The sequence below is a fragment of the Zeus faber genome (assembly GCF_960531495.2).
Source record: "Zeus faber genome assembly, chromosome: 14".
Classification (NCBI taxonomy): Eukaryota; Metazoa; Chordata; class Actinopteri; order Zeiformes; family Zeidae; genus Zeus; species Zeus faber.
The window spans coordinates 25,716,569-25,860,747 of NC_137200.1; the positions used below are offsets into that span (position 1 = coordinate 25,716,569).

The 144,179-nt window shown below is 48.3% G+C and overlaps 5 protein-coding genes across 12 annotated transcripts; 3 read left to right on the forward strand and 2 right to left on the reverse strand.

Annotated features, from left to right (window-relative positions):
- Window positions 1–3,322: 3,322 nt before the first annotated feature.
- On the reverse strand, window positions 3,323–63,507 carry LOC307240129 (unconventional myosin-XVIIIa-like). 4 transcript variants are annotated; one of them, XM_080013775.1, is made up of 44 exons: window positions 63,348–63,507; window positions 62,247–62,999; window positions 61,777–61,845; window positions 61,485–61,568; window positions 60,765–60,852; window positions 60,525–60,631; window positions 60,233–60,409; window positions 59,630–59,840; window positions 59,381–59,523; window positions 58,714–58,814; window positions 58,564–58,627; window positions 58,341–58,485; window positions 56,648–56,818; window positions 53,864–53,954; window positions 53,186–53,378; window positions 47,314–47,400; window positions 46,362–46,500; window positions 45,334–45,493; window positions 45,054–45,240; window positions 44,175–44,400; window positions 43,581–43,690; window positions 41,729–41,794; window positions 39,945–40,073; window positions 30,205–30,348; window positions 30,018–30,107; window positions 29,755–29,874; window positions 29,388–29,508; window positions 27,059–27,186; window positions 26,206–26,360; window positions 24,497–24,620; window positions 24,019–24,219; window positions 21,647–21,757; window positions 20,528–20,632; window positions 19,566–19,712; window positions 18,736–18,849; window positions 17,621–17,737; window positions 16,981–17,064; window positions 14,418–14,555; window positions 13,694–13,879; window positions 13,463–13,602; window positions 13,107–13,151; window positions 9,118–9,240; window positions 7,000–8,462; window positions 3,323–5,618 (listed from the first exon to the last, which is right to left on the reverse strand). In XM_080013775.1, the coding sequence occupies exons 2-43, from the start codon at window positions 62,895–62,897 to the stop codon at window positions 7,016–7,018; spliced, it is 7,239 nt and encodes a 2,412-aa protein (XP_079869901.1). In that variant the 5' UTR covers window positions 62,898–62,999; window positions 63,348–63,507; the 3' UTR covers window positions 3,323–5,618; window positions 7,000–7,015. The 4 variants fall into 4 exon arrangements, with proteins under 4 accessions (XP_079869901.1, XP_079869902.1, XP_079869900.1 ...); XM_080013776.1 differs by having other exon boundaries at window positions 56,648–56,815; window positions 60,765–60,855; XM_080013774.1 differs by having other exon boundaries at window positions 3,323–5,615; window positions 60,765–60,855.
- A 15,029-nt stretch (window positions 63,508–78,536) lies between these two features.
- LOC307239993 (gap junction delta-2 protein-like) lies at window positions 78,537–79,616 on the reverse strand (the record flags this gene model as incomplete). The annotated part of the gene is made up of 1 exon (XM_080013569.1): window positions 78,537–79,616. The coding sequence occupies one exon, from the start codon at window positions 79,614–79,616 to the stop codon at window positions 78,537–78,539; it is 1,080 nt and encodes a 359-aa protein (XP_079869695.1).
- Window positions 79,617–84,373: 4,757 nt separating this feature from the next.
- Window positions 84,374–93,838, forward strand: LOC307240095 (vascular endothelial zinc finger 1-like; the record flags this gene model as incomplete). Its single annotated transcript, XM_080013717.1, has 5 exons — window positions 84,374–84,409; window positions 90,496–91,247; window positions 92,713–92,782; window positions 93,154–93,316; window positions 93,486–93,838. 5 exons carry the CDS (start codon window positions 84,374–84,376, stop codon window positions 93,836–93,838), a joined length of 1,374 nt encoding a protein of 457 aa, XP_079869843.1.
- Window positions 93,839–98,228: 4,390 nt separating this feature from the next.
- Window positions 98,229–127,605, forward strand: ksr1a (kinase suppressor of ras 1a). Of its 5 annotated transcripts, none has more exons than XM_080014160.1 (21): window positions 98,229–98,547; window positions 108,838–108,978; window positions 110,686–110,833; window positions 110,993–111,482; window positions 112,249–112,406; window positions 112,947–113,016; window positions 113,151–113,234; window positions 113,350–113,411; window positions 114,109–114,218; window positions 114,428–114,596; window positions 114,796–114,837; window positions 115,276–115,324; window positions 115,423–115,486; window positions 115,611–115,922; window positions 117,206–117,402; window positions 118,121–118,217; window positions 118,308–118,441; window positions 118,915–119,046; window positions 119,152–119,287; window positions 120,223–120,356; window positions 127,441–127,605. In XM_080014160.1, exons 1-21 carry the CDS (start codon window positions 98,332–98,334, stop codon window positions 127,523–127,525), a joined length of 3,030 nt encoding a protein of 1,009 aa, XP_079870286.1. In that variant the 5' UTR covers window positions 98,229–98,331; the 3' UTR covers window positions 127,526–127,605. The 5 variants fall into 5 exon arrangements, with proteins under 5 accessions (XP_079870286.1, XP_079870283.1, XP_079870284.1 ...); XM_080014157.1 differs by lacking the exon at window positions 127,441–127,605 and adding an exon at window positions 125,042–126,035; XM_080014158.1 differs by lacking the exon at window positions 127,441–127,605 and adding an exon at window positions 125,045–126,035.
- A 24-nt stretch (window positions 127,606–127,629) lies between these two features.
- LOC307239994 (oligodendrocyte-myelin glycoprotein-like) lies at window positions 127,630–129,762 on the forward strand (the record flags this gene model as incomplete). The annotated part of the gene is made up of 2 exons (XM_080013570.1): window positions 127,630–127,637; window positions 128,355–129,762. 2 exons carry the CDS (start codon window positions 127,630–127,632, stop codon window positions 129,760–129,762), a joined length of 1,416 nt encoding a protein of 471 aa, XP_079869696.1.
- Between the last annotated feature and the right edge of the window lie 14,417 nt (window positions 129,763–144,179).

A 144,179-nucleotide genomic window follows, 5' to 3' on the forward strand; every position in this document is an offset into this window, starting at 1 on the left:
TAATGCAGTAGCTCTTAGAATAGTATTTTCTTAGATCCAGCGGCCGGTATGCGGGTGGATGTCAAGTCGCGTTTCCTCTGCTCTGTAATCATATTGCCAGTGTCTAGCGCAAAATGCCGCCTTTGGGCCGAGTTAAAGTCGCCCCTTTTATTCAGAGCGGAGCTGACAAGCCTTTGTTTCCCTGAAAAAAGTCCTCTAACTTCCGGCGAGGTGGAGAACGAGACTTCTTTCTCGCGCCCGCCCGGCGCTTTGACAAGGATTTGATTTGGCGCGAACGTCCATCGGAAATGGACGGAACTTTTTGGGAGGGAATGACGTCGGGCGGCGCGGCGTCACAGGACGAGGCGGAGGCGGAGATGCCGCCGCCGCGGCGAGGACTCGCCGGACACCCTCGCAGGGACGGGCCACCGCGTGGGCGCTTGAACGGGGGGGGGGGGGCGGTGGCAAATGTCACCGGTTTGTCAGTCAGGACTAATATCACACGCAGGGACGGAGCCCGGGGGGGGCGAGCTGTCAGGCCTCGTCCTACCGCCCGGCCGCCCGCTCAGCCGTTGCCTCCACTTCCTAAATATGCATCAAGTTCCTCCCGGGGAAGCACAGACCGTACGTGCGCGTCGCCATCTTGACTCGCGACGCCGCAAAGAGATATGGCGACGGAATGTCGACAGAATGACGGTCAAGATTGGTTTGTAAAGGTCCTGAGAGGTGCTCTCCCTCCCCCTTGACGCCCGGTCCACCGTGCCCGGCCGCCATTCCGGTCGTCCCGGGAGAGGCGTCGGGGTCCTGCGCGGAGGGGACCCCCCCGTTCGCTCCACCGGCGCGGATCGTTTCCGGCAACTCGCGCTGTTGCCCGCGTCAATATTTGCACGGAGATGAAATCAAACAATCCCTGTGTCCATAAGCTCTAAGCGGCGATCTGCTTTGCCGAGGGAGAGGGGGCCGTCCCCCGGCGCCGCGGACTTCCCGTCACGCTGTGCCGTTCATTAGGGTGGAAATGATATGTGCAAACAAGGAGGGCGCCCTCCGCCGCGCCGCTTCCTCTCAGAATTGCAAACGAGTGCCGCTTCCCTCACCTGGTCCCCGCGGGCGGCGTTGCACCGCCTCCAATCAGAGCCGCTCTGTTGACGGAAGGGAACCGCACGGCGCGCTGATAGAGGAGGGCGTCGTGCCATAAACACCTCCCCCTGCAGTCCCACATTCCCCGACATTCTCCGTCCTTTTTTTTTTTGCGAGAGGACAGATGGTAACTGATGAGTTATTAACCTTCCGAAGTCATGGCAGGATCTGTTGGAATGCACTGGGATTGGTCCGCGGCAGCAAACAGGAGTCAGTTATTTCTGAATAACGGCCACCGTCTGGTAACTCTGACCGTTGTCACGGGCAACCCTTCTACCCCTGGTTTTCGCCTCCCTCGTATTGCTCCGCCGACATGCTCATGCTAATGCTGCATAGAAAGTGCAATGGAAGACTTGAAGAGATATGTTCAATAAGTCTAGTTTGCTAGACGTACAATTTATAAGAGTAGACATATTAGTTGCACCGATCAGCCACAACATTAAAAGCAGTGACAGGTGAAGTGAAAAACATAGATTATCTGGTTCCAATAGCACCTGTCAAGGGGTGGGATGTATGAGGCAGCAAGTGAAGAGTCAGTTGTTGAAGTTGATGTGTTGAAGCAGCGTAAGGAGCTGAGCCACTTTGACAAGGAGCACATTTTGATGCTGGACGACTGGGTCAGAGCATCTCCACAACCACAGGTCTTGTGGGCTGTTCCCATGCAGTGGTTACTACCGACCAAAAGTGCTCCAAGGGAGGACGACCGGTGAACCGGCGACAGGGTCATGGACGCCCAAGGCTCATTGATGCGCGTGGGGAGCAAGTCTAGTCCATATGGGAGCGGTCAGAGTGTCCATGCCGACCCCTATCCACCACCCAAAGCACCTACAATGGACACGTGAGCGTCTGGACCACTGAGCAATGGAAGAAGGTGGCCCGGCCTGATGAATCACGTTTTCTTCTACATCGTGCGGATGGGCGGGGTTAGGGTCCGATCCGATGGAGCATCTGTGGGATGCGCCAGAACAACAAGCCCGACCCACGGGGCCCCACCTCCCAACTTCCAGGACTTAAAGGATCTGATGCTAACGTCTTGGTGCCAGATACCACAGGACACCTTCAGAGCTCTTGTGGAGGTTTTATTCATTTGATTGTGAAGCACTTTGTGGCTCGATAAATGAACTTTACATACTTACTAGTTATGAACCTAGACGTACTAGCAATAAACCCTTCTCAGTGTATTGTTGTGTGTAGTAAATAGTGTGTATTTAGCAGGATGACGTGCAGCCAGACAGTCGTCATCACTTAATAACCTCCTTCAGAGACAGACACCGGGTCCTCGAGGGGGTTATTTCCTCGATAACGCGGGGCCGGCTGTACGTTATGGACGCTCGTCTGCTTCCAGGTGATGGAGAAGACGCAGTGATAGCGGACACAGGACGGTGAACCTCGCCGTCCTCTCCGTTCCGGTGCAGCTGATGTGTGGCCAAACCAATCAGTTTGGAAAAACAGCGCCGCTCGCCTTTGTCAGGCTAATGACGCCGCGCTCCACTGGCCTGTGAAACAACGTGAGAGCCGAAAAAGAGGTGAAATTGGGAGCAGAATTTAATCTGCCACTCAATGGGAAAGCCTTTAAAGAGAACCATGCAGGCACCGAGAGGATGCTCGCAAGTGATGTGAGAAATAGAAAAAACACGCGGCGCAGGAGCTGTGTGCGGCGGGGCCGGGGATGGGAATGGAGGGATTACAGATTGGCTGGATAAATATGGTATTCTTTAAAGCGAAACGGAGCGCGGGGGGATGTCAACCCAGGTAGTAATCTAAAACTAACAATCCTTTTGAATCTCGCCTCAGCCGCCCGGAATACAGATTGATGCGGCGGCGATGGACAGCGGCACCAGTTTGATCTCGCACAATTTGCTCTGAGGTTTTGTTTTGAGCCGAGCGGAGGCAGCGCAGCGTTAATAACGAACCCAACCGGCAAGGCATTGTGGGTAACATCCACTTAATCACATTCTAACTTTGGAAATTGAAATGCACATGTGGACTTATTTACTGCGAATCGTCCCGTCCAATTGTTTTCTGATGTCAATGTGTTTAAAGCCAAATAACATCTGATTCTGCTTCCATCCAATTAAAAGGAGTCCACGCAGCCTCTGCAAACAAACCGCTCCATTTATTGTCCATAAAGCTAATTAAAATTTAAAAAAAGAGTCATGCATGAAACTAATGGGAATTTGTTTGAAAATGAAAATAGACAATCTCATTTTTAATGGAGGAAAAGCCACTGTGTCCAACTGAGATGTGATGAAACACAGTTTTTTTTATTTTTTATTTCAATAAACTGGATTCTGAAGTGTGATATCAAAGTGTCCTCCGTCTGCACATTAATATTCATTTTTCTAACGCAGAGAAAAATGAGAAAATAAGAAATGATATGCAGATAAGCTTCCTCTAAGAAGATATGCAAATAGTAAGCCAGAGACTTGGAGCTTATTTCCTCCACCGTGCGCAGGCGAATGCGCGCGCGCGCGCGCACACACACACACACACACACACACATACACATACACACACACACACTATGCCTCCTTATTCAAATGTACCTACAACTAGACATACCTGTAATTTACATACAATTTCAAATTCATAAGTTCACAATCATCTTAGGACTCCATTACTATTCCATAAGGCCAAAATGGAAAAAAGAGGAAACAAGGTGAGTTTTCCAGGACAGTGCAGAGTTCCAGCTGCTGGCTTTACTTACTGCAGGATGTAAAGGAACGCGAAGGCATCGAGGGTATAGAGCCCGACAGCTTCCATTTCAGTTTTTTTTTTAAAATATATATATATATATAGATATATAGATATAGATATATATATATATATATATAGATATATATAGATATATATATATATAGATATATAGATATAGATATATATATCTATATCTATATGTGTGTGTGTGTGTGTGTGTTTATGTATTGTAACAGTCAGAATGTAGTGTACGACTGTCCAGGTCAGTATAAATGAGGAAAATACAGGATTCCAAGAAGCTTTACGTTTGTGTTCATTAAACTGCTCCTATTTCATTCAGAAATATAAATAACTAATAAATACGAATTCCAAAATATAAATGACGAGCTCTGCTGAAGTTTTTGTATTTCAATTCAAAATTTTACAATGCATCAATTTTGGATGTTTGACTCTTTGTAACTTTATGGCCAAAAACAAAACAAGAAAAGAAAAAAAGAACCCATATCATATAATTCTGTATAACGTTATATAGCGCGACTTCACAAAGTCACTAAGTCAAAGTGACAAACAGTCCGCATCCACAACATCGTCATCATCGACTCCACTTGAATTAAAATACATTTTCCATTGAGAAAACCTAAAAAAAATGCATAGGATTAACAAATTATTTCTTTCAGATGGAGCCGGCGATTCTTTTCGGCGGAGTGAGCTTCTGACGCTCCATCCAGCGGGAGGCTCTCGGGCGGGGTCGACTCCGCATTTCACTGTCATTCTGGTTCTGACTTCTGCAAAAGGCAAAAAGGAGAGACCCGGGAACGCACCGAGCGGGAAAGCAACAGCAGGACACGCAGAGCTCCGCAACACACACGAAAAATAACACGTTCCCTTTCAACGATTAAACAAACGCACTGAGCGGACAGGAGAGTAAGAGTATTTCTACCTTAAATTTCAACTACGGTCACAGAGGCGGATGACACATCTCAACAGTCTGTCGCTTGATCTGCGCGTCACGTTCACAGAAAGGCCTGGATTCCCTAACGCGGCACTGAACAATGTAAGAGCTCATTCCCACATCGCATTTCTTCCCCCCAAAAACATTAGTCATGTCGTGAATTAATTTGCCACTCGGTACAAAAAAGGGCTGATGCATCGATTTTTTCGGGAGGGAACTTCCCTCGAAACACAATTTGAACAGTGATCTGTTCCTCCTTCGCCGCTCCTGCAGATTAAGGGGGAGCCTGATAAAAATAGTCTTCAAAGTTGTCCAGCGCTTCCTTCTGAAGGCCACGAGGAGAGTGCAGCTTATCTAAATCCTCTTGGCGCTCCTTCCTGAAAGGCCCTCACACAACAGCACGGAGTTATATAAAGCAAGGGGGGGGGGGTTTGTCTCGCAGCTAATGGGGTTCAACTACTACTGAACTGCCCGGATAAACGGATTCACCACTTCATTATTTATCCAATAAATACAATCATATTTGTGAAAAAAAAAAACAAGCGTCCACACACGTCAACTACAACACAGTAAAACCAAAGCACCCGGAGTGAAACTACCAGAAGTGACTGACCCCCTTCTGGCTTTAAGCGAGAGGAAATAGCAACATGTCCCCGCCCACGTGCACCCTCGCCGGCGGTGATGAGGGCGAGGAGGACGACGAGGAAGGTGACGCGGGGGCCCGGGTCACGGCGCGGTCTCCGCCGCTCCGCCCTCGCCCTGCCCCGGGGCCGGCCGGCCGGGGTCTCTGTCCGCCTCGTCTTCCCCGTCAGATCTGCCGGCGGCCAGGTGTCTCCGGTACGGGGGAGGGCTGCTGGTGGTGGGGGGAGAAAGGGAGGTGGGGGGTGGAGGAGGGGGGGGGGGATAGACAGAAATCAAAACGCAGACCCGCCTGCAGGCGTTGTCAACAAAATGGAAACACGCTCGCCCCCGTTCCCGGTTGGACGTGTGGCCGCTAAAACGTGTCAGGAGCCAAACCGGCGCAGAGCCGGTGTGAGTAGCGTGAATACGGCGAGGGCTGGAGCGCCGGCGTAAAAGTTGCATCCCAGCACACATAAAGACTCGTGTGGTTAAGGGTAAGGAAAGGGCAGCGAACAACAAACACCAACTCCCCGGGCGGCTGATAACTCGGCGTCTGGGGGGCATGTCGTGATCCGCAGACATAAAGAATTCAGCACATTCCCACCTGTATCTCGTTCTGGCTGAGCGCGCCGGCGGAATGTAAATTAAATATTGAATTCGAGGAGTCCTGCAGCTGCGCTTATTAATTATTCCACCTGTATCCATAATCAATTACGTCAAGAGTCCCGTCGAAACTCTGCTCAGAAAAGAAAAAAAAAATCTGGAGACGCTCAGAGCGCGGCGCCAGTAATGAGGTGTTTGGAGTTTGGGGCATCAACATTGGATTACACCTCCACGCATTTCTCCAGAAGTTAGCACTTTAGCGGAACACACACACACACACACACACACACACTTGCACAGACACCATCCACCCTCACACCACGCAGCGCTGCCGTACGACGCCGGCGTACCCTCCCCTATTCCCTGCGGCGGAGCAAGAACGCCGAAACTCGGGGCGTGCGAGCCGACGCGCGATCTGGCGTCTCGAACGAGGCGCCGCTCGCCCGACCCAGTTCTCTCAGGCGACCTGACGGCGCCACGCTCTTCCGCGCCCAGGGAGGGGCGTGGCCTGCTTAACCAGCCGGGGCCCCTCCTGCCCTGCCCGGGTGCGTTGCCGCGCTCCCTCCGTCTCCCCTGCACCCCGTCGGGCTCTGCTTTTCTACCCGACGGGGGATGAGCGGTAGAGCACAGACAATAAACTCAAATGAGGCGTAATAAATAAAGATAATTTAAAGCTAATCTCAGAGTTGTCCGTCAGAATTTCTTCCTGACAGTTTATTCCCATCAGTGCAACTTATGAGCCTGGAGACACAAGATATAAACGAGTGTGTCGGAGCCTTTCCCCGTGCAGATTGATGTCAGGAGCCGAAGCGACACAACAATTCATACCGTCTAACCACAAAATCGACAATTCACCCAATATCATGCACGTCAACACCGACACGCTTCACAGCATGACCCAATAACACCAAGTCAGTTAGAAAGGACAGGCGGGGTTAGCGCGTTCATTTAGTGCAACCTCATTCCAGTCGTTGCGGTTGAGGCTGGGTTAGAATCACGCCGAGGTTCACCTTCTGCCGACGCTCCTCAGTCACTGTCTGGCTTGTACAGGTACTTCATCACCAGGTTGTCCACTTTCTTTTGCTTCCTCTTGTCCTTACTCTTTCCGGACGTCCCGCGACCCGCCGGCTCCTCCTCGCCGCCGGAGGCCGGGCCGGGCTTGGGCGGCCCGCGCTTCACGCTGTTGGAGCTGCGGTAGGAGATGGTGGAGCCGGACGAGGAGGAGGAGGAGGAGGAGGAGGACGTCTCGGACGAGGAGGAGGAGGAGGAGGAATCGTCGGACTCGCTTTCTTTCCTCTTCTTGGATCCCTTCCTGGATTTTTTACCCTTCTTCCCCCTGGAGCTCTTCCTGCTGCGCCGGTCGTCCGAGGATGAGCTCTCAGACTCGGAGACTTTCTTCTTCTTGGCCTTACGACTGCGGGAGCCGCTGGCGCTGAAGCTGCTGGACGTGCGGGCGCTGTAGTCCAGCGCCGAGCTGGACGCGGAGCGAGAGAGGCCGGACACGCTCCGGCCCGGGTCCTCGTCGTCTCCTTTCAGGCGGTAGGCGCCCTTCCTGTTGGACTCTCCTCCTCGCTCTCCCCCCAGAGCGCCGTTGCCGTCCTCGTCGCCCGAATCGTCGAGTTTGCTGCGCTTGAACTTGATCGGTTTGAAGCTCAGCACCTCGTTGATGGCGGCCTCCAAATTCGGGTCCAGGTAGTTGCGGTGTGTGACGGGCTTCACGTCCGAGGTGTCCGGCTGGCTGTCGTCCACGGAGCGGGCTTGGCCAGGGGTGGAGTAGCTGCGGCTGAGGGAGCGGGGGCTGAAAGCCGAAGTCCCTCCTTCGGTGAAGGCGGTGCTCAGGGCGTCGTCGTTGTCGTCGTCGTCCACGCACAGCCCAAACTCGCTGAGGCCACAGCTGCGGGCCAGCGACAGGCGTGAGCCGCTGCGTCGCTCGTCCTTCCATGAAGAGCTGCGTTGCAGGCTGGAGCGACTCGCGCTGCTGATGGCCGACTTGCTGTCGTCGTCCACATCCAGCACGCCCCTCCTGGCGGACATCCTGCTGGGGGCCTGGGACGACACCACGGAGTCCTTGTCGAAGTCGGGGCTGCCGCGGGAGGTCCAGCGACACTCCATGCCCTTCCGGGCCCGGCTGGCGGCCTCGGAGTAGGCCATGGAGATGACGGAGCCCCTGTCGTCCGGATCCTCCTGCGCCTGGGATTTCTTCCTGTCTTCCTGGAGCTCTCCAGACTTGGCCTTGCCCTTACGGATGGAGGAGTGGTCCGGCAAGTCCGGCTGCTCCTTCAGGGTGCTGAACAGGGAGCTTTCATCTCCCGTTCCCCCGATTGAGTCTTTCAGGTTGGATCGCTTCCTGTAGCTGAGGGAGCTGACTACAGACAGCGAGCGGCTGGGCTCCTGCTCTTTCCCCTCTTTACCTCCTTCAGTGATCTTCTCCTTACCTTCCTTCAATTCTTTAGTATCTACACTGGCTGCGTGCCTAGCGTGTCATATGAAGAAAAACAACACAAGAACAACACAAGAACATACAGATCACAGCGGAAAAAGAAAGAGAAAACAAGAGATAAGGATAACACAAAGATATGTTGTTGTTTTTTTTTTTGACAGCATATGGTATTTTTCACGGCTATTACCACAACGTCAGACCGGCTTTGATCGGTGTGTTGAGTTGAGGATGTGCAGCGGATGCGATTTTGGATCTGTCTGCCGCGACATCCCTAAATTTCTCATTTGTGTTCGTCCTTGGCAGCAGCTTAAAGTCAAGGAATATCAGCCTGAGAAAATAGCCCTCGCTATATCTGGTATGTATATAGTTAGAGAGGTAATCAGCCAGTGGGAAGATCCATCCAAGTGAGGCAGAGAGGCCATTTAGCAGGCGTGCCAACTGGCCACGGGCCACTTCAATAAATCTGACAGCAGCCGCTTCCCCCTGCCATCCTCTGTCATTAGAAAGATGGCTGCGAGTAAGAGTTGACACCTAATCATATGAAATACTCACCCTTCTGTTGCACACCGCCCCAGGTATCGCCGGCCCCTTTTCAGGGCCGGCGACGGGGATGGCTCTATCTCTGTGAGGCAATAACATGCGGCAGCAGTTTGTCATTGTGCAGCGCCTCGGGGGTGACGGCACTCACCTCGCGCTCTTCAGACCGCCCTCCTCCGACAGCGCCTTGCCGGAGCCCTTGTTCCGGGACAGCCAGGACTTGACTCCGTCAACGCGGTCCTCCACCTCTGAGTCCGTCTCCGTCTCATCTCCGCTGCGTCAAAGCAAAGCGAGCTCACGTCAACGACGGGGCGACGCCGCGGGGAACGGGAGCGCGGGAATCCGGTTTTGTCTTTAGAGGTGTTAGTCGCATCACAGCCGTGCTCCGTGCACGCGAGGCGGGCTCGAGATGGATGGCGGCGGGAACAGGAGCGCTCGAGACGCTTTGCTTCGGACGGATGGACGGACGGGCGCGCGCCCTGAGCGGAATGCAAACGAAGCCCCTGAAGGCCTAATTAACCCGGCGCCGGGGCCGGCCTGGGCGCGACACGCGACCCGTCAGCAGGCGCTAACCAATCAGCCCCCCTGGCCCCGGCCTTGACAATAACAAGCGGTTTACAGAGACCCGGGGACCCCAGCGGGCGAGCGGATCAGATGGGCGGGCGGGGGAGGGTCGACCCTCCCACGCCCGTTTCGACCCCAGGGTGAGCGCCTGTGAGTTACGCGTCTGCTCCCCAGGCGAGGGGAGTGGAACCTGGAAGGGGAACGGGAGGGGAGCGAAAAAACACCCTCGTCATCGGCTAAACGACTTGGAGAGCCACCGCGTGTGTTCTGCTCGGAAGCCGCCTCCATCTGGCGGAACGTATGTCGTCCCTAGCGTCGCGGTCACGGACGCGTCTTCCTCAGCGAAAACCGCACCCGACACTAAACGCGCAGAAAGCGCCGAGCTTCACAACCTCCCCCGCTCTTGTTTTGTTTGGGCTCCGTCGACTGATTTCCAAGGCAAATTCGTCCCGGCGCCCGGACGAATCGCGTGGAGTAGAGTGGCCGGACCTCGGGGTCTTCGTCGCCGACCGGAAACGACGACCACCATCACGGACGTTCCTGGAGCCCGGGGGGGGTTGGTCCCGGTCATTTTGTCCTTGAACGGCTGATTTTTATTTTTATTTTTTTGTCTAAAGCCCGCTCCGGACCGCGAGGGAAAAAAAGGGCGGCAGCGTCTCTCTCTCTCATCTCTGACCGGCGTCTCTATCTCAGCCCCCCCCCCCCCCTTTTTTTTTTTTGGTCGGGATGCGAAAAAATGCTTATCAGGGGCAAACACAATATTCAAAGAGGAGCGAGATGACAGCCGGGCCGCCGGGCGTATCAATCGCCGGCATATTTACATGCCGGCGACGTAGAGCCGGGGCTGAATAGAGCCGCACCACCTTCACACATTCAATCATGTTTACCGAGGGGAACAAAGCGGCGGGAGCCTCCGCCCCCCCCTGCTGGGCGGTCCGCCTGAAGGCCACAAGTTATTTCCCCGGGGGAAGGAGACTTTGGGCTTAATAGAAAAGAAGAAAGCGCGCGAGATACGGAGAGATAAAGGGAATGAGCTGAGGGGAGAAAATGACGTGTTTGTTTTTTCAAAAGGAGGTTTCTGTTTATATTCCATTAAATGATATCTTCTATTAAATGATATCGCATCGCGCTGTTTTTTTTACGAAAAAAGGGGATCAACTTGGGGTAACGACGGGGTACGTCCCTGATTAACTCTAATTATCTCCGTTTCGTCTCAGGATCCTTCCGAGGGGATGTTTTCGGACGATTGCGGCGACGCCATTGTCAAATACTTGAAACTCACTTAAAATACACAAAAAAAATCTTTAACATTCTCATTAACGCATTTAATTAAAGATTTCTAGTTTGGCGTGAAATCCACGATATTCATTTGTAAGACTTGTAAGACAGACGTGGCTGTTTATTTCAGCTCTGCGCTCCATTCGATATTGGGCGGTCTCATTAAATATATATAATCATAACCCGTATCGCCAGCACCTCCAGCGCACACGCAGCCAGAGGTGAACACGAGGGCCCACGGACGAAGCTCCCTGCACGCAGCGTCCTTGGCCCCGTGCGGCTGGCGAAGCGGCCCCGGGGCCCTGGCGACGCGCGACGCTAACCGCTTGTGACAATCAGCCTCCACCGGTTGTAAATCTCTGTCACAAACACTTAGAGTCAGCATCAGACCCCGTGTGTTCGTTCCATCACTTAGCCGGTCCTCCCCGGAGCCGAGGGGAGGCTTGACGCGTCGCGCGGCGGAGAATCGGAGAATGAAATAACACAAGGCCTTCACCTGACTGGAAAGAAGAGGGGGAAAAAAAACAAAAAAAATAAAACGATATCTGGAACAATTCTTTATCCTCCAGGTAGCGATGCGGCAGCCGTGCAGATTGCTCTTGTTGTTCTCTCGACGGTCCGGAGACGCACGCGCCACACATTACTGCAAAACCAGCAACTCCTTTCGCGCCGCCGCGCCGCTGCCGCTCGGCATCAAGGCTGGAGCGGGAAGCCAGTTGTCAACGCGGTGAAGCGCTTCCCCTTCGCCTTGAGTCGCGCCGAGGGAGAGGCGGCGCCTTTGCCGCCCCGATCGCGGGTTCCGGGCGGAACGGATAAAAAAAAAAAAAAGCCAAGGGAGACGTGTTCCACGCCGGAATCGGGCTCGTTTCACGAGCTCCGACGTCGTATTAACAAGAAGAATCTTTAATTGTAACACAACACAGCACACCACACTACAACACACACACATGCTTTTTAGATGGTGGCCGGTGAAATGAGGCCTCTGCATTTGACCCATCCTTGGCTTGTCCTTCCTCCGGGGAAGCAGCCAGGAGCAGTGGGCAGCATTCGTCGACGCGCCCGGGGGACCTGGTGACGAGTGTCCATCGCTGGTCAGACGATGATGTGTGCATGTTTTTGGTGGGGGTCCTTACTGACGTGAGGTGGAGGAAACCCCATGTGAGCACGGGGAGAACATGCAAACTCCACACAGAAAGGCTCCTATTTGGGAGATAACAGGACCAGGAGCTTCTTGCTGTGAGGCAGCAGTGCAATGCACTGCACCACCGTGCCACCACGAAGAGGCGGCTGGGACAGAACCCCAATGGAAGCAGGTGAATGAAGACGCTCGCGCATGCAACTTCCTCCCCGCTGCACGGACCACGCGGGTGAATCCCGTTCAAGATGAAATAATCAGCCTGTGGCTAATTCACTAATGGAATTCCCGCCGTCGGCGGTCGCCCAGGAGGAGCCGCCGTCGCCTCCACCTCGTTCGACACATCGCGACGCCGTTCTCTCCAGGTAGAAACCCTGGGAGCGCCATCGTTCGCCGGACAAGGGGAAATGGAAGTCGGAACAGAGGTGAATCCTGCGGGTGAGCGCTGTCGGGGTGTGAGTAGCACGGTCGCGCTGGGGTACAAACCTGGTTAGTATTTACAGTTTGGACACGGCACCACAACATTTCCCCCCGTCTGTCTTTGTTGGAGCGCGATTTTGGAAAACAGTGGCGACGGAAGAAATTGACGGCGCGAGACAGTGGTATTCAAACTGTGGGGCACGCTCCCTCTAGAGGACCGCGTATTTCGCATCCAAGTATTTCCCGATATATCAATTCAAATATTCAATTTTAGTATATTTCTTATATATAATGACATTTTCTATCTATTTTTTTTTTTACGTTTCTCAATCTAAGACCAGCTAGGTTAGTTTTCACATGACACCTTTTTTATCTGTTATTATTTTAGCGGGGACGCGGGAAAAAAAGTTTGAATACCACTGGTGTGTTATTATCTGAGGAGACAATAATGCAGTATCTTATAGAGCCGTACGCAGAGAATTCTTTTTTTGTCTCTGGGTTTTCCACAGCGATGGGGACGCGACAAAACACAGATTTTAAAAGGACGTGATTATTTTGGCGCATGCTTTATTCCCATTGTTGTCTCTCCTCGCCGAAATCTTGTCATCTCGAATAACAATAGCTGAGGGCTTCACAAATACTGCATTATTCTCTCGCGGGGGAGGAGGAAAAAGGAGAAGAAAAAAAAAAGTGAGAAAACAATTATAACACGGAAGAGAAAGGGATGCAGTTTCCATTCTCACGTTTTGGTCTTTCTCTTCTGATACTTTGTCACCATGTCCTGCAAACTGGTGCGGTGTGAAAGAACGGCAACAAAAGGAGAAAGACGTGAGATACACGAGGAGCGGCGCGTGACACAAAGAACAAACGCCCGCGCACGCACGCACGCACGCACACACGCACACACGCACACACACACACACACAAAAACATTGTGTTCACCATCTCCTTATATTGTCGCCACCGCCTGTAACATAAAGTCCGTTAATACGATATTTTCCGCATGACCTGTGAGGAGCACGGAGGAGGGGCCGAGAAAAAAAAAAAAAAAAAAAAAAAGGAGAAGAAGAAGGGCGAGAAAGCGTCCCCCCAAACGCACCTGTTGACGAGGTCGTCGTTGTCGTCGCTCTCCATGTCGTCCTCGATGGCCGCCTGCAGGTCGCCGATCCTCTTGAAAGCCAGCTTCAGGTCCACCTGCAGGCTCTGATTGGCCGCCTCCAGGCTCTCGATGTCCATTTCCTGGGGAACGGGTTTGAAGGGGGGTTAGTCTCGTGGAGTGGGGGCCGAGGGGGGGGGGGGGGGGGGGGGGGGGGCGCGGAGGCGGCCTCACCAGCTCGTGCTTCTTGCGGCTGGCCTCCGTCTCCTTCTTAGACAGCTCCGCCATCTCCTCCTTCATGTCCCTCATCTGCCTCTGCCCGCGCTTGTTCTGCTCCCTCTCCCGGCTCTCCGCCGCGCTGTGCTGGTTCCTCTCCTCCGACACCTTCTCCACGTTCTCCTTCAGGCGGCTCACCAGGCTCTGAGGGGGCGGGGGACCGGCGTCAAAGTGGCGGCCCCGCGAGATTATTTTGTCCGAGGGCGTGGCGTGTCTGACCCGCTTATTTCGCCGGCACCTCATGAGGCGCAGAAATTCGATACGTGCGCTACGAATGCACTCCTCCATATGTTGTTTCATTGTCGGCGGCGGGGCCCGCCACGCGCGAGCGGTTGAAGGGGGCAGCCGTGGGCGGCCCGCTAAAGCAGCAGCTAGCATTCACTGAAAACAGAGCAGCAAATGAACGGATCAGAAGGCCGAGGAGCAGCGACGCCCAGGAGCGAAGATGAGAGCAAACGTGGAAAAACAAAACAAAACCCTTCTGCGGAACTGAATTCTGGGAAACAAATGAAATGATCGTCTCTGTAACCTCAACGGCCGCGCGAGGTCCACCTTCCAGGCGGACGGACGCGTGGACGGCGGTTGTAAGGCGTCCCCTCTCCTCGCCCTCCGTCAGCACCCGGCGGAAGGTCAAGGCTTCCCCGACGCCCAACCTCCCCCCACTTCCTGTTTCACGTCTCACCTCCAGCCTCTTGATCTGCGTCCTCTCGTACTCCAGCTTGGTCTCCAGCTCACGGATCTTGGCCTCCTGACGACTCACCAGAGACTTCTCCACCATGGACTGCTCCTGGAACTCCAGCTGGCTCTGCAGGGAGTGGAGCTGCAGGAGACGCAGGCACACACACACACACACATAAATGCATATGCTGTCTGTTTGTCTAGCAATCTCTCTCTCTCTGTCTGTCTGTCTGTCTGTCTGTCTGTCTGTCTATCTATCTATCTAACTGTCTGTCTATCTATCCAGTGGTGGCTGCTGGTGATACTGCATGGGAGGTTGACTATCTGTCTCGCCCTCCTGGCGGAGCCTCTCCATGCTCCATCAGTGACATCATGAAACCACTCTCCCAGGCTTCCAGCTGCAGGTGCTGCTCAGTGTTCACAGGCGCAGTGTCCCCGACGTCCCCCGACAACCCGGCTCCATCGTTCGTTGTTTGTGAGCCCTTCATCCTTTTTTTCCCCCCCCGCGCCCCTGACGGAGCCTTCCCGGGGAGCCCCGCCCGCCGGTGCCGCGAAAATCGGACAGGAAACTCGTTAACCGCCATCTCCGCGTTAACAGCCTCTTCCGCACCGTTCCCCTTCCCACGGGCGGATTTCGGTGTTGCGAGTGTCAGGCCCGCGCTGACCTCTCCGGCCCCATTTTCTTTTGGAAACACACCCGCGCTGACGACGCCCCCCCCCATCTCCCCCCGTCCTGCAGGCGGTCACCGTCGCTCACAGGCCGCGCCTTTTTCCCTTTGGCCCCCCCTGTTTTTATATATATATATATATATATATATATATATATTTAGAGTATATAAATAATGGGGGGTGTGCACCAGTTTGACCCCCCCCCCCGGACGTGTCCCAGGGGGGGGGGGGTCCTCCGCTAAAGATGGCCCTCCGCTAAGGAGGAGCTAAGTGCCGGCGACCTCTGACCCCCTGACGGAAGGAGGTCCAGCGCCGCCAGAGGCTTTAATAACAGCAAGCTTGCACAAACATCCGCCACAGATGCGGCTGATATAAAATGTCAAAAGGGAGGAATGCGCCAGAGAAATGCAATAATTGATGCTTTCTTCATAAAAGACGCCGGCGTGGCCCGGCGGGTCAGGCTTCCCTTTGAGCGACGTCTGCGCCTTGTTACTCTGCGGCTGGTGAAGGCCGTGCCGCATTCTCCTCCCCACCACTCCGTGTGTGTGGAGATGAGACAAGACGACGTTCCTCTGCGCGCGCTAACGCACACACACACACACACACACACACACACACACACACACACACACACACACACACACACACACACACACACACACACACACACACACACACACACACACACACACACACACACACACACACACACACACACAGGCATCTGAAGGGCTCAAGACTCTTCGACAGGGAGGGGGGTTGGGAGATGTCTCGGCAAACGACTGCTTGTGGCGGGTTTCGCAGGACCGAATTTGATGAGACTTTAGATTTTTTTAAGGAGTCCAGTTCGTATTGATGCTAATGTTAATGCTAGCTGCTTTGATTCTAAACCCTGCCACCTCCTGTGCACTTCCACACCCTTCTTTCGTTCCCGTGCGGTCCACTCTCAAACGACGCGCCCGTTGCGAACGAATCGAGACGGACGGCCCGCTGATTCTGAAACTGCTCGCCATTCCGTTCATTCCGCCGGTGTAACCAGGGGGCGATTCACAACGGGTGTATTGCAGCCGCTAACAGCGCCAGGGATTGCGCATGGCTGCGCGCCCCCTATCTGCGCCGCCTCAGGGTTCCGTTCGCTTGAGATATTGCGCTAATGTCATGACAGCGCAGACACGCCCTCAAGTTCTGCTGCTGAGTGCAATCTGCCCTCGTTCTGCATCTGATCCATGTGGTAAAGTGAATAAGGGCAATTGTCCCGTGTCCCCCGGGAAGCTGGGAGTGGGATGGACGGGCAAAGAAAGGTAAATAAAATGCAGCGGTGCCTCAAGCCGCTCTGCTGCCCGATCGGTAAGCATACCTGTCAACATTGGGATTTGAAAACAATGGACATGGTCCGTCACCCGGGGGCCCGGAGGCACGGGGAGGCCCCCCAACAGGGTCGCCTCGTTACTCGTCTGATTGCGTCCGATCGCAAACATCCCCGTCGTGCAGAATGCGATGCAGGGTTCCAGCCCCAACGCCACCCACACCCTGCGCTTCCTGCTGTTTCACCAAAGTGATGTGTCTCCAGGTCCACACTGACACGGAATGTGAAGAGCTGCTCCTATGTGATGTATGTGCTCTACAGGGGTGTTTTATTTAAACATATTTCCTAATCGTTTTCAATCCATCATATATCCTAACCTTTCTATCTGTCTATCTATCCATCCATCCATCTGTCTGTCTATCCATCTATTATTTATCTTGTATGTGACATATGTGCTCTACAGGGGTATTTTACTTTAAACGTATTTCCTTATCTATTTCAACCTTTCTTTTCTATCTATCCATCCATCCATCTATCTATCCATCTATCCATCTCTCTATCCATCTATTTGTGTCTCTCCCTCTCTTCATACCTTTTCCTGGACCTCCTGCTTCTCCTTGGTAGCCTCCTCCAGCTGGGCCTGCAGGTCGCTGAGCTGGCTCAGGTCCCGGGCAGACTGGTGCACGTGCACATACACACCAGAGAAGGCAAGTTAGCTGGAGGAGGGTGGTGTGCGTGCGTGCGTGCGTGCGTGAGAAGGAGAGAGACATGGAGGATATATACATATAGAGAGAGGGAAGTAGAGGTGGTGGCAGATCCAGTATAAATCGCAGCTCTCAATTAAAAAACAGACCATTCAACAGCAGCTGCTGGTGAAATGAAATAATCAAATTAAGTCAAGCGGAATATGGTCCCGTCCATTTTCCAATCGGGTGCCAGAGGCTGCGTGACCCTCTGACGACAGCAGCACGGATTGGTAATTTACTTCTCACCAAGTGCAGGATATTACAAATGTATAGGACATTACAGATCATGCAAAGAATATAGGGATGAATATGAAACAAAAGCAGATTATGGTCTTTGCCCAGATTGTGTGACATGGAGCGTTCCTGCGGCTGCGGGGAGGAGGAGGAGGAGGAGGAGGAGGAGGAGGAGCACGGAGAGGAGGAGGAGGCGGAGGAGGAGGAGCACAAGGAGGAGCATGAAGAGGAGGAGGAGGAGGAGGAGGATACCTGGGAAACGGACGCCTTGTGCTTCTTCATCAGCTCGTTCATGTCCTCCTGGTCCTCCTCCATGCGGGACTGCAGCTCGTTCTTCTCCCTCTGCAGGCGGCTCACCTGCTCCTCCAGCTGAGAGACCCCCAGGGCGGCGAGGGAGGGGAAGAAAGAGGGAGGGAGGGAGGGAGGGAGGGAAGGGAGTAGAAAATGAGCTATTGAATGTGATAAATCGTCATTAAGTGGCCGGGCCCCGGCAGCCCTGGAATCCCATCAAACGGCTGTAAAATATATGTGTCCGGACAGTGCAGGGGCTGGTGGATGAGACCAATTTGAGATAATCAATTGGCTCATTTGGGCAGAGAAAAGAGAGGCCGCGGCGGCGCCCTGCTTCCTCCTTGCCGCCGTCGAAACGGGAGCGGCCTCGGTCCCGGTGTGCGCCCGCCAGACCTCTTTCCTGCCATAAACCCATAAAGCCATAAACGCGGCAATTAACAAGCGCGGCTCCGGCAGAAAGCACTCTGCGCCCTCCCCCGGGGGATGCGAACATCCTCCACCGACAGCGCCCGCTAAAACGCGGCGGTCTCATGGGGCGACCGCTAATGCTTGGGGGGGGGGGCGGGGATGACTTAAAAAAGCTTATTTATCCATTAGAGCAAAATGGTAAATTGAGATGCGTGCCAACCCGGCACTGACGAATTCCACGCCCCGCGTGGCTCTGCGGAGAGCAGGCGTTGGTGCCAAGGCTGGTTTTCGGGAGCAGAGAATACCGATCACCAAACATTCCGCACTGGTTGCACGTTTGGCAGTCGCCGGCTTCGTCTAATGATCCGAAGATGAGTAAATGAACAAAATAGGACCACCGGACTTTAATGATCTCTAATCATTCTCTGTGCTGAAGTGTTGAATAACGAATGAAAATATACGACACAATAAACAACACAACGGCTTTAATCATTTGCTGTGAACGTGTCGTAAGCCTTTTGTTTTGCAGCGGATACACACTGAGTGTGTTGATTATTGTCCCATTTTTTTCTCGTTCATTGTTTAGGTTTATTTTCGTTGTTTATTATGGGGCTTGTTGTACATTGCCGGATTCGCACCATTTACTGTCTCACTTCCCCCGGACTCACCGACATCTTGGCCTTGCCCACGTCGTCCATCTGAATGTGCAGATCCTCTATCTCCACCTCCATGCCCTTGCGAGCCTTCACGGCCGCCGCGCACGTGAACTCCGACTCCTCCAGCTGCGGGAGGGAAGAGCAGAGGATATAAGCCGGGGTCGGCGATGCGTGGAGCGAAAAATAACTTTCTAAAAATACCCCAATACACGGAGGGCAGAAGGGCTGTTAACAGATGAATAATATGTGTCGGAGCAATTAACGTTTACGAGGCCGTATCGGACCGAGGTGACTCTCACAGGTGCAGAGAGTCCCTGCAAGGAAAATGGTGTGAAGGTCACATCTGCATAAAGTACAAAATATATCCGAGTCCAGAACGGCACCCTAAGTGCTAACCGCGCATATCATCCGCTGTAATTGAGTATGTGCGCAAAGAGAGCCATGGCTTTTATCCTCATAAAGCCACAGTTATGGCATATCCAGTTATTTTGATTTTTAATGTTAATTTGCGTTGCAGAAACGAGGCCTGGCATTGTAATGGACATCCCAAAAGTGATTTGAGCCATTTTTAAATATGTGAGGTGCATTTTTTAATATTTTTTTTTTTATCCTAGAGGGCGCACTAGTGCATCATAACCCATTCAAAACAAATCAAAAATGAAAAGACAGGCCCTGCGTTCCACACGGAGTACAGTGTACCACATCTGCGTACTTTAATCTGTGAGTAAAAAGAACCATGTCTTCCCGGATGTACTAACGCGTTGCATACCCCGGCCCGCATATAACCTCCGGAAGGACCCCCAGAGGGTCCTCTGACCCCATGTTGAGGAACCACCGCGCACCTGGTTTTTGAGCTGGGCGATCTCCCTCTTGCTGGGGGCGTTGCTCTTCAGGTGGTCCAGCATGATCTGGGCATCGGCCAGCAGCACCTTGGTTCTCTTCAGGTCCTTCTTCAGCTTCTTCTCCGTCTCCACGTCCCGGTGGCTGACCTGCACAACGGAAGGCGTTTCTACGGAGCACACGGCCACGGGCGCTCCGCTCCTCTTTAACGGGGGGAAGTGGCGTCGCCACGACCGGCCTTTGTGTTCGCACGATAAAGGAAATTCGTTCATTCTCATTCTGGACTGGAGCGCTGGACGGAGCAGGCGGCGCACGGCATCTTAAAGCATGCTCCCGTGCGTCATCTGCCCCGGTGGGTTTCCCACGCCGGGGTGTCGGGAAAATAAAAAGTGTGGCATCTTTTTAATACGGAGGTCTCAGATCAAATCAGGCTTCCAGGAGGGTCTCAGGAAAGGGTTGGGAAGCCCTGGTCGAGAACAACATGTTCATCATGCTGCGTCATTTACGTTAGTGGATGCAAATATGAAATGTAAATGGTGATGTACATGCCAAAAATAACAACTGTAGACCACGAAAGATTCAAAGACACAGCGGCCGTGTCTTGTGATCCCGACCGACGCTTAGAACCCAGAGCACGAATCTGGTGCGCTGCTCGCCTGTCTCGTCTTTGAAAGGCCCCTTTCAAACGATGTGGAGCGCAATCAAAAGAAGTGGCCACAACACACACGCACGTGTGCACACGCACACATACACGCAGGCACACAAACACACACGCGCAAACACACGCACGTGTCCACACACACACACACACACGCCCACACACACGCCCACACACACACACACACACACACACACACACACACACACACACACACACACACACACACACACACACACACACACACACACACACACACACACACACACACACACACACACTCTCTCTCTCTCTAGCCTGAGGTACCTGGTCTTGAGCGCTCAGTAATTTGGCCTCCAACTCTCGTCTCTCGCGCAGAACCTTCTGCTTGTCGTCGTACTCCTCCTCCAGCTGGATCTCCATCTGCTTCAGCTGCGGGACACACGCGCACACGCGCACGCCGTCAGGGCAAACCAAACAAGGCGATGCCGCGCAGCCAAGTCCAACGCGTCGCCATCGATCACCCGGCGCAGCGCCGCGCCGACACTTTCAAAGCCCAGACCCGAACCCAAACGGAACCAGGACGGCGAGCGAATACATCAACGGTCTTACGGGGTTTCCTTCAAATGGTGTGGAGAGCACAGTTCACGGCACAAGGCCCATTCACGTAACAAGCATAAAGGGATTTTTTTTCAAATCAAAACGAGGAATTCTTATTTCTGTGGCTTTCATGGAAATGAAAAGGCCATGAAATTGCAGATAAAAGGTTAAAGTGCCGTTTAAAAACAATGATTGTTCAACTGAACAGCGGTCGCAAATACAAACGTTTTCGCAGCCTGGATTTTTAAAAGTGGAAAAAAAAAAATCCAAGCCTCGTAATTTCACATTTCACTGCAGATAGGTATGAAAGTATGAACTACATATATATGTGACGAATAAACCTCTTGAATCTGGAATCTACACTTCAAGCAAACGGTTCAAATGAACGAATGCGAAAATGCGGCAGGATGCCTGTCGCCATTATGCATTATGCTTGTCGTTCCATAAGGAAACTGAATAAAATAAAACAACCCACATCTGAAATAAAAACACGTCGTTTTGCCACCGATCCCCATCGCTGGCACCACCGGCACCGTCAGAAAAGGGAGGGATCGGGGCGCAGGGCCCCGCTCATTACCACTATTCCTAAAAGTGGGGGGGACAAACAAATCCCAGCGTCCCTCCTATTCCGGCGCCCCTGGGCAGAGATGCAATTCTACCCCAAAACACATTCTGCAAAGTAGGCCACGCAGAGATGTTTGGGCAGAATGCATCTGAATAAACAATTTATTTCTGTGCGAAAAAATGCACCGCCAGAGTTTTTCCCACGAGGCACCGTGTCTAGCCCTTCAGCCGGCGTTCCTAACTCCCGGTCGGGCGCGCGAAGCGACGTCGGCCTCTTTGTACCTTCTTGCTGCTCGACAGACGGATCTCCTCCACCTCCTCGTCCTTACTCTCTGCCTCCTTGGAGTGGCTCTGCCGCTGCCGCTCCATCTCCATCTCAAGACGCAACTTAGCCTGAGGAGGGAGAACGCACGCGCGCAGGCGTGCAAGCGCGCGCACACACACACACACACACAGACACGCGCGCAAAAACACACACACACACACACACACACACACGCATGAAAACCGAATAAATAAAAGACAAAAACAAATACACAAAAACACACTATAAAAAAATGAAACAAAATGAAATTTGAAAGCGAGAAACTCGACTTTTGTTCTGCTGTACACAGTGGATACACCAACCCTCAGAGGGCACTTTTACTGAAGACATTCCAGGATGTGTGTTATGTATAAACATACACCAATCAGCCACAACATTAAAACCTCCTGCCTAATACTGTGCAGCTCCCCCTCGTGCTGCCAAAACAGCTGTGACCCGTGGAGGCATGGACTCCACCAGACTCTGAAGGTGTCCTGTGGTATCTGGCACCAAGACGTCAGCAGCAGATCCTTTAAGTCCTGGAAGTTGGGAGGTGGAGCCCCCGTGGGTCGGGCTTGGTCTGTGTCTAGTTGTGACGCTCACGTGTCCATTCTAGGTGCTTTGGGTGTTGGACAGGGGTCAGCATGGGCACTCTGACCGCTCCCATACGCAGCAAGCTGTGATGCACTGTGTGTTCTGACACCTTTCTATCACAGCACCGTTCACTTTTTCACCAATTTGTGCTACAGTAGCTCTTCTGTGAGATCGAACCACGTGCATCGACGAGCCTTGGGCGTCCATGACCCTGTCGCCGGTTCACCGGTCGTCCTTCCTTGGAGCACTTTTGGTCGGTAGTAACCACTGCATGGCGGGAACAGCCCACAAGACCTGTGGTTGTGGAGATGCTCTGACCCAGTCGTCCAGCATCACAATGTGCTCCTTGTCAAAGTGGCTCAGCTCCTTACGCTGCTTCAACACATCAACTTCAACAACTGACTTTTCACTTGCTGCCTCATACATCCCACCCCTTGACAGGTGCCATTGGAACCAGATGATCCATGTTATTCACTTCACCTGTCACTGCTTTAATGTTGTGGCTTTCGGTGTAAACGCAGTCCTATATTATACATTTGTGTGTGATCCCTGTCGATATATGCTGTATACACTCTATGTTAAGGCTTCTTTTGGATGCAGTTTTTCCTATTGTATGTGATATCCCAGACTCCTGCTTTGCTGCTTTTAATATCTGTGATATCTCTGAGACCCTAACCCTAGGGTTCGGGTCTTCTGGCTATTGCTCTCTGTGTTCTCCAGGGCGCAATAGAATATATAAGAGCGCGTTGGCCTTTTCCCTGTTTAAATGAAAGGTATCGATCTCACTTGATTTAAAAATGAAGAGGCAAACGGAACCGAACGGCTCTAATCACCGCTAAAGCGCCAGGGAACGGAGACGGAGTCAAACCCGGGGCTGAGCCCTGCGGGATCCCTGGGAGCGGGTCCTCCTGTCGGCCGCTCTCCGGGCTCAATGGGAGACGCCGCATCCGAGAAAAACCAACAAACCCGCACGAGCCGACATGAGCCGCACCGGCTGCCACCGCCGCTTCGGAAGGGGAGCGTGGTTTCGCTCTCGGAGGGAAGGACAGGGTGTCACAGCGGATTTGTTCACCGTGAAAGAAAAGGTGCAAACGGACAAATGTGCCACACTCGTCTCATATTTCGACGAAGACACGAAGAGTCACAAGAGACAGAGAATTACCGCAAAGAAACTGAGCGGAAGTGTTAGATAATTGAAGTGTTGGACAGGGATGTTGCTTAGCAACAGAATTTTTTTTTTTAAGGTTAATGCTTTGTAAATTGTATAAAAGCAATAAAATAATAATTCACGTACCTTTACAGGGATATAAGCACTATATTAACATTACACGGCTTAATTATATTTATATATTAGTTAGAGGTAAAACTAGTCATATATTCAAAACGTATTATTGAAAATATTATTGAAAGTAAATAAACTAAACTAATAAAAACTTTTAGTTACTTTTGAAACATAGTAACTAGGGGTGCAACGGATCACAACACTCACGGTTGGGATTGTATCACGGTTTTGGTTTCGGTTTCTAACTTTGCTTTCCATTTATTCTGTAAAACACTTAGATGGACTTTTGTCCATGGTCTTAAAAAACAGAAAACATTCAAGATGCCCGGTGTTGCAATGAAATCTTAAAATACATGAAATATTCAATACTCAATTGTTAAATTAAAGCGCAATAATGAGGCACGGATGATGCCTTCTGCCTTTAAACATGGGAGTGGATGGATGGATGGATAAATAGATAGAGCCATCCTGTACCTGCTCCAGCGTCTGGATGGTTCCCGCCTGCTCGTCCAGCTCCTCCTCCTGGTCCTTGACCTTGGCCTCCAGGTCGCGGAGCTGCTTCTTGACCTTGGCCAGCGACGCCTCGTCCTTGGACTCCTGGGACGCCAGGTCCTGGAGCTCCGCCTCCAGCTGCTGCAGCTTCACGTTGGCCGTGCACAGCTCCACGTCCTTGTCCTGGAAACGTGAGCCCGTGAGCGTAAATGCATAGAAAAACACACGGGCGCGCGCACACACACACCCGCGCACACCCACCCACACCCACACACACTTCACATAGGGTGTAATCGGATCAACAGGGATGTTTTGTCATCAGTGAGCGTTGTGCGTCAACACTCCACAGCAGCTCGTTTAAGGACTCGCAGGTTGAAACGCCGACACGTGGAGGCGGCCCAGTGATGTCATCATCCACCTGGAAACCACGCCCTGGAGGAGATGGAGGGGAGCGCCCCACCTGCAGCTGTTGGCGCAGGCTGAATATCTCCCCCGTCACGGCGTCCCTCTCTCGGGCCAGCTTCTCCCTCTGGCCCTTCTCTCTCTGCACCTCCGCCTGGGCCTGGCTCTGCTCCAGGTCGAATCTGAAACAGGCGCACGCGGGCAAACCCGCGCCGTTAGCACGTGGTACTTTTTAACCGGACAATGTGGGACAGTGGCAAACATCCACGGTTCACCGCGTCAACACGGCCCCCCCCCCCCTTCTCCGCCCTGACGCCGACTGAATATCAACCCGCCGTGTTGGGTGTTAGGGTTTGTCGTCATTTGCCGTCATCGGTGGCGTCACGGTGTTTTTTTAAAACACGACTTCCAAACCGATTATTTATAACGTGCGATTTTTCGACCCCACAGAGGGCGCGCTAGTCTATCACAACCCCATCAAAACAAAAGTAAAACCCAAAGACAGGCTCCACCATGTCCGCCGCCTTTCCCTTCAGCAGCTTGAGGGTCGATGACGGACGGCGCGTGGAAACCTTTGCTGGCGCCTCGACTTCGCGATGCATTGTGGGATACGCCGCCACTCCTTGCATACTGTGATCATACTCTCGCCAGACTCCTTTCCCACAAGTGGTGTCAAACGGTATTCACCCTGAGGTCCGCCCGTTCCTGAGAGAGCCCCTCGAAAAAGCCTGCCGCTCCACAGTCTTCTCGTCCTCCGCCTCCTATTCTTTCAGGAGAATAAGGAGCGTCCTCGTGCCGGACGCAGCCGTCTCCACCGTCCTACATTCGGCCACGCCGTGACAGGCAGACGGCATTCACACCAGAACAACCCGGAGCGTCAACGGAGACCCACTTCAGGATTCCAAGCGGCACGCCGCGACGATAGGGGGCTGTTCTAGGGTTTTAAGCAATGTCAAATTTGGCAGAATATAAATGGTTGCACCATGTCAATTAAAAGAAAAAACGGCGCTGGCTTGGTCTCGGCTTTAACCACCGTCGACTATCCGTGACGATGCATTTGAAAGGGAGAACGTGTTGAGGGGGCACGATGAGGCGTGATTCCGCGAGCCAAGCGTTGTGTGCCCTCACATTCCTGCTTTTCTTCCCCCCCCCACCCCCTTCTGACGACCACATGAAAACAATGTCGGTAGAGAGCGCCTCCAATTAGCCACAGGGGAGCCGCTCTGCCAGGACTTCCTCAGCGCTTAAAGTCTCAGTCATACGCTCGGCTAATGCAGTTCCACAGATTACAGAGCATCTCAGTCACCGTTTAGAGAGAAAAGGCGGCGACCCCCCGGGGCACGGTGGGGTCTTCATAGACTCATTGGAGGAGAAAGGAGCAGCATGTTTGCTTAACTCTGAGTGTGTGTGTGCGCGTGTGTGTGTGTGTGTGTATGCGTGTGTGTGCGTGTGTTCAAGTTCAAGTTCAAGTTCAAGAGATTATTTGTCACATACATATACATACAGTCATACATATATGCAGTGAAATGTCATGACACCTGGTGATTACGCACAATAAGCTCTAAAAATACTAAAAAATACCAAAATGTGCGTAATCGACACAAGGTGTGTGTGTGTGTGTGCGTGCGTGTGCGTGCGTGTGGGCGTGTATGTGCTCCAATCCATGCTTCTGTACATGCCCCAAACAGCCAAATCAGATAGAGAAAAACAAACAAAGAAAAATAGATGTACAGACAGACAGACGGACAGACAGACAGACAGCCCCACCTCCTCTGCCTCCTCTCCAGCTCGTGGTTGCGCCCTTGCTCGCCCTCTAGGTGCAGCTTGGTGTCCTGCAGCTCGGCCGTCATCCTCTGACACTTCTTCTTCAGCTGCTGCAGTGAGCGCTGGATGTCCTCGTTATCCGTGTGCACGTCGGCCAGCTGCAGCGTGTGCGCACGTGTACACACACACACACACACACACGCACGCACGCACGCACGCGCGCACGTGCACCGCACACGCACACACACACACACACACACACACACACACACACACACGCACACACACACGCACACACACACGCACACACACACACACACGCACACACACACACACACACACACACACACACACACCCTCTTTAACGCAGATTGAGCAAGCAAGATTCAGCAATGGGTGGTTTTTTGTACATTTGTAATGAGATGTGATTGCATTGAATCACGACAAAAGCTCATTTTGATGATGCAGCGACTGGTTGTGTTTCTATGATTTGTGGTGGTGCTGAGCACTGAAAGAAGCGTTTCACACCAGCGGTGCCACATGTGTCTGCTCCCAGCAATAATTATCCTAAAGTCGTACCACAGACAAAATAAAGACTACATTTAACCCTGGAACGCATGAGCCCCTTTGAAACTATAAATATTTAAATAAAAAATATTTGAATACAATAATAATAATTATTATTATATCACATAAAAATATTATTGAAAAAAAATGAATAATAAAATATCAAATACTTTTTGGTGAATTCATTTTGAAAAAAATCTAAATTTCTCCATCATGGGAATCTATGGGCTGCATGTGGCCCTCGAGCCGTAGGTTGGCCCCCCAGCGTTTGAAAGGGTGCGAGCCTTACCCTTCGCTCCAGGTGCCGTCTGCTCTGCTGCTCCGTGTCCAGCTTGTCCTCGAGCTCCTGCTGCAGCTTCTTCTTGGTGAAGTCCATCTCGCGGACGACCCTGTTGTACCTGAGCCGCCACTCGCCTCCTGGAGGAGGGACGCACGGTCAGAGAACGTCCGGGATGGGGGCGCAACGGAAGGCTCCGGGGCCCGGCTGGCATGATCGAGAACCTCAGCCACCTTTTTTTGCGCCATGACCGGGAACACAGGAACTACACAGCCCCGCAAAGTTTGGGCTCTGATAAAGCTGAGGTAGAAATTCAGATGGCAGCATAATAGCGGCACGAATTTAAGTGGCACTCCCTGTAGTCCTTAGCCGACCCTAATTCTGGAGCTGTCAGGGGCTATCAGAACTCTAACTGTGGCCGGGCCAGACATTCAGGTTTAGGTTCATTTCTAAGCCTTATCATTTCGGAGGCCGTCCATTTCCACTCCATATACCAATACGGCTCCTCCATCAGCCGCTCATTAGCATATATATAGTATAATGACAACTTGCAGGGCCACCGGCTCTGATCCACGCCGATTATTTTCTCATTCATCTGAGGATTCTGATAGGCTCTGTAATGGCTTGTCTGCTTAGGTGAGTGAAAGGGATTGGGGACGCTGAGAAAAAAAAAAAAGGCTCACGGACAATACGCCACCTCATTGGGGCCCGGAGGCGGGGGGCGGGGGTGGTGGGGGTAATCCCAAACAGATAGTTCACTTAATGCCATTATGAAAGATGAGGCTCTTTACTCTCACGGCGGTGATGAGTGCAGGAGAGAAGTTTAAAAAGCCGCGCTCACGGTTCCGGTGGAGGGAAGTCGGTGCTGAAGTGAAAGGAGAGCACTGCACAAACACTTCCATTTCAGCACGAGGGGCCGGTCGCTGAACGGCGCAGCCCTCAAAGTTTTCCGCAGTCGTTCCGAAAAAAGGAACAACGTGTATGTAATGGAGGAGGCGGTTGTCGTCGTGCGGTCCAGGGACCCCCCCAGGGGTCCTCCGAGGTGTTCCGGGGGGGGTCCCCGGAGAAATGGTTAGTAGTTAAACTTTGCCGTTATTTAAGTGACGCAAACGTACTCTTCCCTCACAGTTCATTTATTACATGAATAAAATAAATTTGGGTTCTTGTACTCACTAAATATTAATATTACAATGTAGAAATGATGACAGCTGAATTTAAATATTTTACTCTACAAAGTTCCGGTTCCGCTGCACAGGGAAAGGATGCGGCCTGCGGAGCTGTCCATGGTCCTGAGATTCGATGCCATTATGTGCTTCAATGCTAATTCTGACCACTTTATCACTATTCCCCATAATTTTGAGTTGTTTTTCAATACCTTTGGAGTTTAATGTGAATTGGACGCAATATTCAACCATGCCCATTTGCGTAGAAGGTAGACAATTTTCCACCGAATGTATGAACAACACCTCATTTAAATATGTGCAGAAAGCCGCGGTGCACCGAGACGCTGTTTGCGTAGTGCCGCAGTTCAAGGTGCATTTCACCGTTTGCGGTGCTTTGAGCGTCAGACGCTCGCCTGTTCCGCCATTTGCGTCGGTTGGGCAGCCGCAAAAGCAGCGCAATCGCTTCGTGAGTCCGCCCCCGAGTGTGGAAAAAGGAAGAGAGTCGCAGTTTTGTGTGACCACGCGGACTGGAATGAAAGTACGTTTCCAAGGGTTGGAAGACTGCTATGGGGAGCTTTATGCCATCTGAGGTATTACTGAAAATGAGACGTTGGTAGTATAGGAGAGGGAAACGCCCATCCCCAGCCCCCTGAACCAGCCATACGCTTCTTAACATTACAAGCAGCAGTTCCGTCGGTGTTGGGCGGAGGACACCGCGGCTTCGGTCTGGGTTCAGTTTGGGGTCGTGGAGGAGGAGACACGTTTTGCCAATCAACGTAATTGTTTTTCGGGGCTCCATCTTCACCGATCGCTCCCTCGAAGAGCTGAGCCAGTCGCTCGCAACCCGCCCAGTAATTAGGAAGCGTCTGCGACATCGCCTCGTTCCAGGCGATGACTCCGCCCGCCGAGGCCTTTTGAGAGTTAAATACAAAGTAATAAAACCACTAATTGAGTTTTGAGCCGTCCCTCTGTATAGGAGTGTGTTAATGCCGGTGTTTCAGTGTCATGCAGCCAGAGAATACCGCCGACTCCCCGCCGGTTCACGTACGGAGCGGTGGAGTTTTGCCCTCCCTCCCTCCCCTCCATCCCACCGCCCTCCCTCCTTCCACCCGCTGCTTTCCACGGGTTCCACGCTCGGCCTTTGGGCCACCGGGCTTCTCAGGCCGTGAAGGACTAACCGGCGTCCTCGTCCTCGTCCTCCTCCATCTGCCCGTTGAGTTCTGCCGTTTTAATGAGACGAGCCTCCATCACCTCCATCTCCTGGGTCTCCACCTGCTTCTTCACGGCCTCCAAATTGGCCTGCGTGTCACGGGTTTTGAGCCCCGGAAACAAAACATGTCACGATTAATTTAGTGAACAGAGGTAAAATTTGTGACTGGGAGGAATTCTGTCAAATGTGCAAATATATAGATATAATGTGTGTAAGTGTGCATGTGTGCGTGCATGCATTTGTGCATGTGTGCGTGTGTGTGTCTGTGTGTGTGCGTGTGTGTGTGCGTATGTGTGTCTCTGTGTGTCTGTGTGTGTCTGTGGCGGCACACTGACCTGCAGCCCCTTCACCTCTCTCTCCAGGCGGAGCCGCTCAGACGTCTCTGCCTCCAGCAACTGAGATGCAGACTCACCGGTGTTCCTCTCATCGGCCAGCTCGGCCATGAGCTCTGTGACCTGCACACACACACATGCACACGCACACATGCACACACGCACACACACACACACACACACACACCGGGACAACACCCCATAAATCTTTCACCATGCAATATTAAACTTCTTCCTTTCAGTAGATGTGGATCTCAGGTGCGCACCCTGCTCTCCAGACTCTCGTTGTTCAGTCTCAGCTCGTTCTTCTCCTTCTCCAGCTTCTCCAGCTTGGACTTCTGCTGCTGGATCTCCTCCTTATCATGACAAAGGACGGAATGCGTGACGATGCGAGCAGGGCAAAACGTGTTCTTCTGCAGCACCCTTGAAAGAGAAACAGGAAGTGGCGCTCACGTCTTTGTCTCGCATCTGCTCCTCGCTGAGCTGCACCCTGATGAGCGGCTGCACGGTGCTGAACAGCCTCCACCACGGCCAGTGCTTCACCCCTCGATTCTTCTTGATGTTCTTCTGGATGCAGCGGATGGCCAGGTCCTGGAGCTGCACACACACACACACACACACACACACACACACACACACACAGTATATACACACACACTCACAGATACACACACACGCAGGCACACACACACACACACACACACACACACACACACACACACACACACACACACACACACACACACACACACACACACACACACACACACACACACACACACACACACACACACACACACACACACACACACACACACAAGAAGATGTTTGAGTACTCTGAATGCACCAAATAAGAGAGATATTGAGAAAAATCTAATATTGGGATTTTTTTGACAAAAACCTAATTATTGATATTTGGATCATATTTTGCACACAGTGATTGAAGTATTTGAAAAACGGTCAGTAGTAATGTAGATATTCTGACCACTGAAAAGAAGCTAGAACAGTATATTTCAGAAAAGTGAATTAATTTACTGTAACGCTCAATACTACTCCTTCCTACTCAATACTCTATTACCATATCTAGCACTAAGCCCAAAAAATGTAAACCGTTAACACAAAGGAAAATAAATATTCATAATATGATTTCATTTTAATTCATTATTCATTATTCAGACTAACTTATAATAATAATAATAAAATGCAATAAGCTATTGTTCCTCAGAGCTTCTCCTATATTCCTCCCCTGCCCAGCCTCCTCTGGAGAGCTGCCACGAGCCGCTTCCAAAGCTGGAAGCTCTTTTCTGATTAATTAAATCAAACATGTTGGCAGCTCATTCCAAGTGCTCCACGTTTCCCTGCTGCTTATGCAGGAGCATCCCCGGCAGCGGGAGATTACGGACAAACCCAATTAAAGCAACACAACTCATGGCATCAGGTACATCCCGGCTCCGTGACCAATTAGGATCTGTCACAGCGTAAGGCCTTAACAGGCAGAAAATCTCAAACGGGAATATTAAAAAAAAAAAACTGGCTATTTATCCCGTAATGAACACAGCAAAGCAGTGGATAACACATGTGGAAAAAACAAAGTGAAGGCATTCGTTTGTATGGAGAGGGCGCTGCACTGGGAAACATTTTACACTGTGATGGGATTACGTCAGAAAACAGGAAATCCAAACAAAAGGCGTCAGGGGGGAATGTCACATCCTGGAAGTCAGGTGTGGATCAGTGCGGTTTCCCTGCAGGAGCTGATCGGCTCTAGGATCCCCGTGGGGATGGTAACACCGCAGATCAATACCTCGCTGCATGAAAATATAGAGGATTTTGTTGCCAGTATATATATATATATCTTTATACACGTGTATTTATGGGGGGTTGCACCACTATCAGTCCGGCAGGCAGGCGTGGTCCAATCCCTGTTCCCCGCCGTTTTACCTTGACACGGTTGTTGTCAGTGTGGCGTTTCCTCCAGATGATTGATCAGGAACATAAATCATGACAGTAATATGAGTGAAAATGCCGGAGGGGGGTTTTCGGGGTGGCAGGGCGCTGGCAGGTTGGTGTGAGGGTGTGTTCGGCCGGTTGGCGAACTTCGTGGGCCCCCTGCTGGCTGTGTCCAGGTGGTGGTGGCTTGCCCCTGGTGTCTGTTTTGTTTTGCAGCCTGCTCCGCAGCTCCGCAGCCCCGCGCGGGAGGCAACGTTCGGCCTTACTCCCACTGCGTGGTTTCTCTGCGGCGGGTGCCCCGGGAGCTGGGGGTGGTGGAGGGGCTGCATATCTGGCTGTCTGTGGGCATTGGTGGCGCTCTGTTCGCCCCGAAAGGGTTGACGTTGAGGTGTCCTGCGCGGAGCACACTCGGCTACATGGGTGGGCACTCTGGGCTTGTGGCCGGGTGGGGCATCTGGTCGGCTGCAATATGGCAGGCCTCGCCTTTGCGTGGGCCATTGGTGGGCATGGGGGCCCGCAGGCTCACCCAGGGGGCCGGTGGTTCTGGCAGGGTGTCGGTCTGGCGGCGACGGGTCTGGCTCCTGCCAGGCTCCTCCCTATAGGACTGGTTTATACTGGTTTATGCAGCTCAGGGTCATGCATGGGTGTTCTCCTGAGGTTGGGGGGTCTTCTGCCAGACCTTTCCGCTGCTCGGAGGCGCGACGATATCATTCTGATCTCATACACCAGAAATAATTGGGACAAGTCCTGTACACTCACAGGTGATTTGTCACACACACACACACACACACACACACACACACACACACACACACACACACACACACACACACACACACACACACACACACACACACACACACACACACACACACACACACACACACACACACACACACGAGCATCTGCTTGAACACGCCCCCGAACACCCTCCTGATTACATCCATTACTATGACAGGAAGAGGCCACGAGCCATAATTGCTGTTCGAATTTTTGTCTACTTCATGTTTTGTCAAATACATGTCATCTGATGGTTCTATGTTCATGTTTTTCCATGTACATGCTGTTGTTTGTTTCTATGTTTATGTTTGTTCTGATAGTATGATATCAGACCACAGACAGATAAGATGGTCAGACAGAGACACACACAGTCAATCAGATCACTTCTCAGACTCGGACTAACATCTCGCCCATCAGCCGTGTCATTGCCCTTGAGAAAGCACAACCTGTGAGTTTATTCATGTTATCGGTGGATACATACAGTGTAGGAGCTATGACAATGTATTTACAGGTTATTTACATCTGTATAGAGACTGATCCTTAATCTGCATATTTCTGCACTGTTCCATGGTTTTACCGCTTCTATTAAAAATACCAAAAGTGAGCTCCTGTCTCCGGGTACTTATTGGAAGAGTGTTGCTAAATAGCCACGTACATGGTGAGGGCAGAAGAGTGAAAAGATTGGCTTCACCTCAAGGCAGTGCTGAGAGCAAAGGATGTCCGAACACCCAGGCCCCACGGAACCCTTAGACCCCTCAGAATCCTGAGGCTCCATGGACAGCCTGACTTGATCTGGCGGACAGCCTGGCTTGGAGGAACAGGCAGAAGGCCTGGACCACATTAGCAGTACAAAGTTGACTGCAGAAACCAGGCTCAGCAAGTCATCCAGCAGGTACTTCAAGTGGGTCGATATCTCCTTTAAATTGGCCAGCAGGTCCAAGTCCAGCGGGTCCAACATCAGTGCAATCGCAGAGGCCCGCACAAGAGCCGTGGTCACAGGTCTAGGCCGTGTACGCTAAGGTGTCAAATGGATATGGAATTGGAAATGGCACGCGTCAAAATGGAGAGGTCCATGGAGAGAACACTCATCGACACGGTGAGGTCCGCGGGGAGAGCACACGCTAAGGCTGCAGAGGAGGCTGAGAGGGCATGCTTTGCAACTGAAGAAAAGGCGCATGCGACATGCTTCGAGGCAACCCTAAGGGCCCTTAAGAAGGAAGCAAAAGCAGAGGCTGCGATAGCAGAAGCAGAAGCTCTCAGAGCCGTTAAAGAGGAAAGGGAGGTGGAGGCCTCATCTTCTTTATCATCCAGGACACTCTGATGCCTCCTTACACCGGCAGGGGGAGCAATACAGCACATTAGGAAGTATGCCAGCACAAAATTTTGGTAGCAACGCAGCAATGCTTGCAGCGCTAAACTCGCAGCCAGCTCCCAGAACCCGGCAATGCAGAGGCCCTCAGGACGGGGGCTCAGTTGTACCGCCTCCAAGAGCTCGGCAGTACGGAGGCCCCCAGGACACGGGCTTAGCCATACCACCCTCCAGAGTCCTCCGTCATGGAGGAGTCCAAGTTGCGGGCCCCCCCTTATGTTAAAAACTATCCACTCGGCGATGGCAAACCCGCAGTCAATGTAGTGGCCACTCTCCAGGACTGTTTCGAAACCACGGACTGGCAGATGTTCTGTGACTCTGTCTCAGCCTACATCTCCAAACGCATTGATGACGTCCTCCCGAGAGTCAAGGTCAGGACTTTCCCCAACCAGAAGTCCTGGGTTAATGGTCTGTGCTAAGCTCAGAGCACGGTCCTCCGCCTATAGCTCTGGGGACATGGAGGCCTTGAGGAAGTCCAGATATGACCTTTGGAAAGCCTTCAGAGATGCCAAAAGAGCCTACAGTGACAAGCTGGAGTCAGACTACCACAGTTCCGACACCAGACGCATGTGGTGTGGACTGCGCACCATCACAGACTATAAAGGGAGAAACAGGAGTGATGCCCAGCCAGCTGCCTCTCTTCCCGATGAGCTCAACACCTTCTACGCACGGTTTGAGGCGAGCAACACCATCCCGGCTGCAAGGCTAGCGGAGGACCAGCATGACTGCGCTCTGTTCCTGTATACGGCTGACGTGAGGAGAGCTCTTAAAAGAGTAAACCCTCGGAAGTCTCCAGGGCCTGATGGCATTCCAGGCCATGTCCTCAGAGCGTGTGCCGACCAGCTGGCAGAGCTATTTACCTCCATATTCAAGCTCTCCCTGATCCAGTCTACAGTCCCCACCTGCTTTAAACAAACAACCATTGTCCCGGTACCAAAGAAACAACCCATCAAATGCCTGAATGACTATCGCTCTATAGCACTGAGCTCTACCATCATGAAGTGCTTCGAGCGGCTAGTCAGAACCCACATCTGCTCCTCCCTTACTGACACCCTGGACCCCCTTTAATTTGCATATCGCCCGAACAGATCTACGGACGACGCCATCACCCTGGCAGTGCACACCACCCTCTCCCACCTGGACAAGAGCAACACATACGTAAAGATGCTGTTTGTAGAATTGTAGAAAGAATAAAAAACACAATTGTGCCGGCTAAGCTCTTTCCCAAGCTCAGGATCCTGGGTCTTAACACCTCCCTCTGTAACTCGATCCTGGACTTCCTGACGGGCAGAGCCCAGGTGGTGAGAATGGGAAATCTCTCCTCCTCTGCACTGACCCTGAGCACCGGAGCCTCGCAAAGCTGTGTACTCAGTCCCCTCCTGTACGCCATGTTCACACATGACTGTGTGGCCACGCGCAACACCATCCTGAAGTTTGAGGATGACACCACCATCCTAGGTCTTATCTCCAACAACGACGAGTCCTCCTACAGAGAGGAGGTCAGCATCTTGGCAACATGGTGCCAGGATAACAACCTCTCTCTCACCGTCTGCAAGACTAAAGAGATGATCGTGGACTACAGGAAACGACAGCTGGGGGAGGCACGCCCCCACCCACATAGACGGAGCTGAAGTGGAGAGAGTCTTCTGCTTCAAGTTCCTCAGTGTGTCCATCAGTGATGACCTCTCCTGGTCCAGGCAATCGGAAGTGGCAATAAAAACTGCCCAAAAGTGCCTATTCTTCCTGAGGAGTCTCAAGAAGTTTGGCATGTCTGTCAGGACTCTCACCAGCTTCTACCGATGCACCATTGAAAGCATTCTCACCGGCTGCATCACCGCCTGGTACGCCAGCTGCTCTGCTGCTGATCGCAATGCGCTCCAGAGGGCGGTGAAGACAGCGGAGCGCATCATTGGCTGCCACCTCCCCTCCGTGCAAGGCATCTACTGCACACGATGCCTTAGGAAAGCACGGAAAATCATAAAGGACTACAGCCACCCAGGCTACGGACTGTTAACGCTGCTGCCGTCTGGAAAATGTTACCGGAGCATCCAGGCACGGACTACCAGACTCACGAACAGTTTTTACCCTCAGGCCATCAGGCTTCTCAACCTGCAACATCTGTAGTCACCTATGTAAATTAAATGTACAGAACCACAACTCCATGTACATATCCACCGGCACTCCTTCACTTTATATTTATATCCATATCTTGTGCAATAGACTGAACTATTTCTGTTGGAACTGCTACAATGTTCCAATTATTTTAGTTTCCGTTTTAGGATTATTTTTCTTATTTTAATTTTATGTATGTACATACAGTGTATGTACATACAATGAAAATAAGAAAAATAACCTCTTGCCCGTATTTGTAACTTCGACTCTTTTTTTTTAATATATTAGACTATAATAATTATTTCTTCCTTATAGTTGCCTTGTTATTTTATCTTTTTATGCCCACTACGCAGTTGCTGCCTGTCATACGCAGTTGTTGCCTTTCCACTACTTCGATGTGCAGTGCAGTTTCATCAACGCCCTCAGACGCTTCTTTGCCATCAGACGCCCCATCAGACCAGTTCAGGTCAGACTGCAGGACCAGCTTTGTGAGCGCCTGCAAGGAGCTCCAGATTGACTCCATCGGCCCTAGCAACAAGCGTGTTGAGAACTACCTGACAGAGTGTGGATGCACATGGAATTTCAATCCCCCAAACTCTCCGACATGGGCAGCAGCTGGGAGAGGATGATTGCTGTCACATGCTGTATACTGGAAGCCATGTTCCTCAAACATGGGACCGCAAAGCGGAAGGTTGGTGCACTCCCATTACCTCCAGCCCAGTTCAATGGGGGGGACCTGATCAATTGCCAATGGTGACAAGTCCAGAGTCTAGAGAACACTCGAGGACTCGGCCCAAGGATTGTTACCGGTGACAACGGGAAGGTGAGTTAGATCGAGGTAAAGATAGGCGAGGACGCTGCAGCGAGGCTGTTCCTCAGGCCCGACTCGGAGGTTGTCCTTATTCTGCCCAGTGACTCCAAGATAGAAGACTGTGAAGCACGACTCCCCACGGTCAAGGATCCTAGTGGTTTGACATTCTACAGATGCCAGGCGGGGAGTGTCCCGCCCCCAGGTGGGGGGTTTCCAGTCCGTATTGTGAGATCATAGCGTTGTGTTGATAGTACAACACAGGCAGATAAGATGGTCAGACAGAGACACACGCAGTCAATCAGATCACGTCTCATCACTCCACGTGATGAGTGCAGAAGAATGTTTTTCCATGTACATGTTTGTTTGTTTCAAAGTTTCTGTTTTTCCATGTACTTGTTGTTGTTTGGTTCTATGTTTGTTTTTCCATGTACATGTTTTTTCTATGTTTATGTTTTTCCCTGTACATGTCTGTTTCTATGTTTATGTTTTTCCATGTACATGTTGTTGTTTGTTTCTATGTTTATTTGTCTCACACGTGGTGATTCTCCCTCTTGGAGTAGTAATGATGATTAGTTGTTTATAGACCCAAACATGGCAAGATGGTTCTCCAAAGAGGGGGGTTGGTGGTGGTTCTGTAAAACCAAAAAGCTGTGCTCTGGTCATCCCACAGGTCGTCCACAGGACAGAGTCATTGCAGCGGTTCTTGATGATTAAAGGATGAAAAAAGAGTTGCATTGCAGGCTGAGAAGTTCAACTCCACCTGCAGACTAACTCTGTCCTAGAGGCAATGGAACAAATACTCTGTGTTGAATATCCAGCATGATGACAGCACAGGGTAAAAAAAAAAAAAAAGAACTGCTGGAAGCATTTTATTCCGTATTCCCACCTTAAAGGACTAACATGATGTTCTCCAAGAGAACAGTGTGAGGCGACAGGACATTCGCACATTTCTGGGGATAATTTGGAGCCATTTTCCTTCCAACAGAGGAATTTTCTTTTTCTTTTTTTAACGGTAACAGAAGGTCATGAATCCACAGTGATGTGGCGTGAATTTCAAAATAGCAAAGCAAAATAAAGGCATTTTTTCAAAATGTCTCCCCAAAAGGTATCGTAATATCACAGAACAATCTTCCCAAAGGTGAAAGTGGAACCTGGTCCCACTTTGGGATCGGTTGTTTTTTGGGGTTTTTTGGAGCCGATCGATTTTGGCGAGTGGATGCTGATAATCTCTGATTAAGGATGGAAAACAGAGAGGAGGAGCCAACAGCATCAAAAGGTACAAACTGAGACATTTTGGAATGTTTCTACAGATCAAGCGTCACCTGTTAACCCCTCACATGCCGGTTTAGGTCATGTGTGTTTCCATCCAATTTAAGGGGGATTTTAGGCCAATGTTAGGTTCAAACATTCACTGTCAAAGATCTTCTGCAATAGGTGTGTTATTACATTATTATAAGCTTATACTACAATAGAAAATGAACAAAGACGAGTAAATGACTGATGTGAGAATTTATTTATTTACTATCTATCTACTCCATCCAATTTGGAGATTACAATTTTATTGTTGCTTTTGATGCAACCGTTTGAGCCCAATAAGTCATTGGTCCCGGAGGGAATTAGAATCTCATCGTTCTGATCAGCTCGCTGGGATCCTCTCGTTTGAGTGTGGAAGGTCAGAGGAGCCTCGCAGAACAAGGTGCAGCCTTCTCTTCATCGTTCCGACCTGGATCACCGTCTGGCCTCAACTACCCCATTAAACGGATTATTTAACTTGTGCTAAATCCACTGGCTGACAATCTTCCACTGATGTGGATTTCAAAATCTTTGGTAACGAATAAGAGAACAGCTGGATAATCACAGATAATAGTTAAATAATAATAATAATAAGAAGAACTGACTCCGCCCCCGTTTCCAACCTAACCAGCGATCACGACAGTGCGATCTTATCACTACTGCACATTTCCGGAAACAGACCCCCATTTGAGAGAGAAATAGATAATAGAGAAAGAACCCGATAAACTAGAATGTTCTGTATTCCTCTGACCAGATACGATCTGCAGAAGCGTCCCTTCATAATTGCGTGCTACATCTTACCCCACCAGCCCGAGCCGAGCAGCGGAAGGGCCACAGCACAAAAACAAAAGCGAATTTTATCTTTCTATTACAGATGCATTTACAGGGGAAAAAGGCGAGGAAAGGAACAAAGAATAAAAACCTCCTCTGCACTAATGGATATTTGAATGGTTCTGCTGGCGACCCTGCGTGGTTCTCTGCTGCTCGCTGATTTTCTTCTTTTTTTTTTTTTTCTTTCTGCAGCGGCGGCGGCAGATTAGAGAGCGGCGCATTTCTCTTCTCTCGTCTACTTCGACTGCGCACGCCTGCCATGACCTTTGAACTTAATAAGAGCAACACATCGGCCCTTTCCTCGGATTCGCACTTTCAATCAAACGGCTCTTTACCTCGGCACAGGCTGAGCAACGGACCTCAAACCGCGGGATGCGAGCAGTAACACCAGAAAAGACAGGAAATCACCTTTAGAAAAAAGCTATTAGTCACATTCTAAAGCCTAGGGGTCGTATGCAATATTTATTTTTGACAAATATAAAAATTTAAAGCCTCCGCGGTGGAATGGTCCCCGGCACGGTTCAGTTTCTGCTGCTTCATCACTCCTCCGCCGTTCACTTAAATAGTCATCAGGGCGAGGAGACGGAGCGCCGGCGCCATACATCACAGGCGATACGGTGGGTGCGGGCGGGGCCCCATCACGTGCGGACAGAAACGACAGGACGTGATTGATAAGACGGCAACTGAAAGAGACGGCCGGCGCCTCGACCAGAGCGATGGAGGGGTTTGGTGGAGGAGGCTTGGAGAGGAACTTTTACTGTTGAACGGAGTTCACGTTGACATTTATTCATTGAGCTGATCCGGAAAACAGGGGAAAACCAGTTTCTTCAGGACTCGCTCGACTTATGATGAAAACGTTGTTTGAAAAATGACGGCCAGACCCAACTCCCTCATTCACGAGAATCACCTCCGGAGAGCGCCACCTTCCAGAGGCTCGAGATAACCGGCCGCTCGCTGAGCACGCCGCCGCTACGTCACGCTTTAGAGCCAATTTAGGGCCCCTCGGCTCGGAGGCCCCTTGGCCCGGAGGCCCCCCGGGGTCGGCCTTACCTTCCTCTTCTTAAAGGCCTGCCGGGCCAGGTAGCCGCTGCACGACGCCTGGAACAGCGTCAGGTTGCGTTTGGTCTGCTCATCACGCTGTTCTTCCAGCTTCGTCAAGGTGCCGGCTCGGAAGAACAACTGGAGGAGAGAGAACGCACGCACACCCACACACACACACACACACACACACACACACACACACACACACGGTTCATATCAACTCAATCAGTGCAGGATGAGGTCAGTGTCAGATCATAATGCTTGTGGCAGAAGGGCAAGGAAAAAAAAAAAATGGGATTGGGAGGTCCCCGTCTGTGACGAGGAACACGCAGTGAAGCACCAATTATAAAGCCCGTGATGCCAGGGAAGGGCAGGGTCTTATCAGGAAGTAGGGAAGCTGCGGCGCCGTTATCTCCAACAATCAATCAGAGATCTGCTTTCTAATCTGGGGCGAAGGAGAAAGAGTTCAGGAGCCGATGAAATGCACATTCCGGCTCCATCCCTTGCACGTGCGCTAGGCAGAGAATGTCCTCCATAGGGGACGGTGACTGCTCCTAAAAAGGATGGAGGATGATGGGAGGGGTGGAGGGATGGAAGGGATGGAGGGATGGAGTGATAAAGGGATGGAAGGGATGGAGGGAAAGCAGGATGGAGGGATGGAAGGGATAGAGGGATGGGGGATGGAGAGATTGGGGGGGAATTAGGGATGAGGCATTGAGGGGATGGAGGAATGGAAGGGATGGAGGGATTGAGGGATGGAGTGACGAGAGAGAGGGAGGAAGGATGGAGGGTTGGAGGGATGAAAGGGTGGAGGTATAGAGGGATGGCGGTAGGGATGCAGGGATGGGGGATGGAGAGATTGGGTATATATAGGGATGGAAGGGATTGAGGGATAGAAGGATGGAATGATGGAAGGATGGAGGGATGGAGGGATGGAGGGACCTCCAGAACGCTGTTTCTCGGCTCGCCTACTTGCGAGCTCCATTTGACCCTGCACCCCGGGGCCCTGCTGCCCGCGACTCGCCCTCGGCCACGCCCAGCCGCCGCCGCTGCTGCTGTTTGCTTTGATTCCTTCCCGTTTCGGCCGTCGGCCACTTTGGAGCTGACGGGATTAGAGCTCAGAGCGCGAGCTGTGTTTACTGCGCTTAGTCAACAAGCCGCGTGGTGAAGGAAGAGAGAAGGGCCGAGAGCAGCCGCCACCACTTCCAGCAAAGAGCTCCGGTGGCGTCGCGGCGTCTGACCTGCTACGGCCGAGACAATGAGGTGGAAAAGACTCCTGGAAAAACAGTAAGGGAGTAAGGGATCGGGAGACTATTTTAAACAACAAAATATTGACGGCAGCTCAGCGTTACTATGAGTGGGCCTGAGCTAGGGTCGGGGTTAGGCTTGGGGTTAGGGTCGGGGTAACCATCACCTGATATAAAAGTGAAATCCCGATATGAGAGTAGATTTGGTAAACATACATACCATCATAATCCCGATCAACATCGTAAAATGTCTTTACGGCTTCAATACTTTCTGGACTTCACAGAATGTTCAAGCTCCTTCCTCCTGGTCATGACATCCACTAATAATGTTTCTCAAACATTTATTGTGTTTAGATATCTTATGAAAGCACCAGTAGTCATGCCCAAAACGTGGTCAAATAATCGATATTGATATCTAGGTATCGGTCGGAAAATATCGCAATATTCCTTTTTGGCGATACGGCCCAGTCCTAGTGTAGTTTAGAAAGGTGTCTTTTTAAAAGCAAGGAAGGTAAAGTGGTTTTTGGACGTGGTACTAGTACTCACCCTGCTCAGGCCCATGTGGTAGCTGCTCTTCTCCAGGTCCAAGGCCTCCAGCAGCTCCTCCACCGCCTGAGGAGAGACACAGCTTGGTTCACGCTACAGGACAGTACCTTCCTGCCCCTAACCCTCACCGTGTGAGAGATTAGTACGAGGGTGTCTCTGCTCTCTAGGCCCAAGGCGATGGTGGTCCTTGGTGGTCCTTGATGGTGGTCCTTGATGGTGATCCTTTTTGATGCTGGTCCTTGATGGTGGTCTTTGGTGGTGGCCCTTGGTGGTCCTTGATGGGGGTCCTTCTTGATGGTGGTCCTCGATGGTGGTCATAGATGGTGGTCCTTCATGGTGATCCTAGATGCTGGTCATTGTTTGTGGCCCATGATGGTGGTCCTTCTTAACGGTGGTCCTTCTTAACGGTAGTCCTTGATGGTCCTTCTTGATGGTGGTCCTTGTTGGTGGTAATTGATGGTGGTCCTTGATAATGGCCCTAGTGATGGTGCTCCTTGATGGTGGTCCTGGTCCTTGATGGTGGTCCTTGGTGGTGGACCTTGGTGGTCCTTCTTGATGGTGGTCCTTGATGGGGGTCCTCAGTGGTCCTTGATGGTGGTCATTGATGGTGGTCAATGATGGTGGTCCATGGTGATGGTCCTTCTTGATGGTGGTCCTTGATGGCAGTCCTCCTTGATGGTGGTTCTTGGTGGTCCTGGATTGTGGTCCTTGGTGGTCCTTGATAGTGGTCCTTGATGGTCATCCTTCTTGATGGTGGTCCTTCTGGATGCTGGTCCTTGATGGTGGTCTTTGGTGGTGGTCCTTGGTGGTTCTTGATGGCGGTCCTCCTTGATGGTGGTCCTTGGTGGTCCTTGATGGTGGTACTTCTTGATGGTGGTCCTTGATGGAGGTCCTTGATGGTGGTCCTTCTTGATGGTGATCCTAGATGGTGGTCATTGTTGGTGGCCCATGATGGTGGTCCTTCTCGATGCTGGTCCTTGATGGTGGTCCTTGGTGGTGGTCCTTGGTGGTGGTCCTTGGTGGTCCTTGATGGTGGTCCTTCTTTATGGTGGTCCTTGATGGTGGTCCTTGATGGTGGGGTCCTTGATGGTGGTCCTTCTTGATAGTGGTCCTAGACGGTGGTCCTTGACGGTGGTCCTTGGTGGTGGTCCTCAGTGGTCCTTGATGGTTGTACTTCTTGATGGTGGTCCTTGATGGTGGTCCTTGGTAGTCCTTGATAGTGGTCCTTGATGGTGGTCCTTCTTTAATGTGGGCCTTGATGATGGTCCTTGATGGTGGGGTCTTTGATGGTGGTCCTTCTTGATAGTGGTCCTTGGTGGTGGTCCTTGGTGGTGGTCCTTGTAGACTTACGACCGTGGGTGCCGGCCTCACCGCCGGCCTTCCCACTGAGGCGCCTCCCCCGGCGTACAGCACCAGGAGAGCTCAGCGCCGAGCTGCTTTTGTTTGCAGGGGTTTCCACAGAAGCGCTGGTGAAAAACAAGCTTTTGTGTTTCCCTTCCAACCCCCCAGGGCTCTCTCTTCACTGCACCGGGGGTTTTCTTGCAGCAAACCGACGGACAGGACAGTGTCATTTAGAAACTAACCTCCAAGTCTGCGACGGAACAACCGCACTTTATGTACTGAATTTTAAAAAGACATTCATGTCGGATAAAAGCGGCGTCGTATGGAAGCACTGCGAGTGAATCATTTCATCTTGTCCTCGGGTGTACAGCACAGCTACTGTGAGGACGCTTGTGCAAAGTACATTTGCTCACATGGCCAAGGCCATGAATGAATTTCTCCCAGAGCGTCAGCGTCCAGAGAGTGAAGTGAACCTCCCCTGCCCTCCAGCGGCCCCCCAGGGGCGACTCACCCTCTTCTCGTCCTTCACGATGTAGTTCCGTCCGTGCTTCTTGGTGAGGTGCGGCGCCAGCACGTCGAAACGCCGGCGAAACTCTGAGAAGACCATGTGTTCAGGGTAACCTGCGCGGGACGAGAGCCGATGAAACTCACACGGGATGTGCCGCAGTATTTGGGCCATTGTCAACCACTTTTCATACGTCAGACTCCAGTTGAGATATTGATGATTGCAATGTTTACCTTAAAACTGTTAAAAAAGTTAAAAAACAAAACAAATGTAACCAAAAAATAAATGTTTGTAAATACATTTATGGATAAAAGGTAATATATGAAAAAAACAATGAATTAATAAAAATAAATAAAATATTTATAAAAAAATATAAGAATAATTAATTATTAAAAAAAATATACTTTCTTCATATAATTTTCTTGATATTAAAATAGCCCTAACAATTATATATGATCATTATCACAAATTTGTAACAATGACCATTTTGTCAGCCTTTAGTCTTTGGTTTACTGTCGGACCCCTGCACCAAGTGCACCAAATCCGGCTGGTAAACCATTGCGAGGTGTCACTCCTTTGGGACCGGGGAGCTCTGCTCACCCTGGCGGTAGATCCTCAGGGCGTCCAGCAGCTTGGAGCCGCGCAGCTGAGCTCGGACGAGGGCCACGTCCAGCTGCATCAGGCTGGACTCGCCCCCGTCGCCCGGGCCCTCGGCCTCCGCCCCGCGCTGCAGGGGTCCGCCCAGCGCCTGGAGGGCGTCGGCCTTGGGCAGAATGCAGTGGACGAAGTGGACCCTTGAGCGCCGCAGCATGTCCAGCATCGAGTCCTGGAAAAAGACATAAAAAAAACAAAAAAAAACGACGTTTAAAGACGTCTCCATCGGAAAATATATCAAATAACATCCCTTCCACAGATAACACCATCAACCTACAGTAATTAGTCAGGGGTGATATGGGGTGGGTACTTAGGGGTTAATTAGTCATAATGACCATCTGGCTGCACATTACCCTGCGTAATACACGGCCACTTACTGAATACAATAATACACTGACATGGAATATTGATTTGAAATTATTTTATAACAAGTAAGTCTAGTTTAAGAGCTTCCACAGAGAAAAAATAGTTCCACAACAACATAGCAAACTACTCTCCTACATGTGAATAAACTATTTACTGTTATTAATGTTAAAATTGTTAAGTTAAAAATGTTTAAAATTAGCGGGCGCTCGTGGCAACGGCCATAATTAAAACACAGCGGTTATTATTCAGAAATAACCGGCCGCTGATCCCCGATCGGCCAATCAGAATCAAGTATTCCACTGAGCCGTGTAATAAATATTTTTTTTTAGTCCTCGAGGTCAGAACTTGTCTCATTTCCAAACCCGAGGCGTGTTGCTGCCTGGCGCCGGCACCTAATACCAATTAAAGTCAAGACCGGAGTCCTGCCCCCAGGCCCATAATGTTGAGCCGCCTCCCTACCACTTGGAGTTTAATCTGGATGCACAGGGACTTCTTCTTGACGGCCGCCACGCCGGTCGTGAAGGTCTTCCTCATGCTCGACGCCCGCCGCAGAGACAGCTGGGACACGCCCTCGAGGCCGGCGATGGAGCCGGAGAGAACGGTGGAGCCGGCCGGTCGGCCCGTGACCAGGGCGCTGACGTTCTTCCTGGAAGGCGGACAGAAGCGTCCGTGAGAGAGAGAGAGCGATGCCACCAACCGGCAAAAACGCCCGCCCCCGCGCCGCTCCCCCCGTCCCTACTTCTGAGACTCCTGCAGGAGGCCGGCGGCGTTGGCGGAGGCCGGGTTCTGCCTGACCTGGTTCAGCCAGCCGCGGGCGTCGTACTCCACCCAGTCGGTCCCGTGGCTGTGGCCCAGCAGGAAGTGCTGCGGCCTCTCGCTCTTCAGGAGCAACGCGTGACCTGATGCAAACAGAGGTCGCAGGTTCAGTTCCCCCCCCCCACTCGGAGGGAGACGCCGCGATGGCCGCCCGCCCACGCGAGGCCGGGCGACACGCCGCCCGCTGCGGGCGTACAAAGCCCACCGGCTCAAAGGGACAATCAGGCGCCGCGCCTCTAAACCAGGCCCTGCGGGACGCCGGGACACTCTGCCGCGCTTTGACTCCCACTTCAACCCGCCGCCGCTTTCAAGTCCAACCGCGGGAGCGTGCTCCGGCGTTCCACGTCTCAGGACGCTCCCGCGGCCGCAAGAGGGCGATGAAGAGTCTTTACCAGGAAGGGGCGATGTACCGTAAATGTCATTACCAAGCAGTGAAGATGTCATTGTATTCCGTGCCCTCAAAGACGATGATGTCACATAAAATGCCTCCCGATGCGAGTTTCTAAATGTGTTACTGCGGTCCCACACTCCCCGCTGTGATTGGCCGGTGACGGATCGAAAAAAGTAAAACCTCGCAGTCAAAGCATTTTGTTCCCTGGCCTCCCAGCGATTGAATTCCGAAAAATTACGGCGGAGCGCCGACAGCCCCCGCCGCCGGTTGCTAGGAAACACAGACGCGCAACTTGAAAGGACACAAATATAAGAGAGGCACTCGGCGCAATGCGCCGTGACCCTGTGAGTGCGCAGGTACAACGTCTTTGTTTGGGAAACAACCTGAAACCATCGAAAGCTTTTAGAATAAACCAAAAAACAATGCTGGTACTATACTATGACTGCGCTTTGGTTCAGCTTCTTTATACATACATTTTGAGCATTTTCCATGTGCGTTTGTGCGCGTGTGCGTGTGTGTGTGCGCGCATGTGTGTGTGTGTGTGTGTGTGTGTCTGTTGCCTCTGCTCTCCCCCTCCCCCGGGCCGTAGTATCTGAACAGTCGCTCCAGCAGCGTCTCCTCCGACCCCCCGGGCTGCAGCGCCTCCTCCTCCATCAGCCACAGCAGGCCCCGCGCCTCCTCCGTGCGCACGGCCCGCGCCTGCGCACACACACACACACACACACACACGCACACGCACGCACACACACACACACACACAGTTGGATTATTACGCCACATGTATAAATAGTATTCTGCTATTTGCGGTTTTACCCAAAGCAAGATAGATGGATAGAAAATATTCCAAGGTTGAATAAAACCATCCATCCATCCTTCCATCCATCCATCCATCCTTCCATCCATCCATCCATCCATCCTTCCATCCATCCTTCCTTCCTTCCATCCTTCCTTCCATCCATCCATCCAGTGCGTCCTGACTCTCACTGGGGGTCAGTGGGTCTTATCCTAAGCCACAGTGACCAGGCGCCGTTAGACTAAACCCACTGGAGCCTGAACAGTCGGAGGCCGTGCGCTCCGGCAGAGCAGGGAGGAGCGTTTTAAATCTGCATGTTCGGGACCAAAGGAAGTGGGACCGGACTAACAAACGAGAAACGCCACGCAGACGATGGGATGGAGAGCGGATGAGCCGGTTTCCTCAAACACCTCGTGTCCTTGTTTCCCTCCGTGTCCAGGAGTGAAACCGGGAGGACACGTCGTCAACGGGGAACGCTGTTGCTATGTGACACAAAGCGGTCTGAAATGTCTGCACGGCTCCAACCCTGACTTTAACACATTTAATAATGATTGGAGTAAAAAAAAAAAAAAAAAAAAAAACGACTTCTGCATTACAGATTCCTAACGTGCTCCTTTCTTTATGGAGTGTGCATATTTAAATAAATGAATTGAATAAATTAATTCAGTAATTCCATATAGAGATATTTATCTGGTATTTTTTAATTTGCGTGCTCCTACCAGTGTCTGGCTGGACGCCTGATCCACCACAGCGACAGACAGAGACGTGCTGGGCTCCATGTCGTCCAAACACACGTCGATGTTCTCCTGCATCAACACACAGAGGGGAGAAGCACAACACACAACAACACACACGCACGCACAACAACACACGCGCACGCACAGCAGCACACAACAACACCCACCGACACCCACCGACACACAGCAACACACAGCAACACAGAACAATACACACAGCAACACACAACAATACACAGCAACACATAGCAATTCACAGCAGCACACAACACATGCGCAACAACACACAGCAACACACAACAATACACAGCAACACACAACAATACACAGCAACACACAACAATACACAGCAACACACAACAACACACATGCGCAACAACACACAGCAACACACAACAACACACAGCAACACACAACAACCCACAGCAACACACAGCAACACACAACAACCCACAGCAACACACAACAACCCACAGCAACACACACAACAACACACAACAACACACAACAACACACAACAACACACAACAACACAGAACAATACACACCAACACACAACAAAATACAACAACACACAGGGCGACAGTTAGAAAGAACCAGGTCACAAGTTAGAAAAATATTTGTGTATCATTATGAATTTTGAATATTAATCACTCTATTATGTAGTATCATCCTAGTATCTAAGTAGTATCATCCTTGTATCTTAGTAGTATCATCCTAGTATCTTAGTAGTATCTTAGTAGTATCATCCGAGTATCTTAGTAGTGTCATCCTAGTATCTAAGTAGTATCTTTGTAGTATCCTCCTAGAATCTTAGTAGTATCTTAGTCGTATCATCCTAGTATCTTAGTAGTATCTTAGTAGTATCACCCTAGTATCTTAGTAGTGTCATCCTAGTATCTTAGTAGTATCTTTGTAGTATCCTCCTAGAATCTTAGTAGTATCATACTAGTATCTTAGTACTTAGTAGTATCACCCTAGTATCTTAGTAGTATCTTAGTAGTATCATCCTAGTATCCAAGTAGTATCATCCTAGTATCTCAGTAGTATCATCCTAGTATCTTAGTACTTAGTAGTATCATCCTAGTATCTTAGTAGTATCATCCTAGTATCGCAGTAGTATGATCCTAGTATCTTAGTAGTATCTTAGTAGTATGATCCTAGTATCTTAGTAGTATCTTAGTAGTATGATCCTAATATCTTAGTAGTATCTTAGTAGTATGATCCTAATATCTTAGTAGTATCTTTGTAGTATCCTCCTAGAATCTTAGTAGTATCTTAGTAATATCATCCTAGTATCTTAGTAATTAGTAGTATCATCCTAGTATCTTAGTAGCATCATCCTAGTATCTCAGTAGTATCATCCTAGTATCTCAGTAGTGTCTTCCTAGTATCATCCTAGTATCTCAGTAGTATCATCCTAGTATCTCAGTAGTATCATCCTAGCATCTTAGTAGTATCATCCTAGTATCTCAGTAGTATCATCCTTGTGTCTTCGGAGTATCATCCTAGTATCTCAGGAGTATCATCCTAGTATCTTAGGAGTATCATCCTAGTATCTTAGGAGTATCATCCTAGTATCTCAGGAGTATCATCCTAGTATCTCAGTAGTATCATCCTAGTATCTCAGTAGTATCATCCTAGTATCTCAGTAGTATCATCCTAGTATCTTAGGAGTATCATCCTAGTATCTTAGGAGTATCTTAGCAGTATCTTAGTGGCATCCCCCAAGTATCTCAGTAGTATCATCCTCGTATCTTAGGAGTATCATCCTAGTATCTCAGTAGTATCATTACATTACATTTAGCAGACGCTTTTATCCAAAGCCACTTACAATTATTCAAACACCAATGGACACAGCCATCAGGAGCAATTAGGGGTCAAGTGTCTTGCTCAAGGACACTACAGCATGCTAGCAGGAGGAGCCTGGGATCCAACCAGCAACCTTTAGATCACTAGACGACCAGCTCTACCTCCTGAGCTACCACCCCCAACCTAAGTATCTTAGCAGTATCTCAGTATATAGAAGCAGAAGTCCGGGTCAGTGCCTTGCCCAGGGGCGTGGGCAGGGGAGTGTAGCCCTGACCCCGGACGACCAGTGAAACACACGTCCGCCTGACGGTGCCTGGACGACTGTAGAGGCTGTACATGTCAACCATGAGAGCCCCTCAGGGCGGAGACAGCCACATCTCCAACGTGTCGCAGTCATGGTTTGTTGGAACATCAAGCTCCTGTCGTGGGACATCGCTCAAAACGAAAAGACAAAAATGGAGAATTCATTTTCAGACCGGGCTTTCTTTTTCTCTTTTTGGGTTTTTTTTTTGTTTTTTTTGGAGAAGCGGTGGAAAAGGGAATCCCATATGAATGTCCTCACGTGCACTTTTTCACCGGTCGCCGCGACAATAAAAAGAAAAACAAGGGGGGAGAAGCTTTGAATTTGCTTCCTCGGAGATTTGATGGAACGCGGGAGATTCCTGCAGGACGGTGGAACAAAGTGCAGTTTCATAAACTGGGGAAGAGGGGTCAAGGGGTCAAGGGGTCAAGGGGCAGAAGGTGAAGCGCATTTTATTTTGATGGCAGAAAGTGCGGAGAGCGTGAGGACCCTTCGCAGGAACCTCCTACGCCGTGTAGACGCTGGCGATTTTTCATCGTCTGGTTGGAGCTGTTTTTTGTTTTTTTTCAGGGTTTTGTTTTTTTTCCTTTTAACCATGAATGGGCTTGTTTATCGAGAAATGCGCGGATATAATACCTTAATAACTGTGTTTACGTCCCCGTTTACAGTGTATTTTCGCCGTCGTTGCTCGCGGGTGAGTCGGGAGAGGCGCCTGCTGTTTAAGCTCTGCGTCGGCGTGCGACAGCGCTCAAATAGAAAGGGAAACGAGAGGAGGCGACGCGCCGCGCAGGGCTGCCGGCGGGGTCGGGGCGCCCTAGGCGTGCGCGCCGACCGGTAAACGGGTTGGAAGCCGGATGTGACGGCGCCTGGTGCTTCGCCGCGTCCCGCCCCCTCCTCCTCCGGCGGGCGGGGGGGGAAACCGCCCACGAGCGCGATAAAAGGGAGGGAAGTCGCTCGGTAAAACGCGTTGTTTGGTTTCATGAACATCGCCATTATCCGCGATGGTCAGTGCTTCCACAGATAATAAACTCCTCGGTCAGTTAAGCCAAAGGGTGGAAGTTAAAATAAAATCAACTTTCAAGAGCTTCGCTTGGACCGATGCAGAGTGAAGAACAGAGTGATGGTCAATCATCAGGGCGTCCAGGGCGGCACCCAGGGGCCCGGCGTGCGCCCAGCCTGCACCCGGGGGCCCGGCGTGCGCCCAGCCTGCACCTAGGGGCCCACCATGCATCTATCGTGCACCCAGGAGTCCAGCCTGCACCCAGGAGTCCAGCCTGCACCCAGGAGTCCAGCCTGCACCCATGGGTGCAGCATGGACCCAACCTGCACCTAGGGGTCCAGAGTACACCCCGCCTGCACCCAGGGGCCCAGAGTGCACTCAGCCTGCACCCAGAGGACCAGAGTGCACCCAGCCTGCACCCAGGGGCCCAGCGTGCACCCAGCCTGCACCCAGGGGCCCAGCGTGCACCCAGGGCCCAACGGAACATCCCCGTGCCCTCGAAAAAGTAAAGAGCCATGGTTGGTTTGCGATGGCAGCGCAGGGGTCTGACCGCGGTGAAGGCGTGGCTCCCAGTGCTGCCCTGCTCAGGACTGTACGGTTTTTCGTTTATTTGGGGATTTTCACATTTTCACATTGATTACATTTGGGCGGTTTCTACGGCCCGAATAACAGGGCTGGCCTTTCCTTGGATGCTCTCTGAGTCTGACCTCAAAGCAAACAAAGACTTTGTCGGTTTTGCTCGTGATGCTCGACAGCACAGACGGGGGAGGGAGAGAGAGAGAGAGAGAGAGAGAGAGAGAGAGGGGGGGGGGGGTGTTGTTCTCCATCGCCTCCACTCTGCCCCTGGAGGCGCTGCCCTTTGATCTCAGCGAGGAAGGAGAAGTCTGCCATGACCGATGAGCAACGGCAACACACCGACAACCTGGGCCTGTCGAGGCCGTGGCAGGAGGGAGGGGCGCGGTGTCATATCAGACACCTCCCTCCTCCCCACTCTGTGAGTGTGTGTGTGTGTGTGTGTGTGTGTGTGTGTGTGTGTGTGCAAATGAGACCTTTTACTGATTTGAGAACTAAGGATGGCGTTAAACGCAGGACGGAAACACAGTAGTACGTGCAGACGTCTTTCAGAATTTAACGAGCGCGGCGCCGCAGGTAATTCCACCCGAGGAATTTGTTGAGAAAGGTTCAGAAAAAAAAATGTAGAAATTGTTGTGATGGAATTATTTGAGAAAGAAGTGAATTCAAAGGAAAGAATTGACTGAGGAACGAGGACTTGAGAATTGCTTGGATAAGACTAATAATTCAAGACCAAGGCGATATAAAGGTTATTATTATTATTATCAATAATAATATTAATATTATTCATATCACAATAATGTCTATGTTGTTGTTGTTGTTGTTGTTGTTGTTATTATTATTATTATTATCATGATTATTAATTTATTTTATATTATTTTATTATCATATTATCATGATTATCATTCATATTATTTTATTATTACTATTATTATTATGAGTAGTAGTAGTATAATTATGATCATCATAATATTAATATTATTCCTATCACAATAATATCTGTGTTATTATTATTATAATTTATATTTTATTATTGTAATTATCATTATTATCATCAGTAGTAGTAGTAGTTTTAGAATAATTATGATCAATGATATTAATATTATTCATATCACAATAATGTCTATGTTGTTGTTATTATTATTATCATTAATTTATTTTATTATTATTATTCTATTATCATAATTATCATTCATATTATTTTATTATATTATGAGTAGTAGTAGTATAATTATGATAATCATAATATTATTCCTATCACAATAATATCTGTGTTGTTATTATTATAATTAATATTATTTTATTATTGTAATTATCATTATTATTATTATCAGTAGTAGTAGTAGCAGCTTTAGAATAATTATGATCAATAATGATATTAATATTATTCATATCACAATAATATCTATGCTGTTGTTGTTGTTGTTGTTGTTGTTGTTATTATTATTATTATTATTATTATTATTATTATTATTAATAATTTATTTTATTATTATTATTTTATTATCGTAATTATCATTCATATTATTTTATTATTATGAGTAGTAGTAGTATAATTATGATAATCATAATATTAATATTATTCCTATCACAATAATATCTGTGTTGTTATTATTATAATTAATATTATTTTATTATTGTAATTGTCATTATTATTATTATTATCATCAGTAGTAGTAGTAGTAGTTTTAGAATAATTATGATCAATAATGATATTAATATTATTCATATCACAATAATATCGGTGTTGTTGTTGTTGTTATTATTATTATTATTATTATTATTAATAATTTATTATCATAATTATCATTCATATTTTTTTATTATTATAAGTAGTATTAGTATAATTATGATAATCATAATATTAATATTATTCCTCTCACAATAATATCTGTGTTGTTATTATTATTATTAGGGTTAGGGTTAGGGTTATAATTAATATTTTATTATTGTAATTGTCATTATTATTATTATCATCAGTAGTAGTAGTTTTAGAATAATTATGATCAATAATGATAATATTATTCATATCACAATAATATCTGTGTTGTTGTTGTTATTATTATCATCATCCTTATGTTATTTTTATTATAATAACCTTATTATTATCATTCATATTATTTTACAATTATTATTATTATTATTATATTTATCATTGTCCTCCCCACCTCCTTGTATCTCTCCAGCTCCTGGACGAAGGTGCGCTGGTGGAACAGGGTGTGCAGCCGCTCCTGGGTGTAGTTGCTGCACAGATCCTGGAAGGTGGCGCCGGCCTCGCGCTTGGCCAGCCGCGGGTTCTGGAAGCCGGGCGTGTCCACGATCAGCAGCGAACATATGGAGTTCTGGCCGGACCTCAGCGCCCTGCGAGCACGCACACGCACACACACACACAGTGTAAGGGGGAAAGTCTCGGTAATAACTTTGTCATATTTTGACTCATCCATTGTTGATCATGTCTATGGACATGGATTCATTTGTACAGAAATATATTTATATTTCCACCTCCAGACGTGCCGCTGCTAAGCCCCTGCTCATTGTCCAGTCAAAGGACACATGTTTCATATTCTGTACAGTTTTGTATATTTAGTTGTTTTGAACGTTGCTGCTCATCTGTCCGTCCTATGCCGACTATTATGGGGGCAGATGGCTGCACCTCCACCCGACTGAGAATGAGAATCAGTTTATTCCGACTGGCCCCCTAGCGAACGCAAATGATTTCATTTTAGGGAATTGTGAGTATTTGAGTGTGAAAAAAAGTACAATAGGCGGCATAGATAATATGTCGGACCCTTAATTTGGTCACATCACATGACACCGCTTAACACGGCGCTGACGGGAGAACTTGCCGGTTGATGGAGGACACGAGGCTGTTGAATATCTCGGAGTAGAGCCCGGACGCCATGGCCTCCAAACACTCCCCGGCCGTGCTCTTGGAACCTGGCAGAGATGGAGAGAAGGCAGTCAGCTCCCAACCCTATCCCCATATGGACATCCCATCATAACAGGGTGGAGAACCATGTGATCTGCACTCACATACTTACACACACACACACACACACACACACACACACACACACACACACACACACACACACACACACACACACACACACACACACACACACACACACACACACACACACACACACACACACACACACACACACACACTATTTATATATAGTTCATATATAATTATTATGCAAATGATATTTTTCTCTGATTTTCCTAAATAGTGGATGCAAATGACAGTCAGTATCATTTTCAAGTCATCAGCCGTTCGGGTATTATTCGAATGTTATTGAACAAACCAATGACAACAGAATTTTTTTTCAAAAATAAAAAAAACTCAAAACGCACTGTTCCAAATAATTACGCACAACGGAGTTTCAAAACATTTTATCGGTTGTAAAGAACTGAAAATGGTCATTTGTTGAATGTGCAGCATTAGGAGTCATATTTACTGAACTCAAAGGCTATTTCAATCAAAAACATCTTAACAGCCCAAGTTACGTGTCGACACTGGAGCCTTCTTTCATATCACCTTCACTCTTCTTGCCTCCATTGAACTTTGGAGTTTTTGTAGAGTTTCTGCTTGAATTTCTTTGAAGGACGTCAGAACAGCCTCCCAGAGCTGCTGGTTTGATGTGAACTGCCTCCCACCCTCATAGTTCTTTTGCTTGAGGATGCTCCAAAGGTTCTCACATAGGGTTGAGGTCAGGGGAGGATGGGGCCACACCATGAGTTTCTCTCCTTTTATGCCCATAGCAGCCAATGACAGAGGTTTTCTTTGCAGCAAGAGATGGTGCGTTGTCAGGCATGAAGATGGTTTTGCTACGGAAGGCCCGGTTCTTCTTTTTGTACCGTGGAAGAAAGTGCTCAGTCACAAACTCTATATACTTTGCCAAAGTCATTTTTACACCTCCAGGGACCCTAAAGGGGCCCACCAGCTCTCTCCCCGTGACTCCAGCGCAAAGCATGACTCCGCCGCCTCCTTGCTGACGTAGCAGCCTTGTTGGGACACGGTGGCCATCCACCAACCATCCACTACTCCATCCATCTGCACCATCCAGGGTTGCACGGCACTCATCAGTCAACAAGACTGTTTGAAAATGAGTCTTCATGTATTTCTGGGCCCCCTGCAACCGTTTCTGCTTGTGAGCGTTGGTTAGGGAGGCCCCAATAGTAGGTTTACGCACAACTGCAAGCCTCTGGAGGATCCTACACCTTGAGGTTGGCCGGGCTCCAGAGGCACCAGCAGCCTCAAATACCTGTTTGCTGCTTTGTAACGGCATTTTAGCAGCTGCTCTCTTAATCCCATGAATCTGTCTGGCAGAAAGCTTCCTCATTATGACTGTATCTGCACCAACCCGTCTGTGCTCTGAATCAGCCACAAATCTCGTCACAGTACGATGACCACGCTTACGTTTTTGTGAAATATCTAATGTTTTCAAACCTCGTCCAAGGCGTTGCACTATTTGAGGCTTTTTGGCAGCAGAGAGATCCTTTTTCTTTCCCGTAATGCTTGAAACCTGTGGCTCCTTAATAATGGGGAATGTCCTTCTTAAGTAGTTTTCCTTTCATTGGGCTCACCTGGCAAACTAATTATCACAGGTGTCTGAGGTTGATTTCAGTGATGCAAAGAGCCCTGAGACACAACACCATCCATGAGTTGAATTGAAAAACAAAAAATGTAATGTTTATGACACGTCAATCCAATTTGCATAATAATTTGGAACGCGGTGTGTGTGTGTGTGTGTGTATATAGATATATATATATATATATATATATATATATATATATATATATATATATATATATATATATATATATATATATATATATATATATATATATATATATATATATATATATATATATATATCTCAAGCTAGGGCCTCCGTAGTTCCTTGTAATGGGACTTACACTTGCAGTATATTTGATTTAGGAGCACATTAGGCCGTGATCCATACGCCGTCCAACAGACGCAAAATTGTTTCTGTAAAGTGCGCCGTCATTTAGAACTCTGCCATCCATCACATCAGAACAGCGGCTACACACATGAATCATGTTAAGCTCGTCTGTCTTATCCGTCAGCTCTGAGAGTGTGTGTGTTTGTGTGTGTGTGTGTGTGTGTGTGTGTGTGTGTGTGTGTGTGTGTAGAGACACAGGTGTAAATAAAGGTCAATATTGCCCCTTCCTCCGGTGCCAAACTTTGAAAGTGTACCCGTGCCCTTCAAAGTGCGGCGGCCCTGATGGAGTCGCAGGAAGTGCACATGTGAGGGAAAAATCAATGCGAGTCGATTCTGATTTCAAGGACAATGAGCGGAGGAGTGGATCTGAAATGGTTCGTCCTGATACGCTGCGTGCACTTATCTGTCAACAGCCACGTATTCATTACCCAGATAAGCTTTACTTCATCCACAGTCGGCAATTCCCCAAGTGATGAGAAGAGGTGTGCGTGTACACGCACCTGTGTGTGTGTGTGTGAGTTATGGAGAGTGTGTTTGAGGAGGAGATGGTGAGTGTGTGTGTAGTAGTAGAGAGAGAGGGAGAGCAAAAGAGAGAGAGGGAGGAAGAGAGAGAGAGGGAGGGAGGGAGGAAGAGGGAGGGTCTCTGCTTCCTCTACCTGTCTCTCCGTGGGTCTGCTCAGCGCTGGCCTGCCGGAGGCCTGGGGCTCTGGGCGCGGCGCCCTTGGCCGGGTGCTTGAAGACGGAGCAGGAGAGCTCCTCCAGGCTGCAGCCCAGCAGGTAGGCCGCCCGCTGGGCCCACTCGTGGCGGGCAAACTGCTTCCTGCCTGCTGAGACACAGGAAGCCTTCATCAGACCTTCCGCCCTCGGATATGCACATTGCCTCTCTGGTCAACGTGCGACATGTTCTAGCGTGCACTAACGTCAGTGTACTAACGTGCACTAACATGCACTAACGTGCAATAACGTAAGTGTATTAACGTGCACTAACCTTAGCGTACTCTCATGCACTAACATGCACTTACGTTAGTGTACTTACGTGCACTAACACGCACTAAGGTTTTATGTACTAACGTGCACTAACATGCACTAACTTTAGCGTCCTAACGTGCACCAACATGCACTAACGTTAGTGTATTTACGTGCACTAACACGCACTAACGTCAGTGTACTTACGTGCACTAACACGCACTCACGTTCGGGCGTGTTAGTGCACGTTAGTGCCCTCACGTGTACTAACGTGCACTCATGTGCACCGTCCTAATCAGCCGCATCGTACCGCACTGAGGCGGATGGAAGTACATATACGCCTCCTCCTCTCACGAGTTTTAAAGAGCTGAAAGGTTTGTGGTGTTGGATTTAACAACGGCTCTCATTAAAGACCTTCTTTGAAACGTGCGGGTGGATTGTCTGCACATTCGGCGGCTGCGCGGTTCGACTCCACGCAGATAGGAGAGCGCGTGTCCTGGTATCTCTGAGACGTACAAGACAGCGTGGGGAACATCAAACACAGACCGTCGGGTTCGACTTTATCAGCCACCGCTAAAGCCCCAGAGCTCCAGATTATAATATTATATATATATATATATATATATATATATGACAGTGAGAGAAAAATACTTCAAATGTTTTAAAGATATATGATTTAAGACTCAATTGGACCACTGAAAGATCAAAACTCTCACCAAGCAGTGGAGCATGGAAAAAAAAAAAAAAAAAAAAGGGTAGTGCACTTGTTTTTTTTTAAAGGAGATCAAATATCTACGTATGTATCAATCTGTTCAACCAGAGATTAAGCCCCGTGCTAAGCCTCTGTTCCATCTTTATTTACTGGACAAATAAGACGAGGAAACAGGGCATCGTGTTGGCTGCGGTCCCCATTACCCCTAGAGCTCCGCTACCCCCTGGTGGCAGGTCATGGAACTGCACCACCAATGAACTGGATTGATCACACACCAGTGAGACAAAGCACAGTGTGTTTTGTAATTGCTGTTTATTTTGGACTCTAAACTTTCCATTCTCTTTAATTTAATGATGTGTCAAAGTTCCAGAAGGACAGTAGTATGTCTGTGAACCAAACGCAGATGTGGTGGGACCCACACAGGGGAAGGCTTTTCAATAACCATATGACCTCGATAAAGCAATCAAGGAAAATTAAAGTGTCGGGAAAGGGGAGGGGCCTATATTATAATAGCCTATGATATTAAGGAGTCAAACAGTGAAGACAAATACTTACGCGGGCCCAAAAATATAGACACTAAAGAAATCATGCATTAAGGGAAATCATTTGAAGACTAAAAAAAATAATATTATCGGACCGTAATTCGACTATTGATGCAGCCGCGCCCTCACCCTTCGTAGCGCCCGCGGCCCCCAGGTGGTAGATGGCCCCCAGCACCAGCCAGAAGGCCCTCTGCTCCTCGGCGCTGATGCCCAGGACCTTCATGGCGACCTGCAGCTTGGAGAAGTGCTGGGCGGCGCGCTGCTTGTCCTCTGACTGGGAGAGCACAGGAGGTCAGGACGTTTGTCGCCCCGACAGGGAAGGGGCTCAGCGCCGCGCCGGGCGGCTACGTACCTTCTGCTGAGGAAATATCCCGAAGGCGTGGTTCTCGGCGAGGTGGTTGAGGTGAAGCTCGGTCCTGCGGGAGGGGGAGAGCGGGGATCAGCCGCGTTGCGTTCGGCAAACGCGCCGAAGGGGGCCCTTCGAGGAGAAGAACAAACGAACCTGAGGGAGGCGTCCACCCCGGCCATGAGGTAGTAGAAGACGTTGAAGGTGGACTCCCCGTCCGGTCGCCGGGTCACGCGCGTCTTCTCCAGGAGCAGGGTCTGGTGGGGAGGGGGAGGAATCGTCGGCACCGGTAGGAACGCGACGACGTCACGCGGGCGCGAGGCGGCGGAGGACGGGGAGCAGGAAGACGTCCGGGAGCCGAAGAGAGCGGGGGGAGCTCAACGCCCCCCAGCTCTCGGAGGAAACCCACTTCCAGGTCCTTCACTCCGAGACCTCCTGGGATCGTCACAGGCGAAACACGTACCCGACAGCACAGCAGGGTGGCGCGCCCGTCCGGTAAAATGGCTTTATTTCCGCCAATTATTGAACCAACGGCTCCCACAAGATGGCTGCCCATTCCACGAGGGACCCCCCTCCCCCCCTATGTTTAGCAGTTGGCTCCAGACTCCAGACGTTCCATCGCCCCGGGCTCCGGTGGCAGCCCTGCCATACATCCATCACCGTGAAGCTCATTTTTGAAGCTGTGCCTCAGTGGAATTCACCAATTACTTGTACCGCCGACACAAAGTGAACCCCACAGCTTACTTTTAAATGAAATACAATGTCGGCGTCATTTTGTCCGCCTGTTGGGTGGCATGGCGCGGCCCGGTGAACACGTTCCTACCTGGATGGAGGCGGAGGTCACCTGGCCCGCCTGGTCAAAGTCCAAGGAGACCACATGGGAGAAGTGGCTGGCGTTCCCGTTCACGGAGGTGGAAGCGTTCCCGAAGGCCTCCAGGATGGTGTAGACCGCTTGCCACCGCTCCGCTGGGGGAATCAAGCAGAAAACAACCCAGTCGTTTTTTTTCGGGGGGGGGGAGGGGACAACCTGACAGCGCGGACGAACTGAAAAACATGTGTTTTGGGTGCGGACCAGAGAAGGTTCTGTTGGCGCTGCCGGCCACGGTGACCAGGTACTGGACCAGGTGCTGGCAGTTGGTGGTCTTGCCGCTGCCGCTCTTTCCCAGCAGCACGATGGACTGGTCCTGGCGCGAGGTCAGCAGGGCCCGGTACGCAGACTGGGCCATGCTGTAGATGTGAGGGGCTGTGTCCTCCCTCCGGCAGCCCTTGAACATCTGCATCACCTGGTGGATAAACATTATGATATATGTTATACATTTATATTATAGATTGTTCTTGATCTCATTTCATCTTTTCTTATCTCATCTTATCATCTCTAATCTCTCTCATCTTATCTTCACTCATTTCATCTTATCTTCTTTTATTTCATCTTATCATCTCTTATGTCATCTTATCTCAAATTTCATCTTATCTTCTTTGATTTTTTATCTCTTATTTCAGCTTATCTGCTCTTATTTCACCTTATCGCACCTCATCATCTCTAATCTCTCTCATCTTATTTTATCTTATCTATATTATTTCTTCTTATCTTCTCTTATCTCATCATCTCTTATTTCATCTTATCTCTCATCTCATCTTATCCTATCTTCCTCCACCACCACAGGTTGCAGTGTACCTTCTCGGAGTACAGGGAGGGGGCGCTGACGGGGTTGATGACCACCATGTTGGGCCCGGCGTGGGTGTGCAGCAGCGTGGCCCCATAGCGCTGCCGCAGGGAGTGGATCACGCTGGACTCGTTGAGGTACTGCAGAGACGCGAGGTCCTCCACGCGGTCCAGCGGCGGCGGGTTCGCCTGGGGGGGGGGTCAGACAGAGTCACTGGTGGCGCGTTCCACCGTCACACAGGGAGGCGCTGCATCTCATCAACTGATCTCATCTCTTCTGATCTTATCTGATCTGATCTTCTACCTTCTCCACGTCGTCCTCGTCCACATCCAGCACCGAGCCGTCGCTCTCCAGGCGGATTTTCACTTTCCCCTCGGGCAAACTGGCGGTGTCTGACTTGAGGAGAGTGGCTTTAAAAAAGAGGAGGATCGATTTAATATAATAATACAGTGTAGGAACGGCATTCTTAAATACTGCTCACATTGATTCTTTCATTCTTCTATAAATACTATGTTCAAAGGTAAGACTGGACGCCGGACGCACCCAGAGAGAACCCGTCCTTGTGAACGAGCCATACTTTGTCGCTGTTGTACCAGGCTTTCTCTGCGGCGATCTGCTCCTCGGTCTTCCCCTGCTGAACCGTCATCACAGACAGGACAATTAAAGATAATACACCAAACTTCCACCAATTTCTCTCCATACTCGAAACTGAAACTGGCGAGGTAAGAAGGTTATTTAAAAATCAAACACGAGCGGTGGACACGGTGAAGGACACGGACGAGCTGGGACCGGTACACACGCTTCATCACATTAACACGTGTTAATCTGCTTTTTCAATCCAATTTATTGTAAAGGACCCCTGGAACCCTCTCCTGGAACCCGCTCCTGGAACCCTCTCATGAAACCCTCTCATGAAACCCTCTCCTGGAGGTCCCTGGACCCAACTTTGGACAGGACTGAGAGCCTGGACGCCAGCAGGACGCCTGGCAGGCAAGCCATGCAGATGTTGGAGAGGACGAGCCGAGTAAAGAGTAGAGCGAGGAGACGAGAGGGTGATGACCGGAAGAAAGCCAATAAAATGAGAAGTAACAGCACAAGGAATGCAGGTGAGGATCAATAAAACAACACACACGTCAAACAAGACTCATCCCACAAAAACAGCTGACTAAACCAATTTGGTGTCAGGGAACCCCACTTCAAGCAGCCTAGCACGTTGGACGGATGCAGGGAGGGAAATACACTCAGGCACATCGACGGCCAGACCTGAGGCTTAGCGGCCGCAGCGTGCGCTTCCTGCAACATGGCCACCGGGTCCTGGACGGACACGGGCTGGACGACGGGCCTGGACTGGACGACGGAGAGGAGCCCCGGTCAAACACAGAAGGAAGAGACTTAGAAGCTCAAAACCAGACCGGGGACGGAAATGTGGTCAGATGAAAAAGAGATGAGGAGGACGAGGAGGAGGAGGAGGAGTAGGACGAGGAGTAGGGGGACGAGGAGTAGGACGAAGAGAGGAAGAAGAGAGGAGGAGGAGAGGAAGAGGAGGAGCCGTTACGTCGATGTTGTTGTTGAAGATCTTCCTCACTCGCTGGTGATCGTCCTCGGTGGCGACGGGCGCCAGAACCTGCAGCGTTGCCACGGAAACGAGGACCAACAATGAGGAATATTGATAAAAAATATGAATGAAGTGCTCCTCCACCTGGATGTGATGAAGCAGCTTTTATCATGTGTGTGGAAAGGATTGATCGCGCACACACACACACACACACACACACACACACACACACACACACACACACACACACACACACACACACACACACACACACACACACACACACACACACACACACACACACACACACACACACACACACGAATATGGAGACAGCCGACTGTCCTGACCCCGAATATCAAAACATGTTGTCGGGACAACGCTGACTTCCTGTTTCCAACATGGAGGCCGCATTGCCGTCACGCAGCATGCTTCGTTAGGGGGTTAGTAGCACTCCTGTCACTCTGTACCTCGGCTTTTTTCACGGCGAAGGAGCGAGGCTTGGGGATGAATCCAGCAGGGGGCGTCAGGGGGTCGGCCTTGGGGACGGGCAGGAAGCCGGCGGGCCTCGCCAGCGCGTTCTGCTTGGAGGACGCGGGGCTGGGTTTGGCGGGAGGGGCCAGCGGGTTGGCTTTAGGAGCGGGAATGAAGCCGGCCGGAGGGGCCAGGGGGTCGATTTTGGGAGCCGGCCCGGACCTGACCGGAGGAGGGCGGGGAGGCGGCGGCGTGGGGTCGGGGGGCGGAGCCGCCGAGACGGGGACGTCGTCGTTCTCCTCCGGTCCCGCCCGGGCTCGTTCCTCCGGTTCCTCCTCCGGGCGCGTCTCCTGGTCCTGCTCCACGTCGTCCTTCCGGTCTTGGGTGCGGGTGCGAGGACGGTGCTCCTTCATCCTGCTCCTGCCCATGAGGCTGGTCAGGCCCACGGAGATGTCGTCCTTCTCCTCCTTCAGGGCCTTGCTGATTTTGGGGGCGGTGCTGGCGGCAGCGGCGGCCGTGACTGGCTGGGAAACAGCGGGTGCAGGCCGTTCCTCCGTCGCGCCGGGAACCACGCGCCTGACGACCCTCCTCACCACCTTCACCACCTTCCTGGCCCCAGAACACTGCTCTTCTCCGGGGACGTCCATGGCGCCGTTGACGGCGGAGTCCTCGGCGGACAGGGAGGGAGGACGCGGAGCGCTCGCTGAGTCTACAACCCGACTACCAGGCGGACTAACGTCACCTTCAGACTGGACACAAACAGAGCACACCCAGCTTAGCGGCGGACCACGCCACACCCTACGAGATACAAAATATGTTCGTATGATATACGGCCTGAGCCGTGAGAGTCAGGATGCACCGTTTGGAAAACAAGAAGGTAATCCTTAAGTTCTAACCTACCCCATCAAACCTACTTCCTGGTCCAAAAACTGTTTCTCTAATCAAGCTTCATTATTCATATGTAATCAAAGTCGTCCTAATCTACGGCCGAATACTTGGACCAGGGGCTTCCATGAAAGACCAAAAGCCCAAGCTACAAACAGCCGTGGCTGGGGATGCTGGTGCACTGGGAGAGGACCGGGCGGATCAGGACTCACATTGGGCTTTGTCTCAACCTTGACCTATAGGGGAAGCAAAAACAAGACGATCAAACCATTCATCCCGTCCACACCGTGCGTTTTCAGGCTCCCATGCATGTGACGTAAAGCCAAGACTTCCCTTTTGCTCCCAGAAGGAAAAGCGCGATTTGTAAGCCATGAGGCGGAGCCAGGAACCACGGGGCCGAACGGAGAACTGGCGCGGCGGCGGCGGAGGGGGGAGATAAAGGGGGGAAGGCGGATGAGTTTAGGCGGAGGGTGAGGAAGGGCGTGGAGGGAGGCAGCGCTGAGGACAGAAGACATGAAGAACAGGGTGAAATGGAAGCGGAGCGGCAGGAGCCTCAGGAGACACACGGGAGGAAAATTATTATTATTATCATTATTATTATTGATACTCTTCAAGCTGCAAAAAATACCAAAAGATCATCTCAGAGCCGTTATCTCCAGCAACACATTCCATTACAACACACCCACGGAGCCCAGAGGCATCATGGGAAACTTCACTCCTCTCAAACAGCAAAAACAGAATGCGAAACGGGATTCGTACTTCCTGTCCAGAGTTCCCCAAAACACACAAAGCGGTAAAACACGAAGCCAGTACGACACAGAGCGAAGAGAGTTCAGCTCCACACAAGCAGCAGAGCCGAGCCAAACGGGAGGGATCCCAACATGGAACCTGGTCCACTTCCCCTAAAGACACTGTCTCTCTCTCTCTCTCTCTCTCCCTTCCAGGGAGTCAGACATAAATAGACCGGTGGAGCGACGAGGCCCAACTGGGGCGAGCGGACCCTCAAAGGAGCCGCCGGCGAGGACACGCCGAACGGGCGCTGTAGCCAGGAGCGAGGACGTTACCTTGTCCTCCAAGACCACGGCTCCCTCGTCCCTCGCTTCTGTCTCTCTCTCTCTGTCTCTCTCTCGCTCTCCTCTCTCTCTCTGACTGGAACAGAGGGAATAGTGGCTGGACGGCGAGGGCACGGGGGCACATGGTGTGAGGCAGGGGGTGGGTGGGGCTGGGCGGCGGGGGGTCGGGCGTAATGCGATAGCGGCTCACCCAGAGCAGAATGCAGAGGAGGGGGGACAGCTGCACCAGCGGATCTGAATAGAATGTGCAGAAACACCCCCCTGCGTGCCACTGTCGCCCCCTGCTGGGAGGCTCGCACGCCTGAGGGTCACACAGCGTTCAGAGAGGAGGCTGTCTGTCTGTATCACTTTATTATTAATCATATTATTATTATTATTATTGTCTGTTTTTTTCCTATGTGTGCTGCTGAAACACTGCATTTTCCTCCGGGGATGAATCACCTTCCTTCCTTTATGTACCAAGCACCCAGGTGGAAAAATGGAAAAAAAAAAAAGATATTTATCTTTCAAACTAAGTATATTAACTTTGCTGCTGCTGTGTCTGGTTCCGTCCGTCTCTCTCTGTATCGCTTCTGAAAACCATCAGACCAATGTCCCAGAACTGAAGGGCCTGGACACTGGGTTGACTGGGTCGCACACCCGGCTAAAAATCCCGGAATCCACAGTCATGAGAGTCGTCTCAGACACAGATATTCAACTGGTTCATTTTTCTTACACATATAAGTACTTTGCAACTTTAATGGAGATAATTTGATCATGTGTCAATCATCCTGTCCAATTAACCCAAAACATAAGCTATAAATCAATTCTGTTTGCAAAAAGTGACGGCTCAGATAGGGGCCCTGCTCGGACCACTTGACATAAAGACAGTGAAATGTCCCTTTTGTCCTCCACTCCCTCTGAGGGAGCTGGAATAATAAAAAACAAAAGCTGGAGTGGAACAAATGTCAGCGATAAGCTTAAATATTAACACTAAGCACATTCCACACGCACGCACACACGCACACGCGGACACGCACACGCAGGACAACACTGAAAACATGCACACATTTAAAATACTCTGTACCAAATGGGCAATGTGTCCTACGGACCACTAGAGGGAGCTAAAGATCTGCAAATACATTAGTTCATTTCTTTAGCAGTTTTCTGTATCAAAAAAGATAAAAAGGCCAAAAGTAGGAACCGAACCTGGAAATAAAAAGTAGAACTCACGCCCATGCTCAAGCGTGATGTAAAAAAACAGCATTTCTATCTTTTTCAAACAAAGACGAACACACTCCCCCCATTCAAACCAAAGTGTAATGTGACTGAGTGCAAAGCTGGTCAGCGTGAGGCCGCGCTTGAAGAACAACCTCCTCCATGAGCAGAACAATATGCAGCTTTTCCTGCCCCCAACAACTGCCTCACCAAAACACGCCTGGATTGTGGAACATTTTCATTTTTTTTTAAACTAACCCCACGCAACGTTGCAACGCCCAACAATCAATACAAAGACAAAAATGTCTGTTGGTAAAACCAGTTGGAGCAACTTGAAGCTGCTTCAGACAGGTATTCAGCTGGGTGGGTGTGGCTGGAAGCAAGGCTTGTCTGTCTGTCTGTTTGTCTGTCTATCCAATCCATCTATCTATCCATCTATCCATCCATCTACACAACGGGCCAATCACCACACCCATTGTGTTCCCATCATCATCACATCACTCAGAGCCGTGCTTCAGGTCCACGCCTGTCTCAAATGTCCTAAAAGAACCAGGGAGGATTCTGGTGAAAACTGTGGAAAGGAAGAAACAGGAAGGAAGCAGGAAAGGGTTAGGGTTGGAAACTCCCCCGTGCCGGGTTCGGGTTAAACCCTAACCCTACCTCTACCCTAACCCTAAGCCTAACCCAACCCTCACCCTGTCCTAACACTACCCCACCCTAACTCTTCCCTAACCCTACCCCTACCATAACCCTACCCTAACCCTATATCACAGAAGATTCCGACCACCCGAGGACACAGACAAACCCTTCATCCCGGCCTCACAGTGGAAACCGAGACGGGGACAGATCCCTCCTGAAACGCTACAGTTTATAAAACAAAATAGAGCGGACCTATCGCCACCACTACCAAGACCCCCCAAAACCTCTCCAGAGATGAAGTTCTGGCACTAAATCAATGAAGTGCCGACCGAAACCTGGTAATGAAACCAGCAGACAAAGGTGCAGTAGTAGTAATCCAGGACCGAAACGACTACGTGTGGGAAGCAGAATGATGGAGGAGGGCACCAAAACAAACAAACCGTTTCAATACCTAATGAGAGAAGAAGAACCACGGGAAAGAAGATTCTGCGCTTCCAAAGAATATCCTCAGAACCCGAGGATTTCCAGGAAGCAACCCAAACCCTTTTTATGGCTCCCAAAAAAAGATGCTATACCCTAAGTTTCCTCGGGACAGCGCGGAAAAACTACAAAACAGCCAAACACGAGGATGAAAGATCGATCATCCCACTGGTTGCAACCTACTCCGCCTACTCCATAGCTCGAAACAGGAAACTCAAACAAAACTTCAACTCCACCCCCTCCTCAACAGAGTCTTTCAACACCCACGGGATCGTCTCAGCCTACAGGAGAAACAAAAATCTGAAGGATTACCTGGTCAGCGCCAAGCTCAATCCTCTCCGAACACAAAGGAGAAGACGAACGGCTTCGAACAAGAACGCCAAAAACTGTCCGTCTACCGGATCAAATGTAGCTCTAGCGGAGTCAGCTGTGTGGGAGAAACCTAAAAACTCTCCCTGGCAACGCAATCAGCCACCACAAATCCAACGTGAGAGACACGAGGGGACAACCAATAACCCGTTAGCAAGCCATTTTGTAGAACACGAATGAACCCAAATGCGGTTCTCGATCCAACAATACAACACCCAATGGACCACCAGGGAAAGAAGAAGGGCTGACCCGGCTGGGTACCCTAACACCATGAGGCCTCAGCAACAGACTATGAGAGCCCCCTACAAAACCCCTTGGATGCTAATTTCCAAAAAAACCTTTTTTGGGGGGAAATCTTCATTCCACCAATCTTTACAGAGTGAAGGACCCTCCAGCCTAGCAGTGGGGAGTGCAATTTCCCTCCGGGAAGGCTACTGGGAAGGCTTTTGTTCTCAAACCACCTACCCTAACCCTATCCTAACCTTACCTAACCCCCTAAACTAACCCCCCCATACCTAACCTTACCCTAATCTTACCCCACCCTGCCCCTACACCAACCTAACCCTACCCGAAACCCCTAAACCTAACCCTACCCTAACCTTACTCCCTAAACTTAACCTAACCCTAACCCCTAAACCTCACCCTACCCTAACCCACTAAACTTAACCTAACCCCTACCCTAACCATAACCCTAACCCTCCACTAACCTAACCCTAACCCCCTAACCCTACCATAACCCTATCCTAAACCTAACCCTACCCTAACCCCCTAAAGTTAACCTAACCCTACCCCTACCCTAACCCTACCCTAACCCTCCACTAACCTAACCTTACCCTTACCCCCTAACCCTACCCTAACCCACTAAACCTCCCCCTACCCTAACCCACTAAACCTAAATTAACCCCTACCCTAACCATAACCCTAACCCTCCACTAACCTAACCCTAACCCCCTAACCCTACCATAACCCTACCCTAACCCACTAAACCTAACCCTCCACTAGCCTAACCTTACCCTAACCCTAGCCCTACCATAACCCTACCCTAACCCACTAAACCTAACCCTCCACTAGCCTAACCTTACCCTAACCCTAGCCCTACCATAACCCTAACCCACTAAACCTAACCTAACCCTACCCTAACCCCTAAACCTAACCCTACCCCACCCTAACCCTCCACTAACCTAACCCTAACCCCCTAACCCTACCATAACCCTACCCTACCCTAACCCAAACCCTACCCTAACCCACTAAACCTAACCTAACCCTACCCTAACCCCCTAAACCCAACCTAACCCTTCCCCGCCAACATGTGTTTAAGAACAGATGAAATGATGTTTGTTGTTTAATGCTTGTTTGTTTAATCTGGACTCTATCATGACCAGATTTGTACTCATCCCCGAGGCTCCGCCCCTTTCTAATCCGGGCCTGCATGTGCTAATCCCCTGCGCTGGACCTGAGAATGAAGCGATTCCAGCAGCAGCTTGGGCAGGAGATTAAACTATTTGCTCATTTCCTAATGACACAGTCGGTTGAGCGGAAAACACGGCTGTTGGATTCCAGCAGCAGGAGCCTCTAACCTTCAGATTTAGTTTAGTTCAGATTTAGTTTGGTTTGGATTGAGATTTAGATTTTGATTATTTTTAGATTTAGTTTAGCTTAGATTGAGATTGAGATTTTGTTAGTTTTATTTTTAGTTTACTTTTAGATTTAGTTCGGATATAGTTCAGCTTAGATTGAAATTCAGATTTAGTTATAGATTTAGTTTAAGTTTTAGTTTAGCTTAGTGATGGTGAGCATCAGAATGGTTGAACAAAGAACTCCTTCACAGAGCTGGTTAGGTGCTTCGAACATCTGGACTCGGCAAAGATAGAGATAAGGTCTTATCATAAGGCGCCCCTCTCGCTATGCACGTGTAGCCGCCCTTCTGAGCAGCTTGCCCCGATCATCCGCGCTGGGATTTTGTGAAGGCTGTGGGGGCGCAGCAAATGGCTATGATGGCGGAAACTGACCCCCCGCTTGTATCTCCTCTCCCAGGAGACGACGGCCCTGATACTGCGACCTCGGACAGGATGATCGACCAATGGCTGTGAGCACCTGTAGGACGGAGCCTCGGGTTGAAGTGTCCGTTATAAGCATGGTGCCCTAGGGTAAGATGTGGATGCGGCGAAGATGCAGTACCCACTGGAACCCCGCTACAGTGCCGACCTTTTCCTCGACCATCCGTCCTGTCGCAGCTCCGCCTTGTTATGAGGGCATCTTTTTCGCTGGACGCGCCATCTTGGTTTCGCTCATGGAGGTTTGTCCCGACCAGGTTTTTTCTGATGCCCACATACAAACGCCAAGAGTGTTGTTATTTATTTTGCTGCATTTGCTTCGCAACATAGACTTATCATTAAACTTTTAGACACTCTTCTGCTTGTCAATATGCCACACCCGGAAGCATATTGGTTTTATTTTTAGATGTGTTGTTATTTTGGGTTGTCTTTGGTTGTCTTTGGTTGTTGTTTTTGTGTTTGTGTACTGCACTCAATATGTGGATGCTCTGGGTGAACTTTATTTTACGAGCTTCAATCTCTCTCTCTCTCTACTTTTCGGTTTTGATATTGTGCAGTAGTTTTCCACTTGACTGTGTGCTTGCCTTACAGTAGTTTTCCCCACTCGTGGAGTTCCTCATTGCTGTACCTGCTGTAATTAATCTACGTAAATACTAGGAACGACTGTTCTTTCCTCAGTTGTATAGGCAGTAAATTACAGGCCGTCATGGGTTTCAATTTAGTTGAGTTTAGTTTAGATTAAGTTTTCCATTTAGTTATATTTCTACTTTAGTTTTATATTTTGTTTAGACTTACATTTAGATTGGATTTACTTGAGTTAGGGTTTAGTTTAGCTTCAGATTTAGTTTGAAGTTTAGTTATTTTTTGATTTAATTTTGTTTTAGATTTAGTTTTGGATCTAGTTTAGTTAAGTTTTGGATTTAGTTTTAATTTAGTTTTAGTTTAGCTTTAGTTTTAGGTTTAGTTTTAGGATCAGCTTAGTTTTAGATTTGGTTTGATTTGAGCTGTAGTTGAGTTTAGTTTTAGATTGAGCTTATGTGGTGTGGGGGCGGTGTGGTTCAAGACACATCTGCCTCGGGTCAGGGTAATTGGGCCCGGGATCAGAGGTGGCTGTACGTCCGTTGCTCATCAGAGCAATCAAGGAGCAACAGGTAAATCGCCCGTCCCCACACATACAGGGAGAGAACCTCTGTCATGACAATAAACCGGTGTTTGCAACATGTCTGCCTGTGTCTCCTTGTTGGAGGGCCCTGAAAAACGCCATGTTTTAGATTGAGTTTGGTTTGAGCCGTAGTTTAGTTCCAGATTTAGTTTAAGGTTTGTTTGTGTGGACACTAACTATGACCCAGAAGATGCATTAAAAATTCATATTTTGGATATGGTATTTATGTGGACATACAGTATACTGTATATGTAAACTGACAGGAAGCATACTCCAAGGTTAGGGACTATAGGCACGACCACTTAAAAGGTTACGGAGAGAGAGAGAGAGAGACAGAGAGAGAGAGAGAGACCAGACTGGCAGGTTTCTTCCTGTAATAACGGGTTCTGTTTCTTTAAAAAACACCTTCAGCATTTGAGTTGCAATTCAAAACAAAGCAACATAGAGAAATGAAACCAGACAGACAGACAGACACTGCACGGTGCATTTCCCTCATGTCACAGGAGCTAGGCTAGCTGCTTCCCTCTGCGGCCATGCACTGAGCTAACGCGGTTAGCATTCAGCCGTTCATTGGCCACACAGGATGAAACGGGCATGGACCTCCTGGTCTGAATCTGGCCAAGGTGGACAAAAAGATCCTGAAGAACTCTTTAAACCTGACGCTGGGAAGGTCAGAGCCGTTCCACACGTGTGGATTCTGACACGTGATGTCGGTGATTCAACGCTTTGACGACACACTACAAACTTGTGCATCGAGTGAGAAATCTCTCGCTGCATTTCCACCACGGCGGCACCATGAAGAACCAGAAAGATCTGGAGTACAGGACTTATTATTAACCTCCTATAAATAGAGCTGCTGCTTCTGGGTCATTCTCAGATGCACAGCTTCCACTTCGGAAATGATGGTTGTGATGGCCGGTAAACTGGGACACAGCAGGGGGTGCGCTCCATCACACCCGCCTCCAGGAAGGAACCAGGCTGGGCCGGTCAGTGCATCTCAACCTTGGGGTCGCGACCCCACGTGCCGCCTCAACCAATTTCCTTAAAGGCCTGATTGTGAACTGTAACGCGAGTGAGTGAATGGTGCTGGCTCCAAATATTAATAAAAGGAACAAAAGAAGAACATTTCACGCACTCTAACAGCTGTTGTGGCGAGAATTCTGGGACTTAAAAATGGGGTCGTGGGCCAAAAAAACGGTTGAAAACCCCGGAGTGGGTTACTGTTGGTGTACACTGAGCGGCCTAGTTTCTGATCCACGGATCCTTTACATCAGTGGTCCCCAAACTAAGGCCCGCGGGCCGGATATGGCCGCCTCCACATTCAGCCCGGCCCCCTGAACAATACCAGAGACGCATTATGATTTTTTTTCAGTCTGGCCACGCGAATCCTAGACTAGCCCCTGTCAAATAGAACGGAATAATGGCGAAAAGGTTAGGTAAGAGAAAAACTCATTCAGAATGCAGGGTATTTAACGTGCAGTGGTCAAACGATTATTTTTTTGTTCAATGCAAAGAAAAGGCTGTTTGTCTAATCTGTCAAGAGGCGGTGGCGGTATTCAAAGAATACAATCTGCGCCGATACTATGAATCCCGTCACAAAGACAAGTATGATAACTTGCAAGGCCAAATGTGAGCAGACAAACTCTCAAAGCTAAAAAGCGGACTGTTAGCGCAGCAGAATACATTTGTACGCCAAGCTCAGCTGAACCAGTCATCCGTTCGGGCCAGCTTTCGGGTTGCTCAACTGATAGCAAACAGCGGTAAACCTTTCACTGATGGAGAGTTCGTCAAGAAATGTTTGAATGCTGTCGCGGAAGAGGTGTGTCCCGAGAAGAAAGACGTCTTTAATGCCGTGAGTCTGTCGGCGAGTACCAGACGCATTGAAGAAATTGGGGGTAATGTATATGCCCAGCTGCAGCAGAAGACAAAAGAATTTGACTTTTTTTCATTAGCACTGGATGAGAGCGCAGTCGTGCAAGACACAGCGCAGCTGCTCATTTTTATTTGTGGAGCTAGCAGCTGGCCAGGGGAAACTCATTTGCGACATGTATTCGCACATAAAAGCATTTGAGGTGAAACTTGCGCTGCTTTTGGAACAAGTCAAAAAGCACAACTTCATCCATCTCCCTGCTACCCAAAACCTCTCTGCAGAGAACCCAGCGGTCCCGTTCCCAGCTGAAAAGTGTGTGGAAGCACTGGAAATGCTGAAGGCGGAGTTCGGTGTGCGATTCCGGCAACTACATGTTAATGCAAAAGAAATCAGTCTTTTCCAGAACCCCTTACTTGCCGACATCGATGAAGCCCAGCCCAGTTACAGAACTGTGATGTTCTGAAAGACGCATTCAAGCCCAACAGTCTCATTGACTTCTATGCCGCCCTCCCAAACGACACGTACCCTAACATAAAAAAAAACACGCAATGAAGATGTTTACACTTTTTGGCAGCACGTATATCTGCGAGCAAACCTTTTCACACATCAAACACCTGAAAACTCAGATGAGATCAAGATTGACAGATGAACATCTGCATCAGTGTTTGAGACTGGCTGTGACTAGAATGGAACCTGACGTTCAACTTCTCACCAGCCAGATGCGGGCCCACAGTTGAACTGATGAACATACACAGGTAAGCTCACTTTTCTGACTTGAATGAGTCATTCTGAGTATAAACAAATGTAATCATAATAAAATCTACTGGGATAAAATCCATCTCCACAACCATACTGGAAGTGAAATGTATTGTGCTGTATCACTTAGTTCGGGTTCTCAGCCTGCTTGCTTTGTGGTTTTCACAGAGAAGTTGATGAGAGAGAGCTGCAAACAGCAGACTAGACAATTTCTGGAGAAATTGTGAATAGTGAGTGAGCCTCTGTGTGGCCGTTTATGTATTATGTTTATTATTATTATTATTATTATTATTATTAGGGTGTCAAGAACTGAAGGTGCGTACACTCTAATGTCATTGAACATTTTATTCCGCAACCTCCTCCATTTTCAGTGACGGTCTGACACAGTCAGAGAGAGTACCTCGGTCCGCTCCAAACGTCCCCCAATATAATCACAGAACCTCGGATTACGGAACCTCGGAACCAGTAATACGTACCTAACATGACTAAACTGGACCCCATTTATTGCTGCCTGCGGCTATATTTATTTTCTTTTTTTTTTGCTGCCATATCTATATTTTGCTTTATATCCTATATTTATCTTGGAGATCTTGGCCTTCTGAGACCAAAGGCTCCAGTGGAACGCCTATTTCCTCTCAGACATCGGCCGGGCGCGTTGTGGAAAAACCGGTCTCGCGCGCCGCTTCCCCACAGTCGGTGGCAACACGCCCCGAGGACCTGCGTCGACCAGGCACCGGGAGCGGAGAGCAGAGGACGAGCGGTGGACCAAACGAGCGGAGGGGAACTCGCGGAGAGGAACTGACGACCCGCTGGACGAAGGAGGGCAGACGGTGTGATGACAGCAGTTCACCGGCGGGGGGATGTTGGAAGAGAAACGGATTTGTTGTCACTTCCTCTTACGATCAAAATACCAGAATGCTGAATAACTGCAAGCGATGACAATAGTCCACACCCTGTTAAACTGCTGTGGAGGAGCACGAGGAAGCCTGACCAGCGAAGCCTCCTCACAAGCATCTTATCATCAGGGCGGGGGGGGGACACCTCATGAAATACGCCAGACAACGTGCTGAACTAGAATATCAATCGGAATGTAACTCGGATCCTCTGCCACTTGAGGTCCGTCTCATCGTGGGAATCCTTTCCCGCTGTCCGGTCGGAAGGAGACGCCGCGGTTACGGATGTGTTTTGGTTTTGCCTTTCCTCGTCGTCCGCCGACCCTCCTAGTCCTCCCCAGTGTTCATTCATTCGTTCATTCTTGGACAGTTGTTCCCCATCGCCCAAATGAAACACCCAGAGGCTCGTATTGTGTGGCGGGCGATCATGTGAAATTAGCCTGGTCATGTTGGATGAACCTCCGGCAGCGTAAACCTCGCAAAACAATCGTGCCTTGTCTGAATAAATGATTGGAAATCCAAATACAGTTCTCTTCTTATATAACTTCCATTTCAGACTGCACTTAGTGGGAACACACTCCAACACACTAATTTTCTGTTGTAAGAATCTTTGGGATGCCTGAGATCCAGTTCCATCAATCTGACGGTCCCTATTCATCTTCACTTTCCAAATCGAAAACCTTTGTATATAGGATAATCTGCAGTTACTCTGGGCCTTCAAATCCAGTACAAAGTACACGTCCAGAAGCACCGAACCGAGGTTGTGGCTGCCAACAGAGTGTACTGCGATAAGAGAACAAAAGCTTTCTGTTCTGGAGAGAACAGAGGTGCGGGAATGAGCTGCGACAAAATAAGGTTCCGCAAGTGGGGCCTGTACACAGGCGCATGCTACGTACGGAACAAAAACAAAGCAATCATTGATGATATGGTACCCGGCAACGGTACCCTGTGCTGGTACTCACATCACAGACCTGGCCGCTCCTCAGCCAGCAGCGGTTCAGCTCGCTCAGCTCTAAGATGGGCTGCACCCTGAGCCGGACCGACTCCCCCGACTGGCGGATCATCTCCACTATCTCATCTCTGGTCTTGCTCTCCACATTGATCCCGTTGATCTCCACAAGTCTGTCTCCAGGAACCAGCCCCAGGACACGATCCTTGGTCCCAGTGCCCGGCTCGGCAAAGTGCACCACGCGCCGGATGACCCCTCCGTCAGGCAGCCTGTCCAGCATGGTGGTTCTCCGCAAGGAGAAGCCAAAGTCACCGGTGTTGCGCCGCTGCACCTCCAACTCCCTGGGTTCCGACATCAGTGGGACCGTTAGAACAGGAAGCTGGAGGTCTGCTCTGGGAAAGGTCTTCGTCACCAGTTCCGGGATGTGAGCGATTGTCCTGTTATGACCTTGTGAGAAGGAGCCTGGTCCGCGTTGGAGGTCTGGCACCTTGGCTTCCTGCCGGGAGCGCAGGCTGGACCTCAGCGCTGCCTCTACAGGGTTGTCCTCTCTGTTTCTGGCGGGGCCAAAGGGTGGCCCCTGGACCACCTGGGGATTTGGCTTGGCCAGTGCCCCAAACCTAGCCGCCCGCTCCTTCACAGAGTTGCGATGAACGAGCTGGATGTTCACCTTGACATCCTCGCTAGAGGTGGTGGCGCTCATCTGCTCAGAGCTCTGCGTCTGGGTGGTGCAGCTGTCCAGGTGTTGGGCCTCCAGCTCCGTCAGGCAGAGCTCCGTGTTGGAGGCCACTTTGATTGGAATGGGGCTGGAGATCTCCAGCTTGCTCCTCGAGTCCCTCTTGGAGCTCCCTCGGTGGAGGTGGAAAAAGCCTCTTCTGATGCTCATCTCCTCCAAACTCTTCAGATCAGCCTGGGACATTCGCTCCTTCTTTTCTTTTTTGTCTTTTTTCTCCTTCTTCAGCAAATCCTTCTCCTTCTCCTTCTTGATCAGGTGGAACATGCCTGATTTTGGCTCGGCCAGCCCTCACCAGGTTGGGCTTCCTGTGTTTACAGCAGAGGAAGATCAGATGCCACCTCTAGGCATCACGGGACATCATTTAATCTGTACGAAGGGGAAATGAGCGATAAAAAAGATCAGGTAAATGATGTGCATTTGAAAATATTACAAATACAATGTCAACCCCACAGGTTGAGGAAAACAGATCAAGTGTCAAATCATTTATGATACAATACTCTGATGCCAAAAGTATTGTTTTATGTTACAAACACAAAGGCCTTCTAGTTATCGTCTAGTTATAGAAAACACGAAGCACAAACTTTCAGACTCAGCTGGTGGATGGGTTAGTCCTGGTTGATCAGACATATCCTGATTTATTTATCTCTTTATGTATTTATTCATTCATAAGTGTCAGAGGCATTACACGTTGACATTAATCTGCAGCTTCGCACAGTTGGAGATGAAATGGTTTTATTAAGGTAGGAACATGTGTTTACATGGAATGGAAAAGTGAACAGAACAAACTAAAATAAAATATAAACATTGCAGTTAGGCAGGCAGACAGACAGACAGATGACAGACACACCTACAGACAGACAGACAGACAGACGGAAAGAGAGGCAGGCGACAGACAGATTGAGAGATGACAGACAGACAGATGACAGACCGGCAGACAGACAGACAGACAGACAGGCAAACAGGCAGACAGAGAAGCAGGCGGCCAGACAGACAGAAAGAGAGGCAGGTGGACATACAGACAGACAGACAGACGGACAGATAGATAGGCAGGCGGACAGACAGACAGGCAGGAGGAAAGTAAAACAAACAGACAGACAGACAGACAGAAAGGCAGGTGGACAAACAGAAAGACAGATGACAGAGACAGACAGATAGACAGACAACAGACAGAGACAGACAGAGAGGCAGGCAAACAGACAGACACAAAGAGAGTCAGGCGGACAGACAGGCACACAGATGACAGACAGACTGACGGTTGACAGACAGAGATAGATGGAGAGACAGAGAGACAGGCAGACAGACAGACACAAAGAGAGGCAGACAGACAGACAGACAGACAACAGACAGAGAGGTAGGCGGACAGACAGACAAATGACAGACATACAGAGAGAGACAGACACTTTTTTATTATTATTTTTTTATCTCCCACACACACACTATGAACCAAAACTGCCTCCATCGAAAATCTACACAGTATATGTTTAATATTAGTTTTAGTGTCTTTCTGTTTGTCGTGGAAGTTTGGTCATTTCCCATGTGCGCACACACACACACACACACACACACACACACACACACACACAACCACACACAGATGATATGAAACTATGCTGTAGGTTGTAAAAGCTGGAGGTGTTTTTTCCGTGCACTGTATTGCTGTACACACTGCAGGCTGCAGCTTGACCGTAATGCTCCTTTAAGCTGATCTGTCCTCATTCTTTGTACAGCGGCTTAAGAGAACACAAACACTTTCAGAGAATAATAATAAGAAGAAGAAAAATAATAACAACAACAAGGAGAAGAAGAAGAAACAGAAGAAGGGAAAATGGAGGAACAAAAATAAAAGAAACATCACGAGCTACTCACCGTGCGGAGGGCTGACGACCGGCGTCTGAGGAGGGGAACCGGAGTGTCGCTCCTCGGCTGCGGGAGACGGCAGTGTGTGTGTGTGTGTGTGTGTGTGTGTGTGTGTGTGCGTGCGTGCGTACAGTGACACCCTGTGGTGAGGATGCGTCCACTCCAGCTCAGTGCGTCCCAACTTGTACGCGGAAGGGAAGTGAAACCGTGACGACTGTCGGCGCAGGTAGACCCCGGTTAAAGTGGTAATCCGTAAGATTATTTTGTTCAAAAAAATCCCATATTTGATACTCTATTTTGCTGACAGCGTATAAGTAGCAGACGTTCAATTCATTTTGCGTCATGCAAGGTCACCTCTACCCCCCCCCCATTGTTGGTGGCGGGGTCCGCCTTTCCCAGCAAAAACGAGGTGAAAGGAATCTGCGATGAATGAGCTCAAGCAGCACAGCTGCAAGTGTTGAACAAAATCATCCCCAGGTGAATCAGAGCGTCTCATTTAACCTCCGTGTGGAGAAAACGTTTCAGTTTCCGACTGAATTTTTGCAGTGTGTCCACCCAGTACAGGCCATCTGACGGATTACCACTTTAAAGACATAGGCGCGCTCAAAAGCAGCACCGTGTCTTCCATTACATCATTGGAATATCATATTATAACGAATCATAAAGACAGAAGTAGACGCTATTTCCATATTTCTAGAATATAAATCGTATTTATTGCTGTTGAAAACAGGACATTGCGTCTACATTACTATTTTGTTGTCCAGGGAAGCACCCCCACATTTCATATACTTCCTATATCCACGCACAGATTTTTTTTTTTTTTCATCCATCATTTATCCTCTGTTTTAAACCATGTAAGTCAGCTCTGATCCGACTATTCTCTTCTAGATAGACCAATTCTTTAAAAGTCTTCCTACTCAATGGAATCTATCTGGACATTGCTCCAAAATCCAAAATCCAGCAAATGCTTCAAGGACTAAAAATAAACTAGTTTAAATGCAAAATTTCACAGTGAAATTTTCCCATAATGTAAATAATGGACTGCAATACACTTTAAGAAGCAATTGTGAATTTACATAGATAATCCCAAAAAGTATTATTTGATAAAAAAATATAGCAAACAGAAAACAGCTGTGAGATGGGACTGAAGACGATTGTTCACGGCCAAGCCTTTGTAATAACGTTATAATTAAAACATTTTTATGTTGTCATCAATATTGCACATATGATTACAGTTGATATGTAGTGATCTGCACATGGAGTCTTTCTGTCTCTGTCTTTCCCTTTGATGAAATGAAGATGGACTGAAATAAACAACTTGTCTTTGCACCTTTCCTGGAGATGAGCGCCGCGATACATCAACACAGGACTACAGCCAGGACTTACTGCCGCGCCCCGTCTTGGCCACGTGGTGCAGGCGGTGGCTCTGCTCGTCCTGGTCCCTCTGGGACGTGCACTCCAGGGTGGAGTCCGTCTCGAAGGAGATGGCCGGGGTCTGGGCCAGCGAAGCGCCGCCCTTCTCCCGGGCGGCGGAGGGCGGCGTCTGCAGGATCAGCCGCCCGCGCAGGGAGTGCCTGAGCTGCAGCAGCAGCGGGTTGGTGTCGTGGGCGGAGTAGGGCGGCTCCACCGGCTCGCAGCAGGTGGAGCACGCCGAGCACAGCACGCGGAAGATGTAGACCCAGCCCAGGTAGTGCAGCTCCACCAGGTTGAGGACGAAGCAGCCCAGGCTGACGCTGAACATGAAGTTGAGGAAGATGGTCTTCTCCGTGGCGCGCGACACGAAGCAGTCGGTGAGGTTGGGGCAGGGGTAGGTCTCGCAGCGGAACAGGTGAGGGACCTCGAAGCCGAACAGGTAGTACTGCCCCACCAGGAAGATGACCTCCATGATGGAGCGCAGGACCACGTGGATGATGTAGGTGAGCAGCACTTGGCTGGAGAGCTCCGTGGGGTCCCTCCCCAGCTCCCCCGCGTCCTCGTCCAGGCGGCTCTTCTCCGCCTGCCTGCAGTCCTGCAGGTTCCATTCCTCGTCGGCGCGGGGGGCGAAACGAGGAGCGTCCCCGTCCGCTCCCACGTACTTGGGCCTTTGAAACACAGGCGGACACCTGGCCACCGCCTGGGCCCTGTCGATGTCTATCTTGCCGTCCTTGGTGATTTTCTGCAGGACGTAGACGATGTAGAAGATCGACGGCGTGGAGACGAGTACTATCTGGAAGACCCAAAAGCGTAGGTGCGACACGGGCGCAAAGGTGTCATAGCAGACGTTGTTGCAGCCCGGCTGCAGGGTGTTGCAGGTGAACTTGGACTGCTCGTCGCTGTACACGGCGTCCCCCACCAGCGTCACCAGCAGGATGCGGAAGATGAGCAGCATCGTCAGCCAGATCTTCCCGATGACCGTGGAGTGGTTCTGCACCTCCGTCAGGAAGCGGCCGAGGATGGACCAGTCTCCCATTTCTGTGGGGGGGGGGAGGGCCGAACATGGGTGTCAGGGATCGGCCGGAGTCTGCTTCAAAAGTCAAGGAAAGCTTCAAAACGGGATCGGGAAGTGCGAGGGTAATGGACTGTAGCGCGCTACCACCCGGCAAAAGGCGTTTAATAATAAGCGGCGAGCGTTCGGGCCACACCCTGAGCCGCGACACCTCAAGGTCCGACCTCTCGTTTAACGTCCATGATGTGAATGACGACGGCGTCGACACGTTGGACCGTGTAAAGCGCGTCAGTCGTAGAGGAGCGCCATCTCCCCCTGCGGATCCGTCTCAAAGATCACAGCTGCATGTGAGACTTTTTGAATATTGGAATAATAATCCCCATTAAAACAAGAATAAGGCCTCTTTGCTTGAATCGGTAAATACACTCAACGTATTGCAAGATAATAACTATTTTATTTTTCATTACTTTTCTGTTCATTTCAGGGAGTTGTGTAGAAACATACATCCCACATAAGAACATAACTGAACCGCACACATGAACAGAATTTTCAAAGTGACGTCGAGTGACGAGAACAATTGCCCTTTAAACAGTTTTCACTCATTGGTTGTCAGGCGCAGGGAAAATACTCGAATCGCATGAAACTTAACGATCGTGGAAGAGCCGCGGCGTCCGAAAATGCGAGAAGGCGATTTTAAAAAGGGCTCGAGCAAGAACAAGAAAACGTACCTTCGGAAAAAATGCAGATTATCCCCGACCCGAGAGAGGAAGAGAGAAAAACATGGCTGTACTTCCAAGTGGAGCTGGATGTTATGGAGTCTTTTCAGCGAGATGAGCGAAGAATGGGCTGACGGCACATATTCCCACTTCCATCTGAGCCTCATTGTACTGTAACGGACAAAGCTTCACAATGTACAGTGGGACAAAGATCTCAACATACAATGGGCGGGGCCACCTTTCTGAACAGCTCTCCACAGCGAGCACCGAGTTCAAAGAACCCACTGGAATCACCGGCCGTTGCACCGATTAATATAAGGATTTGGGCCTATTACTACCACTGGAACCAAATACACTCCTCTTTATTTGGCCTTCTGACCACGGGGGTTCCGATGGTGTTATAGGTGTATCTTCTTCGTTTAATACAATGAGTCAGACAGCCAAAGTGGCCTTGTACCTCACTGCAGATTATATAATGTGACATTTTTGGGTTTGTTTACTTCCAGCACGCACCTTTTTTTTCTGCACCGTTTGTAAAGAAAATCCGTGGCTGTTACCTGTGCGACACCTGGATTTAAATCCAAAACAAATACAGCATTTACTCGCGTTGTTTTCTGTTCTGAATAATAATTATCCGTTGTATTGGTTGGAGTTGACTACTAATCTGCTGTGATGTGCACTCTCATCTTCTCATATTCAATTTGTCCTGTCCTCCTCAGGTACACATTCTAGGTGCATGTCAAGGTCAGTGAATATAAAAGAAGCTGTTGAAGATGTTCCGGATATGAGTCTGAAGCACTGTGAGAAATCTGTCTTAGTTTGGCAAATAGGTGGCGCTATGGCAATCGTAAAACATTCAGTCGCAACATTTGCACCAACGCACCGAGGGTGACTGCCAAATGTGGGAGAAAAATCGTCCGTTAGGGGGCGCTAGAGCGCCAATACAAATGTCTGATTCAAATGAACAGCTCTCTTGTCCAGCACCGATGATATTGCGGGCCAAATGCGAGCATTATCTTTTAAGTTGATGTGCACCTTTTGACCGCTATGTTTGCAGGAGTTTCATCAAATTCTACCATAACTCATTGTGTTATCATCACCCACCTGCAGCATAGTCCCCTGAGGCAGGATATCTTCAAAACCTTCCGTTTGGGCAACCGGCCCTCTGCCCATCCTTTTTTGCCAGGTGGCCGTGACTTCTAAACTGCATTATGTCGAAAAGCAATATTTTCCTGGATTCCCTAAATGGTCATTTGGTATTCAATCCATCCCATCATTGGTGCAATTGCTGTGACTAACATGCTTTGCTGCCTGCGGCCATATTCATTGTTATTATTATTATTATTATTATTATTATTATGTTTGTGCTTCAGAAGTCCAAACCTGTCATGGGAGCCCAACAAATCTTATTTCTGCTCATGGACCAACTGAGACGTTTTTTGGGGAGGGGCTCACATGTGTAAACCATTTGTTCCATCTTTCCAATTTTCATCTATCCAGTTTGAGGCCGTTGAAGAGCATGTCGCCCTCCAGTGGTTGGAAAGAGCAGACGTTGGCCTTTGGTAGGCTTGTTCTTTTTTTTTTTATTGCAATTTACATTATTGAATTTTAATATTTACATTAGGTAAATGTTCTGTGAACTCAATGAGTTATACTATCAGAAGAAACACACACATCTTAATTAAACCCCACATTTCGATTTGCAGCGTTGAATTTTATGACTAGACCACATTTCATTTCTCAGGTGCCACAGGAGAAAAAAGTCTTTTGTTTTTTATGACTTTCAGCGAGATAAAGATTGAAGAGCGTGAACATATTCAAAACATGTGTACACGTATTTTATTTGTTTTTCTTTTTCATTTCATATTTTTAAAAACGAAAAAATACATGTTAAAAAACATTGTATGTTGGTGCAATATGATAAGTACTCAATACAACAACTTAAAACTAGTCAACATCTTCATCATTTATTTGACTAATAAGATAATTTTTATTCTGATTCCTTCCAGCGTCTTGCTCTTGTAGCTGGTTGAATTTCGAAAGAGGATCAGGCTTTAAACTGGAGGTTGCGCCGACGGTCCATGTCTGCTCTGATGGTTCCAGCCGCGTGGAAGTCGCTTTGGACAAAAGCGTCGGATCAACGAATAAACGCGTGGCGGGCCAAGGGGGCGCGGTGGAGCCGCCGCTGCAGACAGACGGTGCAGGCTCCCATCCCGGGGCTCCGACCATCCCACACCGCATCAACGGTCACCTCGTCATCATCCCCACCACCACCATCAGGTGTGATGGAGATCTTGGTCGTGATGGATGACCATGTACACCATGTATGTACATTACACACACTACAATCACAATAAACAGACAGACAGATAAGAACACGCCATCAATATACAATGAGAACCAGGGGCTGCAGGTACATTACATACACTCCAATCACAATAAACAGACAGACAGATACAGACAGACTGATATACAGACAGACAGACAGACCAGTATACAGACAGACAGCCAGGTAGATACAGACAGACAGATATATACAGACAGACAGACCCGTATACAGACAGACAGATACAGACGGACAGCCAGATAAACACAGACAGATAGATACAGACAGACAGATTTTTACAGACGGACAGATAGATACAGACAGACGGATACAGAGATACAATTACAAACAGACAGAAAGACAGATACAGATATACAGGCAAATAGATAGACATAGAATTACAGACGGACCGATACAGAAAGACAGACAGACAGACAGATGCATACAATTGCAGACATACAATTACAGACAGACAGATACTGACATACAATTACAGACAGACAGAAAGACAGATACAGATATACAGGAAAATAGATAGACATAGAATTACAGACGGATCGATACAGAAAGACAGACAGACAGATGCATATAATTACAGACAGACAGATACAGACATACAATTACAGACAGACAGTTACAGACAGACAGATACAGACATACAATTACAGACAGACAGAAAGACAAATACAGATATACAGGCAAATAGATAGACATAGAATTACAGACGGACAGGTACAGAAAGACAGACAGACGCATATAATTACAGACAGATATATGACATACAATTACAGACAGACAGATACTGACATACAATTACAGACAGACAGATACAGACATACAATTACAGACAGACAGTTACAGACAGACAGATACAGACATACAATTACAGACAGACAGAAAGACAAATACAGATATACAGGCAAATAGATAGACATAGAATTACAGACGGACAGGTACAGAAAGACAGACAGACGCATATAATTACAGACAGATATATGACATACAATTACAGACAGACAGATACTGACATACAATTACAGACAGACAGATACTGACATACAATTACAGACAGACAGGTCATTTATTTCACAAAACAAAATGAAAACGAAAACAAATCGTCCAGATGAGAGCGCGGCGCCGATCTCGCGAGACCGAGCGCCCCGTGCCAGCGTCGTCTGTTTGTTTGGAACCGATTCAAACGTTTGGCTTCGCTCTGCAGATGGAGACGAGCGACAGACAGGCGACGGACACAGGGAGATACGGACAGACGTGTGGCTACAGACGTGTAGACACAGACGGGCAGGCCGATCATGAATTGAGCGAAACGTGCGTTTGTGTCGGAACCGATTCAAACGCTCGGTCTCGCTCGACCGCTGATCCGACGCAGTCACGTGACGCGGGCGATTCGCGAATCCCCCGGTGGGTTCGGGGCGCCACCACCGACGGGGGTGCGGCGACACGGGCCGGCCGACAACGGCGCCACGCGGTCGGCGGCGTCGACCCCCGTCGATGGCCTGCGCCGGTTCCGCGCTGGCGGCGTTTCGCGTCCCCGTGTGATTATCGGGTGTGGGTGGCGCGTTGCTCGCCCGGCGAATAAGGGCGGCTCGCAGCGCACCCCTGGCGCACGGCGGCGCGGTGGTTCGGTCCCGGAGGTTACCGGAAGTCGTGCGAGCTGCCATGTTTGCTCGCTTTGTTGTAGAGTCCGCGGAGCTTCCTCGGCGGAGTGTTAGCGTGTGGACATGGAGCCTGCGAGCTGGAGCACGTTCCTCTTCCAAGTGAGTCGCTACGCCGCCGCCGCCGCCGCTCGCCGCTCTTACCTCCCCCGCCTCCTCCTCCGCCTCCGCCGCGCGGCCGCTCGTTCGGGGGAGGGCGGGAAACGCCGTTCCGACACCGCGATAACCGGCCCGCACTGGCGGGCAGAAAAACAAAGGTGCGCGGAGCCAGGCTTCCAGCTGTGAGGCTGGGGGAGAGAGAGAGAGAGAGAGAGAGAGGGGGAAAAAAAAATCGATTCCCCCGATTTTTCCCCCTCGAAGATGCTCGTTAAATTTTTATTTTATTTTTTTCTTTCGACCGATTCGCGCTCCGCGTTTTATGTTCGATGCTCCGGAGGGATGTGGTCGATTTAAACACGCCGACCCGCACACGAAGGGGGTTTGTCCCAGCGAGGCTCCGGACCGTTACAACCGACACGGGGCTGTTTTCCCTCTGGCTAGCCTTAGCCTTAGCATTAGCATCACTAGCTGGCTGCTAAATCACGGTTAATCTCGGCACCGAACAACTGGTCGATCGCCGCCGCAGAGTAAAACGTTATTTACTTTCTGTTTATTGTGTATTTATGTGTTTTGTTTGTTTATTTAACTCGCGCGCCCGATGTAAATAACAGCGATCGTTCCGTTGAGTGTGGAACTTTTGCTGCTTTTCCCCGCAACTTGCTGAATTAGCCCGTCGGTCCAGCCGAGTCCGCCCGCTGGCTGCGCGGCCTGCTCGGCACGGAGCGGTTATCCCAACAAGTAGTTTCCTATCCGAGGGATTTGTCCTGGGACGACTTGGTGCATTGTTGTACAGGCGGAGCAGTAGCGTGAAAAGCTCAAACAGTCTGAAAAAAAAGTATATATATATATATATATATATATATATATATTTATTATTTTTTTTTTTTAAAGGAAAACCGAAAAAACAAGATGTTAAAATATACAAAATGTGTTTTCTGTTGAGGGTGAATAGATTAAAAGGCCATGGCGGGGCTGCGGGTGTAAATATAGATGGATGTTTCTGTTCAGGATGAATGGGTGCGTATAATGCAATAATAGGGGCGTGTATAACAACGAGCGGGTTTGTCTAAATGCCTACGATGTTTTCAAGTGTCGCATTGTCCATGCAATACTATTACAGTTAGTATTAGTTTGCAGATCCCCACCACCTGCGCTGCCGAATGTGGTCGAAAGGAATTCAAACAATGTATGAAACGTCAGCACGCTGTGCGTTTGCAGAGAGAGGTCGGAACACACTTGATCAGCACCAAGTTCGCGTCCCAGCTCACGGTGGGGCTGGGAATTAGGTCATTTGGTCAGTATTTCATAGCATGCATTAAGTCGAATAATGTCGTCGAGTAGACATTTGAATATCCACCAGGTCATACTGGACCTCTTCATGTCAATCATATTGTGCATTCTCAGTCTGATACTCAAGATTCAAGATTTTTTATTTGTCACATACATATACATACTTTCATACATATATTCAGTGAAATGTAATATACTGACGTATGAAATATACTGAAATATATATATATATACTGAAATATAATATATATAAATATACTGAAATATACTGACGTATATTTCATAACATGGGGTCTGGGGGATCCCCAAAGCTCCTTCAAGGGTTTCCCAGCAAAGTTATTACCAGTTCAACTTCACCATGATTTAATTTACAAGACATTAGCAACATTAGGAAATGTACAATGATGACTGTTTATCATAGTTTCACTGTTATATCCATAACTATACCTATAGTATAGTAGGTATCACAGCTATCAAAGTATGCACTTAACTATATGTAACAATACAATTGTTCTCCGTTTGGTCCCACAGGCCAAAGGGTCAGATCAAATTGAGGGTCTGTGATGTGAAAATGGTTGAGAATCGCTGCTATCCACCATCAAACCTAAGCCAAATGTTCTGCTAACTAAGAAATCTAAATAGAAGTTGCACTCAAACATAAGCAGGTTTGCTGTTTCACGCCATCTTTAATTGCTTTTGAAAACAGAGAAGCACACATATTCAGGTTTGAGAAGTGATTGCTAAATTATTTAAATGAAACTCGGTCTACTAAATATTTTAACTTTACGTGTTTAACGATGACACAAATAACTGTACTTCAATTCAATAGACAATGTGAGTCCGGTGCAAAGGTTTAATTAACGAAAAATCTGTTTAGAACAGAGTTTAAAAAAACATTTAAAAAGATGTCTGAAAGGTAATGCTCATGCTTTCTTCATCAAGCTGCGGTCTTGTTTAAGATTAACATTGAAGGTTTTGACATTTGAGAATTTAATTTAGATTCAGTTTGTAGCGTTGCTACATTTTTAGATCAGTCCTTTTTTCCGAATGGTAAAGGCCTAGGATCTCAGTCCAGTATTTATATTTGAAGCAACTGTAAATGGGCCATTGCATTATGATGCAGATATTGGGAAATTGTTGTGATACTGTGCTTGTACTGGTAAAAATGTAAAATGTAAAAAAAAAATCTAATACCTAAAGCAGATACCAACATAAGGTGGTATATTGCATTGACGTCCTGTGGCGTCTTTTATTCTTGTTTTTTAACTCTACCATAACATGATGATGATGATGATGAAGGTAGATGACGTAGGCGATCTTGGTGTTCTTCTTGGGTGAGCACTCGCTACCCTTACTTGATCCCCCAAAATTGGATTGCCTCGTCAAAAGTATATGTACGGATGTATATTGCACTGTGGATGTAAACAAGCTCTCACCGTGTCATTCAGTAAAATGTACGTACAGAAACTAGACCTGGTGGGTGAACACCATCCACACCAAAGGCCATCAGTGTTACATGGTTATCTGACCCTGGTATCTTCCCAGGTAGCTCAATTAAAGTTGAGGTTATAGTTGGTTAACCCTTTCACATTGGCTGTCATACTTGGTAGCACACAGGTTAGTAGGTCAGAGTGAAAGGGTTGTGTGGTTGTGTGAGTTCTTGGTTTATTTTCTTTTTCCACCTATGGCAGATTGATAATTTGCTGTGGTTCATAATTCTCATTTGATACTTTTTTATAACATGTATTCTTTTTGAGGAAGTACATTTCTGTAGATATGTTAAGATGGGACTGAATTGATTCTTTTTTTTTTGTTGTTGTTTTACATCAGTGCTCGTTATGGATGTACTTTGTGGCATTTGAATTCTAACAAGTAAGACTAATGATAGTGGCATTCAGTAATATTTAATGCGCTGATGCAATTGTTTATAGTAGGATGGATTTTATTATACACTGTATTAAAAGAAGGTTTATGGAACAACTATTGCTTGCTCGTGTCGTCAAATCCCTGTTTCTGGCATGAATACTTTCATTGAGTCATTATATGATTCATGCTTAACACCTACTCTGGAAGCTTAACTCCTTGATATATGGTATGAAGTAGACATGCACTGATATCAGCCTTTTGAGTACGGGTACTGATTACTTACTCTTGGGTACTTGCTGATGCTGACTACCGATAACAATACCAACAATTTCAGATTAAATAATAGCAGATTGACTGTTTTCAAGACCTGATATTTTATGAAACTGGAACTAAGTTTCAAAAGTAGAAGACAATCTCGCTGTTAGTGGGGCAAGGTTGTTACGGTGCTATCGGGTTTAGGTATTTGAACGGTGTAACAAGTATTCATCAGATAACATAAGCTATATTTGTGTTTATTGCAGTATAAATGTAAACCAAACTATCCATAGAAATATTTGCTGCCTTGAGTGTATTCAGATAGATTATAGAAATGGATATACACATTTCTAGACAAGTCAAGAGGAGTCCAGACATATGATTTGGATGACAGATTATACTTAGCCCTAGTGAGCCAGTGGAGCCATCCACACACTCCCTCCATTTTGATGGTATTTATGAGGGAGCGACCCCAGTTGTCGGGGCTCATTTGTGTCAAAATGGTCAGAGCTGCATGAAGGCTTAGCCGTGGGCCCTGCACCTCTGCACAGGGGCCAGTCTCTGCGCCTCCAAATGCACGGCCCTCCTAAATAGAAACCCTTCAAACGCTGTGGGCAGCACTACTTTCAAACCTTGTTGTGGCAAACGGCCGCCGACGGAGGCACAAGGCTCTCTAATCCTGGAAGGTAGCAAATGTGAGCAGGTGCTCAGACAAATGGCATGTCTGGCTTGGCGGCGCTCTCGGCGAGTTCCCAGGTCCCACTGGGTTATGAGAGAATGGAGCCAGTTTGGCGGACTGGTGTGTGGATAAACAATGTCCTGTCCCATGAATAGGGGAACCAAATCAGTGAAGATGTGCATACAAAGGACCCCCGCTGAGCCCCGAGTGCATCGCTGGTCAGATTTGTGTCTTCAACAATAGGCTAGATGACATAAGGAGGGCATCGCAGGATCCATTTTTCTTCACTCCCGCCTGCCTACTTCTTTAACACCCTTTTTCGTTGGCCTTCTTGGATGGTTGAGTGAACCTCAAAGGGAAAGGTCAAGCGTTTCACTTTGCCCTTTAGTGCTTGTGAAGAGGAATACAGTTGTCTCAAATGTGTTTGTGGCGTTACTGAAACCACAGTGTTTGCCTTCCCCTGTTTATTCTTAGACTAAAAATACTTTATTTTACCCAGATTAGCAAAAGACTATTCTTCTTCCGGACAGTGTTATCATCTGGGTCGTGGTAGTTTCCCTTCTTTTTATTAACTCCACTTCAGTAACGTGTATACTATTCCAGAATAATTCAAAAGACATCTGAAGTGGTGTCGTTCAATGTGCATCACTGTAGATGCTGCATTTGGAGCTCCGTGGGAGCTTATTTGTTAATGTCAACGGATGTGAGTAGCTCGGCTGTTTTGACGTCAGTACTGTCTCCCTCAGTGGGAAACCTCTCCAGTTGGTATGTTTGGTAACGCCCCAGAACACTTTTCTCTCTATCCTGGAAAATGTATTAGTTTTTTTGTTTTTTGTTTTTTTTTTTGCATCATGTTTGCTCCTGGGCTTTGTAATAAGAAGTCTAGGCCTGAAACTAAAATGTTCATATCAATTATTTTTATATATGTATCCGTACCTCTCTCTCTATATAGATGATAGATATATTTTTATTATATTTTATTTTTTTTTTTTTGGCAGGTACAAAGTTATGGTAAAATGCTCCTCACAAATTATCTGAAGACCCTACTACATTTTTAAGGAGATGCTAAACTGTGTGTGTGTGTGTGTGTGTGTGTGTGTGTGTGTGTGTGTGTGTGTGTGTGTGTGTGTGTGTGTGTGTGTGTGTGTGTGTGTGTGTGTGTGTGTGTGTGTGTGTGTGTGTGTGTGAGAAACACTGATTCCTATTTCTCAGAGGATTAGATTCTATTACGTGTTAGTGATTGATAATGATAATTATCGTGTAATTATTGTGTCAACCACATCAACTGTTGGATCATTTCACCCCTTCAGGAGTCTATTTTTAGCTTCTACCTTCACCTAATGCACAGAGATTTGGTAGGCCATAGACTGTTTTTTTTTTTGTTTTCACCAAATCTTTCTCTCGCTTCTTTTTTTCACGGTATACCAACAATGTGATGCAGTTCTTACTGAGTTGTAATGTCGAAGAACACCAAAGTAATACATGGTTTGAAACCTCACAGCTTGTTTTGGAAGCGCCACTTTAAACCTGACCCCCGCATCGAATTTGGCATGCTCACTTTGCAGTCACATGATGAATCGACCGCGTCGCGACGGGATCATTTTTCATCCTGCATATTTGGATTCTTCTGCATCAGTGGTGCAGTGTGTGTCTACCTCCATTAATTACACAGCCAGGCCCCATTTCAACTGCTCTAAGCAATCACCAGCCCTGGTTGTTTTCACAGGATCTGACACATGGGCAGAGTACTTTTTTCTCAAGTACTGCACTTGTGAGTATGAATTTGAGGCATTTCAAAGAAGGGTATGGGGACGTATCAATATCGCGATGTGATAAAAGATAGTCTGCGAAATTTGGTTATTGTGATAATTAAATGTTGCGAAACAATAGTGATGAATCATTCCATCTTTTTTTTTTTTTTTGTGTGTTCCCACTCTTGCAAAAACATGTTCCTTGTTGATTTTCGAGCTCTGCGTGTCTTTTGTTTGTGTCTCTGTAGCAGGCCAATGAAGCCCTACACCATCAGCACCAGGTGGCCCAGAACAGCCTGCTACCACTACTCAATGCGGGAGCTGAGCCCATCGACCAGAAGCCCATCCTGCCCATCCCCATGGACCACAAGCCCCCGGTCAGCGCCGCCGAGCTCCTCAAGGACAACGTGGCCAGCGGAGGAGGAGGAGGAAGGCCGCTGCTCCCCGTGAAGAAGGAGCACAAGAGCAAAACTCCATTCATCTGCGGCTACTGCAACAAGGCCTTCCGCGACAGCTACCACCTGCGGCGCCACGAGTCCTGCCACACGGGAATCAAGATGGTGTCACGGCCTAAGAAGACTGCCCAGACCGCCCCCACCATGGTCCCCCTCATCTCCACCATGCCGAGGGAGAACAGCAGCGCCCCATCGTACATCTCAACCGTCGCGGGTATCCTCACCACGGCGACCACCTCAGTCTCCTCGGGCTCGAGCATCATGACCCCGTCCTCGATGGGTAACATCTCCCACTCCAACGTGGTCAAGAAACCCGCCAAGCCGGTCAAGAAGAACCACGGGTGTGAGATGTGCGGCAAGGCCTTCCGCGACGTCTACCACCTGAACCGCCACAAGTTGTCCCATTCAGATGAAAAGCCCTTCGAGTGCCCCATCTGTCACCAGCGCTTTAAGAGGAAGGACCGGATGACCTACCATGCTCGCTCCCATGACGGGGGCGTCCACAAGCCCTACGTCTGCTCCGTCTGCGGAAAAGGCTTTTCCAGGTTAGCTTTCACATCTCGAGCATGCCCGTTCAGTGCATTCTTCCCCTGAAAGGCGGACCCCGCCGCCATCAATGAATACAGCATATAGAGAAGCACATACATAAATGCAAACACATTGACTGGCTGTTTCTTATAAAGTGCCAGCTAAATATAGTATCAAGTATAGGATATTTTAAAACCAAAATAATTTATTACTACAACTTTAAATATGTGCCACTTGGGTATTGTGACTCCAGTAGTGATCACACCCTGGCTTGTACCCTGAAAGTCTTATTGCCTTCAAATTGACAAACCTCAAATTTATTGCTGTGACAACCCACCACTAACTATGTGTCACTATGCTGTGATTGATTGGTTAATGGTTGCTGTTTTTATGTTGCTGAATGTGATATTTAAAAAATGGCCTCCTTTTAGCAGATGGCTAACTTAGGGATGCTTCTCCGGGGCTTTTGTTCCGGTTGCTCCTTCTAGAGTAATCTGTATGGAAACTAGCTGGGGGAAAAAATGTGCCCATTGTTGTTGACGGCAGCTTGATTGGTACCAATACAGTGACGTTGGCTTTGGAATACTGGAAATTGAGAGTGGGACTGAATGACACACCACTGAGTCACTGGTAGCCAGGCAGCTGCAGGCCGGCACTGTCTGAAGCCGCTCTCCAGTCGGACAGAGAAATGGCCGCAGAATTCCGGTTCGTTGCACCACTGGATCCTTTTTGACACCCGTTGTTTGTAAGAAAATACACTAGCAGCATGAAAGCTTCCGGTGTCTGAGCTGCTGCCAAGACCGATGCCCTCTCACTCGCTCCCCGACGGCAGCTGCAGCGTGTTCTAGCTTGTAACGCGGCCGTCCTGCTTCAGAATAAACATGGTGAAAGGGGGGCGCCAAGCGGGATCTGTGCGTCTCACCTTAAAGGTCGAGGGTCAAACGTGGTCGCCGGGGTCGCTGCACGTCTGTTTGGTGCCCGATACCCGATCGGCCCTGCTTTGAACGTGAAATGACAAACCCGGCGCAGATCGAGCGCCGGTTGCCAGTTTCACTTAAAATGTTGATGTACTTCCCCCGGCTTTCATTTTTGGCTTTGGGAAAGGGTTCAACTTTAAAAGCTGATAACCTCAAACCGCGAGATCGGTTTTGGTTGGCTCTCCGGTTATTACTTTTTTAAACTTGATTTAAATAAGGAGCGACGTGTTTGAGAGGAAACTGTGATACCGCGGCTGGTTCAGGCACCGCTGGTCATTGGGAATGCTGTTCCTCACTTTGTGAATCCAGGGAATCTGTTGTTTTCTTAGCTGTTCTTTTGCATATTTCTTTAGCGCCGATGCAAACGGCGCTCATCCTGCAGGCCCGGCACTTCGGTTGCGGCTCCTCATGTTTCCGCCGCGCGACGCCTCATGTGTTTGTTTGCCTTCGCCAGTCCCACCGAATCAAACGTTGAAAGATCTGCCTTGTTTCCATGTTCGTTTAGGCCGGACCACCTCAGCTGCCACGTGAAGCACGTCCATTCCTCAGAAAGGCCGTTCAAATGTCAAGTAACGGTAAGCGGCCGTCGTCAGCTCAGTGGTGACCACTTGCCGTCGGCGTCCACCGCACCACGATGCAGATAGTGAATATGTTCCGTTTTACAACCAGCTACTTCAAAGGCTCACACATACTGTAGTTCCACTGTAAGCGACCGTGTGTGACCTGGTCCACGTTTAAAGGGGACCCCTGACCTAGGGTCCCGTACCCTCCTTTGTAGAAAGGTTTTAACCGACGGATTAAAATGAACCGGCGGCCAGCTCTCCGCCTTCAGTCAGTCGCGAGCTTTTAATTTTATCGGTTTACGTTGCGGCACCTTCCTTTTGAGCGGATTTATTGTCTGGCTCGCGTTTTGACGCTCACCCCTCCTCCCCCCGTGCCCCCGCAGGCCTGTACCTCTGCTTTCGCTACCAAAGACAGACTGCGCTCCCACATGATCCGACACGAAGGGAAGGTCACGTGTAGCATCTGCGGAAAGATGCTGAGCGCGGCCTACATCACCAGCCATCTCAAGACCCACGGACAGACCAACTTCAATTCCTGTAACAAGGGTACGTCGCTACAAAGGTCACAGCACTTCAGTGAGTTTGAGACTTTATTTGGAAACTTTTTGGCCCAAATGTTAGTGTTTGCACGTGGACCGGTTTTGGAGGCGGTTCTCCCCTCCAAAGATCCTCGGCTAGCCGTACTAAAAAAAAACGCGTTCTTGTTGGTCCCCAGACAACGGCGAGCCGTGCCACTCTGCCTCGGTGACGCCCATGACCGTCTCCACCGCCATCACCACGGCGATGAACCGCCACCCGGTCACCATCGCGGCGCAGATGAACATCACCAGCAACACCAACACCATCAACATCACGTCCCCGGGCGGCCTGCAGCACCCGGTCACCCTCACCGGGCCGGTCAACATCGCCTCGGTCAACATCCCAACGGCGCCCATGAACATCGCCCACCCGGTCGCCATCAGCACCCCGGTGGCCATGAACATCGCCGGGCCGCTCAACATCGCCATGCGGCCGATGGAGAGCATGTCCTTCCTGTCGCAGGTGCTGCCCTCCTCCCCGCCCTGGTAGGAGCCCGGGAGTGGAACCAGAGACCCCCCCCCTTCCCCCTCCCATCACAGAACTAAAGGCGTTAACGTAGAAATCAGGTAGGATTGATCTAGTATTCTGAAGGACACTAAACTAGACGTAGAGAGTGGAGGAGGACTCCACGAGAAGACACAAACTAACTTTTGTTTTTTGGGGGTTTTTTTGTAACGGTTTAAGAGAATTCAAAACGGAGTGAGCGACAACCAGTGATTCCCGTTTTTTTTTTGTTTTTGTTTTTTTTTAAGCGTTCAGGACGCCCTCCCGCAACGCCCGGAGGCGTTTTGTACGTTTGCTTTCTCTCCCCCTTTTCCCTTTCTTTTCGACGGTGGCCTGCTCGTCGCCGTGGGAGACGCCGCGGGGAGGCTCGTGCTCCTCGGCGACCTCCTCCCCCGGTGGAAGTCCGGCTCCGGGTGCCGTGGCTAACGCGCGGCGGCGGGTTCTCTTTCCGTTCCTTCCTCCCGACCTGAACCTTTGTACTTCTTTTTTTTTTTCTTTTTTTTTTTTTAATAGGACGGCAAAACAAGCTGCTGTTCTTTTTTTTCTTTTTTTTTTTTTTTTTTTTTTTTTCTCTCTTCTTAACAGTTGTTTTTATTTTATTTTTTAATGTGAGAATGAAATGAGTCTTGCACTGAAACATATCTCACATGTAGCTGAACAGCAGTATTATTATTATAATTATTATTATTACAGATCAAAGTGATGTCTATCAGTAGGTTGAGCGCCATCTAGTGGCGTAGCATTACTTGCGCTGGCCTTTTTAGTGTTTTTATTTTTTTAATTCTTGTCGTTGCCACGGCGATGGCGACTAAGTTTGTTTTGTTGGAAACATTTTGTACGTTTTCTTTGGTGTGGGGGGGGGGGCTGTATTTTGTTTTATCATGAATATGTGAAACAATATGTACAAAGTGATGGACCCTCTACTCAGGAAACTCAAGAGACGCCCATTCAACATGTCTTCATCGACCAGGTTTTTTTTTTTTTTTTTTTTTTTTCCTTTCTTCCCCTAATTAGAATGTGTAATATTACCTTGTATTTTTTATTCTTATATTCAACATTTGGCATTATTCTCAGAATCATTAGGTACATGTCAAACATGAATTGGAGTTTGGTCAACTTATTTTATTTTTTATTTTTAAACATCGCCGTCCATTTAAATAATTGCACAGCCTGTAATGGTGCACCTGACATTTTAAAGCCCCCATTGGTTCCCCTGAAGATGATGAAGATGATGAAGATGAGCTGAACCAACATGGCGTCGCACGGAGGAAACACTAACGAGAGTCGAAATGGTTTGTTTTTTCTTTTTTAATGAACCAGACAACGTCGGCGCTTCACCCCCGACGCGTTCGGACGCCGTGTTACAGAGCAGGGGTCCCAAACCACCGGCCGGGGGGCCACATCGGGCCCACGAGGCAGTCGAATGCGGCCCGCTACACTTTGATAATGTGTTGTTAAATCTGGCTTTTAGAATCACAAAGTCTCATACACATCCAGGCGCTTCCATCATGTTTTCAGAATGTCAAATAGAAGGATGTACAATGTGGCCGAGATCTCAGACGTTTCGTTAATGTCGGTGTAAAACTACCAAAAAATAACAAAGCTCGGTTTGTTTTTCCCCTTGATGCTCATTGAGGCCGACGGGCCCCGGGCCCCTGTGGTGTGGGACCCTTGAGGAGGGATCCAAGTTGTTCATGAAATGGAAGAGTGGTGTCGCATGTCCCCAAAGACTGAGTGGTTTGACCCGTTCTACTGGTTTGACCGGTTCTACTGGGATAAGCGGTTTAATGGGTTAAATGTTCTACTGGTTTAAACGTTCTAATGGTTTAAACGGTTCTACTGGGATAAACTGTTTAATGGGTTAAACGTTCTACTGGTTTAAACAGTTTAATGGTTTAAACGGTCTACTGGTTTAAACGGTTCTACTGGGTTAAACGTTATACTGGTTTAAACCGTTCTAATGGTTTAAACATTCTATTGGTTTGACCCATTCTACCGTTTTTAAACGGTTCTAATGGTTTGACCGGTTCTACTGTCCGTTTCCTGGCAGCGTTGGTCGGCTCCTTGACGTGTCTCATTGTAAACTGAAAATGCAATATGCATGTTTGTCGTTTGCCCAAGTTGTGTTTCAAACTAAATAGTGTAATTATTTTTTTGGAACGCTACGATAGCCTGTTTGCCAAATTTGATACAATGATAATGTGATGAACTAAACATTACTTGTGAAATTAAACATTTCTTTATTTTTAACGATGGAAAAAAAATTGGAAACTCTATGACCCTTGTGAAAGCAGTTGAATGTATATCTTTGTACAAAACTATTTTAGTTCCGAGGATATGGTAGTAACAATAGATGTGGAAAAAAAAAAAACCTTTTTTTATAAATCTTTTGTATTAGAACATTAACAACGGTAATTTTGTATATACGAGAGCCTAGGCTTTCTGGGTAGCAGAAAGGTCAAACATTCCTACATCGTTTGTCAAATTATTACATAAACATGCGCAATGTTTTATGTGCCTTTTATTTGGGTTGTCTAAATAAAAGAAACGTTTGTTTTAAAAATGTCTCGATGGATTCCAATAGATTTATCCTGGGGGAGCTGTGCTCACGGTGCATTTCGGAGGGGAGCGGGTTTGAACCGGCAAACACCGACTGGAAAGCTGCAAATTAATAAAGTGTTTTCTTGTCTTCATCCATATATCAGCGAGCTGCTGTGGAAGCAACGCGGCCCCAGTTCCAAACAACTTCCTCCGCTCCAGTGCCGCCTCCACCGTACGACCGGGGCGTTTACCTCATTGACCACTAGATGGCGCCGTCCCCACGGGGAACATAAAAGACGGGGACACGGCTGGAAGGCCACAGAGGCGCCTGTGAAATGGATTCGCTGTAGCTGCCTTTCACTCGGTGTGGTGGCGGGCCTTGCCACACATACTGTTCCTTATGAAGTACCAGCTGGACAAAAAAAACACATACGCTTTTCTTTTTTTGAACGATCTTACGGGTTACCACTTTAATATTGCCTCCACACGCGCAGGGTAGTGTAGGTTCTAGTTAAATAATCTGCCTTAAATGAATCCATGGAGTCCTCGCCGTGTGGACCACAACTTGACACGGATTCACCTCAGAAGCCAAATGCATTTTATTTATGATTCTATCATATCTGCAGAGGTTCTGCTGAAGTCTACCCCCAAACCTGGCGGCGCGGCCTGGGATGTCACACGGTCCCGATCTGATTTGACCGTTTAGCGCCGAGGACGACGTTACAGCAGTAAGAATAAATACAGCGAATTATGAAAACGTAATTTCATTTGTTTACATTTATGTGTACAAGTATTCCTCACTTGACCTACCTGTTTAACCACCGTTGGGACTTAGGACCAGCTCTCTGACCAGTCTGTATTGTACTATGCGTTCCATACCGCAGCGTCTCATCAACCTTTATATACTATATACACTGTATACAGTATAAACTATATATACCAGCCACGCCCCCTTACCACGAAATAACACGGGTCCTCGCTTAACGACCTGGTCCTAGGAACGGAGCTCTTTAGTGAGGAGTACCTGTGTATATACAGACAGACGGAAGGAGAGATACAGACAGATAGACAGAGGCAGGCAGACAGACAGAGAGGCAGGTGGACGTACAGACACGAAAACAGACAAGCAGGCGAATAGACAGACACAGACGGGGGGCGGACCGACAGACAGACAGGAATCAAGACAGACAGATAGGCAGGCGGACAGACAGACACGGGGACAGAGAGACAGGGAGGTGGACAAACAGAGACGGGAAGACTGACAGAGGCAGGCGAATAGACAGACAGACATGAAAACAGACAGAGACAGACAGACAGGAAGGCAAACAGACAAGACATACAAGCAGACAGGGAGACTAACAGATAGGCAGGCCGGCAGGCAGACAGACAAACAAGAGAGACAGACAGTAGACAGACAGACAGGAAGACAGACAAACAAAGATGCTGATAGACAGGTAGACAAACGGAGAGACAAACAAGCAGATAGACATATAGGCAGACAGAAAGACAGGCAGGCAGACAGACAGACAGGCAGCTCAGGAACAATAACAATACATGATGAAATAAAGACAGAGTTTTGAAATATACAATAAAACAATAAAGTTCAAATAGAATCATCTCTAAATGGTTAGAACTCAGTCAGCGGAACATCCGCGCAGACTACACTTCCCAGGATGCACCGCGCCCCGTGACGTCCCCTCCACAGCTGACAGGCGACAGAGCTTAGTCTGCAGGAAAGAGGAGCTTGCTCGCAGAACTGGCAACCCGCCTGACAAGCCCGACTGGCAACCCGGAGCTCGCCGCCGCCGGACTCCATAATCTGAGGACGGGATCCCTCCGGTCGGTTCTCCGGTGCTTACCCAGCGTGGGACCCCCACCCTCCATCTTGGTCCCGCTTCTCCTCCCCCAGCGCCGCCAGCCGAGCCCGATGCCGAGGCATGGATAGAGGGGGAGCGGCGGTGCGGAGCGGCGAGCCGCCGCAGCGGGAAGGCGGCGGCGCGGCAGCGGCGGCGGCGGCGGCAGCCATGGCCGCGCTCCAGCAGTGCGAGCTGATCCAGAACATGATCGAGATCTCCATCTCCAGCCTGCGGGGACTGCGGACCAAGTGCGCCGCGTCCAACGACCTCACGCAGCAGGAGATCCGCACTCTGGAGGTAAATGTCCGCGGTTCACCGCATCCAGACCCACAGAGGGTAGCGGGAAGTGCGGAGTCATGAAGCCCGGGGTGTCCGCCTCTCAGGCCGGGCAGGGGCTGCGGGGAGTCCCGCAGAGCACCGCACGGCCGTGGGTCTGTGGATCACGTTGTCATTGTGTGAAGGATGGAGCCGCTTTCCTGCTGCGTTCCGGGTGATCTGCTTGTTACCGTCGCTTCATTGATTTTGCTGCATGTGCTTCACGGTGCTTGCCTGTGAATTTCTTCTATTGTTTCAGCCACTGATGCTCTGAGCTGACGCTGCTTTGTGCAGGGGCCCGTGCCCCGTGGGCTCCTTTGGGGCCTCGGCCTCCACGCCAGCATCCTGCCGGGGTGCATGCTGGGTAGGATGCGTGCGGAGAGCAAGCAGTGTCATATTGATATTATGGTCTGGGTGTCATTGAATCTGCGGCTGGTTCCATGTTGGCATGGTGCATTGTGGGAGGGAGGCGGGGGGGGGGGGGGGGGGGGGGGGGCAGGTCGTGAGGTCACAAAGATGGTGAGTAGTATTACTAGTGTACTAGTCCTACGAGTAGAAGTCATACTAGTAGTATTACAAGACTTCATTCAAGTAATACTAGTAGTTCTACTGCTAGTACCTCAACTGCTCTCAGTCTGAAGCTTCTTCACTTCCACTGGTGTTTGCACAACAGGAAGTGATCTGAGTAGTACTTCCTGCTGGGTGTTGTCCTGCACACTAGCAGTAGTAGTACTGCTAGTGGTAGTGCTACTAGTGCACGTAAGTAATAGCACTAGTACTGCTGCTACTATTACTGATACTATTAGCACTAGTAGTAGGACGAGTACTGTGACTACTTGTACTGCAACTACAGCACTAGTAGTAGGACTAGTAACAGTACTAGTACTCCTACCACTTGTGCTTGTAGTAGCAGTACTACCGCTAGTACTGTTACTAGTACTAATGCTGGTGTTATCTGAAGCCTTTTACCTGTGGACGCTCAGTGGGTTTGTTCTGGAGAACTTCATGAAGTTCTTCTCATCTCCTCTTTCCTTCTCCTTCTCTTTATGTCTCCTTCTCCTCTTTCTCCTCTTTCCTTCTCCCTCTCCTCCTCCTCCTCCTCCTCCTCTTTCTTTCTCCTCTCTCCTCCTTCTCTTTACGTCTCCGTCTCCTCCTCCTCGTCTTTCCTTCTCCCTCTCCTCCTCCTCGTCTTTCCTTCTCCCTCTCCTCCTCCTCCTCGTCCTGCTCCTCTTTCCTTCTCCCTCTCCTCCTCCTCCTCGTCCTGCTCCTCTTTCCTTCTCCCTCTTCTCCTCCTCCTCCTCCTCTTTCTTTCTCCTCTCTCCTCCTTCTCTTTACGTCTCCGTCTCCTCCTGCTCCTCTTTCCTTCTCCCTCTCCTCCTCCTCCTCGTCCTGCTCCTCTTTCCTTCTCCCTCTCCTCCTCCTCCTCGTCCTGCTCCTCCTCCTCCTCCAACCTGATTTAAACCTCAGTCACTTTCATGATCATTCAACTTTGCTATCATTCCGTTGTTAATAATGAGCTGTTTAAATAAAGTTTGGCTGATCAACTTTTAAGATTCTCAGCTTCGTCGTAAATGTTTTTCTGAAACATGGTCATAGAACATGGAAGTGAAACCACCTTAAAATCATCGAGTCCCTGCATTGTTTCTCTTGCAATTGTTTATTTTAGACATATTTGTTATAACAATATTATATAAATATGGTTGTTATGACAACCATGACAATGAATAAATTAATAAATGTTTCATTCTTTACACTTTGTATGAAGACATTTAGTTTCCTCCTCAAACGGCTGCTTCCTCTTTCTGTTGCTTTTAGGGTTTGGCGCCTACAAACTCATTATTATTATTATTACTTACAAACCATGGTGCTTATTACAATTATTATTATTATTATTATTATTATTATTATTATTTTTATTATTATTACTTAATTACTTACAAACCATGGTCATTATTCTTATTCTTATTATTACTTACAAACCATGGTCCTCAGTAATATTACTTACTTACAAACCATGGCCATTATAATTATTATTATTATTATTATTATTATTATTATTATTATTATTACTTGCATTCCATTATTACTTAAAAAACATGGTCCATATTATTTTTATTACTTACAAACCATGGTTCTAATTTTGTTGTTATCATTATTACTTACAAATCATGGTCCTTGATATTATTATTATAATTATTTTTAGTATTATTACTACTACTTACAAGCCATGGTCCTTATTATTATTATTATTATTATTACTTACAAACCATGGTCCTTATTATTATTATTATTACTTGCTTACAAGCCATTATTATTATTATTTGGGTGAAAATCATGCTGTGTTTCAGAGAGAAGCAAACTGTAAAACGTACCCAACACAAGTAAACTGGACCCTGTGTATTGTTGCCTGCAGCTATATTTATTATTATTATTATTATTTTTATTACTCACTAACCATGGCCCTCGTTCTTCTTCGTGTTATTATTATTATTATTATTATTATTATTATTATTATTAATAGGGTTCCTAATATCCCCTAATACCCCTAAATATCCCTAATACCCCTAAGTCTTATCTGCTTACGTGGGTGGGGCATTTGGTTTGATATTTGATTATTTTTCCCTTTTTGTAAATATAAACTCATTCTTGGAAACTAATTCGCAAACCCGGTGCTGTGTCCCTCCTTGTTTTGCAGCATTGGATCCAGTCGTAACACAAACTGTAGGAGTGGAAAACAGTCCTAAACATATTGTGTGTTTGTGACCTCACACATGGAGTTGGCTTGAGGCTCCAGAGCAACGGGTCCGAATTGTGTCCCTTTTATTTTAGTCCCAAAAGTTAAAAAAGTTGATGAAAAGTCTGTGAGGGACATGCAGTGTTGAATACGTTTGAATGGAAGCTTGTTGTTGGGAACGTCCACACGGAGTGATTTCCTTCCACAGAGACACCGTGAGGCAGGACTCTGTGGACTACAGGAAGTAGACAGGGACCTGACAGGAAGTAGACAGGGACCTGACGGGAGGTAGACAGGGACCTGAGAGGAAGTAGACATGGGGGACCTGGCAGGAAGTAGACAGGGAACTTCTCATTTTAAGGATAAAGTCATAACATGCAACAAGTGGATCCTTGTATTAGTAATTCTGCGCGTCACCAGGACTCACCGCATCGTTACATCAGCCGATGCTGCGTTCAATGGAAACTCAAAAAATTGTAACTCATTTTAGACGTAATGCTGACGTAAAAAGGAGTGACAGCACGAACCGATGCTACGTTCCATTGGAACTTGAAAATTTGTAATTGGTGTCGATAATGGACCCAGTGTATTGCTGCCTGCAGCTGTATTTATTTATTTATCTATCCATTTATTTATTTATTTATTTATTTTTCAGGGTTCCAGCCCTTGCCCCTTATTTCTGATTTATTATTTTTCTCCTTGCCATTTTTCGGGCTAAAATTGTCTCGATCAAGGCAACCCCGAAACCCACGGACATGGTTGAGGTCTCATTGGAACCAGGATGTTTCAGACACCTTGTGGTTCAAGTCTGATCCATATCAATCTGCATTTGGAGCAGGAACTAGAGAAAAACCGTTCCAAATTTACCAGAAGTTGAAGAACGTTGGCGTACTTTGCCTTTTGTGGAGCGGGCGCATTTTGACCTCATGAACCGCTGTTATTTATGTCCAGGCTTCGTCTCTGGGTGCTCATTCAGGGTTTTGTAAAACGCAGCACAAGTAGCAGTTTTCCAAGTTTCCTTCAAAAGGCAGCCCCGGCTCAAGCTGTCTGTCTAGAGCCGCAATACACAGGCTTCAGTTTTGTCCTGTTAGATAGGTATTACAGTTATCCAGATTCTGTTCAATGTAGCACGAGCTACAATTCTTTTGTGCAATGTAGCACGAGTTACAGGCGAACCGTGGATTTATGTAGCGTTGGTTCATGATGTCACAAAGTTACTGTGTTCTCAATGTAATGCCAATGTTCTTCAATTTGTCAGGTTTCAATACGTACCAACAAAGTTGCGTCAGCATGGGCACTCTGGCGCTCCCATACGCAGCAAGCTGTGATGCACGGTGTGTTCCAACACCTTTCTATCACAGCGCCGTTCACTTTGTCAACAATTAGTGCGACGGTGGCTCTTCTGTGGGAATCGAACCAGACGGGCTGGACTTGGCTTCACACGCGCATCAATGAGCCCTGGGCGTCCGGCGGCGATGTTGTCTTCTTTCTAGGCGGGCTGCGTTGAACATTCAGGGCACAGCAAGCCGCCCCGTCTCTTTGTAGAGGGCAGAGGGTTTGCTATTTATAATCAATTTGCAGGCCAGATTTAACAATATTTTATGTTAATGTGGCGGGACGCATTCAATTGTCTGGCGGGCCAGATGTGGGCCCCAGGCCTGTAGTTTGAGACACCTGGGTTAAAGGGTTCGGCTGGAGAGCTCTTTTATCTCCTCATCCACAGATTTATTATTATATATTATTATTATATTATTATTATTCCACTTGACCTGCTGGGTTCGAGTCCCAGTGAGAACATAATGGAGCCTCTCGAATGGAGAGAACGCACTTCACATTTCACATGTTAGTACTCCCTGTCTCTCTGTTGCTCTCTCGCTCTCTCTCTGTCTCTCTCTCTGTCTCTCTCTCTGTCTCTCTCTCTCTCTACCCCCTCCAGTTTGCGGTGCAGCTTGTGTATTCCTGAATCATTTAGACTTCCCTTCTAAATGCTCCGACGCACCGGGCTCGTTCTGGGGGAGCGACAGCCTGCCCCCTCCAGTGTGGAGCGGGCCTGCGCCGCAGCCGTCCCACCCGTCGCCGGTCGCAGCGCCGTTGTTGCCCTCCCCCGCCCCCTCCCTCCCTCCCTCCCTCCCTCCCTCGTGCGACGCCGCTCAGATCCCCCAGCGCGCCTTGCGAGCTATTGTGGCCGCGTCTATATTTAGACGTCTTTCTTCCTACGCATTTTCAGGGTTGGTTGTTAAATAAGAAAATTCAAATGACGCGCAGAGAGCCCGGGCGGGCGGGGGGAGCCAATAAGCTGCTTCGCCGCTCATGACACGGCAGACTGCGGCCGTCGGAGGCCGCGGAGGAGACAATGGGAGCGGAGGCCCGCGGTGGAAAGCCGACGCCGCCGCTGCCGCCGCGTCTCGGCGTCCCGCTCCACCGGGCGGAGCGCGGCCCTGAAAAGGCTTGAGGATGAGTTGCTCAACGTCGTGTCATTTTGAGGCTCGCCGTCTGTGCTATTTTGGGAGGGAGGGATTTGAATCTCACGCAGCATGGCCGCCGTGCCCCTGGCTTATTATTCATAGCAGCACCACCCATGCAGTAACATAATACTTGAATGTGACCGGGAAGCCGATCTGGAGGGAGGTCTCATTCTGCTTCAAGACGCCTCCGCGTAACCCGTGGCAACCAGCGCGACGGGCCTTCCCATCATGCCACATGTCGGCACGCAGGTTTTTTTTTCTTTTCATTATATATTCACGTTTTTTTATTTTTTAATTTCCTCTCTCATCCGGTCGGTCATCCTCTCTGAGGGTCTTCCGCATGCGGCAGAAACGTCTCCTTTGTCTCCTCTAACGCCGAACGATCCTATGTTCTCCATAGTGCAACCGCTGCAATCACTCAGCCGTGTGTGTGTGTGTGTGTGTGTGTGTGTGTGTGTGTGTGTGTGTGTGTGTGTGTGTGTGTGTGTGTGTGTGTGTGTGTGTGTGTGTGTGTGTGTGTGTGTGTGTGTGTGTGTGTGTGTGTGTGTGTGTTGTCAGGGAACTGGGGCAGAGCCTAACATTGCGCAGCATAAGGACAGGGGATTGGCCGCCCCGCAGGCCCCCCCCCCCCCCCCCAGGCGTCGCCTCCCAGCGTCGGAGGAGGGTCAGCGCTCCGTTGTCTGGGACAATCACCTACAGACGGCATGTGACCCTGCTCACCCAGCATGCACTGCTCCAAAGCCATGTCCTGCGTGCTTTGTTTTTATTACAGTCATTTATACTACTGCTTAAACACCGTCCAAATGCTCAACCATGTTCACAGCATCAAAACAGAAACTGGATATGGATGGATGGATGGATGGATGGATGGATGGATGGATGGGTGGGTGGATGGATGGGTGGATGGTTGGATGGACACTTTATTCATGCCCGGAGGGAAATTGTGCTGTTACTATAAATGTGACAGCTCTCACCAAAACCTATTGGCAATAATAAAAATAAAGTAGCAGAATTAGAAATTGGGAATATACAATAAACTCAAAAAATTTACAATAACAGGAAAAATAATCGTGAAATAAAATCAACAAACAAGAACACGATGGCAATAAACCTGAAAATGAACGGTAGGGGGTGTGGAAATAAAAGGTGTTATTTTCTTCTTCTCCTCCGCTGCGTCAGGGCGGCGTGCACGCAGCTTCAGGCTGTTGCCATGGTGTTGTTTAGCTCTGTTGACAGGTGGGCTCGCCCCCCCGCCTCCCTCCACCCCCCACCCCCCCAGACCACAGAGAAGACGGGCGCTGCATCCCTCGCTCTGCACCAAAAACAAGGTGTGTGTGTGTGTGTGTGTGTGTGTGTGTGTGTGTGTGTGTGTGTGTGTGTGTGTGTGTGTGTGTGTGTGTGTGTGTGTGTGTGTGTGTGTGTGTGTGTGTGTGTGTGTGTGTGTGTGTGTGTGCGTGCATGTGCGCGCTCTCTCCCTCTGGTGTGAAGCTACAGTCGTTCTATAAATACACAGGAAGCTTTCTCTGCGTTGACATTTATTGTAGCGCCGCGTTTCTCATGTTCGGGGGAAAATCCCAGAGAAAATGCTGCTGACGCCTCACAAGGAGGGTTGCTAGGCAACCTGACGTCACCGCACTGCGCTGCTGTGCAAAGGGGAAGGCTAGCTGGTTAGCCGTCTGTCTGTCTGTCTCTCTGTCTTGTATGAGTACTAGTATATGCTGGTGTAGTAAATATGGTTGTATATTAATAGTGGAGCTGGTGTCTGCCTGCACCACCACGTCTGGAGATGTCCAGGAATCCTAGGAAATAACTTGGAATGCAAACGCTCATAACTGATCATTTATTTTTGGATTATTTTTCTCTCTCTGCTCCTCTCTGCTCATTCAGTCCAATGGGTCGAGTCTTTGACCGTTAAAAAAATATATGAAGATGGGAAACTCACAATAAAGTCGGAGCGGATTTTCTTTGAAACTAGTTCAGATCGAGAGCGACGTTGCCTCCATCCCCCTGCTCCACCCTCCCTCTCATCCTCGTCTCTCCATCCTCCTGCTCCATCCCCATCATCCTCATCTCTCCATCCTCCCTCTCTGTCCTCATCTCTCCATCCTCCTGTTACATCATCTCTCTCTCCATCCTCATCTCTCCATCCTCATCTTACATTTACATTTAGTCATTGATCAGACGCTTTTATCCAAAGCGACTTACAATTGTTCAAACACCGACGGACGCAGCCATCAGGAGCAATTAGGGGTTAAGTGTCTTGCTCAAGGACACTACAGCATGCTAGCAGGAGGAGCCTGGGATCCAACCAGCAACCTTTAGATCACTAGACCACCAGCTCTACCACCTGAGCTACCATCCCCTACAATCTCTCAGTACTCCCTCTCCATTCTCATCTCTACATCCGTATCTCTCAATCCTCCCTCACCCTCCTCATCTCTCCATCTTCCTGCTCCTGCTCCATTCTCTCTCCATCCTCATCTCTCCATCCTCATCTCTCCATCCTCATCTCTCCGTCCTCATATCTCCATCCTCATGCTCCATCCTCATCTCTCCATCCTCCTGCTCCATCCTCATCTCTCCATCCTCCTGTTCCATCATCTCTCTCTCCATCCTCATCTCTCCATCCTCCTGCTCCCTCCTCATCTCTCCATCCTCCCGTTCATCATCTCTCTCCATCCTCATCTCTCTATCCTCATCTCTCCGTCCTCATCTCTCCGTCCTCATCTCTTCATCTTCCAGCTCCTTCATCTCTCTCCGTCCTCATCTCTCTATCCTCCTGGTCCATCCTCATCTCTCCGTCCTCATCTCTCTGTCCTTATCACTCCATCCTCCTGCTCCATCATCGATCTCTGTCCTCATCTCTCCATCCTCCTGCTCCATCCTCATCTCTCCGTCCTCATCTCTCTGTCCTTATCCCTCCATCCTCCTGCTCCATCATCGATCTCTGTCCTCATCTCTCCATCCTCCTGCTCCATCACCTCTCTCCGTCCTCATCTCTTCATCCTCCTGCTCCTTCATCTCTCTCCGTCCTCATCTCTTCATCCTCCTGCTCCTTCATCTCTCTCCGTCCTCATCTCTTCATCCTCCTGCTCCTTCATCTCTCTCCGTCCTCATCTCTCTATCCTCCTGGTCCATCCTCATCTCTCCGTCCTCATCTCTCTGTCCTCATCTCTCCGTCCTCCTCCTCCATTATCTCTCCATCCTCATCTCTCTGTCCTCATCTCTCCATCCTCCTGCTCCATCCTCATTTCTCCATCCTCCTGTGCCATCATCTCTCTCCAACCTCATCTCTCCATCTGTCCTTGTGTGTGTGCGTGTGTGTGAAATAAGCAGAAATAGGAAAGCAGTGGTGGAGTAGAGTGGCGGCCAGTTGGGTGGAGAGCCGTTGATGTGGTGGTGGTAGTGGTGGTGGTGGTGGTGGTCTTACGGGCTCTGACAGATAAGGAGACTCACTCGACAATGTGGGCCACTGCAAACCAACACCCGCTATGGAGGTGGAGGTCCTCCTTCTATAATCAGGTATAAATGATGGAACCAACATCACCAACAAGCCGCGGTGGAAAACAAGGTCCGGAGACGCTCGTTACCGCACGTCTGTAAATGTCCTGTTGATCTCTTTGTGGATTTATTTTCCTGTGCAGCTTCAGTAGCTTTTATTCGGGGTCCAGCCTGACGTGCAGGAAGCCTATTGTTTTTTGTTCAGAACAAAATGGCGGTCTAAGTGTCTGGCGCTCAGAAACCGTCGGATCCACGGATACGAATCATTGGTAGTTGTATTCGGGGCAGTCCAGAGATGCTGTCGTCCAAGTTTGATCCACATCCGGTTGGATTTGTGGACAGAGTTAGTTAAAAAAAACCGTGGGGTTTTTTTTTTGCACCCTGTTAAGGTCACGTGAAAACATAGCCGACTGCTGATTGGTCACAGGTGGTCAGTGCCTCATCATCGTGCGACGCGACACATCCCAGGCAAGCGCCTCGGCGCTCTCATTTGAACAGCAGCTTTTTTTTTTGTTATTTCGCGTGTGTTAAGTTGACTGGCTCAAGCGCTCGACGCACGCGTACACTACAAACGAGCCCGAGCTAAAGAGCACAAACGGGCCGGGGCGCGAGGCGACGGCCCCGCCCGGCCCCTTCGCGACCGACTTCCGGTCACCTGTCAACGAGATGGACGAAATAAGACTGAGGATAACTTTGCACGGCAGCTGTGTGACGGTCACGACAGAGACTTGGCTTCATCGGTCCCTTTAAAGCGTTGATGTTTGGAAAGGCAGTCACTGCACACACATGTGTTCCTCCAGAGATAATAAGCCAAACTCCAAATTATTAATTAATCAATTTAATAATTAATGTCATTAATTATTGGTCGTCTACAATAAACGTTATATTTCAAAGTCAAAGCCAGATTTGTTGCCATCATAACATGAGGGTGTATTCCATTGCGGACAATCAGTTTGGTTACACGTCGTGTTGAATTAGTTACAACACTAACCTCAATAAATTCTTCAGACTTGCAAATGTGCTTGCACAACGTTTTGTCACACCGGCTGACCTGGAGCCCGTGCCTGCAGCTACATTTCCAGGCTATTATTGGCTGGAGAGGGACACGTCTCGCCCCGCAATGAGCGTCGGACGTCTTCCAGGACTTTGATGATGTCAGCGAGCCGCTTCCATTCTCTAAATACCCCGCGGTTGCCATGGCGCCCGTGCTCGGCGGTCACCTCGACGCGCCTCCCGATTTAAACCCCCGGCTCCGCGTCCCCCCCGGGGCCAGACCGCTCCCTTCCAGAGCCGCCCGGAGGGGGGTCCACGTTACGCATGATCTTTCTGCCCAGAATTATCTGAGGATCTCCGAGGGGACTTGATAACTTCATCATTTGAGAACAGTAATGCAAAACGTTATGTCCCAGTGCATTTGTCCCTCCATCGTCCACCCGTCGAGGGGATTGTTTTGAGAATTATTAGAGTGTTTCTCTTGATTAATGGAAGACTAATTATTGACCAATAATTATTGTGTCACCCTGCTGGCCTCCTACCTAAGCCCCCCCTCTGTGGTCCTTGCGCCCCCCGCAGGTGAAGCTGATGAAGTACATCTGCAAGCAGCTGCAGTGCAAGCAGAAGGTGCCGGAGACGGAGCGTCCCGAGGCCCTGGACCGCTTCCCGCGCCTGGGCGACTGGCTTCGCACCATCAACCTGCGGCCCGAGCTCATTGAGGTGGGCCACGTGGTAGCGGGTGGTCTGCTGTGCCCCTGTAGTCGTTGTGTAAAAGATGTGTGTATCCGTCTCATCCATATCATATATAAATCACAGTTTTAGTTTGAGTTAAGTCGTTTTTTTTTTTTGAGAAATTAAGATTAGTGACATTTTAGGTGTGATAAAATTTTAAGTTGGGGAAAAAAAAAAAGTATAAATCCCCCAATCCATGTTATCAACTGAACCCCCGTCCTCAATAATGATAGGATACAGTTCAAGCTGCATCAGCCGCATATTTACCATCCTTTTGTTTAGTGCTTACATGTGTTAACATCACTGAATATTTAGTTAAAAAAATATATTTAAATTGTTCAATTGGTTTTTTTTTTTTAGGTGTTTTCTTTTTCCATGGATGGGGGTTTGTATATATTATTTTTTGTAATTTTTTTTTTTTTTTTTTTTTTCAACTGAAAAATTTCATTACACCAAAAATGTTACTACTCTTAATTTCCCAATTTCCATGTTGAGGAAACCTAAAAGTTATTTTCTCAGCACGTCGCCGGAGGTCATTGCCCCAGATTTCAAACCCCTGTTTACACAGTCGGGGGTTTATCTTTAGTGATAAGACAGCAGAAAACATCCTAAACTCTGTCCTTTGTCCTGTGTCACCTCAGATATGATCCGTCAAATTGCACTGGGCCTAGTTAGCACATTTATAATAATAATAACAATCATAATAATACCAATAACAATGATAATAAACGCAGTAGAGCTTCCATGCATCACCAGGGGTGTCTGCCCTGAAGGTTGCTAGGTTCCGGTGGCTATAACCCATGATAGCGTCGCTGACGTTGCGTCCCCAGGTGGTCTGGGCTCAGCGGGTTCTTTGAACGCCGCATGGAGCTGAACCAGTCGTGATCAGATGGGGACGGCATGTGCACGCTCTCCGTGTTGAAAGGATCAACCAATCAGAAGAACGCAGCCCTAACCCATTACGGCGTGGAACTCTAGTCCAGCATCAGTTTCCTGTCGGACGCTGAACGATGACGCTCTGGGCCGCGAGTCCTCAAACCGGCCCGCTCCCGAGCAGGCTGGTTACCATGGTAACTACCGTGGTAATTGGGCTAGTTACTATGGTAACCGGGCTTGCTCCAAGGCATATATTGCCGTGGTAACCTAGCCGCCATGTTTTCTAGTGGGCTCTTAGGGATTTAGCCTGCTTTAGGGAATTCACCCCAGCTTTAAAATCCTACACATAATACATCCCATAATGAAAGCATTTCCATGCCTCCTCTTGGAGGGAGAGACGAGCCGCCGACAGCCTCCAGAGCCCGTTGTGTGCAGAAAGGATGAGATCTGGACTCGAGGAATAATCAAATCCTGGACGCCAAACCCCCTCCGGCAGGAACATCAGTCAATAAGATTAAGCATCTTTCATTTATAGATATTAAACATCCATCAGCGTCTGGAAGTTGTTGAAAGTACCATAAATACTACTACTACTACTACTACTACTACTAAAGTTTAGGTCTATTTTCAATTTCTTCCTGTATTTTATTCTTGTTACTTTATGGTTTTTGCCTGTTGCTTGTGTGTCTCTCAGTGTGTTTGTCCACATGTCATCTGACAGATGGACAGGGGTGTGTGTGTGTGTGTGTGTGTGTGTGTGTGTGTGTGGAGGTACTGACCCTCTCCCCTCCCTCGGCCCCGCCCCTCTCCTCTCCGCAGGCGGTGCCGCTCAGCCTCTCCCTGGACGCCCTGCTGCAGATGCCGGCGTCTCAGGTTCTGGAGATGATGAGGAGACTCGGCTCCACCACGGAGGAGAGCGCCCGGCTCAGCGGCGCCCTCTCCTGCCTGAAGAGCGCCACTGAATCAGGTGTGTGTGTGTGTGTGTGTGTGTGTGTGTGTGTGTGTGTGTGTGTGTGTGTGTGTGTGTGTGTGTGTGTGTGTGTGTGTGTGTGTGTGTGTGTGTGTGTGTGTGTGTGTGTGTGTGTGTGTGATTATTACCTCCCTGTAATTGTCCTCCGTCCACCAGGGGGCGAGCTGCGGGAGGATGGGGTTCCTTGGCTGTCGGAGCCCATCCGCAGGGACAGCGGCTCTCTGCTGACGGTGGAGCAGCTCAACAGCATGGGCGGGGCTCTGCCGCGCCCACACAGCCCCTCCCCCCTGGCCCGGCCGTCCACCACGCCGTCCACGCCCTGCGGCGCCCTCTGGCCCCACCCCCGCTCGGGCTCGGTGTCGGCGGCCCCGGGCCCCGAGCCGCCGAGCCCGTACTGCTACGGCGACAGCCCCCTCACCGACCCCTTCCCCATGTCGCAGGCCCGCGTGGCCCGGCTGCACGGCCGCACCGCCTCCACGCCGCCCGTCACGCCGCCCTCCAAGCGCCGCCACCGCCTCAAGCCGCCGTGCACGCCGCCACCACCCTCCCGGAAGGTGCTGCACCTCCTGCCCAACATCACGCTGACCCGCAGCAAGAGCCACGAGTCACAGCTGGGACACCGCATCGAGGACCCGCCCGCCAACAAGTAAGCGCTGGATGCCCCCTAGTGGTGGCGGGTGTACCGCACCTGTCCGGACACATCACAAAGTATATGTAAAAGTAAAAGTAAAAACAAAGTAAAATCTTGAATATGTCATAAAAATGGGACGCTCCTATATAGTATATATAATATCTAACGATTGAATTATGAGATATATTAAAAAAAATATACATATGTATACACACTGTCTATATTAGTATGGTTAGATAGTATTATAGTGGTGATAAAAATAGCAGTAATACTACTACTAATAGTAAGGATAATAAAGAGTACACCAGTTGTATTCATAGGGAAAAGCTCCGTCAGTATAATATTCTGTTATGTTGAATAAAAAACACAACTGACTCACCTGGAGACCTGAGAGAAAGGACCGGAGTCTTCATACGTAAACCTTTCTCCTGTGTCTGGCTGTAAACGATGCATTTGCGTGTAACACGCACAGATGCAACAAAAGTTTTCTTCTGCGCTTCAGTGAAGTTCACCGCAGCCTTTTGGGAGAAGGTTGAACTGGAAACAACGACCACTAGAGGGCGACACACGCCACCTTCTGCTGCAGCCGTTCTCCGACTCTTGCAGCGCTTTAGCTTGACAATCCTTTGTTTGAAATGCTGTGTGAGGTCCGTCGTGGAAATCCTGCTTCACCCTCCTGAAGGTGTAGCTTTAAAGACACCACAGAGCTGTTTGTTCTTCACGGCCGTGAAACATCACCGAGTTATAATCAAACGTGGAAAGTAAACTCTCCCCTTCCCAGGTGTGTGAGGAAGAACAAGCCCCTCCTCAATATGCAAATGAACGGCGGCGGCAGCGAGGACCCGCCCCCCCGCCACGCCATGGCGGCGGCCCGGAACCCCGGGGCCGCTCCGGCCCCCGGGACCCCTACCCTGATGGAGGAGCCCGGCGCCGTCAGGAGTCAGTCTCACGCTCCTTACAAATATTACCAGTACAATTTCATATGCAAGTAATTCTAAAAAAAGTCTTAGGTGGTGCGACTGTATATAATACATATATATGTGTGTATATCTATATATATATCTATATCTATATAGATATATATATATATATATATATATATATATATATATATATATATATATATATATATATATATATATATATATATATATATATATATGCACCAAACAAAGATACAGATACAAGTATTGCTGTGTATGAATATAAGTGGATTTTCTAGTCATAATAATATGTAAACAACAGTGTGGACACAGCTAATAACGGATGGATCAGTCTAATTTATCACAGTGTTAAAACAGTTATTACAGGTCTTGATTGCGGCAAAAAAATTAACGAAAAACAAGTTTCATTGTTCACGCAAAAATGTGGATGGATATGGACATGAGTTATTAATCTTGTTAATGTTTCTATGATGTGACGAAGAAACATTACCTCACAAAGTTCTCACTCGTCTTAAGTTTTGCATCGTTCCCCCAGACAACATGGCCGTGCACCGCAGCTCACCTCAGGCCGTGCGTAGAGACATCGGTCTGGCCGTCACACACAGGTTGTGTTTCCTTCCTCTGCCTTTTAATAATAATAATAATAATAATAATAATAATAACCTTTATTTCAAGCCGAAATATTAATTTGCATATTGGTACAATACAAAGTGTCTCAAGGATTTTCCAAAATGTCCAGGTTTTCCACCAAGTCGTGGCTGTCGCAGACGTGTCAGGTCTGCCAGAAGAACATGATGTTCGGGGTGAAGTGCAAACACTGTCGGTGAGTGGAGGAGGAGGAGGAGGAGGAGGAGGAGGAGGAGGAGGAGGCGGAGGAGGAGGAGGAGGCGTGTCCTCTACCTCTGTCTCTTCATCTGCTCCTTGTTCTGTGTCTGCAGGTTAAAGTGCCACAACAAGTGCACCAAGGAGGCTCCGTCCTGCAGGATCTCCTTCCTGCCCAGTGAGCTCATCTAATTTCATAACCTCTGATGTAGTACTTACCTTTACACTGCATACTTCCCTAAAGTGCTTCATAACCTCTGATGCTGTACTTACCTTTATACTTCATGCTTTCCTAAAGTACTTCATAACCTCTGATGGAGTACTTACCTTCATACTTCCCTAAAGTGCTTCATAACCTCTGATGTTGTACTTACCTTTATACTACATACTTCCCTAAAGTACTTCATAACCTCTGTAGTACTTACCTTTATACTTCATACTTCCTGAAAGTACTTCATAACCGCTGATGTAGTACTTACCTTCATACTTCCCTAAGGTACTTCATAACCTCTGATGTAGTACTTACCTTCATACTTCCCTAAGGTGCTTCATAACCTCTGATGTAGTACTTACCTTTATACTTCATACTTCCTGAAAGTACTTCTTAACCTCTGATGTAGTACTTACCTTCATACTTCCCTAAGGTACTTCATAACCTCTGATGTAGTACTTACCTTCATACTTCCCTAAGGTGCTTCATAACCTCTGATGTAGTACTTACCTTTATACTTCATGCTTCCCTAAAGTGCTTCATAACCTCTGATGGAGTAATTACCTCTATACTTCATGCTTTCCTAAAGTACTTCATAACCTCTGATGGAGTACTTACCTTTATACTTCATACTTTATTAATAAGATGTCGTCTTGTTTCCCAGTCGCCAAAATCCGCCGCACGGAGTCGGTGCCGTCGGACATCAACAAGCCGGTGGAGCGTCCGTCAGAAACCCCCCAGTTCGGGACCCTCCCCAAGGCCCTCACCAAGAAGGTGAAGCTGCACCACTCTTCCTCTGCTCCACCTCTGGATTCTATCGCTTCACCTCTGCTTCTATCGCTCCACCTCTGCTCCTATTGCTCCATCTGTACTTCTGTCACTCCATATGTGGTTCTATTGCTCCACCTCTGGTTCTTTTGCTCCACCTCTGGCTCCTCCGCTGCTTCAGTTTGATTCACTTTTGGTGCTCGTTCCCTCCACAGGAGCATCCACCCGTTCTGAACCAGCTGGACTCCAGCAGCAACCCCTCTTCCACCACCTCCTCCACCCCCTCCTCTCCCGCCCCCTTCCAGCAGAGCAACCCCCCCAGTGCCACGCCGCCCCCCAACCCCTCGCCCAAGGGCCACCGCGACAGCCGCTTCCACTTCCCAGGTAACTCCACCTCCTCCACCTTCACCACAAAATCCCATTTTTCACGTATTGTACATCCTAGAAACGCAGTCTCTCTCCGTCTTACTTTATGCCTTATCCTCTGTCTCCCTCTGTCTCTCTCTCTCTCTGTCTGTCTCTCTCTGTCTCTCTCTCTCTGTCTCTGTCTCTCTTGCCCTCTCTCTCTCTCTTTCCTCCCAAGCTGCTTGTTACTTTCAGCACAGGCAGCAGTTTATCTTCCCTGGTGAGTTGACGCTCTGATTGAGGTGCCGATGCAAATTATGATTATTATGATTTTAATGATTATGATGACGATGATGATGATTATTATGATGATAGTTATTATCATCATGATTTTTATCATTATTATGATTATTATGATGATGATTCATATGAATCATTATTATTATGATTACTCCGATGATTATCAATATCAAGCATTGTGATTATTATGATTCATATTATTATCATTATGATTATTATCATTATTATGATTATATTCTCATTATTATCATTATGATGCTTATGATTATTATTATTATTATTATTATTATTATTATTATTATTATTATCAGTACTATTATTCTTCATTGTGATTATTATTATTAATTAGAATAATAATAATAATAATAATAATAATAATAATAAGATGAATTGATGTTTTCATCTTGTTTCCCTCCAGACGTGTCCAGTCCTGCTGGTTTGCATTCGGAGCTCCTCCAGGACGCTGTGTGAGTGCCTCCTCCTCCTCCTCCTCCTCCTCCTCCTCCTCTGACCTTCTCTCTGTTCAGTTTGACATGCAGGGTGTGACCCTCTCTTTGTGCCTCAGCAGCGAGGTGGAGCCGCCCGCGGAGCACCTCCACAGCCAGCTGGTGGAGGATGAGGATGAAGAGGTGACGTAGCTCATTCCCACGTGGGGGGGGGGGGGCATTGTCACATCTTTTTTTTTTCTGGGACATTTTTCCTCACGTTTCCCAACGCTGTTCTGACGCTCCCAAGTTGTTTCCCGCGTCTCAGGAGGAGGGGGGAGAGGAGGACATCGACGTGGACGACGCAGACCCGGAAGCGGAGGACGAGCACGAGGCGGACGAAGGGGAGGTAGAGGAGGAGGAGGAGGATGAGGGCGAGGAGGACGACGAAGGGCGCGGGGGCGGGCTGAACGGCAGCTCGGACGGCGAGCTGGACGGAGACGAGCTGGACGAGCTGCCCAGCGCTCGGGGCGGGCAGTGGAAGGGACCCATCGCCCGCAAGGGCAGTCAGACCAGCGTCTACCTGCAGGAGTGGGACATCCCCTTCGAGCAGCTGGACCTGGGGGAGCTCATCGGAAAGGTGCGTCTCACCTGCGCCCGGCCTGCTGTCCTGCTGTCTTACTGTCCCGCTGTTCTACTGTCTGTCCTGCTGTCCTGCAGTCTGTCTTACTGTCCCGCTGTTCTACTGTCTGTCCTGCAGTCTCTCCTGCTGTCCTGCTGTCTTACTGTTCCCGCTGTCCCGCTGTTCTACTGTCTGTCCTGCTGTCCTGCAGTCTGTCTTACTGTCCTGCTGTCCCGCTGTTCTACTGTCTGTCCTGCTGTCCTACAGTCTGTCTTACTGTCCTGCTGTCTCTCCCGCTGTCCTACTGTCCTGCTGTCCGACTGTTCTGCAGTCTCTCCTGCTGTCCTACTGTCCTACTGTCTGTCCCACTGTACTACTGTCTGTCCTACTCTCCTGTTGTCCAACTGTTCTGCAGTCTCTCCTACTGTCCTGCTGTCTTACTGTCTGTCCTACTGTCTGCCCTGCTGTCCTACTGTCTGTCCTACTACTGTCCTACAGTCCTGTTGTCCTACTGTCTGTCCCGCTGTCTGTCATTCTGTCCTAATGTCTGTCCTACAGTCCTGTTGTCCTACTGTCTGTCCCGCTGTCTGTCATTCTGTCCTAATGTCTGTCCTACTGTCCTGCTGTTTACCCCACTTCCCTGCTGTCCTACTGTGTGTCCTGCTGTCCTGCTCTATATCCTACTGTCTGTCCTTCTACCTGTCTTGCATTGTCCTGCTTCCCTGCTGTCTGCCCCACCTTCCTGCTGTCCTACTGTCTGTTATTTTGTCCTACTGTCTGTCCTTCTACCTGTCTAACACTGTCCTACTTTTGTTGTTGTTGTTGCAAGAAACATGTGAATATCCTGTTGTTTACTCACAGTCTGACCCATCGACCCTTCTCTACTGTGACCATCATCTGGATGTTTTCATCACTTGCCTCCCCTTGTGTCGTAACCACGTCCATCACTGGCCACAAATCTGTTCTGATTATCACTTTATACTGAATAATTCCGATAATTTCCAATCTTGGACCTCAATTTCCTTTTCCAAAAAACCATAACACCCAAGAATACTACGAAAGGTACATGAAAGCATTTCAATACGTACTCTCTAATGTTTTGAATATTAGAAAGTGTAATTAATGAGTGATTTAAGTGTTTTAAGTCGCAAGGGTTGGCAACCACGGTACAATTTGATCTGACATTGTTTCGGGTCTAAATGGCTTTTATTTTGGAGGCGGCTTGCGTGCGCGCATGCTGCCCTCTGAGGGACCGGAGGTTTTCAGACCCTTGTTGTTCTCCTCCCTGCCGCTTGCCGCAGGGCCGCTGGGGCAAAGTGCACAAGGGGCGCTGGCACGGCGAGGTGGCCATCCGCCTGCTGGAGATCGACGGGAACAACCAGGACCACCTGAAGCTGTTCAAGAAGGAGGTGATGAACTACCGACAGACCCGGCACGAGAACGTGGTGCTCTTCATGGGCGCCTGCATGGCCCCGCCCCACCTCGCCATCATCACCAGGTCGGAACCGGCGGCAAACAGCTCCAAAAACGGACAAAAACATACGCTACAGCCCCGCTCACTGACTTTGAAGCGTTTTCTCACCTCGAAAACTCTTTTGTCTTTACGTCGCTGTGATGCTCTCGGTTCTTACCCAAACTGGACATGCCCCGACATCAAACTGGTCGCGAACGTCTTCCGACGCTGACAGTGTCGAAGTCTAAGCTGCGTCTTTTATACCTTTTTGAAATACGGTTCAAAGGAGCAAGGCATGCCCTCCAGTGAAAACGATTTATTATATAAACAAATTAATAAATCAAATATCAAACTTTTCATCTACTTCACAGCTGCCTAATTACATTAACACAATTGAAAAAATAATCTAAATACAGAATGGTTTCAGATAATAATTTTTATGATAATAACATGGTAATAATAATAATAATGCATAGACATTTATTCATTTATCGATATGGATGGTTGTTGAAAGCCTTTGTGTTGGATGGAGGGTCCATTGGGATGGATTTGCTTGGTGATTGACAGGTGTGGACGGGAGGAGGAGGAGGCGGGGCCGGGTGGGCAGACAGACAGGAAGTGGCTGTAGTTTCCTCAATTCTCACTCGATTTGGACAGACGCATACATCACAACAGCTCGGCAACTTCTGGGCCGCGCGGGCGTTTCACAATTTCGGCAGGAACCGTCGAGTTCTAACGGTTATTTTTCCTGCTCTTCTCCCAGTTTCTGCAAAGGGAGGACGCTGTATTCCGTCGTGAGGGACACCAAAAACACCCTGGATATCAATAAAACCAGACAAATCGCCCAAGAGATTGTCAAGGTAGATTTGGTTCACACGGTTGTTTCAATTCTGTGACTTTGTCCCTCCAGTCGCCACGTGTATTTCAAGTGCATTTCCCTCTTAACGCAGGGAATGGGATACCTGCACGCTAAGGGCATCGTGCACAAGGACCTGAAGTCCAAGAACGTCTTCCACGACACCAACAAGGTGGTGATCACGGACTTCGGCCTGTTTGGGATCTCCGGGGTGGTCCAAGAGGGGAGGTCAGAGCACATCTCATCCTGTTCGCATTGACCGAGCCAATCAGATCATCTCATCAAGCTGATGTCCAGTTATTTTTGAATAATTCAGAGATCAGGTCCATATTGATCTCCGTGCATGAGTTTTGTTGTGATTCTGCAGAGCTGTAAATAGGAGCCCGTGGTCTTAAAGAACTTAGATATATATTTTTTAAAACAGAAACACAAAATCAAATATAGTTTCTGAGGTAGCAACATATTTGTACATATATAAGTACGTTAAGTAGACATGGTAATATTATTATTATTTTTTTGGTTCCATGTGAGACCAACTACCCTTTTAGTTTCACTGTGGGCGTCACATCAGTGTGGTGTTCTATTCTGGAGGACCATTTGGTATTCGGTGTTTTATTCTTCTCTAATGGCAGTGAGTTTAGATGTGGCCTCGTATCGTTTGTCGTGAATGTTCCTTTTGATATGTGTTTACGTCCTCGCAGACGGGAAAACCATTTGAAGCTTCCTCACGGGTGGATTTGTTACCTGGCGCCGGAGATCGTGCGCAGGATGAGTCCCGGTAACAACGAGGACCGCCTTCCATTTTCCACCGCCGCCGACGTCTACGCCTTCGGGTAAGAAAGGCCCTCAGTGAAACCGGTTCGTTTGAGAAGGGTAAGAGAACTTTCTTTTACCCGCAACAGACGTACAATAAAAATATTCTGTGGCCTTCCCCTCAGAACCATTTGGTACGAGCTGCAGGCTCGGGACTGGCCCATCACCAACCAGCCGGTGGAAGCAACCATCTGGCAGGTGGGGAGCGGAGAGGGCATCAAGAAGGTCCTTGGGGAGATCAGCCTCGGCAAGGAGGTCACAGTGAGTGGAACCGCTCAGAATCCACCTTAGTTGAGTTAGTAGCCACGTTAGTTGAGTTAGTAGCCACGTTAGTTGAGTTAGTAGCCATGTTAGTTCAGTTAGTAGCCATGTTAGTTTAGTAAGAAGCCACATTAGTTTAGTTACTAGCATGTTTGTTTAGTTAGTTGCCATGTTAGTTGAGTTAGTAGCCATGTTAGTTGAGTTAGTAGCCATGTTAGTGTAGTAAGAAGCCACGTTAGTTTATAGTGGAAAGGTTTGTTTAGTTATTGGCCATATTAGTTTACTTAGAAGCCACATTTGTTTAGTTAGTGGACACATTAGTTGAGTTAGTAGCCACGTTAGTTTAGCAAGTGGACAAGTTATTTTAGTTAGCAGCCACATTAGTTTAATTATTGGCCACATTGGTTTAGTTAGTGGACACATTTGTTTAGTTAGTGGCAACATTAATTAAGTCAGTGGACACACTATTTCAGTTAGTGGACACGTTTTTTTAGTTAGCAGCCACGTTAGTTTAGTTAGTGGCCACATTCGTTTAGTTAGTGGACACATTAGTTAAGTTAGTGGCAACATTAGTTTTGATTTAGTGGACACGTTATTTTAGATCGTTAATTATTAATTGAGCTAGTGGCCACACCGGTTGAGTTAGTGGCCACATTCGTTGAGTAAGTGGACATGCTATTTTAGTTAGTAGCCGCATTAGTTAGGGGACACGTTAGTTTAGTTAGGGGACATGTTAGTTTAGTTAGGGGACATGTTAGTTTAGTTAGGGGACATGTTAGTTTAGTTAGGGGACACGTTAGTTTAGTTAGGGGACACGTTAGTAAGGCCAGCCAGACCCGTCCATTTGGGTTATTTCTTTATTGGAGGTTCTGATGAACCCGACCAGCTGGTTCCCAGTCGACTGGTGTGTTGACCGGAGCGTCTTCCCTCTGCAGGAGATCCTGACGGCCTGCTGGGCTTACGACCTGCGGGACCGGCCCACCTTCACCCAGCTGGCCGACATGCTGGAGAAGCTGCCCAAGCTCAACCGCCGGCTCTCGCACCCGGGACACTTCTGGAAGTCTGCAGAGTACGTATCCTAGAGATGGAGAGCCGGACATGCGCTCGTCTGGCTGTGGCTCCAAATGTCTCAATGGAATGTTATATTATATGTGACGTTATCTTTGAGTTAAGTTGCTCAGACATTATCCATTATCCATTATTGCTGTGATTCTGTTCTGCTAGTAACCTGGATGTTTACACACACACACACACACACACACACACACACACACACACACACACACACACACACACACACACACACACACACACACGGCGGGCCCTCCCTTTGCTCTCAAACAGCATCGGTTCTTCTTGGAATCGATTCTACAAGATGTTGGAAACATTCCTTTGACATTCTGCTCCATGTTGACATGATGTCATCAGACAGTTCCTGCAGATTTGTCAGCTGCACATTGATGCTGCGAATCTCTGAACAAAACTCAACTCATTGTCATGTTCATGAAACCGGGTTGAGACGACTTTTACTTTGTGACATGGTGCATGATCATGCTGGAAGTAGCCACTGGGTGATGGTCAGTTGTGGTCATGAAGGGATGCACATGGTCAGCAACAATGCTCAAACAGGCTGTGGCATTCAAGCCACGATGGATTGGTATTAACCCAAAATGTGCCAAGAAAACATTCCCCACACCATGACACCACCGCCACCAGCCTGGACCGTTGACACAAGGCAGGTGGGGTCCATGGACTCATGCTGTCGGCCCAAATTCTGACCCTAGGTCTGAGTGCCTCAGCAGAAATGGAGATCGATCAGACCAGGCTCCGTTTTTCCGGTCTTCAACTGTCCAGTTTTGGTGAGCCTGTGCACACTGCAGCCTCAGCTTTATGTTCTTGGCTGACAGAGGAGGAACCCGACGTGGTCTTCTGCTGTTGTAGTCCATCCACCTCAAGATTCCACGTGCTGTGCATTCTGAGATGTTTTTTCTGCTCACCACAGTTGTACAGAGTGGTTATCTGAGTTATCGTGGCCTTTCTGTCAGCTCCAAGCAGTCTGGCCGTTCTCCGTTGACCTCTCTCGCCAACGAGGCGTTTCCGTCCACAGAACTGCAGCTCACTGGATGTTTTTTGTTTTTCGTACCCTTCTGAGTAAACCCTAGAGGTTGTTGTGCGTGAAAATCCCAGGAGATCAGCAGTTGTAGAAGTACTCAAACCAGCCCGCCTGGCACCAACCATCACGCCACGGTGGAAAACACTGACGTCACATTGTTTCCCATTTCTGATGGTTGATGTGAACCTGAAGCTGCTGACCCCGATCTGCAGGATGTGATGCATTGCACTGCTGCCACACGATTGGCTGATCATATAACTGCATGAATAAGTAGGTGTACAGGTGTTCCTAATGAAGTGCTTTTTTTGCTTATTTTTGTAATAGAACTTAAAACTAAACTTTTAACTTTGATTTCTATCCATTTGAATTATTTCAGTTTCTAAAAATTGACGCATCCCACTTTGATTTGTAAAAGGTTGCAGTTCGAAGACAAGCTGATGAAGCACTTACACGCCAGCACTCTGTTAATAATGACATGCTAATGCTAACACTAGCTGGTGGGGCCATCTAGTGACGTTCCGTAGAAACTACATTGGAAATCAATAGTCCGTCTCAATGTATTTTATTACATTTTTTCTTGTAAGTAGCTGTGTAATGAGCAGCATACAATGACCGACTGGCTGCACATTATTTCTGACTCAGATTAATTATTTGGGAGAAAAAAATGCAAATTCTGTTTTGGTTCAGCGGTCCACGTGTCCTGCCCCCTCACCCTCTCAACCCAATGAAAACTGCTTTAGTTCCACTTTCTCTCTCTAACACTCTCCCCCCGTCGTTGTCCTTTCTCTCCCTCTTCTCGGCCTCTTCTCCGCAGGTTGTAGCGTTCGCTCTGAAACGACATGGACGCTACGCGCTCGCCCTGCATGCTCCCAGTCCTTCCTCTCCGGAGGACCCTTCAGAGCTGAAAACAGACTCTGCTTCCACTAACACAGTCTGATCTTCCACCTCCGACCATGGATTCCCCCTTTTTGCTCTAAAAAAAAAAAACAAAAACAAAAAAAAAACCGCCCTCCTGCCTTCGTTTCGTTTTCTTTCACGCCAACGCTCCCTCTCTGTGCTGCTGTCCGTACGACTACAAACCTCCCTCGTTCTCCCCTTTCCACACAAACATATTTACACTCTGATCTACTTTAATGCTGGATGTTTAAAAAAAAAAAAAAAAAAAAGGGACCTGCTGTGTTCGCTGCTTCTCCACCTTCACAGCCTCAGGTCTCCATCATCAGCGTCATCCTCGGTCGTGACCTTCTCCACAATATGCACTTTGTCGATATGGAGAAGGAAAACTTGAGAAAACCATCTCAAAATGTCACGTTTCGGTTTCCTGGGTTGGGCTGTGAGTAATTCAGTTTGCAGTGGGTTGTTTTTTTTTTTTGTTTTTTTTATTTGTTTTTATTGTTTATTATTTTTTTATTATTATTATTGGGGTTTTTTTTACTCTCTGAAACTTCTGCGACATAACTCGTCATCATTTTAGTCAAGAAATAAATGCTGGTTTTGTCATTCAAGATGGGGAAAAAAAATAAATGTCGATAATAACAAATGCTTATTTCAAAACTCCCATCCATCCGTTCCAGTGTGTGGTGCACCTTATCAGTCTCTTATCAGTTCAAGATGCTTCTGTTCATTCCGCGCGCAAAAAAAAAAAGATAAATCAGGAACGTGGCGCAGCGTCCGATATCTTCCTCAAACAGTACCTCCCGTGTGTGTGTGTGTGTGTGTGTGTGTGTGTGTGTGTGTGTGTGTGTGTGTGTGTGTGTGTGTGTGTGTGTGTGTGTGCGTGTGCGTGCGCACTGCGTTGGAGTCTAAATGCACTAAATGTCGTGTCGCGATTATAGCCGTGGTGTATGTAAATTATTTATTGTACAGGAAATGATTCTAAAAGTTAATTCTGTGAAATATTTGTATAAACATTTTGTATCTACTATACATCACAACATTTTTAAATAGGTACTTGCTCTCCCTATTTCAGATGTATATATATTTCTATTTTTTTCATGTACAAAATGATGTAAAAAAAAGAGACTGTACATTTTTTTTAAGAATGGGCCAATACATGTTTTTTATGTTATGTAAAAATTCATATTTTTGTATTGCATGTGACTACCATTCTGTACACGCAGGTTCTGTTTTCATCCATGGAAGATTAATAAAAATGAAGCTTGTCACGTAGCCACGCGGCTGAAGTGGTTCATTTATACTTTTAAATTGAAACGTAAAAAAGTAAAAGAGATACGGGCGTGTCCCTCCAAGACGCAAAGTCCCAAATAATGAATATAAGGGATGAAATGCTTCTCAATATGGGGTTGGGGGAGGGGCAGGGGGTGTGGCCGGGGCCAGGGTGGGGTAGCGCTCGGTGTGGGTGGGGGTTGGGGCGACGCGTCTTCAGCTTTCTAATGTCGATGTTGCAAATAAAAAGTAAACGCTGTCGGTCGACGCCCAAAACATTGCGGTTCCTGCCCCGACTGGTACCGACCACATGATGGACTGAGAGACAACAGACCTTTCTCTCCCTCCCTCCCTCCCTCCCTCCATTGTGTTATTCATAGCAGCTGTTCCTTCTCAATATGCGGAGCAGCAGATCCAGGATCCTCATGTCCATACAAACTGGACCTTGGTCTTTTTTTTTTTTTTTCTTTTTTTTTTTTTGGCATTGCAGATAATACAGAATAATGAATCCACTTAAAACAAATGCTTGTTCCATTTGGAATTAAAAAGTCCACCAGAAGTGTGGACATCTCTACAATCAAATGATTATAATTTGATGATTTTAATATGATAATAAAAAAGTTATTATAATCTTAATTAAGTATAATATAAAAAAGTCTCCATGTCACATTAAAATCACACTGCTTGAACTGCCAAACAGCTTACCGTATTGTGAACGATGACGTGTAATGTCGTCTTCATTTTTTATTTTAATTTGGTTTTTTTTGCAAATTTGTTAATGTTTCTTAACCTAGACTTTATAAATCCAGTCCATAGTTTCACAAAAGGTTTTGAGGTGAATCTGCGCAATCGATTCCCGTGATTTCAGTCCACATTTCCCACCGATCCAGAGGAACAAAGAGTGAGATCAGATCCGTGCAGGGCTCGAGTGAAAACCAGACAGGACCGGGACCCGGACCTGGACCCGGCCTCGCCCGGACCGGCTCCGGCCGGGGTCGTCCGGGGGAGGAAAAGAAGAGAGAAGTCACCGACGCACATCAGCCAAAAGTGAGGCCCAGTTCCTCATCACGGTGACTCGAGTCAGAAGCCGAATGTCGTGTTTCTCCTGAACGCCGGCATGACTCTCACCTCCCCCTTTTCACCGCTTTTGCACCGAGAGGGAAGTAAGAAAGGGAAGAGGGAAGCTAAGGCCTGACGTGATGCCGCTGAACCAGGCAGCTCGTTTCACAATGCACTAAAGACCTCCGCACCCTGACAATCGCACCGCGTGAGTAAAACGCTCCCATCTCAGATTTGACTTGGAAAACAACTTCGATTGTCGTGTCGTCCACCCTACACAGAAGATCTCATGGGTTACCGCTTTAACGTCTGTTTTGTGTTTGGGTTTGGATTAATTAATTGACCATTTATTGATGTTGTGTTTGTTATCATTAAGGGAGGATTGTGCACATGTTTTTTCTCTCCCTCGTCTTCAGCAGCATGATGAAATGCATCCTCCCGCTGCTCCACTGCTTTACTTTATTCGGCGTGCGAGCGACCACCAGGCCTACGCCTGCGCTGAGCGACGAAGCCACAGCCACGGACGCGGGCGGTGCCGCCGCCGGTGGGTGGGTGTCCGTTTCCCGAGCGGCGGCCACGGCGGCCGGGCAGCCGACGCCGGCGGATGACTCCACCGCGCTTCCCGATCCGGCCACCTCCGCCCCTTCCACCGAGGCGTCCGGAGACTCGGCCACGCGCCGCCCTCCGCCCTCGACCGGCCCGCCGGCCGCGTGGGACGCGGCGGCGGGCTGCATGTTCGACCGGAGGAGCGGCCTCGTCCTGCTGATGGCCACCGGATGTCTGATCCTGCTCTGCACCGTCCTCCTGACCGCCACGGTGCTGCTCACCTGGAAGCTGTGCCAGCGGAGGAAAGGGCTCCGCCGCGACTCCGACCTGATCAGCAACGCAGAATACTGGATGGGGACGGCCCCGCGGAACCGGCCGCCGTCCCAGGGCCAGACCGGCCTCCTGCTGATGAGCCAACTGGGGCAGACCCTGCAGGAGAGGGGTGACGGCGCGGCGACGGAGGAGGACACGCTCGGACGGGTGGAGCCGGTGGAGCAGGTCAGAGCACAGTCCCGCAACGACCCGGTCGCTGATGGTGTCGGAACTCCGCCCTCCCTCAAAGAGCCAGTGGACAGGCTCCCAGGGGCCGAGGGAGCTCCCATGACGACGAGGCAGCAAGCATTAATAATTTGATGTTTTAGGGAGGCGCTCCTGCATCCGTTCAATGGGTCCTCGCTTTAAAAGGTTCAAGTTCACACATTGTTCATGTATAAACTCTATGTGTCTTTTGGCCTATACTTTGCAGTATTTTAACGGTGAAACAAGTTTAATTTTTATTTATTTTTTTCATGTAAGATTCATACTAAAACAAACGCGGAAAAAGAGAACTTACACAACTACGAAATCCACCGAAATGTTTTCATCTCAGACTTTCTGCTTCTTTCCTGAAACATCTCTTTGTATTTATAGTATGTGACTAAGAAATAAAAGAAGAACAGAAACGAACGTGTGTGTGTGTGTGTGTGTGTGTGTGTATGCGTGTGTGTGTGTGTGTGTGTGTTTGAGAGAGAGAGACGGGCACTGACGTGTTTCCCATTTCTCTGCGTTTTCATCCCGACTCCTTCCCTGCGTTCGCCTTCGTCTGCGTTGGTACATCGGCCTCTGAAAGCAGCGTCTCATTGACAGGAAATGGCGTCGGGGGGTATGAAGTACCTGCTTCCTGCTCCACACAGACACGTCGGCGGGTCGAACCCGTTGCATTCTGTGAGGGAGGGTACGAAACCAAAACACTGAACACGTTCGGAGTTCTCACTCCGTTATCTGTGTGGGAAACATCATATCTTATATTACACGGCTCTGTGGAATCCTGGATCCTGACTGGTCAGGAGCAGCAACCAGTGGTCAGTTATTTCTGAATAATGGCCGCTCTGTTAATAATGGCCGCTGCCATCCTCCTGGTTTCACGCCCCTCGTTTCACTCCACTGACGCGCTCATGCCAACACTAGCCAGTGGCGCCATCTGGTGACGTTGCATAGAAACTACAATGGAAGAGTAGACGAGATTAATGTGGAAATGCCCGATTCAACGTTAATCACAGGAAATACATTGATCCTCAGGTGAGTGAGGTGTTAGCTATGTTTTTGATAGATAAGATAAGGTCCGCAGAAAGGACGTTCAGCCGCGGGTCCACAGAAAGGATGTTCTGCTGCGGGTCCACGGAAAGGACGTTCGGCTGCATCTCTCCAGAAAGGACGTTAAGCTGCATCTCTCCAGAAAGGACGTTAAGCTGCATCTCTCCAGAAAGGACATGCTGCTGCAGGTCCACGGAAAGGACGTTCTGCTGCATCTCTCCAGAAAGGACATTCTGCTGCAGGTCCCCTGAGCCTGGAAGCATCTGCACCTTTTCCTGACGACCACAGTGTGGGAACGCCTTCATCGGGTTCCTTCACCTGTGAATTCCTGCCATAAAATGAGCGTCGGTCGTTCCAGTTCAACTCGGCCCGACCTTCACACAGATTAAAATGAATCACACAACAGTGCATTGAAAACACCACAAACATCGCAGTGAAAAAGAAGAGTACACCTGAAGCTCCTCGGCCCATTTGCTTTTGCATCGCGTTGCGCTGCTCTCCTTCTCCTGCACCCACCCATCCACCCACTCTGCCGCACCCCCCCTGTTCGTCACACACACACACACACACACACACACACACACACACACACGGTTCTTCCACTGCAAAGTGAGGAGCTGGAGCCTGCGGAGGCTGATCGAGCTGCGCTGAAAGGCAGCGCACGCAGGAAACATCAGCAGATCTGTTTTCTCCACAGAGAGCTGGGGGATCAGCGCAGATCAGCAGCGGCCGTCGGGGAGAAAGCGAAGCAGGAAAAGTCGGCGACGGTTCAGTCCCATTAATCAGGAATTTCTAAGCGGCCGGGGGAGAAAGTCCTGCCCCGGAAAAGCAGCGTCTGCGGAACACGACGACAGAAAGGACGAGAGGGAGTCACTGGAATGACAAGATGAGAAGGTGAGTGCGGGATGAATTTAAAGGAGTGTGTCAACCTGTGCACGCGCTCGCGCACGCACGCGCACACACACACACACACACACACACACACACACACACACACACACACACACACAGGGAAGTGGGCTCCCTCCCGTGTGCTGTGGAGCTGCATTGGGACGGGATGTGTTAATAAAAGCCTCCGGGACCGAGACGATGCCGACAATCACCAACAATCAAACGCTGATTGGCGGCGGCGTAGGAGGAACAGCAGGGGTTTCTCAGCAGTATCTAATAATACCAATAATCTGCTTACGTCATATCAAATGTTCAAGTGTTTCAGGGAAAGTTTAATTCAAGTACAATTTGAAGCCTCTCGCTTTCCAATCATGTGTTTTTCAGGGGCCAACGTTGCCGCATTGTCCCAGAGAGCGGGTCCGTGTATGACTGATAGGTTGTGTTAATGCAAGCCGCGCGCGCGCACGCGCGCATGTGTGTGTGCGTGTGTGTATGTGTGTGTGCGCGCGCCCTGTGAGAGAGGCGTATAAGCGAGATATCCTTTGTGTGTCGACAGATAAGACCAACAGCAGAGCACAGTGACTCAGTCTCACCTCAGAACCACTCATTTTTAATTTCTCCTCAGCTCATGGCACCGCTTGCGCCCTCCACAGATATTTCATTTGTCTGCCGGGAGCCGAGCGTAAAACAATGCTGGTGTTTCTTGTCTTCCGAGCGCAGGCCTGTGCTGCAAACGTCGCCCCCTGGTGGTGTCCTGCTGGCGCTCCTCCTCGTGCTGCAGCTGGGCGTCCAGGTCCTGGCGGTGTGTCCCCCCCTGTGCTCCTGCAGCTCCGGCCACAGGGAGGTGGACTGCTCCCGGAGGGGTCTGAGGCAGCTGCCCCTGGGCCTGCAACACAACCTGCGCTCCCTCAACCTGTCCCACAACCGCCTGCACGGCCTTGGCGGCCAGCTCACCGGCTACGCCCATCTCCGCGTCCTGGATCTGTCTCACAACCGGCTGAGCCGCATCCCGCCCGGGTTGCCTCGTTCCCTCTGGCAGCTCTACGCTTCCGCCAACCACATCCAGCTGCTGGAGAAGAACGACACAGCCTACCAGTGGAACCTGCGGCTGCTGGATCTGTCCCACAACAAGCTGGAGCGCGCCATTTTCATCAACAACACGCTCACCAACCTACACTTGCTCAACCTCAGCGGCAACCACTTCTGGACGGTGCCCACCAACCTGCCCACGCGCCTGGAGACCGTAGACCTGTCCCACAATTCCCTGGTGCAGGCGCTGCCGGGATCTCTGGACCGGCTGCCCTTGCTAACCCACTTCTTTCTGCACGCTAACCGCTTTTCAGCTTTGCCTCCTGGGGCCTTTGATAAGCTGACGGGGCTTCGGCTCATCACTCTGGGGGACAACCCCTGGGCCTGCCACCTCCACACCAACATCAGCTACTTGCTGTCGTGGCTCCAACAGACCCCCGCCCGCATTGTGGGTTGCCCCTGCCAGGGGCAGGCTGTCTGTGGAGAGGTGCGCCCTGTCAGGACAGGAGGCTGGCACTTTGGTTCCTACAACCTGCCTCCTCTAGCAGCGAGGGCCAACGATCTGAGCTCCGCCCCCCCTGACTCCAGCACCGCCAGCTGGTGGTTCGTGTCCGTGTCCGCCCTGCTGAACAGCCAACACAGCACCGTGGAGACCTCAGAAACACAGTACGATCCCTCTACTGTCAGCCTCCTCCACCCCTCCACCCTGCCGCACAGAACCCCCATTGCAGACCTGAGCACCGAGCTCCTCTCCATCACTGCACATCCGTCTACTGCGGATCACATGTTCCCAGAAGGCCCTGGTTCCGTCGGCGAGGCAGGGACACCACTGACCACCGCTGAAGCTGTGATTGACACGCCCGATGACGCTGACTGGACCTTGACGGCGGAACCGCCGTCAGAGTCTTCCACGACTCAGAGTGTCCTTATCGCCACAAAGAAAACCACAACTCTCCGCACCAGGAGCGTGAGGAGGCCAAACCAGTCCCTGGACCAGTCTCTGGCCAGTGGCACTAGTCCCACTCCCACTCCACAACACTCACTCATCTCACTGAGGATCCTGTGGTGCCTGACTCTGATTCTGCAGCAAGTCCTATGAAGAAGAAGAAAACTAAAAGTAATTCAGTGTTTCCCTTTTAATAATGGTAAATAACATGATGTTATTAAGTCAAACTGAAGGTAAGCAAAAGGAAAATTGAGAAAAGTTTGGCTGGCGGGGAAAAACGAGACACGGGGTAAAACGAGAGCAGAGCACTCAAAAGAGTGAAACGTTCAGTCTCATTGGTTTGTTTGTTCATCGTGACTCTTGAATCTTGACTTCCTGATGTGGAGCTCACTTCCTGCGCTAATACGGTCTTGGCCACAAGGTGGTGCTCTTTTATCGTGGTCTTCATGCTGCTCGCTGGCACCACCAGCCTTTTTGCACAAAATTTAATTAACTTCACACATTTTGCAACTGGTTGAATTAGGCTGCCAGGAGGATGAGCGTGACTTCCCATTTCTAGTGTTGTTATGAAAACCTGTTAAGATGCACTATTGTTTTGCTTTTCTTTCGGTATAAAACATAAAGACTGCCTGACTACACTGTGAGCCGTTGATTGAGAAGAATTGGAACCCGCTTTCTGAAAAGCCTGGGTAACTCATCCCGTTCACCGACATTATGGGACGTCTGCTCATCTTTCGAACCGTCGAGGAGTCGGTGTTGCAGTCAGTGGGACAGAGTTGATTTGACGCCGATCCGGGACTTGTCGTACCGAACCCAACCAGCTCCCGGCATCCAGCATCCCTCCCGGAGTCAGGGATTCTGCACTCACTTTTATATGAGAAGGAACGAGAATAAATCTGGAATCTCTCCATCGAGGTGTTATATTAGAATATTCTACCATCCTACTTCCACCGGATCGCAGACTACATGACCTGAAGCACACTCACTGATGTATTATTATAATTATACATGTGAAAATGATTATTATTATTATTATATATTCATCGAGAATGTTTAACACATCTTTACCTTAAAGTGTCTTTCTCAAAGTTCTTAATAAGAATAAATGTCAATTTTGTTGATATTTACAGCAACTCGGATAATAAAGTGATTCAGCCCACCCACCGTTCAGAGAAGCCTTTGCTTTTAACCAAAGACCTTGCACAGACTCATGGAGCCTCATGGAGCCTCATGAAGCCTCACAGAGCATCACAGAGCATCACAGAGCATCACAGAGCCTCATGGGGCCAGATGAAGCTTCATGGAGCCTCATGGAGCCTGGAGCCTCATGGGGCCTCACAGAGCATCACAGAGCATCACAGAGCCTCATGGGGCCCGATGAAGCTTCATGGAGCCTCATGGAGCCTGGAGCCTCATGGGGCCTCACAGAGGTCCATGGAGCCCCATGGAGCCCCATGGAGCCTGGAGCTTCATGGGGCCTCATGAAGCTTCATGGAGTCTGGAGCCTCATGGGGCCTCACAGAGCCTCACAGAGCTTCACGGAGCTTCACGGATCCTCATGGAGCCTTATAGAGCCTGGAGCCTCATGGAACCTCATGGAGCCTCATGAAGCTTCATGAAGCTTCATGAAGCCTGGAACCTCATGGAGCCTCATGGAGCCTCATGGAGTTTTGTGATCACTTCATCCACAGTTGCTAAAATGATCTTAACTGGACGAACTTAACTCCGTGTATTGGTTTGTCACAAGGTCACATGATGAGGAACAGGTTTTAGTTCAAGTTTATTTTCTGTCCTGAAAGTCACAATGCTAAGGACCCAATAGAGACAGGAAGTGTAGAATCACAAGTGTTGGCTTGAAAATGTGTTAAAATGTGAAATGAAGGAATTTAAATAATTTGACGAGGAAAACTATGACTGGTTCTTAATGTTAAACATATTATTATAACACAATAAATACAATACAATACAATACAATACAACTACAGACAGAGAAACTGTAACTCAGCAAAAAGCACACATTTATAGTGATATCCTGATAATTTACAAACTTACTATGATTATATTCAAATGATGATGATGATGATGATGATGATGATGATCATTATTATTATATGTCCATCCCTATGGGATGGAACCCTATTGTTATTGTTGGGATTTTTATTATTATTCTCCTTGGCACTTTTTGGGCTAAAAGTGTCTGGAACAGGACAACTGCTGGACACACAAACACGGTTGGGGTGTCGTTAGAATACACGTGTATATATATATATATATATATATATATATATATACACGTATATATATATATATATAATAATTCTATTTTGTAATTAACATACTTATAATTAAGAATATGTAATGATGTAGGAGATTTGCTGTATATAGAGAAATAATCAATCAATAATCACCTAGTTGTGATTATTATAATAAACCTATACAGCCATAAAACTAACAACTCAACCAACCTAACCAACCCCAACTAAACATGTTGTTAGGAGGAGCAGGGTTTCCTTTAGGACGTCCACCGGGTTCAGGTAAAAAGATGCCTGTGTATATTTTTCCTTTCAAGATGAATATTAACAGTTTGAATGAGTCGTCCCATCGCTGCATTGGTCGCTTCGTGTTTGAACCTTTTAACCCTTAACTTCATGGTTAAAATTCTCGGACTGATCGTACTAATAGTAACTTCCTTTCCCTATAATAGTCCATTACGTTCTTTATGTTGGGACGCAACTTCCTGTTTCTAGTCTCTCGTCTCTCACGTCGGCGAGATTTAGTCAAAAGAGCGGATTCGTTAAAGTGCAAAAGAGTAAATAAAAATAAAAAACATGATAACTAACACAGATTACAACCATTTATTTCCGGGCGCGACACACAGACTGTCCCGTTCCCCCCTACGGACTGTGTTTAAGCCCAGGGAGAAGTTTCTCAGTCGCACGTTGTGCCATGAACAGATATTGATGAGGGAACCGACATTTTAATAAGACCTGGGTCGAAGAATCGGCGGAGCGATCCTTTTAATGCAGTCACTCCACCAGCCAGGGAAAACAGTGTGAGCTGAGCGGCTCATTTCCTGTTCTGCAGACATCCCCGCCCTGCCCCCCTGCTGACTCCCAGGACCGGGAAGGAAGGCTCTTCTCATCACTTTTCATCCCCCTGCCCCCATCGCACTGCCACGGCCACACCAACACTGCCCCCTCGTAGCCATAAGTAGTACTACTAGTACTACTACTACTAGTACTACTACTACTACTAAAATAGTACACACAAAGGGCCCGCTCACGTTCCGCTGTTCCTCCAGGACTGCTCTGCACTTCAGGACTGCAGTTGGAACCAGACCCTGAAATCCTGGTCCAGCGGCTTCTCTCTGAGCCACTGAGTCATGGACCTGTCTTGAACCTGCGAAGTTTATCCCTAAAAAAAAATGACCCACGGCCGCGCCTAGCAGGGGCCCCCCCAGGGCCCCCCCAGGGCCCGCCTGCGAGGTGTGACAGTACTTAAACTACTTAAAGCTGGTCCTTACAGCAAAGTACTTGTTACTATTACTATTACTTATTACTTTTACTCAAGCTGGAACTTCTTCTTCTCCCACCGCTGCCATCTTTGTTCCTCTGCATGTTGGAAAAGCATCGGGCACCAAGCTCGTTTCTGCTCCGGGGCTCCTGGATTGGGGTCCAGAGCTGTTCCCGGGCCACACTCAGCACAACACACCCGCGCCGCCGGGACCGGAGGGAGGTGTTGACCCGGGTCCGCTCGGGCGGTCTCACAGGTAGGTGCCTTTCAAACAAACATGCCATCGGGGCAGGTTTGGCATCCTGCGCTCATGTGTGTGATTTGGGCGCCCTCCTGTGGTCGTGGACAAACATGGCTCCAATTTTGATTTTTGAAGGCGTCTGAGCAGCATCTATATCAAGTCTTTGCACTATGAACAGGACACGCAAGTTTAAAGTGCCAGGTTTAAAGTGTGTAACGTGCCACAGCAGGTCCGGAAAATACCACAAACCAAAAAAAGATCTTCACAGAGATGAACCACCGGCAAATACGCCCCAAAATGATGTTGTTGGTAAACGAAATACATGGAGAAAATGTGTGACCGACTGAAGAGGCAGCATTTGGGCCAGTCGGGGACGGGGGGGAGTTGTGGTTCCTTGACTGAGAAGCTGCATCATTTTGTTTTCGCACGTCATCTCCTCCATCTCGCTGTTTCTCGGCGAGGTCACACCGTTTTCCATCGAAACCCAAGGAAAGAGGGAGGATGACATCACGCCCCGGGTGCGGCTACAGACACCGAGTAATGCACCAAACACAAACGACTCCAGACTTCCGACTAATTTAAACGACTTGTTCACTAAGAACGAATCGTATCACACCCGGTGATTACGCACAATAAGCTCTGTAAGCTCTAAAAATACTAAAAAATACCAAAATGTGCGTAATCGACACTCGTGGTGCTCATTTTGGTATTTTTTATAATTTTTAGAGCTTATAGAGCTTATTGTGCGTAATCACCGTGTGTCATGACATTTCACTGCATATATGTATGACCGTATGTATATGTATGTGACAAATAACCTCTTCAACTTGAACTTGAACTTGAACTTCATGAGTCTTACACCACGACAGTTAAGTCATGATGTAACATCAGGACCTTGCAAGCTCCAGCCCCAAGGAGTGAAATGAAGTGAAACAATAAAACAATCAGTCGTGTGGTAGTTACACTACTTGGGTGTCCCTGCAGTTCAGTAGTTTAGTCCCTAAATCCTGACCTGCAGAACAGATACACGGGAAGAGGACAAAGTAACAGAAAAACCACAGGAAAAAGGAGTTCAGCTTTGAAGAAACACAATCACCGTTCCAAACGCCGCTGCTACGCAGCCTGCTTTTAGATCGAGTCTGTATCGCGAACAATGCTGAACGCATTGATATTGGGTTATCAGAGCAAAATGACCCGAAGAGCTCCGAAGACTCCCAAAAAGGGGTCGATTGGTTTACTGTTTCGAGGGGAACAGTCTCTAAAATCATGACGGCATTTATCAAACTGGACAAACTGCAAAACTGAAGGCTGTGAGGCTGAAACTCTCACCAACGGCCACCAAACCACACAGACAGCTTCAGAACCTGGACCTCCTGAGCAGGCCACCTCCCGACCACCCAACCTCCTCACCACCCAACCACCCGACCTCCTAACCATCAACCACCCGACCTCCCAACCACCCAACCACCCGACCTCCTAACCATCAACCACCCGACCTCCCAACCACCCAACCACCTAACCACCCGACCTCCTCACCACCCAACCACCCGATCTCCTCACCACCCAACCACCCGACCTCCTCACCACCCAACCACCCGACCTCCTAACCACCCAAACACCCGACCTCCTAACCACCCGACCTCCTCACCACCCAACCACCCAACCACCCAACCTCCTCACCACCCAACCACCCAACCTCCTCACCACCCAACCACCCAACCTCCTCACCACCCAACCACCCAACCTCCTCACCACCCAACGACCTAACCACCTGACCTCCTCACCACCCAACCACCCGACCTCCTCACCTCCCGACGACCCAACCTGGCGACCTCCCAACAAAAGGCTAGGAGGCCATAGTCTGTGTCCCTCCGGAGTCGGTGATAGAAGGCCGAGCGGAAAATTGTGTGGAAACAGCTGTCATTAAACAAATGTGCATGGTACCAAACTGTGATTGATTGTGTATGTTGTGGTTAATGAGAACTCAGAAACATAACGGACATTGGATTGTGGGGGCCCCAGAAAACTGGTGAGCTAATTGGAGAATTAGAGTTTGAGTAAAATAGACGGCTATGGTTTAAGCGCGAAGGGTAAACAGAAGTTTGTGAACTAGAGCAATAAAGTAGCTTGAAAGGTGGCTGTGTTTGGTTTGCTCTGCCGCGTGCTGAGTGAGGGAAGGAGATTAGGGATTGTCGGCGCTGAGAGCTGGAGCAGAGTGAGAAGGATCGCGGAAGCTGCCGCCGTGTAGCTTAAGTGTGGCGGTGACGTCAATTCCCCTGTGTGTGTGTGACTAACCCCGCCTCAACGGGAACTGCGTGTCTTTTCCCCACAGCGTAGAGAAAACACCCAAAGTAATCCTCAATTCAATATTTAACCTGACACACAAGCCGATATAGCAAGATACTGTGAACCTGAGTTATTGTAAAACCAGCCACATAGTCACAAGCGTCAAGATGGCAGCCATTGCAAACCACAGCACGATGGGGTCAGCACCGTCTGTCCTTGACATAGACCGTGACGACCTCCCCATTCAGAGAGTCATTAGACGCCAGCAACTGCAAATATATCCTATAGGGACTCTTGTTGTTCCCGTCCGGCAGAAAAATCAACTTAGACCAAGAATGATTCAAGATTCAAAGATTTAATTATATTGATATATTTAGACAAAATTACATTATTTTATAGATATATAGATATATTATATTGGTATATTTATTTATTATCATATACACATTATCACAAGTAGCTGTAGTGAAAAACTATTTCGCAAACTGCAGTTACTGTGCTGGGCATAAAAATATAAATATTAAATAAAAGTAAAGATTAACGTCATAAACGCCATAAATGTCACCATTTTACGCCATAAAAAACCCAAAACAATTAACGCCAGGGTTTTCCCCAGCGTATTGCAGGCTTAAGTTGCCTCCAAACCTCCCAACCATCCAACCTCCTAACCTCCAAAGCTCCTAACCTCCCAACCTTCCAACCACCCAACCATCTAGCCACTCAACCATCCAACCTCCAAACCTCCCAACCTCCCAACCTCCAAACCTCCCAAACTCCCAAATTCCCACCCTCCAAACCTCGAAACATCCCAATCACCCAACCACCTAACTATCCAACTTCCCAACCTCCCAACTTCTCAACCTCCAAACCTCCAAACCTCCCAACCAACCTCCCGACCACCCGACCTCCCGACCTCCGAACCATACAACCTCCTAATCTCTCAACCGCCCAACCTCCAAAGTTCCTAACCTCCCAACCAACCACCCAACCTCCCAACCACCCAACCACCCAACCTCCCAACCACCCAACCACCCAACCTCCCAACCTCCAAACCTCCCAAACTCCCAAATTCCCACCCTCCAAACCTCGAAACATCCCAATCACCCAACCACCTAACTATCCAACTTCCCAACCTCCCAACCTCTCAACCTCCAAACCTCCAAACCTCCCAACCAACCTCCCGACCACCCGACCTCCCGACCTCCGAACCATACAACCTCCTAATCTCTCAACCGCCCAACCTCCAAAGTTCCTAACCTCCCAACCAACCACCCAACCTCCCAAACACCCAACCACCCAACCTCCCAACCTCCCAACCAACCTCCTAACCTCCCAACCACCCGACCTCCCAACCACCCGACCACCCAACCTCCTAACCTCCTAACCATCCAACCTCCCAATCACCCAACCTCCCAACCACCCGACCACCCAACCTCCCAACATCACAACCACCCAACCTCCCAACCACCCGACCACCCAACCTCCCAACATCACAACCACCCAACCTCCCAACCACCCAACCACCTAACCTCCCAGCCTTCCAGCCTCCAAACCTCCCAACCTTCCAGCCTCCAAACCTCCCAACGTTCCAGCCTCCCAACCACCCAACCCCCCAACCTCCCAACCACCCGACCACCCAACCTCCAACATCACAACATCACAACCTCCCAACCTCCTAACCATCCAACCTCCTAATCTCTCAACCGCCCAACCTCCAAAGTTCCTAACCTCCCAACCACCCAACCAACATCCAAACCTCCCAACCTCCCAACCACCCAACCACCTAACCTCCCAACCACCTAACCTCCCAACCTTCCAGCCTCCCGACCTCCCAACCATCCAACCTCCCAACCACCCAACCACCTAACCTCCCAACCACCTAACCTCCCAACCACCTAACCTCCCAACCACCTAACCTCCCAACCTTCCAGCCTCCCGACCTCCCAACCATCCAACCTCCCAACCACCCAACCATCCAACCTCCAAACCTCCCAGCCACACAACCTCCTAAACAACCAACCACCCAACCACCCAACCTCCCAACATCCCAACCACCCAACCTCCAAACCTCCAAACCTCCCAACCACCCACCCTCCTAACCTTCTGCAGTGCACACTGTGGGACCTTTACGGGACCTTCTGGACCTTCATTCCGAGGAGACCTGAAGGGTTTCTTGAAGCCGGCCCTCAAACAAAATGCCCTTGCCATCTTCATTGAAGGAGAAACGAGGAGAGTGGAGGAGGGTGGAGTCAACCTGGTGATGGATGGTGGAAGAGCCTGAGGGAGGCGGAGCGAGGAGTGAGGGGGAGACAGAAGGTGAGCATCAGGGCTGGGCGTCCAACACGTCCAGCTCAAATCATTAGGTCCAAACAGAAGCCGATCATCAGGTCCTTCCCTCCTGCTCCTCCACACCTCCTCTCCTCTCCTCTCCTCTCCTCTCCTCTCCTCTCCTCTCTTCTCCTCTCCTCTCCTCTCCTCTCCTCTCCTCTCCTCTCCTCTCCTCTCCTCTCCTCTCCTCTCCTCTCCTCTCCTCTCCTCTCCTCTCCTCTCCTCTCCTCTCCTCTCCTCTCCTCTCCTCTCTTCTCCTCTCCTCTCCTCTCCCTCCATCCCATCATGTCCTGCATTACAAGCTCATTTTCTGTGTCGGGCATGAATAATAATATATAAATAATAATTTTCCAGCCCCTTGGAAATCGGCAGTTTTTCTTATTATGAATTATTGTTATACAATATTAGTATTATTTATTTTATCTTTACGATATTATATATCATTAAAGTTGACATTAATTATTGATAATATAGTTCAAGTCAATATGTTTGTAATGTTTTGTTTGTTTAGTGTTGAGAACAACATTTATAATAAACTGCTCACAGTTGCCAGCCGTGAAAATAACTAAGAAAAACAAACTACAGTATTTCTTACTATTATAACTATTAATTTGTATTAATTTGTATATCTTACTATTTGTTTTGATTAATTTGTAGAAATTAGATTTGTAGAAAGTATTTTTTTACTATATATTACTATTAATTACTATTTATTTGTACATATTACTATTATTATGATTAATTATTATTCATTTGATTGTATAACTATTTATTACCATTAATTAGTATTTACTAGTATTTATAAAATTTTAAATGCCGATCCGTGTTTACAATCTTGCAGAAAAAAATGACGACTAAACAGTTTGAATAAATAAACATGTAGTATATTTACATGGTAATATATTAACACTGTAGTATATTAAACTCTATAGTATATTAACACTGTAGTATATTAACACTTTAGTATATTAAACACTTAAGTATATTAACACTGTAATATACAGTATTAACACTGTTGTATATTAAAGAATACAGTATATTAACACTGTAGTATATTTACACTGTTGTATATCAAAACCTGTAGTATATTAACACTGTAAAATATTAACACTGTAGTATTTAAACACTGTAGTGTATTAACACTGTGGTATATTAACACTGTAATATATTAACACTGTAGTATTTAAACACTGTAGTGTATTAACACTGTGGTATATTAACAATGTAGTATATTAGGCTCTGAAGTATATTAGACATTGTAGTATATTAACACTGTGGTATATTACCACTGAAATATATTAACACTGTAGTATATTAGACACTGTAGTATGTTAACACTGTAGTATATTAAACACAATAGTAAATTAACACTGTAATATATTAACACTGGAGTATATTAACACTGTAGTATATTAACACTGTAGTATATTAAACACTGTAGTATATTAGACATTGAAGTATATTAACACTGTAGTATATTAAACACTGTAGTATATTAACACTGTAGTATATTAGACATTGTAGTACATTAACACTGTGGTATATTAAACACTCTAGTATATTAACACTGTAGTATATTAACACTGTATTATATTAGCACTGTGGTATATTAAACACTGTAGTATATTCACACTGTAGTATTTTAAACACTGTAGTATATTAAATACTACAGTATTTAATATACTAACAGTATTTAATATACTAACAATGTAGTATATTAAAGACTGGAGTATATTAACACTGTGGTATATTAAACACTGTAGTACTGTATATTAACACTGTATTATATTAAACACTGTAGTATATTAAAACACTGTAGTATATTAAAAACTGTAGTAAATTAAAACTGTAATATATTAACACTGTAGTATATTCAACACTGTAGTATATAAACACTGTAGTATATTAACACTGTAGTATATTAACACTGTTAGATATTAACACTGTCGTAAATTAACACTGTAATATATCAACACTGTAGTATATTAAACACGATAGTATATATACACTGTAGTATATTAAACATTGTAGTATATTAAACACTATAGTATATTAACACTGTAGTATATTAAACACTGTAGTATATTAACATGTAGCATATTAACACTATAGTATACTAAATACTGAAGTATGTTAAACACTGTAGTTTATTAACACTGTAGTATATTATACACAAGTATATTACACTGTTGTATATTGAACACTGTAGTATATTAATACTGTAATATATTAAAACTGTAGTATATTAACACTGTAATTTATTTATACTGTAGTTTATTAAACACTGTGGTATATTAACACTGTAGTATATTAGACACTGTAGTATCTTAACACTGTAGTATAGTAAACACTATAGTATATTAACACTGTAATATAATAACACTGTGCTATATTAAACACTGTAGCATATTAACACAGTCGTTTATTATTAAACACTGTAGTATACAGTATTAACACAGTAATTTATTAACGCTGTAGTATATTAACATTGTAATATATTAACACTGTAGTATATTAAACACTATAGTATACAAAACTGTAGTATATTAAACACTGTAGTATATTAAACACTATGGTATATTAACACTGTAGTATATTAAACACTGTGGTATATATTAACACCATAGTTTATTAATGCCGTAGTATATTAACACTGTTATATATTAAAAACTGTGGTAAATTAACACTGTAGTATATTAAACACTGTAGTATATTAACACTGTAATATATTAACACTGTGGAATATTAAACACTATAGTATATAAACACTGTAGTATATTAAACACTGTAGTATGTTAACACTGCAGAATATTAAACACTGTAGTATATTAACATGTAGCATATTAACACTGTAGTATACTAAATACTTAAGTATGTTAAACACTGTAGTATATTAAACATTGAAGCATATTAATGCTGTAGTATATTTACACTGTGGTATATTAACACTGTAGTATATTTACATTTTAGTATATTAGACAATGAAGTATATTAAACACTGAAGTATATTAACACTGTAGAATATTAAACACAGTAGTATATTAAACACTGTAATATATTAAACACTATAGCATATTAACACTGTAGTATATTAACACTGTGGTATATTAACACTGTGGTATATTAAACACTATAGTATATTAACACTGTGGTATATTAAACACTATAATATATTAAACACTCTTGTATATTAACACTGTAGTATATGAACACTGTAGTATATTAACACTGTAATATATTAACACTGTAGTATATTAACACTGTGGTATATTAAATACTGTAGTATATTAACAATGTAATATATTAACACTGTAGTATATTAACACTCGTATATTAAAGACTATAGTATATTAACATGTAGCATATTAACACTGTAGTATACTAAATACTTAAGTATGTTAAACACTGTAGTGTATTAACACTGTAGTATATTAAACACTGTAGTATTTTAAACATTGTAGCATATTAACACTGTAGTATATTAACACTGTAGTATATTAACACTTTAGTATATTAACACTGTAACATATTAAACACTGTAGTATATTCACACTGTGGTATATTAAACACTGTAGTATATTAACACTGTGGTATATTAAACACTGTAGTATACAGTGTGGTATATTAAACACTATAATATATTAACACTGTGGTATATTAAACACTAGTATATAAACACTGTAATGTATTAACACTGTAGTATATTAACGCTGTAGTATATTAAACACTATAGTATATTAACAGTGTAGTATATTAAACACTACAGTATATTAATACTGTAATAAATGAACACTGTAGTATATTAACACTGTGGTAAATTAAACACTGTAGTATATAGTGTGCTATATAAAACACTGTAATATATTAACACTGTAGTATATTAACACTTTAGTATATTTACACTGTAGTATATTAACACAATGGTATATTAAACACTGTAGTATATTAACACTGTAGTATATTAACACTGTGGTATATTAAATACTGTAGTATATTAACACTGTAGTATACGAACACTGTAATATATGAACACTGTAGTATATGAACACTGTAATATATTAACACTGTAGTATATTAACACTGTGGTATATTAAATACTGTAGTATATTAACGCTGTAGTATATGAACACTGTAGTATATGAACACTGTAATATATTAATACTGTAGTATATTAACACTGTGGTATATTAAATACTGTAGTATATTAACGCTGTAGTATATTAACACTGTGGTATATTAAATACTGTAGTATATTAACGCTGTAGTATATGAACACTGTAGTATATGAACACTGTAATATATTAATACTGTAGTATATTAACACTGTGGTATATTAAATACTGTAGTATATGAACACTGTAATATATTAATACTGTAGTATATTAACACTGTGGTATATTAAATACTGTAGTATATTAACGCTGTAGTATATAAACGCTGTAGTATATGAACACTGGTTTTCTGAGCCACTAGAGGGCGACAAACTCAACCTTCTCAAAGATCCTCAGGTTCAGAGTTCCAGTCCCTGCTGATCAATATGCTCCTCCTCTCCTCCTCTCCTTGTGTCCTCTCTCCTCCTCTTCTCTCCTTTCCTCTCCTCTCCTCCTCTCCTCTCTCCCCCTCTCTCCTCTCCTCTACTCTCCTCCTCTCCTCCCCTCCTCCTCTCCTCTCCTCTTCTCCTCCTCTCCTCTCCTCATCGCCTCTCCTCCTCCTCTTCTCCATTTCCTCCTCTCCTCTCCTCTCCTACTCTCTTCACCTCATCGCCCTCCTCCTCTCCTCCTTTCCTCTTCTCCTCCTCCTCCCCTCGTCTCCTCCCCTTCTCTCCACACCTCCTCTCCACACCTCCTATCCTCCTCTCCTTTCTCCCCCTCTCTCCTCTCCTCTCCTCTCCTCAAGGCCTTTCCTCCTCTCCTCTCCTCATCGCCTCTCCTCCTCATCCTCTCCTCCTCTCCTCTCTCCTCCTTTTTTCCTCTCTTCTCCTCTTCTAATCTCCTCTCCTCCTCCTCTCCTCTCTCCCCTCTTCTCTCCTCCCCACCTCTCCTCCTCTCCTCCCCCTCCTCTCCTCTCTTCTCCTCTTCTCCTTTCCTCTCTCCTCTCCTCACCTTCTTTCCTCTACTCCCCTTGTCCTCCTCTCCTCCTCATCCTCTCCGCCTCTCCTCTCACCCACCTCCCTCTCCTCTTCTCCTCCTCTCCTCTCCTCCTCTTCCTCTCATCCTCTTCTCCTCCTCCTCTCCTCATCCTCTCCTCCTCCTGTCCTCCTCTCCTCCTCCTCCTCCTCTCCTCTCCTCTCCTTCTCATCCTCTCCTCATTCTCCTCCTCCTCTCCTCCCTTCTCCTCTCCTCCTCCTCCTCCTCCTCTCCTCTCCTCCTCCTCCTCTCCCCTCCTCACCTCCTCTCCTCCTCCTCCTCTCCTCCTCCTCCTCTCCTCCTCCTCCTCCTCTCCCCTCCTCTCCTCTCCTTCTCCTCCTCCTCCTTCTCCCTCCTCCTCTCCTCTCCTCCTCCTCTCCCCTCCTCACCTCCTCTCCTCCTCCTCCTCCTCTCCCCTCCTCTCCTCTCCTTCTCCTCCTCCTCCTTCTCCCTCCTCCTCTCCTCTCCTCTCCTCTCCCCTCCTCACCTCCTCTCCTCTCCTCTCCTTCTCCTCCTCCTCCTTCTCCTCCTCTCCTCTCCTCCTCCACCTCCTCTCCTTCTCCTCCTCCTCCTTCTCCTCCTCCTCTCCTCTCCCCTCCTCACCTCCTCCTCCTCCTCCTCCTCCTCTCCTCTCCTCCTCCTCCTCCTCCCCCTCTCACAGTATATGGTGCACCATGATAAAGCCACTTCATGAAGCCTGAGATGTAAACAGTGATGTGTGATGGAGACTCCTGTGAGTAAATGTTCGCTGCGATATGAATAATAATCCAGATAGGTATCATCACAGCAGCTTTTAATAAGAAGCGCTTGAAAAGGAAATGGAGATATATCTCCTCGTATCCATTATCCCATATTTGATTTAATTATTCCATTTGACGTTCTTTAATAATAAAGTCTTAATAATACAGAACTTTTCCCCCAGTTCTATAGAAAATTGCGATGTGAGCGATATTATTATGAATGAGAGCTAATACATTTACACTTTGTTAATAGCATAAAGCGGTTATTTTCATAAATCAAGACTATTTCAGTTATGATGGTGTAATGACGTGCTGATCTATAACTATGAAAAATAA

Coding starts and splice junctions, on each gene's coding strand:
- LOC307240129 (XM_080013774.1), bottom strand. CDS start 62,897: ATGGACGTCCCCGGAGAAGAGCAGTGTTCTGGGGCCAGGAAGGTGGTG. Junction 47,401..53,185: donor AGCTGGAGAGATACAAGGAG/GTGGGGAGGACA, acceptor GTGTTGATGCAG/GAGAACATCGACGTGTGTTT. Junction 17,065..17,620: donor ACAAGGCGTCCGTTTCCCAG/GTATCCTCCTCC, acceptor CACGTGCACCAG/TCTGCCCGGGACCTGAGCCA.
- ksr1a (XM_080014157.1), top strand. CDS start 98,332: ATGGATAGAGGGGGAGCGGCGGTGCGGAGCGGCGAGCCGCCGCAGCGG. Junction 112,407..112,946: donor GGAGCCCGGCGCCGTCAGGA/GTCAGTCTCACG, acceptor TCGTTCCCCCAG/ACAACATGGCCGTGCACCGC. Junction 118,442..118,914: donor GGGGTGGTCCAAGAGGGGAG/GTCAGAGCACAT, acceptor ACGTCCTCGCAG/ACGGGAAAACCATTTGAAGC.